The sequence below is a fragment of the Emydura macquarii genome, unplaced genomic scaffold (assembly GCF_026122565.2).
Source record: "Emydura macquarii macquarii isolate MOO-44397 ecotype Brisbane River unplaced genomic scaffold, CSIRO-AGI_Emac_v2 contig_3019, whole genome shotgun sequence".
Lineage (NCBI taxonomy): Eukaryota > Metazoa > Chordata > Testudines > Chelidae > Emydura > Emydura macquarii.
The window spans coordinates 52,861-157,464 of NW_027133156.1; the positions used below are offsets into that span (position 1 = coordinate 52,861).

General features: G+C 41.9%; 1 protein-coding gene and 1 long non-coding RNA gene across 2 annotated transcripts; both read right to left on the reverse strand.

Annotated features, from left to right (window-relative positions):
• Positions 1 to 34,883: 34,883 nt before the first annotated feature.
• LOC137141197 (uncharacterized) lies at positions 34,884 to 71,490 on the reverse strand. Its single transcript, XR_010916568.1, has 4 exons — positions 71,430 to 71,490; positions 49,457 to 49,503; positions 48,557 to 48,662; positions 34,884 to 35,317 (listed from the first exon to the last, which is right to left on the reverse strand). It is a non-coding gene; the product is annotated as an uncharacterized lncRNA (long non-coding RNA).
• A 15,702-nt stretch (positions 71,491 to 87,192) lies between these two features.
• PRDM13 (PR/SET domain 13) lies at positions 87,193 to 96,893 on the reverse strand. The gene is made up of 4 exons (XM_067530019.1): positions 96,753 to 96,893; positions 94,489 to 94,620; positions 94,266 to 94,386; positions 87,193 to 90,238 (listed from the first exon to the last, which is right to left on the reverse strand). The coding sequence occupies exons 1-4, from the start codon at positions 96,891 to 96,893 to the stop codon at positions 88,701 to 88,703; spliced, it is 1,932 nt and encodes a 643-aa protein (XP_067386120.1). The 3' UTR covers positions 87,193 to 88,700.
• Between the last annotated feature and the right edge of the window lie 7,711 nt (positions 96,894 to 104,604).

Consider the following 104,604-nt stretch of genomic DNA (forward strand, 5'->3'; position numbering starts at 1 on the left):
GCCATTAAAAAAGGCTCTGTGCATAGATGTGAATATCACCCTTAAGGCACTGACCAGCATGGCTATCAGTGGCTTTCAGTGAAAGGTTTCTGGGGATCCAGGGATTATCCAATTATGGGGCTCATGCAGATGTGATCAGTCTCACGGTACAAGATTTGTTCTCCATCACAGGGCTTCTGAGTGGACCAGGTCTAGGAACAGAGGTTGGAACTTTATAGAGGTGAGGGAGAGAGGTCTTTGGCTAATTTCCCTCCCATTCACTAAGTTTCAAGGGACTACATACACGCTTGTGTGCAATGAGTTAGGTGCCATATTGTAAAACAAGATTGGGCAGTGTTCAAACTACAGTGACCGCACATTCCCATTTGGCATTGTCTGTATTGTGTTGTTTGGTCTAATATTGTACTATATGTCTGTCATGTTCTGGGATGCAATTCTGACCAGCGAGAGGTTGTCACCACTTGTCCTGTAACCCTGAATGCTTTAAAATTCTCTTCTACTTTAGCTTCCTGTCTAGACACTCCCAGCCACCATACAAGCATGCACTGAGCGTCTGTATGTTGAGAAGCCCTGGTTTAGCAACTCTGACTACAGTAGCCTGCTTGTTACACCACAGTCATCCTCTCATCTCCACTATCCTTGTTGACTACTAACCAAGTGAGCCCAACACACCCCCAGTCCCAAATTTCCCCAAAACCATCTACCCTGAAACACCCAACCCTTTCCTGGAACATTCAGAGGAGTAACAAGGTCCGTTGCTCCTTTAAAGAAATAAAAACACAGCAGTTTGTTTCTTTAACTGGAGTTAATAATCACTTCATTTGGCTGCTGACGGGCCCTCAACATTAAGCTGAAGAATTCAAAGTGCCAGTCCAATGGCTTGAAAGTCAAAGGATGGCAATACATTGGGGTCACAGTCAGATAGCATGTGACCAGGATTTGTCACCGAATTTGGTCCCCTGTATGGATCATTAGCTTCCTCGGCCCAAACCGGGTACTGATGGGGAGCACGGTGTGAACGCTGATCCATTGCCCCCACTATGGTCATTTATGCCACCACAGGACATGACGGTGGAATCTGCTTGGCTCAATAAGTAGTCAACAACGACAGTTGTTAATCACTTTCTTGTCATTGACCCAACCATCTGTCCACCAGGTTTTGATCTTCCAAGGCACCTGTGGTCATCTTTGAACCAGTTTCAAACAGGACAGGGCAACTGTGCAGCCAATCTCTTTAAATGGGGTTTTTCTAATGACCCACGATGCAGCTGCAGTCCACTCCAGACTATGTCGCACCATACTGTCGGATGCCCACTGACTGATTTCTATGGTGTCTACCGGCTCTCCACCTGGCTGATGTATGGCTGTGCCCATTGCACATACACTGATATAATAATCACTTCATGTCAAACACAGTGCTGGATTGACTTAAAACAGTAATACTCAAACCTCAATGGTTCAGGAGCCAAATTAGCAATCAGCATTACCCAAAAGAGCCACAGTAGTGTGAATTCATTGTTTCATTTACTATAGTGCTATATATTCATATTTAAACAGCATGACATTTATATATATAAAATTAATATTTATTTATGAATATTATTCTCACAACAAAATGACTGACCAAATATTATTACTTCATCAACTACAATTGGTTAATAACATAGTAAAAGCATACTGACTGGTTAATAACTTAGACTGGTTAATAATTAAATCACACAAAATTTTAATAACATATGCTGCAAAGAGCCACAGGAGACACATTAAAGAGCCACTTGCAGCTCACAAGCCTCAGCCATCAGTATCACTGATTTAGAATAAAAGTAAAACAAGTCTATTTAATCAAAAAGACAGAGGTTTTAAGTAAGTTCAAGTATAAGGGATTGTGATGAGGCATTGGCCTCTATGAAGTTAATACAACCCTAGGGAGGCAATGCAAGAGGCTGCCAATTAGAGAGGGGCTGAGAGGACAGCCAACCAGGGCCAAGCCCAGGCCTATATAAGAACAGCTGCAGAGAAGAGCAGGATCAGTTACACCTTAGAGCTCAAGAAGGGAGGACTGGGTGCCTAGCAGGCAGGAGGAAGCAGCTATCACCCTGGGCAAAGCAGTGCTGCTAGCACGGACAGGAGAAATTAGATTGAGCTCCGGCAGGCTGAGGCCCTTAGGTAGGGGCAAAGAAGGTGTTGGAGCCCTGGGGAAGTGGCCCAGTAAAATGTACTGAGGTGTTGGAGGGGATGCAGCACCTGGCTGCTGGGTCCCAGAGTAGTCTGGGTCTGGGCTGGGTCCCAGAGTAGTGGTTGGGCCTGGGTCTCCCTTCCCTACCCCCAGTCACCACTGTGGAAGTGACAGACCAGTGGAACTGCAGCACTCATCCCGAAAAGGGGGAAGCACAGATCATGACACAGGTGGAGCACTGTATCATGAAGAGGATGCCATGATCCTTGGAGCAACGTGGTTCTGGAATCAGAGATGACGGCAGGCGAAGCATCACTGGGAGAGGGTGGAGTGGCCTGTGGACCTAATCTCCAAAATGACCAGCAGAAGGTGCCAGCGTGCTGAGTGCAAGCCCTGTTACAGGAATAAAGTCAGAAATGGTTACAAGCAAATAAAAGCGAAAACACTTCCTAGTGACTAAGATTTAACAAAACTACAGTCTTGGTTCAAGGTTACCACATCTCCTTCCAACAAGATGGCTGATCACCCTCTTCGTCAGCATCTCCCACAAAGTACGAAGTGCTTGGTTCCTTTGTCTTTTTAGGTGAAAAATTATTTGGAGTTCTTTGCCTCTCTTTTCTAATCCAGTGAATTTTAGAAATGTATCCTTCTCAAAGTTTAGTCCCCCTATTGGGAGGGAAATTGCCATGGAGTCTGATGGAAAAGGTACTATGTGGTTTCTTCCCTGCTGGTGCTTTCTACAATGCAAATTAATCTGTCCCTTCAATGTCCAATATGCTAATGAATGGTCACTTGACTGTGATTGCCAATTGTTTGTGATTGCACAGAGATGCAGGTGTTGGCCTTTTCTTTGTCTGGAAAAAACCTGTTTACCCACTCCCCAGACTTGTCTTAGTAACATCATACAGAAGGAATTTATAACATTAACCCATGCATAAGGATGAGATTATGTCACAGAGGTCATAGAAGTCAAGAAATCCGTGACTTCCTGTGACCTCCATGACATTTTCTGCTTCAGCTGAGGGAGGTGGGGCAAGAGCTGTCAGCCACTGGAGGGCCCTGCCACTCCCTACCCCCATGGGTGGGGGAAAGAGGGGACCTGGAGCTCTGACCCACACCTAGCAGTGGGGGACTCCTGGAGCTCACTGCTGCTGCCCGGGCCGCTGCAGCTCCCAAGTGCCATGGGCGGCGGATCCTCGATGGATCAAGCAATGGGCAACCAAGGCTCTCAGCTGCTGCTGGTGGCCCCTGCAGCTCCCAGCCACTGTGGGGAGCTCCTAGGTGGTGGGGGGGGGGGGACCCTGCAGCTCCTAGCTGCCGCAGACAGTGGAGGGGACCCTGCCCTGCTGTTCTCATCCCACCCCCAGTTAGTCTCATTTTGTTGTAGATAGTGGGGTTTTTTAGTAAAATGTCAGGGAGAGGCCTTGGCGTCTGTGAATTTTTGTTTATTGCCCGTGACCTTTCCCTGACTTTTACTAAAAATAACCATGACAAAATCTTAACCTTACTCACGCATTTTACAATGATATGAATAACCAGTATGTTATTAGCTTTCATGTTATACCTCACAAGGCATATTTTGTACAAAAATTGTAGCGGTAGTGTATAGGGTATGAATACAGAGGTGTCTAGGGCAGCATTTCCCAACCAGTGTGCAATGGCACACTGGTCTGCCATCAGGCCCTATCAAGTGTGCCATGGAATATTTTGAAAAACCACATGTGAGAACAAGGTGGGGAGGGAGCCACCTTCTGATTGGCCATTTGCCTCATTGCTGCACCTCTTCCAGGGGCAGAGCAACCAATCAGAGTTCAATCTCCCTCTCTTCCCTCTTGGTGTAAACAATGGGTTGGCTCCTCTGCCTCTCCACTCCCCTCCTGCAGCTGCCAGCTGGGGGTGGGGAAAAGAGTTCCCTGGAGCTTGAGGTGTGCCGCAGCAGAGAAAAGGTTGGGAACCACTGGTCTAGGGTCACAATTTGCCTTTAGTCTGTGAGCTCCTTAGGTCTTGATTTATGTTCTCTGCAACATAGGACAATGTGCTGGTCTCAGTCCAGTTCCTAGTGGACAGGTCTCTCCATCACAAAAGCCATCCTCACACTTGGTGTTAATAGCCTTATTGGTAATCTCAGCTGCAAGGCCAAAAGAAGATGGGGTGCAACATGCACTGGCTCAGACACATGGCATTGTTTGTCTCTTTAAAAAAATAAATCTGCAGATCATGGCACAACACTATTATTATTATTATTTATATAGCACCATAGATGTGCATGGCGCTTCACAGAAATAAAGACAAGGACAATCACATCAACCTGACTCCGTGCAACTTCTTGGAAGAGAAAATCAAAATCAGCCATCCTTTCCCTCCTCCCTGCATCTCCTATCCTCCTCCACTTCAGTGTCGAACATTGAGGTTTTCCACCTTCTCTCCACCTCTAATCCCTCCAATCTATCCCACCACCCCATTCCTCCCTAGCTCTCCCTTTCTCACCCTCCTCCCTAGCCTATCACTGTTCTCTATTCCTTCCTCACACAATACAAGAACACTCTGGTCTTGTCAGTTCTGAAAATGCAGTCCCTTGTACCTCAGCTGTCACATCTCCCTTCTTTCTGTCATCTAAAGTCATAAAATAAATCATTTACAACTGTTGCCTCAAGTTTCTCTCCTTGATCTCTATCCTCAATCCATCTAATCTGAAATCACTCATCAACATTTCTAATGACCTCCTGATGGTCAAATCTCAAGATCTCTACTTCATTTTCTCAACCTCTCCTACTGCTGTTGACACACCCAATTTCTCAACATTTTGTCCTTATTAGGTTATCAAAAGGTTATCACCTTTTCATTCTCCTCCTACCACTTTAGCTGTTATTACTGTAATCCCTCTTTTGATGCTGGTTTAATACAGAGATGATATACACACAGGAGTAGGGTACTTCACAATCTTTTATGGTTCCAAAGTTTCTGTCATCTGGGCTCATTTCGTAGTACTACTGGTGGGTGCCCAACTCCTCCTTCTAGTGTGCTAAAGAATAAATGTATTTGGTGGTGACCCCATTAAGGCAGTGGCTACTACACTTGAACTCACAAATAATTCAAACTCACACAACAAATAAGTTAAAAATGATATCTATAAATTTTATATAGAGATTTGATTAAAGAAAAATACACAATCAATAAGAAAATTAAATTGTTTAAATGACTGGAGATATTAATACTTTTTTATTACTAAATGATATGCTGGCAAGCATACATATGTGACCACACTCTCCCCAATATTGCTAACCAAAGTATCACCCCATTCAGTTCCATCTGTTCCCCATGTCTCAGATACTTGGGTGGTATATGTGGAGACCCTTCAGGCCTGTAAAGAGGTGCTCTCACAAACACACTTTATTACACTGGGAACTGTCAGTGCAGGTCTTGATGATCCATGGAATGGTGATCCATGGAAGTCCTTGCACAGAGGCAATGTGCCTTAATGATGCAAAATTAACCTTAATCAACTGTCTAGCTATAGTACAGGGTACTCACTCAGGTTCCTTTTCTGGCTGAGTAGTCAGGAGACTGGCACAGGTAAGCAGGTCTCTGGGGATCGCTGGAGAGGGACTAACATCTGCTCCCTTCTGGATCCATGCTGGCAGTTTGAGAGATTGGAACCTACTGTGGCAAATGAAAGCTGGTTGGGTCCCTGGAATCTGGTATGGGTTGGCTGCGTGTTGAGGCAAGAGAGACAGGCTGTCTCCTCCTGTTGCTGGCAGACAGGTTGCAGGAAGAGTGGGTTGTCCCTCCCTTGAGGCTTTTTGGCAGGCTGGGGGGAAAGAAAGGCCAGTTGGTTGGCCAGGAAATGCTGCAGTCATGGCAGTGAGGGGACTAAAAGTGCTCTGTTGGCAGGCTGTAAGGGGACCTCAGCTCTCTGCTGGTCTCTGCCACATGGAGAGAATGCAGGGCTATTTATATCACCCCTCCTGCTTTCCTGGGTATCCCAGGCTCTGCCCAGAGTCAGAGATTGCTTGCAGTGCTTCCTGGCTGTCCTTTGCCTTCTAACTGGTTGCTGGTGATGGCTGTTGTCTCCCCTCCTCCCACTGGCTGAAGGAAGAGGGTTCCCAGAGTGACTGGAGGGGTCATGTCCCCCCACCTCAACTGCCCAATGGAAGTCAACAGCACAGAACTCTGTCATTGACCCCACATGAGGCCCATGAAGGGTGTATCTTGGGGCACAACCACTTCACTAAGAGGGAGTGGGGGCTTCATTACAGCATCGCTTTGCTGAGTCCTCTTCCTTTTTCTCTCTTCCTCTGTCTGTTAGCATCTGTTAGCGTCCCACAGGGCTCTATCCTTGCCTTCTTCCACCCACCTTCTTACTTTCCACCCTTTCTTTGAACAATCCCTTGTGGTCCCAGAGCTTCAACAACCATCTCTAACCCTATCTTGTCCCATCCCATCTGCCTTCTCAGCCTGTCTCTCTGATGCATTGTCTTAGATATCTTGCCATCATTCTAAGTTTGAACTCTTTTGGGGACCGATCCCAGATTGTATCCAAGCTGCACTCTCCCTTGTCAAATGGAATCATAGAAATGTAGGGCTGGAAGGGACCTCAAGAGGTCATCAAGTCTAGCCCCCTGAGCTGAGGTAACACCAAGAGCGGCATAACTACAGGTGGACCTGGCTGGGCCATGGCCCATCCACTTTGAAAGCAGGCCCACCCAATCAGATTTTAAGCAATTCATCCCGCGTTTTTATCAGCCTCTGTTTCGCTTGTGACACAAGGCTTGTGCCCACCCGTATCAACCACAGACCCTGCCAAAAAATCAGTTCTGACTACGCCTCTGGCACCAGGTAAACCTAGACCACCCCCTCGGGTGTTTGTCCAGCCTTTTTTAACAACCTCCAGTGATGGGGATTCACAACCCCCTTTGGAAGCCTAGTCCAGTGCTTAACTACCCTTATAGTTAGGAAGTTTTTTCTAATATCGAATCTAAATCTCCTTTTCTGCAGATTGAGCCCATTACTTCTTGTCCTACCTTCACTGGACATGGAGAGCATTTGATCACCATCCTCCTTGTAACAGCTCTTGACGTATTTGATGACTGTTATTAGGTCCCTGCTCAGTTTTCTTTTCTTAAAACTAAACATGCCCGGTTTTTTTAACCTTTCCTCATGTCAGGTTTTCTAACCTTTTACATTTTTTGTTGCTTTTCTCTGGACTCTCTCCAATTTGTCCACATCTTTCCTAAAGTGCAATGCCCAGAACTGGACACAGTACTCCAGCTGAGACCTCACCAATGCTGAGTAGAGCAGGACAATTACTTCCCATGTCTTACATACAACAGTCCTGTTAATGCACCCCAGAATGAGATTAGCCTTTTTCCTCAACTACATCGCACTGTTAATTCATATTTGATTTGTGATCCACTATAACCCCAGGTCCTTTACAGCAGTACTACCACCTAGCCAATTATTCCCCATTTTGCACTTGTGCATTTGATTTTTGACTTCCTAAGTGGGGTACTTTGCACATGTGTCTACTGAATTTCATCTTGCTGATTTCAGGCCAATTCTCCAATTTGTCAAGGTCATTTTGACATCTAATCTTGTTATCCAAAGTGCTTGCAATCCATCCCAGGTTGGTGTCATTCACAAATGTTATGAGCATGCTCTCCACTCCATGAAGTATCCATGAAAATACTGAGTAGTTCTAGACCCAGGACAGAACCCTTTGGGGCTCCATTAGATACGCCCTCCCAGTTTGATAGTGAACCATTAATAACTACTCTTTGAGCACAGTCTTTCAACCAGCTGTGCACCACTTTTATAGTAATTTCATCTAGTACATACTTCCCTAGTTTGCTTATGGGAATGTCATGTGGAGCCATGTCAAAAGCCTTACTAAAATAAAGATATATCACATCTGCTGCTTCCCCCACAATCCATTAGATCAGTAGCCCTGTAAAAGAAGTATATTAAGTTAGTTTGCCAAGATTTGTTCTTGATAAATCCAGGCTGACTTTTCCTTATAACACCATTATTCTTTAGATGCTTACAAACTGATTGTTTAATAATTTGTTCCAGTATCTTTCCAAGTATCAAAGTTAGTCTGACTGGACTATAATTCCTGTGTCCTCTTTGTTCCCTTTTCAAAGATAGGTACTATAATTTGGCTTGTGTTCCTTCCCCTTTGTTGTTAATATTAATTGTGTTGAGTATCTGGTCACCATTAACCAATGTCTCCAAGCTTTCTTCCATGTCATCCCATATATATAAATTGCCCTTCCTGAGCTGGCCCACCAGACTACTACCCTCTCTCCATTCAGATCCCTACAGAATACCCACTTCATTCATGACACTCAATTTCAGCTACTTATTTATTTACCTTATGAGTCACTGCTCACTTATACAAAAAGAAGGGGCCAGATGTTAGGCCAGAGGGGGCTCAAGGACACTGGAAATTACCTGGGTCATTGATGCAGTGTTGAATGGTGGATGAGGATGGCTATTTAATATTTTTTGAATGAAAGACAAAAACTATATGGTTAACAATATTGGTGCCTACTATCACGCAGATCATTGAGTTGGAGTATGATGTATCCCTTTCCCCCACCTGTCATCTGTTTCTGACTTTTTACACTGTGTGATTTTCAGAGCAGGGATGGTACTATGATGCCTACAAGTAGCTAGCCATCTCTTAGCATGGTTGTAGGCGTTATTTGGAATAATTGGCACATATAAAAACAATACTGGGTCATCAGAACTTTGTATTATCATGAAGATCATGAAGTGGCCAGTCACCACAAGGCCACTTGTATAGTTTATCCTTTCATCTCTTGTCTGGTTAGTGTTTGTAGAATGTAAGCACTTTAGAGCAGACCCTATACCTTTTTTGGTAGAGGGGCATGTACAGTGCCTAGAGCATTGTGGGAGCTAGCGGAAACAAACAGTAATTATGAGAATCCTGCTTTGAGGATCTAACAATACAATTTATATTGTAAATGACACTATTAATCAATAGAAGGTGAAAAATAGGGTGCCTGCATGGGGGATAGGGGGAGTTAACAGGGGAACTTTTTATTTAAAAAAAGATTATATTTTATTTTGTTTAGTAATGCAGTCATAGTCAGGAGCAAGAACAGCAGTGGGGTTTGCCTCAAGAGGGGTTATTAGTGAAACTCCAGCCATAAGAAGAGAGTTTGGAGGAGGATCTTGAAGAAGACTTTAATAGCTTTTTAAACCACATAGCTGGGATTTTAAAAAGCACCTAAACTGAGGTCTTATCTACACAGCCCTGCAATGTGAACAACAGGGCAGATGGAGGAGTTGCAGAGACCACTAAAGTGTTACACTCTAACTGACCTGGGTACACCTGCTAGTGTGAACTAAAAGGGGCCTACTTCACATTAGCATAGTTCCAGTTCACACAGCACTAAATTAATATGAACTAGGTACATTTTAGTTCAGACTAGCAGGGCCTACACAGGGCAGTTACAGCACAACAGTTCAGTGCACGCTGCAATTCACACCACCATAGTCTGCAATGCAGGGCCATGTAGACAAGCCCTTAGAAGCACAAGTCCGAAAGGCTCTTGAGCTTCTAAGTTACTTAGATGCTTTCAAAAAATCCCTTCTGTAACTGTTGGACACAAGTTTGCAAGTCTCTGCTTGCACTGTGTGAGCTTAGAAAGGGCGTGTCTACATGACAGTACTGGCACTACAGTGGCACAGCTACAGTGCTGTAACTATGCCACTGCAGCACCATAGTGTAGAGGCTTTCTGCATCGATAGAACACAGCAACTTTGCTTCCCCTTCTGATAAAATTTTCATAGCCAATATCCACATTTATTTGCTTTTGCTGAACCTGGAGCAGTCAGCAGCTCTTTTGAACTTGGTATGGAACTTGCTATTCCTTCCTTGCTTTTGTCATCCGCTTCAGATACCTAATCACTCCCTAAGTATTCATATATGTGAACCTCTTTGACAGATGAGTGACCCTAAACTGACCGTACAAACCCTTCTCTGCCTCAGATGCATTACAAGGGAAGGAAGCAGACATCCCACTTCCCATGTGCTGAAATGGCTTTAAACTGTATATAGTCATCAAGTCTAACCATAAATCATTATCCACCATATTCTGTCCTCTAGTCAGATTCTTTGCCAGTCTTCAGCTGGGTTTTCAGCATGCCTGAGCCAGGAATCACGGCCATGAGTGACTCACACATTACAGTCTCTATCCAGGTAACAGAATAAATCAAAGTACTCTCTATTTCTCTCTATCATGACTGCAAATTAAATCCAGAATATGGATATTGCTGAATTTTTGGCCACCTTATACCCTCTCTCCCATTTAGCCTCACTTTTAATTATCAGCTTCCCTTCCACTTCACCTTTTTGTAAACTCATGAGTGTGAACATATCTCTACGTATAGTATTTACTCCTCCAAATTAATTCCTCTTTGGCAGGTAAATAATTATTCCGCCGCTGATTAAACCAAAACAAGTTTGTCTGTTCCCTACCACTGTGACACCCAAAAAGCATAAAAGGTAATTGCACCTGTATCATAGCTCTCAAATGTCCTTCATTTCTAGGGAACTCACTTACTTTAATCCCAGACTTACTTATGTTTGGTGACTCCACATTTTTATTGTTGAAAATTATTTGCATCAGAAATAAAGAGTCATTCAACTGATATTGAAATAATTATTTAAATTAAAGAAAAGAATCCCACAGCATGTTAAGTTTTCTCCATGAATAATATTTTGTGCCCTTCATTTTGGGTCTTTGTCATACAATTGGAGTACATCAATTGAAAGGACTACTTCTCCTTGGTCTTGCAGGCACTGGTGGACTACCGGGGCCGTTTCACTGACATCAGCGTGGGGCAGTCAGGGAAGGAGCATGTTGCACGCATCTTTCGGAACACTAGACTGTACAGAAAGCTGGAGGCTGGGGCTTTCTTTCCAGACCAGAAGATTTCAATCGGGGGTGTGGAAATGCCAATAGTAATACTGGGAGACCCCACCTACCCCTTGCTCCTGTGACTCATGAAGCCTTACACTGGGAACCTGGACATCAGGAAGGAGTGCTTCAACAACAGGTTCAGCAAGTGCCAAATGACCACTGAATGTGCCTCTGGGTGATTAAAAGGGCTCTGGTGCTGTCTTTTTGGCTGGTTAGACCTCAATGAGGAAAATATTCCTCTGGTCATTACGGCCTGCTGCACTCTCCATATCTGTGAATCGAAGGGGGAAAAGTTTCCCCAGGGGTGAACAACTGACGCTGATCAGCTGGCTGCTGGTTTTGAGCAATCAGATACAAGGGCCATTAGAGGCACTCAGTGAGAGGCTATTCGAATCAGGGAGATTTTGAAGGAGCATTTTGACAATGAGTCCCAGTAATGTGTCTTTATGTGATGCATTGGGCCAGGCAATGTTTATTTGCCACCTAGAATTACCCCCTGTAGTGCTTGCTTCCTGAGTATTAATTGCAAGGAGCAATTATTCCTACGTATAGCCACTGTGTTTCAGTTTTAGCACTGAGTGATGTATGTATGTATTTCACAAATAAAGACTCATTTAATTTCAAAGACTTACGTTTAATAACAGGATCAAACACAAATGTTAGATCAACCAGGGGACATGATAAAGAAGAACAGTTTTCAAGGTAGGTCTCTCACAGCTGGGTGTAATTCCAGCATTCATTGGGAAACCAGTTCCTAGATGAGGAATGGCATGGGGTACAGTGAGGGACCGGGAGTTCGACTGAGTGCGAGTAGCAAATATGGTGAGTTCATGGGGAGATGGGCAGGAGGGTAAGGGCAAGAAGGGACAAAGGGTGTTTTGCAAAGGGGGTTACTATAAGCAGCTAAGGAGCCTGTTCTGAATATTGGTACCCTTTTTCACAGGTGAGTGAAATTGAACCCAATATCTCATTCCTAAGGGTAACCCAAGATGCAAGGGTTCCTCTCCTGTATGTGTGTGGCTTCAGACCAGCTCTGTATGGCACTCACCTATGTGCCGCTCTGATACCAGCAGAAATAATTGCTGGGTGGTGCAGCAAAGTTTCCTACAGCAGGGGGAGAAACAAAGCAGCTTTCCCAAGGAACTTTCAGCAGAGGTTTGCAGAATACTTACAGGAAAGTTTCCTAGAGATTTCTATGGAGCATTTCCGGTACATCCCCATGTACATTAACAAACTTTTTTGCTGTGGCCCAGATGCATAAATGGACAGGTTCTGTTTTTAATTTCTGTCTGTTATCTCTTCTGTACCCTATAGCAAAGTACATGGGAGCTCAATCTCTCACCGTGCAGTATCAAAGTAAAATGAGCACTTACCACAGCTCCCCTCTCCTGCATCTTGCATGCCAGAGACAGTGCTGTGACTGGCTAGACCCTGCCTCCCTCCCAGAGTGAAAAGAGGTTTTGTCTCACCACACCACCAGATGACCTTGTTGTGTGCTCCACATCATCCTCCAGCTCCAGGTCCTCATCTGTGTTAAGTTTGCTGTCCGCGGCCTCCAGTGTCTTGGTGGTGGAAGTGTGGTTGCCACTGAGGATGATGTGCAGCTCCTTATATTGCCTTCTGGTAAGCCTGCCTGCCTCAGCTCCTTGATTTCAGCACCACACTGAGACTATGTCTTCACTGACGGCAGCAAATTCGCTGCAGTCAGATCAACTTATTTGGATCAACTGAGCGGTCAGTGAAGACCCGTTCAGTCGATCCAGAAATCGACGTATTAAGACCACCTCCTCAAGTGGCGTAGCGCTGCATCAATGGGAACGTGGTTCCCGTCAGCACAGTGCATTGAAGATGGAGCGCAGAACAGAAGCACAGAAGTTGACGGGAGTTAGGCAACAGGAGTTGCCGCCAAATCTCTGAGGTAAGTGTAGACAAGTGTCCCTCTCGTGCCCCTTCTCCTGCATGCCACCTGCAATCAGCCTATAGGTATCAAAATTCCTATGGCTGATGCAAAGCTGCAACTGCACAGCCTCTTCTCCCCATATACTCAGAAGATCCAACAGCTCCACGCAGGAGAGTGTCTGGTGTGTACAGCTGGCACGGTCAGCTGGGAAGATGCTATGTGAACTGTGCACGCAGAGCAAACAGGAAGAAAATTTTCAAAAAATTTCAGGCCTTAAAACAGGGGAGGGTCACATACCTGTGTACCTTCAGCACAGCAGGGTTCAAACTGCTGACCAGAAGGGTCATGTTGGGCTTTGTGGGATACCTCCTAGAGGTCAATTAAGGTAACATGACTGAGTGTGGTGTCTACACTGACGCTGCATTGCTCTAACTATGTCGCAAAAAGCTCTATGCCGTTCGTCGAGATGGTTTTATTTTGTCAGAGTAGCAGGGGAGTTATATCAGCAGAAGGAGGATTTAAGTGTGTATACCTCTGCTGTTTTGTCAATGAAAGCTGACTTTTGTCGACAAAACTCTGCAGTGTAGACAAGGCCTCAGAGTGTCACAGTTAAATACCAGGTGGAACAGATTATTAAGCAAAGGTAATTAATGTGTTGCAAGAGACAAGTGAAGTGGGTAGTTAACATCACTGCAGTAGTAGGATAAAGGAGGGTTAGTGGATTATAGATTGTTGTAATGAGCCACAAATCCAGTTACTTTACTGAGTCCATGATTTTTAATGTCTAGCAAATATATGAATTTAAGCTCCCAAGCTCATCTTTTGAAGGTGTTGTGAAGGTTTCCAATGAGGATTAAGAGGTCAGTGATCACTTTGTCAAATTATTCACCCTGGGTGATATGGTATTTTTGTCTTTTATCATTTTTCTGTGTGAGTTCATTCAAGAGCATAGTGATCATCTCGTTTCACCCACATCCAGTGGAATAAATGCCCTATTAACAACTATGATTAAAATTTTCAATGTCAGCTTCCAGCCATCTTGTAAATGAATAACTTTCAATTGGCCACTACAAACTTTCCACCACCATAGCAAAGGAGATCCTACTACCAGCACCAAGAGTGACTACTACCAGAGCCTCCTTGCTTGCATTATATGCAGATATTGTTGATTAAAACATAGTACAGAATCCAAAGATAGCAACCTGATGGAAGATTATACACTGACTCTGATTTTGGTCCTCAGCATAGTCAAGCTGTCTAAGCTGGTCTAAGCAGTTAGAGTACTTTAACCAGTTTAAAACATTCAAAACTAGAACGAAGTGAATTTTTTTGGCCAAAACATTTTTTTTTTTTTGCCAAAAAATGCCAATTTGGGTTGACCAAACCATTTCTGAATTCATGCTGATTTTGACAAAGTTGTTTCAGTTGAAAAAAGAAAACAGAAAAAAATTGGAACTGTCAAAACAGTTCATTTTGTCATTTTAGAAATTAAACATCTTGATTGTTTGGGCTACATTCACAAGGGGACTGAGGCGCCATTCACAAAACTGAAGAGGAAGAAGAAAAGGTGGTGACTCTGTTATAACTAATATCCCACCTGGATGAAGGTGACCCAAGTTTGAATCTCTGCTTTGGAGCAGGGATTTCTACCCATATTACCCACCTTCCATACTTCACTGTTCTGTGGCAGAGCTCTCTCAGTCTTTCTTGTTGAAGCTGTTCCACTTTGTATAAAGTAAATCTTTATTGAGCCAGACAGAGAGTGAGAATGAGCCTAATACCTGGTGGTTAGGCCATTCACTCCAGTTCCATTCCCGGCTCCAGTGAATATTTAAGTAGCATCTTAATATACTAGTGTGTGCTCTTAGAGAAAAGGATAGTTGGCTTTTTAAACAGATGTCAGATCTTGCAACAGAGTCATAGACTGCTAATCATCACCACTGAATAACACAAATAGACGAATCTGAAAAATTCCTACACTGTATTTTTCATCCTCTAACTAAAAAAAAATTGCTATATTGCCAGCTAAAATGTTTTTGTATACAATATATATATAGTACTCTGTGTTAGGTTTTTTAAGAAATGGCTGTTTGTATTTTGTATTGTATTTGCCTAATAACTTATACTGTACAGTGGCAGCAATTAAAATATTTCCTTACAATAAATAGTAATATTATCTTATTGTCTGCTATATTCCTTTGTACTTCCCTATACTTATTATAGGAAGTAGTCTGAATAGTGCAAACATTGGGGTTATCTAAATGCAAATAATCACTTAGTTATCTAAGGCAAATGGCAGCTTTTTTTAATTGTCACCAATGTATAATGATGTATGCACAAAGGAGCAGAATTAAGGGTGAGCTTTCCAACTGCAGGATCAGGGCCCATATCAATAAATGATAAGTATCCATAGTCAAAAAGGGGCAACTTACCTACATAAATTCTAGATCTGGGGTAACAGAACATCAATGTTCCCACTGCCAGCGTAAAACAGAGATAATATATAATCAACCTTACAATAAACAAAATGAAGAAAAACAAAATAAAAAAATTTGAGTCTTGCCCTGATGGATGCTACAAATGTGCACTGGTGGCTAGTGACTATAATCAACCATTCGACATTCAGGATCAGGAGCAAAATGAGTAGATATCTCGTCTGTGTAGTTATGGAGACAGGGTGCTTTGCTGTGGGTTTTTTCCAATGAGGAGAAAAAATCATGATCTGTCTCTAATTTGGTCCTTTTAATGAATGGTACCTCAAAAAAACAAAAATGAATATTTCTTGATGGATAAAAATATTGACAGTGGTAGCACAAATATTCCATGCATGAATAAACAGTGATAGTTAATACAATGTGTTTATGATTAAGTCCCACAGAAAATAAAGGGAAATAATTGAATTTATTTAGAAAATCAACTTTTAAGTATATACAGTATTTTCTTCTAGAGGATGTCCTTTATCTACTAGGGCAGTTGGAGTAAGAACCCCATTAAATCTCATTTATTAAAACAAGAAAAGCACTGTTATTTTAAAAATATGTTTTTCTCTTAAAAAAAAAAAAAAGACTGCTGAATCTGAGACACAGCAGCTTTAATCCTTTGCAAAACAACTCAACCCACTGACATCAGCCATGGGGATGAATCCTCTATAACAACCTGTGGCCTGCCTGTGAATCTTAATTAGTTAGAGAGATCATGATATAGAGCCTCTTCAAAAGGATAAGAATGGTAGTTCTCTGTGGAGAAATAGAACAACCTTTTGTACCTGGTAATTTAAGGAGCAGCAACAGGCTAATATGCAGACAAGGCAGGGTGTAGCATGTGGTGTGGTTCTCAGCAGAACAGCAGGCCTCTAATGAGTCCTGGTAGTGGATAGCAGCTGGTAATCTCTGAACTCAAGTAGGAGGCTCAGAGAGCCTTTATTTGCTAACAAAAGGCTGCAAATTGCTCAAAGGCCTGCGTAGGCAATGAGAACATGTTCATATGGTCAGCCAATATATAAATTTTCAAAACAAATATTACAATATATAAATTTACATTGTAATGAGGAGCAGTGGAGTTTCAGGGTTCTGGACATTTCAGAAAGAATAATTTGTATATAAACAGATTATTACATTTTATCTAAGAAAATTGCAACCTGCTCTTCTTTTTGTATTGTAGCATCCAGACTAAAAATACATATACTGTGGCATGCAACTATTAGCATAAAAGATTTGCAGATCAGCGATGCACAGATTTAACAAACACTGGCTAGTCTTTTACTTCCCCTTCAAAATAAGTGGATTTTTATGGGATTATACGGGATAATGAATAGGGATAGATGGATTATGTGGTTATAAATCAATCGATCGATGGGCTTTGAGAAAGCATATCATAAACCACAAGATCAAAGATCAAGTATTTTAACAGGATCAGAAACTCAAGATTGATTGAGCTCTTAGTTATGTATCTGTTCCTATCCATTGCTTTCTATCTAATATTAAAATAATTCCACTTTTACACAATTTATTTAACTAGTTACAAATAGTTTTTGAAAGCATTATGCTGACATTGAAGCTCCATTACTCTCATTAGCTCCCCAAGAGGCTCAAGTACCACATTAGAACCTCAAAATTATTTTATGGTCATGAAGGCAAATACTAAAATGATTTGGGGTTTTTTTCTGGCACGTAATGGGAGCAGGAACAGGCCTTGAATTAAAAATAAAGACCACTCCTTTCCAACTCATTGTGCAACAAATCAGTTAGCTTGCAGGGCTTTTAAAAAATAAACCATTGACGGGCAGTGGAGAGCCCACAGACCAAAAAGCACAATTGAATATAACTTTTAACTCCCAATCGACTGTTATTTCAGGCTTGAGAGTTTACAGTAGAATCACGCATTGTCAATGGTAATCATACAGTTGTCACAATTGACAAATTAATTAAGGTTCCATGAATACAGCACCCAGATCTCCTGAGTCCCACTTCAGTGCCGCAACCACAAAATCAACCTTGCTCTCTAGCTGAAGATAGGGGACCAACAGCAACAATGCAGGTGTCATAGTTCACAGTTAGAGAGACCAACTTCTTTTGGTGGAGAGACAAGCTTTCAAGCTTACACAGAGCTCTTCTTCATTTCACAGTTGAAAGCCAGACTATTTAGTCTTCATATTACCAACAACTTTCAGATTTATAGATTGGTGACAATAACAATTTTGGATAAACATTATTTCCAGTTATGCATTTCTGAGCAATAAATAAATAGCCACTGATATTTGTAATTAATCTTAGGATGCATCGACAAGATTTTTCAAGCAGAGATAGGGAAGTGTCAGTACCATTATACAAGGCATTGGTGAGACCTCATCTGAAATCCTGTGTGCAGTTCTGGTATCCCGTGTTTAAGAAAGATGAATTCAAACTGGAACAGGAGCAGAGAAGGGCTACCAGAATGATCAGAGGAATGGAAAACCTACATTATGAGAGGAGACTCAAAAAACTTGGCTTGTTTAGCCTAACTAGACAAAGGCTGAAGGTCTGATTGACCGCTATAAATACATAACAGGGATAAATACCAAGAAGGGAGAGGAGTTATTTAAGTGAAGCACTAAGGTTGACACAAGAACAAATTAATACAAACTGTCCATCAACACGTTTAGGCTTCAAATTAGATGAAGGTTTCTAACTATCAGAGGACTGAAGTTCTGGAATAGCCTTCCAAGGGGAGCAGAGGGAGCAAAAAACATATCAAGTTCAGTCTTGAAGCCAGTTATGATGAGACTACCTACAATGATATGTGGTATGATGAGACTACCTACAATGGCATGTGGCCCATGTGGAATTTTTTAAGAACATTTTACCAAATGCCCAAATAGCTACATCTCAGTCATGGAAGAAGGTCATATTGATGAAAATAGTGACCTGCTCTAGATGGGAAACATAGGCAGCTATACAAAAAATGTGTGTGTGTGTGTGTGAACAAATGGAAGAAGGGAGATGTTGATAGCAATGAATATAAATCAGAAGCAAGGAATTGTAGGAAATTGATAAAGGAAGCAAAGGGACACAAGGAGACATCAATGGCCCACAGAGATAAAGACAATAAGAAGGAGATTTTTAGCATATAAGGAACAAAAAAGAATCATGACAAAGGTACTGGTCCATTATTAGATGAAATGCTAGAATTATCAATAATAATGCAGAAAAAAAGTCATGTACAATAAATATTTCTGTTTTATATTTGGGGAAAAAACAAATGATGTTGTCATATCAGGTGATGATGACATTCTTTCCATTCTGCTAGTATCTCAGGAGGATGTTAAATAGCAGCTACTAACGTTAGACATTTTTAAATGAGCAAGCCCAGATAACTTGCATCCACAAGTTTTAAAAAAGCTGGCTGAGGAGCTTACTGGGCCATTCATGTGGATTTTCAATAAATCTTGGAATACTGGGAAAGTTCCAAAAGACTGGAAGAAAGCTAATGTTGTGCCAATATTTTTAAAAGGTAGACAGGAGACCCAGCTAACTATAGGCCAGAGAGTCTGACATCAATTCTGGGCAAGAAAATGGAGTGGCTGATATGGGACTCAATTAATAAAGAATTAATGCAGGATAATGTAATTAATGCAAAGCAACATGGATTTATGGAAAATAGATCCCGTCAAACTAAGCACACTACACCACTCTAAAGAATGTCACAGTGTGTGAGCATAATTACTGTTATCTTGGTCATCACTGAGGACTGAATGCAGGCTCACCAGAGCTAAATCTCTGTAGCTTGAGCTAAAGGACTACACTCAGTTCTGTGGGGTGCTGAGCACGCTGATCTGATCCAGCAAAGCACGTAAGCATATGCTTAATGTTATGTATCTGAGTAGTCCCATTGACTTCACTGGCAACTGTAACAGATTCCTCTGTGGAACAGGGGCAGAAACATAAAAGACACTGAATGTGGGTTACACATAGACCCCCTGCACCCTGAGGAACTCCTGATGGATTGGATCTCTTAAGAAGCTCTCCCCAAGGTGGGCAGGCTGCACACTGTCCTTCTATGTGCCTGTCAATCACAATCTGCCCCAATGTGTTTTAGTTCAGCATACGTTTGCTGGTAATTATTTCTGGCAGGTACAATCTGGAACAAGCACACGAAATGAATCGGTCAATGCATAATGGAAATTGTTTATTTGTATCTAAAAAATACATTAAAAATAGACTCTGATACAAAGAAAGGTAACATAATGAAGTATTTTAAAATCACAATCATACAAGGAAGGCAAACCCAAAGCAGAAAATAATTTAATTAGCTATATTTCAAAGTTATTATTGTAAGAAAAGTCAACAAATTCTGCCCAATGTATAATCATCCACAGCTTTCAGAAAATGTGCACTACTTTAACTTCAATGAACCTGATTCAACAGTATACTGTCTGAATAGATTCTTTTTTGTCAGTGTTCATTGTATATTGAAAAAGCTTTAGTTATTGAATAAACTCTAACGGCTATAATTCCAGAACCCTACTAGTCTTTTAATAATGTCCTCATCACAAAAGCAAGATATTTGTGGTTGGTTACTTTCTCATCTCTATATTTTAAAGCACAAGATTAAAAGGTTTTATACTATTTCACAACGGCATCAAAAAGCAATTGACAAATGAAAAAAAACAAATATTTCAGTCTATGGATATTTAAGCAGTAACTCTGGCCCTATATATGTTTGGTTCAATAAATTTCTGATTTTAAGAGTATGCTGATCATAATAGACAGAGAGGATTAAAATGCCAAAATCAATAGATCTCTGATTATGAATATAGCTAGGATATGCAAAACTAACTAACAGAGAATTTACATGACCATAACATTAGAAGTATTAGCACAGCCATCATTTTGGCTTTAAGAGTCATCTGATCAGGAGGCAGAAGCAATATCAAGTCTTAGGTGACAGCATGAGTCCTAGAAGCAATGGTGAAAGTGAATTGGTCTCAAGGAGGGCTGGTCAAAAAATGAAAAAAAAATTTTTTCAGGAAATTCCATAATTTCAAAATTGTTTCCCTTTTGCAGGGCTTGAAATAGACTCATTTATATGAAAGTTTCCATGACATTTTCATCACTATTTTTTAATCAAAATCATTATTGAATATTAACATTTATTGAAAATTTGATGTTAAACAAAAATGTTCTATATCAATTTTGACCAGGATTTCAATAAAAAATGTCATATAGAAAATCTTAATTAAAATCTCACAGTTGTGTTACTGAAAAATGGGATAGTTTGACGACTTCAATAATTTTTGAGTAAAAGTTCCATTTTCTGATGAAAATGACCTTTTTTAGAAAAACTTTCTGTGCATAAAATATTTGACCGGCTGTAGTTCAAAAGCAATCAACAGTCTGAAACCACGTTTGCATGCATCACTTATTAAATAGTTTAGAATAATGAACAACTCAGTTAAAAAACAGTCTGAGTCTAATTGAACAGACAGGGGCTAAATGTATCAAATAAAATGCTGTGAGGAGTCCATTCAGTTCTAATAAACATTTTCACAGTGCTTTATGAGGAGTGGGACAGAATGCACTCCTAGAGCAATTTTTGAGATGGGATAGGTGAAAAAAGAGACATTCCACGTTTGGCTATCTGGGGTGGCAAAACTACCATTAATTTCAATGTCAGGATTTCACACTAGTGGAAAAGAACCAACCGCCAAAAATGTAGAAAAACATACATTGTGTTTTAATGCGTTTTCATTCGCTGTTACTTTTTTGGTGGTGGTTCCTTTGTTTTTTAAGAAAATGTTATTTAGTGTATCATAATTGTAATGTTTTGAGCTCCCTAAACATCATTTTCTTTTCAAATCCTCTTAGTAGTTTAAATTTCAAAGTATCACACTCTTTCTTCAAATTAATTTTGTATCACAAAAACTTTCACACAATGGGGAGGTATCCAAGAAGATTTATGGCATATAATTGATGATCTCATATGTTATTTGCCTTTTCAATCAACAAACCAGTTTCAGATTGTCTGATGTCAACTGTATGCAGCCTTTTTGTTTGGTTGGTTGGTTTTGCCAGAGGCTAGTCCTAAGGACCTGGCTGCATAAAAGTGTCTCACACTCAGAAAGAGGCTCTCTGGCCTGTTGTGGCACCGGCATCTGCTTTGTGTGCGTAGATGTGCAAAGAAGCTTAAATAAGTGTGGGAAAACAGCAACTGCAGATTAGGATTTGCCATAAGGCAAGACCTAACACATAGCTCTTTCTGGTTCACCACAAACAGATGGAATAATATATAATAGGCCTGAGCTAAAAGTCTTCTGATCAAGTCTATTTCTTATTAATATACAGCTAAGATATTAATAAAGTTTAATGAGAAAACTCTTAGGAAAAAAATACTGTATCTACTTAATTGTGGGGCCACTTGCTGCTAATTATTTTAATTAATAGAGAATGTAATTGTTAGGACCCCCCAGTCCTTTCAGTTCGCTGACAGAAGCAGAAGTCCAGAGTTCAGCAGCAGGCAATACGACAGGTTTATTGGGATCTTTTCAAGCAAGCATCCATTAAGACCCCCCCAGTTCTTTACACAAATAAATCTTCCCCCCTACTTCCTGTTTTACTCAGTTTTTTTAATGTATCTTAACCAATAATTTATTTAATAATATTACAAGATGATTCTTTAACCAATCCTAACATACTGTAACATAATTCTTTAACCAATCATATCCCACCTCCTTAACTGATCACACATAGTTATGCAATAGACAGAAACAATCAAAGAACCAGACAGAAATCATTCAAATAGATAATAGAGAATTGGGTACTATAAGGACAAAACAATAAGGAGTGTAGATTTTACAACCACAGTTGTTGATAAATAATTCTTTTGCCAGACAGAATGCTATCAAACCAAGTTTCCTTTAAACTTTCTAGAATTTTTTCTTTATCTGGAGGTGTTAGACTGGATCACCGTCTTAACATTAGATGTTATGTTGGAATGTTGGAATGTGCATATGTGACTGCACACTTCCCAGCTTATGGTCGCCACTCCTGCATCTGAGCCAAAGTACAAGGCCTCAGACTGTCACAGTGGGAGAAGGCCTATGGTTTTGAATCCTTGTTTCATACCCCTATAACCAGTTAAATGATAAGTATATACTTAAAAAACATGGGCCTACAGGCAGGCCTGAATATCTATATTCTATATACTAACAGTAATGATAAAAAATATGCACATTCAATTTACTTTATGTCAATGAATTCATTTTCACAAATCACAACTTGTATTCCATGTGCAGCAGCATTACCCTTTCACAGGGAGAAAAAATGAAACTAGTCAAATGTTTTCCCCCCACATGACCTCAAAGGCAGGAAGCTGGCAGGAGAAAAAGGGGCTGTGAGCTCAGCTAGGAGAGGCGGAGGCTTCACCTGAGCTAACGGTCAGTGAGGCTCAGATAAGCTCATTCACCTTCACACTCAAGAGGAAGGCATCCTTTCCTTCCAGCGTGTGAGCCCCCTCTCATGCCAGACTAATAGCTCCCACCCCTGGGGTTAACACAGGACCAAGTTTTTTGGTCTGCTATGGGCATTGCCCTAGTCACCTTTGGGGGATGGGAAGGAATTTTTCCCTCACTGCCAGATTGACTGATTTTCTGCATCTAATTTCAAGTCTAAACTTCCTGATGGCCAGTTTATATCCATTAGTTCTTGTGTCCACATTGGCGCTGAACTTAAATAATTCCTCTCCCTCACTGGTACTTATCCCTCTGATGTATTTATAGAGAGCAATCATATCTCCCCTCATCTTTTTTCTGGTTAGGCTAAACAAGTCAAGCTCTTTCAGTCTCCTCTCATAAGGCAGGTTTTCCATTCCGTAGTAGCCCTTCTCTGCACCTGTTCCAATTTGAATTCATCTTTCTTAAAAATGGGGGACCAGAACTGCACACAGTATTCCAGATGTGGTCTCACCCAGGCCTTGTATAATGATACTAACACCTTCCTATCTCTACTGGAAATACCTCGTCTGATGCATCCAAGGACTGCATCAGCTTTTTTCATGACCATATCACATTGGTGGCTCATAGTCATCCTGTGATTAACCAATACACCCAGGTCCTTCTCCTCCTCTGTCACTTCCAACTGATGCGTCCCCAGTTTATAGCAGAAATTCTTGTTATTAGTCCCTACCTGCATGACCTTGCACTTTCCACTATTAAATTCATCCTATTTCTATTACTCCAGTTTACAAGGCCATCCAGATCTTGTTGTATGATAGATATCCCAATCCTTCTCTGAGTTGGCAATACCCCTCAACTTTATTTCATCCGCAAACTTTATTAGCAAATTCCCATTTTTTGTGCCAAGGTCAGTAATAAAAAGGTTAAATAAGATTGGTCCCAAGACTGATCCCTGAGGAACTCCACTAGTAACCTCCCTCCAGCCTGACAGTTCACCTTTCAGTATGACCCGTTGTAGCCTCCCAATTAACCAATTCCTTATCCACCTTTCAATTTTCATATTAATCCCCATCTTTTCCAATTTAACTAATAATTTCCCATGTGGAACCTTATCAAATGCCTTACTGAAATCTAGGTAAATTAGATCCACTGCACAATCTACCTTTTATAAAGCTATGTTGTATTTTATCCCAATTACTGATAAACCCGATGTCCTTAACTACTTTCTCTTTCAAAAAATTTTCCAAGATCTTGCGTGCTGCTGAGGTCAAACTAACAGGCCTGTAGTTACCCTGATCGCTTTTATTTCCTTTCTTAAAAATAGGAACTATGTTAGCAATTCTCCAGTCATACAGTACAGCCCCTGAGTTTACAGATTCATTACAAATCCTTGCTAATGGGCTTGCAATTTTCATGTGCTAGTTCCTTTAATATTCTTGAATGGAGATTATCTGCCCCGCCCTCTCCCCCGATTTAGTCCCATTAAGCTGTTCATGTTTGGCTTCTACCTCAGATGTCGTCATTTCTACCTCCATATCTTCATTCCCATTAGCCACCCTACCACTGTCCGCAAGCTTATCATTAGCCTCCTTACAAACGAAGGCAAAGTATTTGTTTAGATATTCAGACATGCCTAGATTATCCTTAAACTCCACCCCATCCTCAGTGCTTAGCAGTCCCACTTCTTCTTTCTTTGTTTTCTTCCTGTTTATATGGCTATAGAATCTTTTACTCTTGGTTTTAATTCCTTTTGCAAGATCCAACTCTTGACCTTTCTCACTTTATCTCCACATGTTCTGACCTCCAAGAGGTAGCTTTCCTGGCTGATCCCTCCCATCTTCCACTCCTTGTAGGCTTCCTGCTTTCTCTTAATCACCTGTCTGAGATGCTTACTCATCCAGCTTGGCCTACAACTCTTGCCTATGAATATTTTCCCCTTCCTTGGGATGCAGGCTTTAGATAGTTCCTGCAACTTTGACTTGAAGTAATTCCAAGCCTCGTCCTCCTTTAGATCCATGAGTTCTTCAGTCCAGTCCACTTCCCCAACTAATTCCCTTAATTTTTTAAAGTTAGCCCTTTTGAAGTCAAAGACCCTAGTCACAGATCTATTTTTGTTTATCCTTCCATTTATTTTGAACTGCATTAGCTCATGGTCACTCAAATCAAGGTTGTACCCTGCAACCAGGTTTTCTATGAGGTCCTCACCACTCACCAATACCATATGTAAAATGGCATCCCCTCTTGTTGGTTCAGTAACTATTTGGTGAATGAATCCTTCAGCTATGACATCCAGGAAAATCTGGGCCCTATTATTATTACAAGCACTTGTCCTCCAGTCTATATCTGGGAAGTTAAAGTCTCCAATAATCACACAGTTCCCAGTAGTATTTACTTCATTAAAAGCCTTAAAGAGGTCTCTATCCATGTCCAAATCAGATCCTGGTGGTCTGTAGCACACCCCAAGCACTATCCCAGGGGAAACTCTAGAAGTTTTCTTTCCCAATGTGATTTTTACCCAGACAGATTCTGTCTTTTCAATTCCATCACTTCTAATATCTTTAAAGTCTACCTCATCATTGATATATAATGCCACTCCACTACTTTTGCCTTTATATCTGTCTTTCCTAAATAGCACATACCTTTCAATACTTGTACACCAGTCATGACTACTATTCCACCATGTTTTGATTATCACTATAATATCTGATTTCACTTTCTCTACCAGTAGCTCTAGTTCCTCCATTTTGTTACAGGCTCCTCACATTGGTATACAAACATCTTAATTTTTGCTGTTTGGCTTCGCTCATGTTCCTTACATGATTTGGCACAGTCATTCTACTGCCAGTATTGCCTATTAGACTGGTATCTACACTATCCTTCCTCTTAAAGTCCAATTCTGCTCCCCACTTCAGTGTCCTTCCTTACTTTGTTTTCCTCCCTCTCAATGCTAAAATCAGGCATGGAGATTACCTGGGCATTTCCCAAGCATCTCCCCCAACTCTCTAGTTTAAAGCTCTGTGAATCAGTTGTGCCAGCCTCCATCTTAGAAGTGCATTTCCCTCCCTACTCAGATGAAGTCCATCCCAAGAGAACAGTCCTCTGTCCATGAATGCCTCCTAGTGACCATACATCCCAAAGCTCTCCTTATAGCACCACTGCCTGAGCCATCTGTTGATCATCAGAATCTTGTCACGCCTTTGTTGTCCTCCTCTAGGGACAGGCAGCATCCCACTGAAGATCACCTGAGCCTCGAATTCCTTAAGAGTCTTCCCCAGCCTGGCATAGTCTCCTTTGATATGCTTCAACGAGAATCTAGCTATATCATTTGTATCCACATGAAGGACGATCAGTGGATTCTTTCCCGCTCCCATTAGGATCCTCTTCAGCCTCAGGTCCACATCCCATATCTTAGCACCCAGCAGACAGCACACCCTTCTGTTTTTCCGGATCAGCTCTGGTTACAGGCCTGTCTGTTCTTCTCAGCGGGGAGTCCCCAATCACGTAGACCTGCCTTTTCCTGGTAACGGAGTGATTCACCGGCATATCACCTGTTCTTTCTGGCTGCAAGTCATCTCATCTACTATTCTCCTTTGCAATCCTCTGCATCCATTCCTGTATCCTCGTGGGGCTCTTATCTGGTGGTATCTCCATTGGTTCATCCACTCTTGTTATAAGACTAGCTGCTCTTCTCTTCTTCCTTGCCCTCCCACCTTCAGCAACCACCCGCTGTGCTCCTTCTTCATTTTCCAACTCCACAAACTTGTTTCTGAGCTCTGTTTCTCCTTCACTAGCCCATCTTTTCCTCTGCCGGGTTCTCACAATCACGTGCTTTCACTGGCCACTTTCCTCACCCAGCAGTCTCCCCTCAGAGTTCGTTGGTCCTGCTTCCATCAGCAGGTCTGGATTTTTCCCTTCAGCCTCCTCATTCCTTTGCTCCATCATCTGCTCAAACCGCTTTCTAAATTCAACCAGAGTTTTTACCTGCATCTCCAACCCTCGAATCTTCTCTTCCATCAGCTCTATGAGGCGACACTTCATACAGACAAAGCTCTTTTGAAGTACCCCCTCCAGGATCATGTATATCCCGCAGCTTCCGCATCCAGTCATCTTCATTGTCTCTTCCACTGCTTGAGTGACTACCACTACCGCCTCTGTATCTGTCATAGCCTTTCCCCTTGCTTCCTGTCAGTGAGAGACACAAAAACAAAAAAACCCACCATAACTGATGGAAGCTGATGGAAATCAAAGAGGCTACAGAAAGTACATCCATCCACAGCCCAACATGGCAGACATACTAGCATGGTGGCTAGAAGACAAAAGCCAAATATCAGTAGGAGCAGAACCATATTTTCAAACTAAAGGTGAGCAGCGTGTGCAGGATGAAATTATATTTTGAGGACTGAGAGCTCCTCTGCCCACCTCATTATGTAAGGATGTCATGCAAAATATACATGCTTGCTGCCAGGGAACTGACAGCTGTCTTAGAGGGGCTTAAAAGTACGTTTACTGGCCAAGAATGAATACACGACTCCTCTCCTTGATAGAAGGGTGTGACACCTGCTGGTTGTATGATAATCATCAACAGACAGATTCTGTTACCACATGAGCTACCCACCTAACCAGGGGTAAAGGTGGGAGCAGACTTATTTACTTCCAGTGAAAGGCAGTACTTGATTACAGTGGACTACTATTCAAATATTTGTGAGTCAATGTCCTGCCTGATACAAGAAGCAAGTCAGTGAATGGTAAACTGAAGGCCCACTGTCTTCACTGACAATGGACCCCAATTTACGTCATAAGAATTCAAAGAATTTATATGTATACGGAAGTTTGACAGCACACCTCTCACCCTCCCCGCTCGTACCCAGTAATGGTTAAAGTGAAATCAGCTGTGAAAACCGCTGAGACAATTATACCAGTCTGTTTCTTGTTTCAGACCCCCTTGTTAGCATTTTTGCTACACTGGAATACCCCTTTGGCACTGATGAGACAAAACCCTGCTACCACTTTGTAGTCAGAAGGATGTAGTTACCGCTGAAAGGAGATGGCCAACAATACAGAAAACAGACACTAGCGAATGAGAGGTCAGCCAAGGACCTACCAGCCCTGGAAGCAGACACTCCTGTGAGGATCCAACCACTACAAATAAACCAGAAGAAGTAGACTAAAGGAGTTGTGAGGGGTTCAGTGGCATCCAGGTCATATGACATGACTACACAGGAGGAACAAATGATCTGAAGAAACAGGAGGCACTTATGAGAAAGCAGACAACACCAAGAGAGAGGCTACTGAGATGCAGAGAGACAGAGAACCATCTGGAGGACAACCCCACAGGGAGGGAGGAGATTCCACAGAGAGATAGTTTTCTAGAGTCAGAAAGATATAACAGGGAGCTAGAAATAGGTCATGTCCAATGTGGTTGCCTGTTGAGCAGACCAAACTATTTCAATGATTATGTAACCTGCTGAGACTGTGGTAAAGACAAGACTCCAACTTGGCTAGGTGATAGCAACCTCTGTCTGAAGGGATACAAGCTGTAGATCTGGGCATCAATAATTTGTTTTTAATGTTTATATTAAAATGTTTGTAAAGTAGGGAAGATGTACCCTGATCAGTGGAACTGGAGTCATACAGCCCATGTTCCCTGGACAGACTGTTATTGAGGGGACACCAGTGGAACCAGGAATGCAAGAAGTTAGGCTGGAATCAACTCGGTCACATGCACAGAGCAGTCCACAGGGTTTAATAATGTTTCACTTGTTCAATTTAAAGTGCATTCAGCTTCACACTTCGTGAATGAAACAGAAGGAATTATGACCTGCACTGGACAAGTTGATGCCAGAGAGCTCCCAAATGAGTTAAGTTAATAAAGTTGAGGACTAGTTAAACCACAGCCCTTACATCTTGTCATTCTTCTTGTACGTCCAGGACAACAGTGACTGTGACTTCTATGTATTCATTGATTATGGGTCTGCATCTCCTTTCACTTACATCAGATGTCAAACCAAGTAACTATTAATTTATTTGGCATACTCTTGATTTATATCAGTGCAAAAGAGAAGAGACACAAGCCCATCATCCTTTTCCGATGAGTAATGAAAATGAATACCTTCTAGTGAAAAAACTAGTTTACCAATAGCAATTTACTAATTAGTGCAGACAATGACCATTTAATGGCTGACTTCTAGTAAGAGGACTCAGGAAGAGAGTTAAAGTCAAGATATATTCCAAACTGGTAATGTCTCTGCTATGTTGGCATTTGAAGTAACTAAAGCCGGTCTGTGGGTTGTGGGTGCGCTACAGTAGCTCTGTGTTCAGCCCCAGGTACTGGAAGCAGCATCATTGGCTAGTCCATGCGTTCATGAGCTACAGACAGATCCATGTCCAGCTCTCATTTGCTGGAGGAATGGGTCAGCCTCTCACAAAGCCTATAAAGAGGGGAATTATTATTATATATTATTATTTATTATTTGTATTGTAGTAGCATCTAGGAGTCCCAGTCACAGGCCAGGGCCACATTGTGCTAGGTGCTGTACAAAGACAGAACAAAAAAATAGTCCTGCCCCCAAAGGCTTACAATAAAAGTATAAGACAAAAACAATAGGTGGATTCACACAAAGACAGGGGAGCACAAAGAAATAATAAGGTAATACTGGACATCATGACAGGCAGTGGTCTCATCATGCCAGACACCTAACCTATGTCAAGGTTTTTGTAAGCATCATCACAAAGGAGAGTCTAAAGAAGGGATTTGAAAGAGGACAATGAGGTAGCTTTTTGGATCGATAGCTCAAGGAGATAAGCTGTAGTCCTTTGAATCTGACCCACTCAGCCAGTATTAGTTTTGACTTATCAAGGTTCCTTCCAGCCCTACAGTTCTATGATGTTTATATGATGAAGGGCAGCATAGGAGAAAACACAACAGTGCTTGATTGAAATTTGTTAAATAAAAGCGGAAATGGGAGGATCCCAGAAGACTTCCATTCAACTCAAAAATCACCTTAATATAACAAAATACAAGTGATTGCATTTCCTGGAACCAAGGAGTCAATATTTCCTCTTCAGGGCAGGCCAGATTGCATCTATATGTAATATTATACTATAGAGAGGAAATGTGTGAAAAATTTCTTCCTGATCCTAGCTATTGATCAGTTTACACCTGAAACAAGAGGGCTGATAACTTTTATAATTTTAGCTAAAGTAACTGCTGAAGCTATTCTTACTCATATTAAAATTTCTTGTTTCTTATTCCTAGCATATAATTAAGTTATTTTGATCTTGCAGCAGTGAGTTCCACAAATTAACTATACATCATGTTTTAAAAAATCACTCTTATACTGCTGTACACAGAATTAATGTTATGGCATGTTCATATATTTACACCTTCAATATTGTGGCCTCTGCAGTAACAAACTTCATGACATATGACTGTGAACTAATTCCATTTGCGGTGTGCAAAAGACTCACATAATGTGTGCAAAGGGAAACTATTATTATAGGCAGATGTAGGGAGAGAACATAAAGGGGTAAAGTGGCTCAAATGATGTAAATTACAAGTCTAAAAATACAGCTCAAACAAAAATCATTCATTTAAAGGCCTGATCCTACAAACTGCTGAGTCTCATCAAGTCCTTGTCTCCCAGGAAACAGAATGAGCCTAATGAAAGTTAATGGTAATAACTGCTGCTTAATCAGAACAGTATTAACTTATATTCCACTTAATAGGAAATAATTTAGCTTCCGCTAAGCAGTTAAATGTGTTTAGCCAGGTGATAAGTAGGTGTGAAATTCTAAGGTCCAATCTTCTAGTAATCAAATTCTCAAATAAAGTTTAATGGATGTATTTTCCTGGGCACTAAGTAAAAATGCAATTGGGGGCCTGTGTGGTTACATTACCCATTTGTCCATTCACTGTGACATGGGAGGCTCTGAACTTGAATGGCAAATTTGTTAAAGTGCAGCTTAGGTGTGAGGGTCCAATGGTAGAGACTTTGCCTAACACTGATCTGCCCTATACCTGGCTCAAGAAGATAATGCCAAATGTCCCTCACTTTCATCTACTATATTCATGTGCATTTGCTATTCATTTGAAAACATGGGACCAGCCTTACAAAGAACATAAAAGGAAGATGTATCCAACCCCATCAGTGATGTTGCTGTGCTAGATCCATATCCTGAGTCCTTCAAATGGAATGTTTGTCAACCTTCAGCTTCTTCAAGTGACTTCCAAATGAGTAGGGTATTGCCACAGACTATAAACCTCCTTGAGCTTCAAAAGGTTGCATGAAGAGCTGTCAAGAACTAACTACAGTCCTTAGTATCATCTCTTGAGCTCATTTCTCTCATTATACCAGAAGAATGAAAAGCTACAGAATCTTGCTATTGAAAAAGAGTATCAGCAACATTGATATTATCCTGTAGTTAAGGCTTTCCAAGAAACATGGATTTGAGGCATATGCTCTTTAGTAACAACATTCTTTAGTGATTTTGTCACATGACTTTAGAGAAGAGCATGTTCTACATGGATATGGGGCCAAATTCATTCCTGGTGTAACGCCCTTGCAATCCGTGAAGTTACAACAGGGATGAATTTGGCCTTTGTGTCTTTAAAAAAACTAAATATGAACCACATATACCATGTGTGATTTACATTGTATGCAAGTCTTATTACTTCTGCGAGTGAGACACATTCTAAATTTCTACACAGAAACTGAGGACGTATCTCATCCTCCTTTGTATTTCATGCATTCCAGCACAAAGTCTCTCCATTTCACCTTTGCAGTAATGATTATAAAATCTGGCTTCCTTTGAGTTCCAGTGTGACTTTTGTCTTCCAGTTTCTATTTCCACACTGTGATCACTGAGTCCATATTTTGTAAGTCTGCCTATATTTGCACATTTTGCTGTAGTAAGTCTGCTAATATGATACATCTCCTGTGTGTTTTGTTTTCTTTTTTATTTAATTATATAGTTTCTCCAGTTATGGACAACAGAAACCCAAAAGATACACAAGAACCCTACACAGTGACAAAATATTTTTTAGTTTATTCAAATCTTTCTTAATAGTAATCAGTGCTGAAGAAACATTCTTTGTCACTCCAGTCATCAGGAAGATTAGAAAAACAAGGGACACTAATGACAGTTGTTCCCTTCTAGATCATTAGGAAGTATGTTGTACTGGTGGTACTACAGATTTTGGTCTTTTGACATTTTTCTAGAGTGCGCATCATCATGGTATTTTAGTCTTCTCAGTTTGGAATACTGGTTCCATATTTTCTCATTTTTTTCTCTGTCAGAATCTCACACAAACACAGTGAGTCCTCTATAACATTAACCTATGCTTATTCATGTGTGACAATGACTGAGTTTTCAGCCTTTGCAATTCTTGAAAAATATGAAGTGTAGGTCTAGAGCACTCCAACATACTGTTATTTTGTTTCTTTTCTTGTAAGCCTTATTTATTTTTCCACTCATCACACCTAACCTGTGACAATTGCAACTGCTGTTTTAAATGAAGTTGAGCCTTTGTATATTTTTGATTATACCCAAGCATGTGTCCTATATGTTTAGTAGAGCCAAGCACATACTGAAAAAGAGTTGCCAGTTAGTATTCACAGTGCATCTGCTTACACCATGCTGAATACATGGACACAACTATTTCTTTATTTTAGTCTCATATCAGTTTACCTAACAGGTTCATCAGCTTCATTGACAATCCTGTTCACCATGAATTCTCCTGTCAGATGAGTCTTCCCCAGTGATTCCTAGTATCAAAGCCAAAATGCTATGTCTGCCTACATTGTAGAACAGGGACTTGTATCCCTTTTTCTCACACAATCCTGCAAGGGTATACCTTTACATAGAGTCTATCTTTGTCTTTCTTAAAGGCCTACAATGGCAGGATCATTAACAAAAAATATATAGATGTTCCATGTAAGTGCCTTAATCCAGCTGTACATTCAATAAGCATCTGCTTATACCTGGCCAGAATTTGGCCCCCCAGTGTGTAGCTGTCTAAAGAGCAGGAGTAAGTAATGATTTATAAGTATTTTGGTTACAGGAGATCCAAAGTGCAAGACGTTCATATGATGATCCCTGTTTTCTGTCCTCACCACAAGTTGTTACACAAAATACGTTTTTATCTTAAATTGGCTTTGATTTGAGCAGACAGTGCAGATTGCGATAGATTGTGATTTCATTTACAATACTTAAAATCCTGGTGTTACAAAATAAATCTTTTCATATGAAATTCTTTTTGGTTCTTCCTGCTATGATGTGATGACCTCCTATCCAATGCAGAATAGCTGAAAATAAATCCATCCAAAGCAGGTCAATACTCTAGATAGGGTTGATGTAAAAATTTGTAAAGAGCAATGTAAGGTATTTTTTTCTTCTCCCCCAAAGGCATGATTGCATTGCCTCTACACTACTCCTAGTCCCTTCTTAACAGTTTTATTTTAACATTTTATTTTTTCACTCTCTATTCCTCTCCAACAAAACTGATTTGTAACAGACTCTTGTCTCATCATATAGGGCCTGATTCTGAGAGTTCTGGATGTGTAGCACCTCACAGGATCATGTCTTCCAAGCATTTACTTTTAGGGGCAATGTCTTCAGATACTACAGTGATGAAGATGGTAAAACAACTTGAATAGAATTCTTAATTTTGCATTCATCTTGTAAAATTACAGAAGGCATTTACTCTAACCTTGTCCATCAAAAATGTGAACATCTAATTTCTCCAAAGCCTTCTTTGATTACTTTTTTTTAATCTTGGTGCATATCAAAGTGCAAGGATGAAGCTTTGTTCCTGCTGTCAAGACAACCACTGCCTCGTTAGCAAAAGGGAAATCAAAGACTTTCTGAAGTCGAGTTGAGTTTGAACCTGAAGCTGAAGGCTGCAGACACTAAGCACACCTGGTACTCTCAGCAAAAGCAGGATACTCAAGAAAATTGAAGCTTCAAATAGAGGCTTCCACCTAACAAGCTATAATTTCTCTTCACTGGAGGAGGGGGAAGGTCAACGAAGAATTCAACATGACAATCTATTTGCTAAATCAGTGAGGAGGAGTTCAAGACAGTCTTCAGAATACCACAAGACAAAAGCCTCATTACATATAATTACTGATTACCAGTACCACAGATTGATAACAAGCTTGCTCTGCCAATTTTATTCTGTCATTATTAGAAGAGGCAATTAAACTAATTAACAAATCAACTTTTCTGTGCAACAGTGGATTATTGACCTCCACTATAATAAAGCAAGGTTAGCTAGTGAAGGGGATTAAGTAGGACGCCAACCTTGGAACAGCACAATCTTCAAAGTTTAGCAACAATATGTGTAAGGTATCCAAAATAATTAGTGGATTGTTATAAATTGGAAAACTAATAAATATATGTTACGCATCCTGGAATGTTTAGCTAGTTAGTTTCAAGTTACAAAGCTCTCAACCTTTTGTATACTGGGATCCTCTTTTCCATAACATGATCCTTCTCCCACCTAGCCAGGATCTATTAGGAAGCCTCCCTTTTAGCAATAAAGGGAGGGCAAGACAGCTGTGACCCCCTGACATCTGTTCAAAGCCCTCCTTTGGAAATCAGGGTTCCCAGATTGAAAACCACTGTCCTATAGGATTAATTTAAAATAAAAATGTGGTTGCTGACAAAAGTGGTTAATGGAGCTCAGAGTGAAAAATATGTACCTAATCTAGTACATGAGTAAAATTTCTACACTCACTGGGATTTTTAAAAATCTGCATGGTCTGAATGTCTGCATGCTATGCACTATAGGGAAGGCAGTGAATATCCTTTTGCCCATTGAGAGTGGGGCTATAGGATTAGGCACCTTACACGGACTGCAGGGAGTTTCAAACTACAGGGAGGGCAGCATGGCAGGAACAAAGTGTTGAAAAGCTAAGCAATCCCAAGGTAAGTCTAAATAGGTAAGCATGGAACTACATTGTTCCTTGGTGCTAGGTAAGTGCAGCAGAGGCTGCCTCTGGGGACATGCCAAAGATACCTCATGAGAGTGGAAAGAGGGACAGTTCATGAAAACAGCCAATGTATGGAATAACAAAATACTTTTTATCTTCTACAAGTGTAAGGAAGGGGTATAGAAACAAAAAATGGGGGAGGAAGAAGATGTACGGATGTCAGTTTAAATTAGTGCTTGTCAGAGAAATGTTCTATTTTATTTATTTTAAGTTTATTGCTTGCGGCTTCCTGACCAATCTGCTGTTGGTCAATGCAAGGTTTCTCCCATTCACCAGATGCAGACGCCTCTCTCTCCTCCAGGATGAAGTGATGTTTGGGTTTCTTGGTCCTGGCTAGTCACAGCTATCTATTGCTGGAGTTGGATGCTCCTGTGTGAAGGGAACAATACAAAAGGACACACTTTGTTATTCACAGACACAGAGTTTCCACCTACCTGTTGCAAAGACACAATTTACAGGACAAAATATTTGCAGCATCCAGGTAACATTGTAGGGCATGTGGCTTTTGCCTGACAGTGGGGACAGGCAGGAGTTTTCACAGAGCTGGGAATGCTTTCTTCAGTGTTTAGACACTGTGGAGGTTAAAATCTAGACATACAGGGAGGGTCACTTTTGATAAACATTCTGCTACTGGTCGCTGGAGAAGTAGGGATCAGCAGGGAGAAAGATTATGCCACTTCTAAGCAATGTCAACACACTCTGTGGTAAGGCACATAACTCCTTCATACTCACCTGAGGACTGTTGGCTCATGGAACAGTGACCAGCCCATGTATTCCATGGATGGCCAGCAGTTAGCTAACAGTCTCCTCATGGAAGACAGACTGTGGCCCCTGCTACAGCTGAGTCTCCCTTCTACAGCTTCAGCATACTCAGAGACTGCCTTCTTCACCTCGCTTTTTGGTGACCTACAGATCATTCCAGTGACCTGTCACAACATTCACCTCCATCCATCTTCTTGCCCTATGGGGAGCCACCACTTCATCAGAGAGGGCTTCAAAGAGGAAGTCATAGATGCCCTGGTCAGTCATGTGATCTCTTCTGGACTGAGTCTGACAAGCCAGCCATCCCAAAACCAAAACATAAAGCAGATGCTGGTAACCAGAAAGTAACACCCACTGTGCATCAACTGCCTGCTTAAATATCATGGATTGGGTGTGGAACCCATGGTACTATACATGCAAATTGTTCATTATTTATTAGGTCCTAATTCCTTAGCCAACTGAGTGCTATTTTTTTTGAAAATTCCTCCGGTAACTGGGCACACAACATATTCTGTGGTTTAATATAGGCCTTCTGTGTTCTCCACCACCTAACACAATCCAGTTCTGGTGCCTTTCATTGCTCCTTTCCTGAATGGCCACAACAGCATATGCTTAATATACATACATTATACAAGTAAGGAGTGGAAAACTGGGAAGCACAGTTTAGTGGCTGCTTCTAAAAGCCTTGTCCTTGGAGTTAAATGTCATGTTTTCCTCTTACTTACCCATACAGCCCAAACAGGGGAAGGATAGTAAACCTGCTTTCCTATTCTCTTTGAAGCATTAATTACTTCTAACATAAGAGCCTTTCAGAAACAGCGAGAAAAATCCTGCTCCTATCTGCACAGGTGTAAATCTGGAGTAACTCAATTCACTTAATGGAATTTCTCTGGGATTACAGTGGTGTGACCAATAGAAGGAGTTAGCCCAACTGTTTTATATTCTCTTACATGTCTGTATGAAGTTCAAATTATCAACCAAGAAGTGTAGGCTTGCTAAATTTGGCCTGTGCATGGAGTTACATGACACAAGAGCTAATTAGAAAGGTCAGACAAAAATTCTTTTAAAAAAAAATGATTTTTTTCTTTAAAATTTTCATATAATTTTTTTAAAATTGCAGCTACTCTATAAACCATCTGGAAAAAAGCAAATTTTGGGGTTAAAAAAATAAAAAAAGCTTTTTGATTGTCTTTACTTGGCACATATTCAGTGATTCTTACAGAAATGGCACTAGCAACAGCAACAGTCAAAATGCCAAATGTGACCTTCACCTTATTTTGGCTCTTCCTCCTTTTTTTAAAATAATGCAGTTACATTTGCCTCTTTCTAATCAAAAAACATTCCTCAGTCTAATGAACTTTTAATTAAATGCCAGCTGTTTTTGTATGGAATACTTCATACACTGTTTTTAAAAGTGCCTTCTCAGAACCTTTTTACATTTGGATTCATAAGTTTCTAATTTCCTTGCTCACTTGCTTTAAAATTCATTCATTTATTTGTTGAGAGTAAAGGTTGGGAAGTTCTTTGCTTGTTTTCTTGCATCATTTGTTCATGCTGTGTCTATTTGAAAAACACTTATTGTTTGTGGGGTGGGGGAAAATTCAATGTATTGATTGCTATTTCCTTTTCCTTTTCTAATTTGCCTTTGTACTTCCTTCAAATTGGTTTTACAGTTTTCTTATCATCTCCATTCCATTTTTTTTCTCAGCTGCCTTCTGTTTGCCCTCTTATGCTGCTCTTTAATCTCACTGCTTTACCCCATCAGATTTTAGAACCCCTTCTAAATATTACAGGAATAAACTTTTAATTTGGCATATTTTTACTGTGGTCCAAATCATCAGCTGGTGTAGATGAAAGTTGCTCCACTGACTTCAATGGACAAAACTGACCTTCACCAGCTGAGGACCTGACCCTATGGTTTCAGTTTATTTTTGTGCAGTAAAGAGCAAAGTCATGAAAAATGCAATAAAAAGTCATCTAATTTAGTTTTCATTTCATTTAACTAATAGTCTTACTTAGTTTACATTGAACATCACTTTAAGACATGAAAATTATTACTAAATTTTTCTATATGACATAATCAGAAGCCTTACAATTTTATCATCACCAAGAGATGTCCTCTTTGTACACAGGCACACGGAGCCAGATTGTGAAAGTCTCCCTTTTGTTAGTGCGCAGGATCAAGTAGTCCCATTGACTTCAGTTCATTCATTCTTTACATAAGTAAGGATTCCACAGTCTAGCTCAGTGTCTCTCAATGATCAGTCAGTGAACCCGCACCAGTCCCTGATAACTCCCTGACACAGTTTAGGAAGACAGCAAGCTGGTCCCTGATCTCAAAAAAGGTTGAGAAACACTGGTCTAGCCCATAGTGAACCTATTTTCCAAATATGTACCGTATTGCCCATTGTTGTGTGACCATGTAACTAATGACCCTATCATAATGCATAAGTGCAAAGTGTTGATTTGTGAACTTTTACCTGTAATTTACAGACTTTTGTGGGTATAAAGTCTCAACAGTAACATAAAGGCACAAATTCTGGTCCCATTGAAGTCAACAGCAAAATTCCCTAATAACCAAGATATGACCCTGATTGCATTAACAGTGTTTTGCACTGAACATTATTCATACTGAATGATGTAAAGTATCATTTCTACTCACTGCCCCACTGTATTGGCCACATACGATTTTATTAGTAGTACCATGTTTGTCATTAAGCGCCTATTCACCAAAAAGTTATTGTTCTATTATTTTGGGTGCATCTGGGCCTCTGACAATATGCTCCACTCCCTAAACTGGAGAAAAGCCTAGAATTGGCTTTTCAAATTCCCATGTATCAAAAAAATCATCCTACTTTACTTTGTCAGTTACTGAACTGAGCCTCCACTGAAACAACAGTATGGGATGTCATTCCAGGACATATCTGTGACATACCAGAGTACTATCCAGGCTAATAGGTAGCTGTATCACCCCTGCCCTCTAACTGGGGGTGCCCTTTACAATGCTGTAGCCTCCATCCTGGACGGCTCACAAAGAGCTTCCAGCATGTAAGTCACTCACAGCTATGTCTCTGTGTGTGCTGCAGCCAGCCAGCCACACCTTGGCTCTTACCAGCCTGGGTTATGCTTCAGGGTGACTCCAACACACCCCCAGTCTCGGATTTTCCCCCAGAAATGTATGTCTTGTGCTGCCCAGCCCTCTCCTGGACAGGACAAATATATTAAATCTGTTATTCTTTATTACCCCAAATGGAGTTACCCAGACACTTCAACTTGAACACACTAGATGAGATAAAACAAGGTGATTAAGTACAAAGAGACTGCTTTTAAGTGAGTAAAAGTAAAGAGGCACAAAAAGTCAGAAAAATAAAGATAAAATATTTACCAATGCCTAACTTAAATATATTACATTCAAGCCAAGTTTCTCACCACATGCTCCAGCAGATTACTGACCAAACTCTCAGGTCAGGACCCCTCCCCCTGAATCCAATGCCTGCTTCCTTTGTCTCTTAGGTGTAGTGAATGCAATGGGCAGGGAGAGAAAAGTGGGTGCCTTGGGGTGCCTCCTTTTTATAGTTTCTGTCCCCTTTTTGAAAAACATTTCCAGTTGAGAACCAGCAGCCAAAGAGTCTATGTGGAAAGATATTTCCTGCTGGTTTTCTCATCTGTTTGAACTTCTTTTATCTTCCTTTCCTGTTTGATGACTCTGTTTACTGCTCAAATGCAAATTAAACAGAGCATACATTCCTTTGTTTAGGACAGACTTGTTTGCCAACTTCTGTTTGGGCAGAGCTGTGATGTTTGGAACACGTGTTAATAACACCATAAAGGGAAATTGTATAACTGCACACAATGTTGCCACACATATTTTACCAGAACAATTCTGACCAGCAAACTATAAGTTTTCAAATGATACCTTACAAGTCATTCTTTATACAAAGATTATTACAACTGACTGTGTAGGGTTAAATATAGAGGGGTGTATTCCATCACAATATTAACACACTACTTTATGGCCCTTAAAAGGAATTCTATGGAATACTTGTTTATTTCTATCAGTGTTCTGGCTCCAGATAGCCAAATAATGTTTTTCTTTGTAATGTAATTATGTACAGTAGAACCTCAGAGTTACAAACACCAGAGTTACTAACTGACCAGGTAACCACACACCTTATTTGGAACCAGAAGTACACAATCAGGCAGCCACAGAGCAAAAAGAAAAAAAGCAAATACAGTACAGTACTGTGTTAAACATAAACTACTAAAAAAATTAAGGAAAAGCAGCATTTTTCTTCTGCATAGTAGTGTTTCAAAGCTATATAAAGTTAATGTTCAGTTGTAAACTTTTGAAAGAACAACCATAACATTTTGTTCAGAGTTACAAACATTTCAGAGTTATGAACAACCTCCATTCCCAAGGTATTCATAACTCTGAGGTTCTACTGTATTTCACAAACACGGTCTATGTATTTGCCTGGATCTTAATTTTTTTCACTCTGTCCATTTGCATTATGGTATGTTATTGCTATCTATAATACTTGTAAAGAACCAGGCAGAGTACATTACAGTACCCAGTATTATGGGAACTTCCAATAAGGGTCCATATGTGCAGAAAGAAATAGGCACAAAGGGTGAAATCCTGACTCTATTAACATTCATGAATATTTTGTCATTGACTTCAGTAAAATCAGGATTTCACTAAAGAATACCATGGTTTTTGACACTATGAGCTGGATCCTCATGGTGCTGGACACTCTGGCCCTGATCTAACAAAGCACTTAAGGATGTGCTTAGCTTTAAGCATATGAGTAGTTTTACTGAAATCACAGGGACTGGGCACGTTCTAAAAGTTAAACTAAGCATGTTCTTATGTGTTTTGCAGGATTTGGCCCAGAGTGCTCAACAACTTGCAGAATTAAGCCCTATGCTAGCGTTGGCTGAGAATTTCCTTTTTCTTTTCATCAAGCCCTCATCCTGAACATTGTTTGGCCTTTCTTTGTTGTAAGTTTTATTTGGATATTTTTAAATGTGATATATCAAAATCCTAGTCATACATAGTTGTAACAACTGACACTTCTTCCTGTAAAAGCACAGCTGTTAAGTACTGTACTTCAGAGCATAGGTCTGAATTATTCTCCTGCTCTGCTAAGGAAACATTATAAACCTCCAATGCTTAGAAAAAAAATCTTTTCTTTCTTTCTTTTATTTCTCACATTCATTTGAACAATTTTTTAGCTTAGAATTTGTGTAAAGAAAAGCCTTGAAAGAAAATTAAAATATCTTTTTTAAATGCACAGCAATTTGTTGATATTTTCAAGCTTTTCAATGTAACTGCATTCATAAATTGAATGTGTGCTGTTTAATATCAAACAATTGTTTTAATTCCATTTCAAGTGCCTCACTGTGTTCATGCTTGTTAATTAAATGTTTTATCGAAAAAAATACAGCATAAGTTCTGAAAAACTTCATCTGCACCTGCTTCTCCTTTGAAAAGATGTCCTTGGAACAACTCCAGTATATTAAATGGAAAACCATTTATAACAAATAACATAGTGTTTTACCTGTAAGCTTTAGCATGAGTTACTATGTATTATATTCACCATTCACTTTCTATTCACAGTCAATAATATGAACATTCTATAGGATAAAAAGTGAAGCATCATTTGAACTCTATTCAGATGCATAATGTTCTGGTGTTTTTGATATGGTGCCCTATCTCCAAAGGATGTCAAAGGTGAACAGAAAAACCCTAAAATGGCTCCAGTCTTTCCTCTCAGACTGAACACAGAGGGTCATTTATGGCAGCTGTTCCACCACCTCAGTTGCAGAGTCCCACAAGGCAAAGTCCTCTCTTTCATATTCATCAGCATCCGCTCAAAGCCTTTGGGAGAGATGGTGAAATAGCACCAATATGCAAACAATACCCAGCTCTACATTGCCTTGAGATCAAGCAGAAATTGATCTCAAACTTTCTCAACACCTAGCAGAGATAAACACCTGACTGAAGAGCAGTGGGCTGAAGGTAAACACAAACAAGCTAGAGTTGATGCTGTTAGGAAGAGGAAAGCACTATGAAGAATTTGCCTGTTCTAGGACATATTCCTCTATTGAGGTCATCTGCCCTCAGGTTGTTACATCAGTCTTTGGGATTCTTTTAGATTCCCCAAATCTAGTGAAAGCCCAAATAGTTGTAGCAGCAAAAAACACCCACTTCCACCTACAACTGACCAAGAGATTGTAACCTATCCTATCAGCCACAGATCTGGACATCATGATCCATCATGACCTCTAAGCTTCATTATTGCAACACAAATTTAGGCACTCACTCTGAGAAAGATCCCATTTGTATGAAGCACAATAGCCAACATGCTTAAAAATACAAGTCACCATGAACACAACACCCAATGCTCCACCTTCTGTGCTAGCTCTCCATTGAATAGAGAGCCTTGGGCCTAGTCTATGCTACAAAGTTAGATCAATGTAAGTTACCTTGTGTTGGACTATGTGTCTAGACTCAAATTTGTCTCTAGCCAGTGTAAGCATTACAACAATGCAGTAAAACCACCTCCCTGAGCAGCACAGAGCTATGATTGACCTACTGAGGTTGGCACAGTGGGAGTGTACACACTGCATGACCTGTGCTGACCCTAAGAGTCCACCAGTAGCTGTCCCACAATGCTCTGTTCCCTGCAGTGATGACCACTCTGGTCACAATTTTAAACTCCACTGCCCATGGGTCATGGAAACCAGAAGCCACCTGTGCCAGAATGTAGGGTCTAACAAGTAAGCTTGGACTCTGATCACCCAGATATTAGTTCCCCTGGAGAAAGCTGATAGTCAATCAGGCTGGTCGGCTGACCTAATTGCCACATCAGGATAGGGCTGATAAGAAGAGGAAGGAAGTGCAAGGGAGAGAGGGAGAAACAGGGCTAGCTGAGCCTAGCTCCATTGGAGCTCAAAGCAGAAGACCACTGTGGATATCTCAGAGCCTGAGACAGATAAACCTGCCATGAACAGGTAGAAGGAGCAGGGGAGACACAGCAGGGAACTGCAGAGATGCTGTTTGAGGTTACGCTCAGTGTAGCCAGTTCCACCTGGCAAGCATGGATGAGCCTGATGAAGGGGAAGGGACTCAGATAAGTGTGTATGCATTTTTTCCTTACAAAATGCTTAAATTTAAAGATGGCACCTAGCCCATCCCCAAGTTGAGAAGACAAAGGTATTGATTTTTCATTCTTTTACTAGTACGAGAAGAGGCAGAGGTACAATAAACAGAGGTAGAGTTGTCATCTGCTTTTCATTACCCTGTTGGGTTAGGCAAGTGGAGGTAGGGAAAAGAACATGTGCAGCAGTTTGTTTATGGGCATAGGGATGTCCCTTTTATCCTCCTGGGAGATCTCAATTAAGCTTTCATGGAGATACTCTCCAATCCTCTCCTGAAAGTTTCTAGAATTGGCTGCCTTATTTCTTCCACCTCATTAGGACACTTTCCCATGCCACTCTGTGATAAATTCAGCTGGCAACATTGAGTAAACAGACTAGTGGCATACAGACCCAGGCGGCTTCGGGATGCCCATAGTGTTGTGTATTTTGTGTCTTGCCTAATTGCCTAGGTTGCTGTAGCAACAGAGCTTAGCTTGTTGTCATAGCAATAGAGTTAAACTATTAGGGGATAGCTCAGCCAGTCCAGGCTGTTTTTAGGTTAGTTCAATAAAGGCACTCCCTGTGTTGCATCTCTCTGTGTTCCTGTGCTGGTTTCTCTCTCTCTGAATACAAGCAAATAAAAGGATTCAACATAACAAAAGTGGCGACGGAGGATGGGATCGACCTGTGCTGCACTGGAAAAAAGTAAAAGTCAATATAAGAAAAAAACCTTTCTGCTGTTTTGAAGGCTGGGCTTTTTACACTAATGGTTCAAACTGAAATTAAAACGGGCTCTACTTTGTTGTGACCGAAGTGAAGCAGACAAACTGGGAACAGGGAAGAAAAAAGCAGTGTTAGTGAATGGAAATCACCAGTAATTGTGTGTGAATGACCCCAACACACATGAATAAAAGACTCTAAAAGACAAGAGAATGAGAGGGGGAAAAAAAGAGGGGCAGCAATGCCTACACTTACGGGGGGCCCTGGGACCTTTTGATGAGACTCTAGAGAAATGGAACTCATATACTGAGCGTTTTCAGTTTTTTGTTATTGCAAATTAAATTACAGATGCAAAGAAGGTGCCCATTTTCTTAAGTGTTGTAGGAGCTAAAACCCCACCAGAGTTATCTGCATGGAGGGACTCTGTCTTCTCCCACTGCGTCTCCCCCTGGCATGTTTCCAGCTCATGGCCGCGCTTCCTGGCAGCCGGGCCGGTGCAAGGAGTGGTACGGAGCCGCATCTCCCTCTGGCTGATGGTGGCCACTCCAGGCCACTGCCTCTGTGCAGCATGGCGGCTGGCTCTGAAAGAGCCCAGCTGGGGAGGCAGTGGTGGTCCGCCCTCTCTCTCTCTCTCCCCACCTGAGCCCAGTTGCTGGGGACCCAGGGCCTAGCAAACTAGAAATGGGGGATTCCAACTTGCTCAGCCTCTGTCCCCGGCAGCTGGGCCTGGGCAGGGAGCAAAGTGGGCAGGTTGCCACCAACTCCCCAGCCAGGTTCTCACAGGCAGCTGCCAGGCTGCAAAAAGCAGCAACTCAGAGCGCCCACCCTCAGTCGGCATGAGACACGGCTCGGTCAAACCCCTTCTCCTCCCCGCCAGAGCACAGCTGCCAGGACAGGGGCTGACCGTGTCAGAGGGCAGGCGCAGCTGGAGAAGGACGGAGTCCATCTCCCTCCCCCCCGGCATGCCAAGCCAAAATCTGGGAGGGGCCCTTGACCCCGCATGGCCCCCTTACGCATTGCCTATGTTCATTGTCCTATACTCATACCCACAGAATAAGGATTTACATTTTATGGTTTCAAGCAATGGGAAATTTTATGGCTTCCCCCCTTCTCTGGTGGGCCACACTAACCATGGCTGGGGCTGGAGAGTAGTGCTCCAAAGCTGAGGTGTCAATATGCATTTCTTATTAAAAGTGTTGGTGAGGATAAGGGAAGAGAGTGTTGAAACTTTTCTTTCTTTTTCCATAGTGACTATAAATCCTATGGTACGTCTGTCACGCTGGCTGGATAAGGGGGACCCTTGAGGTGTATTCGGGAGCTCTGATTACTCCCTTCTACACCAATCTCGTGTGGGGGGTGTCACGCTAGCTGGATTGGGTGGGGGGGACGCATTTAGTATATTGTTTGACATCAGTATGTCAAAATCATAGTAATTCATGTGAGATATGCCATGTCAGGTACTGTTAGAAACGCTATCATGTGCTAAGTAAGATGATGATGTTTATGTTCCTGTGTTATATGTGTAATGGAGGTTATGGATATATCTGTATTTCAAATTGTGCTGTCTGGGTCACACCCCAGACAGGATGGCTGCAGAACAAAAGCCTGCTTGATGGTCCATTAAGAAATTCATAGGTACAAGGGGCCGAGGGGGAGAAGCCAGGGATATACCTGATGAGTCACCAGGACTTGCTCATGTGACTCTGGACTCCGTTTTGGTTCCTGTGAAATTCCACAAGCAGCATGGCAAGGGCCAGAGGACATAAAAGGCAGATGCATGGGATCCATTTTGTCTTCAATCCTGTTCAGCTTCAGTCGCCTGTCTACCTCTGGATCAAGTCATCTGCAACTGAAGCTGTGAAACAAAGGACTGAGACCCATCCAGGTACTGGATGTACACCAGAGGGACTATACAAGCTTGCAAACTCCACAGTTCTTCTAGAAACCTGATATAGATGGACTTTCAAATCATTTGTATGTATCTGATTGCTTTAATCCTTTAACATTTCCCTTATTGTTTGTTCCTTTCTTTTTATAATGAACCTTTAGTTTTTAGTTACTAAAGGATTGGCTGGCAGCGTGGTATTTTGGGTAAGATCTAAACTTATATTGATCTGTGCTGTGGCTGACCCTTTAGGGTCAGGGGGAACCTTTTTGGTAAAAAGCGTAGAGTTTAAATAACTGGTCTCTTAACTGGACCTAGTGGCTGATTGGGGGCCAGAGACTGAAATGCAGTAAAGGGGGTTGTGTGTATTTGTGTACTGGCTTATTGATAACCAGTTTGGGGAATCAGAAGCACAGTTTGTGGCTGGTTGGGAAATCTGACTTCAGTGTCATCCACCAGTGCTGGGAGAATCTGGTCTCCTTTTACAGCCTACCCTGACCTTGGCATTTTCAGGTGGCTACCCTGGGTGCGGAAGGGTCACAACATCTATCTGTTTTTATCAGCAGTTTCTGGTGTGGCGACTTTGAGGGGTGCCCCCTTCATGCCCACAGAATGCCTAACCTTGCTGAGAGAGGAGAAAGAAGACGACTAGGCAGGACACGTTCTGCGAGATCCTGCAAGCTGTTGTTGCATGGACTATGAACAAAGAGCTTGGAGGGCCATGACCAACAGCATGGAGAAAGACAGAGGACAGGAAAAAGGCCCAGAAGGACAAGAAGAGGGAAATGCACCAGGGCATACTAAGATTTGGGGGTCATTGTGAACATGAGTTCCCAGTGTGACACTATGGTCAAAAGGGCTAATGTAATCCTGGGATGCATAAATAGGAAAATCTTGAGCAGGAATAGGGAGATTATTTTACTTCCATTTTTGACACTGGTGCGATCACTGCTAGAATACTGTGTCCAGTTTTGGTCCCCACAATTCAAGATGGATGTTGTTCAACTGGAGAGGGTTCAGAGAAGAGTCATCAGAATGATTAAAGGATTAGAAAGCATGCCTTATAGTGATAGATTCCAGGGGCTCAAACTATTTGGCTTAACAAAGAGAAGTTACAAGGTGACTTGTTACAGTCTGTAAGTATCTACATGGAGAAGAAATATTTAATAATGGGCTCTTCAATCTAGCAGAGAAAAGTATAACACAATCCAATGGCTGGAAGCTGAAGCTAGACAAATTCAGACCAGAAATAAGGCATACATGTTTAACAGTGAGGGTAATAAATCATTGGTACAATATACCCAGGTTCGTAGTGGATTCTTCATCACTGACAATTTTTAAATCAAGTTTGGATGGTTTTCTAAAATATATGCTCTAGGAATTATTTTGGGGAATTTCTATGGCCTATGTTTTACAGGAAGTTTGACTAGATGATCACAGAGGTCCCTTCTGGCCTTAGAATCTACAAATCAGGACTTAGACCATGAACTCACTATTAAAAAAGATAAGAATGACCACTAACCTCACCTTGTTCAGAAGTGCAAAATGTATCTATTTAACTTAGTTTTCTTTCAGTAAATTTTTCACACGCACACCCCCATACCGACTTACACACACACCCACTCACACGTACAAACAAAAACCCCTAAACTAATCAAGGTATTTCAAGTATTTCTCTGACTGGCTGAGAAGGAAGAAAAAGAGAGAGAGAGATTGTTGTTGTTATTTCTATTTTTAAATATTTGGTTAGTGCACAGCTCTTCTGGTGGTGGGAGCCTTATTAAATAGATTAGAGTAAGCAGAGATGCATCACAATCTACGTAGAGATGTTTGAACTATTTTGTCTTTTTTTTTTTTTTTTTTTTTTTTGCCCTTGTTCTCTGTTCTCACACCTCTAATTTCTCCAAGAAGAATACATGATGTATTCTTACCAAGGCATGAAGATCATATCAGACACAAAAAGCTGCTTCAACTTTCCATGATTTCCATGATGTGCTATAAATCAGCTAGTCTTTCTGGTGTAGGAAAGAAGTGCATGCTTCAGTGGGCTAAGCACTATCCCTCCACCCCTGGAATCTAAATCAGTTTCATCCAAAGTAATTGAAAAAAGATTGAGATTAGATGCTATAAAAGGATCTGCATGAAATGAATAAAGGTCTTTGATCAATTCACAGAGTTAAAACATCACAATGGCACCGCACATCTGGCACTACTTAGTGAAGACAGTTGGCAGCTTCTCTTGAAAGAGTCTCAGATACGTAATACATGTTGGCATAAATACCCGCTGAGTCTGAATCCAGTACAATGTGATTGCTTCCAACCCAGTCTTCTAAAGCATTGCCATTTTTTAACAACAATGGGTTAGAGACAATTTGGTTTACACTGAATTTTGGCATAAAGTCAATGAAATTTTTAAGTCGTTTGTAGAGTGGCAATTTTGCTGTTACAGGTTCAGTGGCACCAAACCACCGTTACCTCAAATATCTTATTTTATGGCATTTATTAAGGTAATAAATATGGTTCTTTTGGAAGGGGACAAAATCCTATTTAATAAAAGTCTAACATTTACTAGAAACGTATGTTATTGTTAGGAATAAATTGCCAATCCTGCAAAAGCGGCTGGTCATTTAATAGTTCATTTTCTCTCAGCTCAGTAACTGAATAAAATATGCTATCAATCTAAAGCCAGCAGAGGTTCTTAACTAGATCTAAAGTATAACAGGTAAGGTTAATGTTTCCCATTGTAGTACCTGATATAACAGGCCTGTTTACTCTTAAATTTTTCCTGAACTGTACTTGGAATTATGATTTTTGGTTTAACTGCTGGTTTGTGAGAGGCAAAGTTGAATGAAAGCTATCCATTAGTGGTTGAGCAGGCAATCCACTGCCAGCAACTGGTGAATTTCTGTACTCCATATACCCCCTAATACATGGAATGCCCTCTTTAATTTAATATCCCAGACCACTACACTCATTGTCCAATTTTTCTTCCAAGACCCACTTCAGCCTTGCAAGAAATTATCCAAATAATAATTGGTAGGTGGGAAATTAATTGGGAATAATCGCACAGCAAAGGAAAACTAAAAATGTGAAAGTACCAAACCACTCTACTCATCCAATGTATTAGTTATCACTTTTCCCCAACTTTTGTCCATTTTCTCTCTTCCAGGCTGTGGTCCAGGACAGGGTCTGTGTCATCTTTGTCTGTTTGGAAAGTACCAAAACATTGTGGGCAAATAAATAAATACATACATAAAACACACAAATAAATAAACATGTGCAAAGGCCCACATTAAAAATGTTGATTGCAAAGCCATGCACTCAAAATGCCAGAATTAATCTTATCCTTACAATCTTAATTTGCCCCCCTTGTAGCAACTCATAATAGCTTTGACTACCCTGACAGCGGAAGTCTATGAGTGAGTGAAGAATAGAACCTAGCTCTCCTGATCCAAATTTAGTGCCTTAAACACAGGTAATTATCCATGGTCATCTCTGCCTCATTCACAGACTATTCTGTGTAGTTAATGAAGCAAGGATATTGTATACAATAAAGAATAATCACATAATTCAAGGTTACCATAATGCATGTAAATGGGGGTGGGGGGCTGAATTAAGTTTACATAGGAAGAACTAAAACTAGAAATCATAGCTCTCTCCTGGCTCCCAGTTCAGCACTCTTCAAGGCGAAAGGGGTGCTGCTACTGTGTCCTATCTGGAGTTCAAGTTCTATGGGGCCTGGCACATGCTCAGTGCAGAAGGATTGTTCAGAGATGTTAGCAGCATGTCTCTATAAAATCCTACTGGGCAGGTTCAAATGGTGATTTTCAGAGGTTTTCTGAAGCCAAATCAAGGAAGATTTTCATGGGAACTGCAAAAGGGACTAACCAAATCTCAAGACTACCTCTCTACCAAATTTCTAGTTCCTGATCCAAAGCATGGAAGAGCTAAAGTTCTTCCAAAACATTGTTGTAATAAATGTAAATTAGCATAATTACCTGTTTTTCCTCTACCGTTGTTCTTGGAAATGACCACACTGTTTTTGCTAAAGTTTAAAAAATAATTCAATCAGAGGCAAGACCCAAGTTTGGAAAATTTAGGCACAAGTGCTTAAATTTTAGGAAGATCATTAACAGCTGAAACCAGGGCAATGACAGAAAGTGTTAGGCAACCTCATCTACAGTGTGACTTTCAGCACTGCCTATAATAAGAATAATGAAGAAGTTCTGCAGCCACTTCGTCTAATTCTCTGCCAGGTTCCTTTCCATACTGAAGCTTTTCTGCATCCAGGATTTAGTTCACTCCTGACACCATGTCATAAAGCTGTAACACACAGGAATGCAGGTAAAAGATGGCTTCTTTTTACCTGGGCATTGTCACATGATGTAGGTCAAGTTTAAAAAGCTCTTGTAACATGAGAGGATCAGCATCCACTGACTCCACTGGCTACTCTTATACCTGTTATTCAGGGTCATTCTCTTGCAGACATAGGGTATGCCTACACTGCAACAAAAGACCTGTGGCACGGCTATGGTTAACCCAGGTCAGCTGACTCAGGCTCACAGGGCTTGAGCCGAGGGGCTAAAAATTGCAGTGTAGATGTTCAGGCTGGAGCCCAGGCTCTGAAACCCCATGAGAGCCAGTGCTGTAGCAAGAGCTTGAATGTCTATATTGCAATTTTTAGCCCCACAGCCTGTGAGTCCAAGTACTGCAAGTCCAAGTCAATTAATCCAGAGATTTGGTGCTGCAGGTGCTAAATTTTATTGCCACGTAGACATACCCATTGAGACTCTTGCACCATCTCACTATATATCCAGACTACGATGAAGAGTTGAAACTTCTTCCGCCACAACATATAAAAAAATCAAACCTTTCCTTTCTACCCCAATGGCTAAAATCCTTTTGCATGCTGTTATAGGGTGTTTACCCCACACTTGCCAGGAAAGGGTTAATGCAGACTGAGAAAGGGGCTAATTAATGCAGTTGAGGGGAATTGGGTGACTAAGTAATCTCCTGACTCACTGAGTAAGGGAGCCCAGCTGAGGAGGAATGAGCTGGGGTAGGGCTATAAAGGCATGAAACTGGCAGCAGAAGAAGACTGCTGGGAAAGTCTTCAGTCACTTCCTGGGAGAAGGGAGGTGCATTTGGGTTAGCAAGCCCAGCCAGCCGAGGGTGCGGGGAAAGGCAGTAAGGTCTAGAAGGGAAAAGATCTTGATTTCAGGCTAGAGGGTCCCTCAGCCAGAACCCAGAGTAGACAGTGGGCTGGGTTCCCCTGCCAGCCACCGAGGGAGTGGCACTAAATGCAGTGAATAGGAAGACTGCCTAGGAGTGCTGGCAAGGAAAGACTTTGATACCCTGGAAGGAGAAAACACATATAGAGACCTGGCTGGAGGACTGAGTCACAAAGAGGCAGCAGCAGCTCGTGGAGCGAGAGAGTGGCCACAGACCCAGAGAGAGAGACGGAACATGGCGTGCCACTGCAGAAAAGGACATTGGCCCAGGAGGAGGCTCCATCCTAAGAGTGAGTGGCCTACCCCATCACAGATGCAGTCGTCACCTTCCGCCCAGCAACCATCTTTATAGCCTCCCGACTCCTAGCAAATCTCTCTCCAATCCAGCCAAAATGCATTTGCCAAAATTGTTTTTCCTCAACTGTCAATGATCTGACACATTTCCATCAGAAAGAAGACTATATCAAACCATAGAACTGAGACTGTGTAAACTTTCTCTCTCCATTCAAAAGACACAACAAATCATTCTGATTGTACCTAACCTTGTAGCATTTAGACAATCATATAAGCCACCTGAGCCCACAAGACAGGAGAATGTATATATTTTTTTCTTTTAGAATTCATTGTGTAGTTATAAAATGACAGTCCATATATCAGGAAATTGCCAATAAAGCCAAATGTAATGGGGATAAAATAACATGTTCTCTTCTACATGTTGCTGTTGTATTATTCTTAAATCACAGAAGTTGCAGGTAATTAAAAATGTCCAGTTACTGTTAAAAGACAATTATTTTGAAAACCATCAAGGACCATTTTTTCTTAATATTGGCAGCTTTCCACTGGCTTGCCCGGAATTCTTGTTTCTATGGACTGGGTTTGACAGACTAAGAATACATCCAGCTGGTTTTCAAACTAACATGTTCAATAGTCTGGAGAAGGGCTGTGAGACATGTCATAAAAACAGCTGCCTCTATCTCCCCAACCAGTCAGAAATAAGCTGAAGGGAACAAAACCTTGAATAAAAACACCTCGACTTTTCATGCAAGGACAAAAGATAGTCATTATGCATACCAGGAAGGTTCTTTTATAGCTAGTAATTACATATAAATTGGAGAGTTACAATAAAAAAAATCATTTCTCTCTTCATTTGCTTAAAATGTGATTTCTGCAGCCATTATATAATTGCTGGTATTTTTCAGTAACGTTATTAAGAACAAATGAGCTACTGCTTCTGAAATTATCATAAAGATGAAAATACTGAAAATTCCTTATTAGAACTAGTTGTTCAGTGTGAAACGAGAGGGGGAAATTCATTATTTCTTGAAAACTAAACTTTCTTCAATGGCAAAAAAGGATCAATCTCTGTCTTTTTACGTGTAAAAAAAGAAATTAGTCTTATTCTCTGATACATTATTTCAAGCTCTCCATTTTCTTCAGGTTCCCTCCCATCACTGCAGAAAATTTCCACTGACAACTGACCTCTAGCAGTGTTCAACAAGCACAGAAATAAAGAACCCAAATATCAGAAAAAATCCTGAATTAGCAGGAACAGCTTCCAGTTCCTGCTGTTGCTCTTTCCTAGAACTTGACATCTGCACATCAACAAGAGAAATGTGATGTTATTCATGACAGCTAGTAAAGTCTGAATTCAAATTTACACTGAGATGTTGATAGATCGGACACTATATACAACACTTACAAGGGAAGATTTAGGGGGTGGGTGGAAATAGCCTTTTCTTTAAAACAATGAATTTGGATTCCCACTGAAACAAAAATCTAGAATGTAGAGCTAAAGAAAACTTCACTAGCGGCTCTCCTTCCATGTGTTTGAATATGATTCATCCTTAGGACACAGGGACTTTGCTGCTTCAGGGAGGTTGCTCCTCTGTGGGGCAGCTTCAGCGAATCTGGTCCATTGTCTTTAAGCTTCACCATGCATGGAGTGGAGGGGGGAGATTTGTCACCACTTGTGAGCCTGAGATACTAATTACCTATGGAGATCTCACCCTTAATGGCCACTTCTCATACTCTTCTCAACTCCACTTAGTGTGGAATGTTGCTACACCATCAAAGCCAGGCCAGGATGGTAGGCAAGTATAATCAGAGAGAAGCTTTAATAACCAGTCTCCACGCAGCTCTCCTCTCCACACAAAGGTCATGTCAATCTACCCTATTCCTTATCATCCACTCATCTAATGAGCCTCTTCTCCACTGATTAAGATCTTTTACCAGAAGATGTAGACACCTGAACCCCTGCCTTTGAAATAAACAAAACACAACTCCCAGATTTTCATCCTGCCCCTTCACAAAAACATCCAAATGTGTTAAAACACAACCTCCACTCATGCTGGCACCACCCCTGCTGCTCCTTCCCCAATCACCAAATTTTAGCCTCCTCTTCTCAATTCTTTGCCCTTTAGCCCACATCATAGCCCATGATACCTGGAGAGTTGAGACTCCTATCAGTTTCAGAGAGGCGTGGAAGGAGTCATTGTCAAATAAATGATTCTTCTTGAAGGTGAGCAGAGGATTTGACCCTTTAGTTTGTGTTGGGTTTTGTTTCAGATGGCTTATGCAGCTTCCCCTGGAGGTTCTTCAATGGCTCTAGTTCTTCAATGTTGTCTGAAGGAACTGAAAACACTGCTATATGTTGGGGATATAGAGGAATTGGAGGGCAGGGAATTTGGTAGCACATATGGAGGAAGTACGAGGACTGGGGGATAGCTGGATGCTGGGGGATAGGTGAACATCCTGCAGTGCTGGAGGAACAGGTCCAAGACAATTTAGAAAGATTGGACATACACAAGTCCATGGGGCCGGATGCAATGCACCCGAGGGTGCTGAGGGAGTTGGCCGATGTGATTTCAGAACCATTGGCTATTATCTTTGAAAGCTCGTGGCAATTGGCGGAGGTCCCTGATGACTGGAAAAAAGCAAATATAGTGTCCATCTTCAAGAAAAGGAGGAAAGAGGAGCCGGGGAACTACAGACCGTTCAGCCTCACCTCAATCCCTGGAAAAATCATGGAGTAGGTCCCCAAGAAATCCATTTTAAGGCACTTGGAAGAGAGGAAGGTGATCAGGAACAGTCAACATGGATTCACAAAGGGAAAGTCATGTCTGACCAATCTGATAGCTTTCTATGAAGAGGTGACTGGCTCTGTGGATGTAGGGAAGGCGGTGGATGTGATATACCTTGACTTTAGCAAAGCTTTTGATACGGTCTCTCACAGTATTCTTATCAGCAAGTTAAAAAAGTATGGGTTGGATGAATGGACTATAAAATGGATAGAGAACTGGCTAGAGCATAGGGCTCAACGAGTAGTGATCAATGGCTCCGTGTCTAGCTGGCAGCCAGTCACAAGCGGAGTGGCCCAGGGGTCGGTCCTGGGCCCGGTTTTGTTCAACATCTTCATTAACGATTTGGAAGATGGGGTAGATTGCACCCTCAGCAAGTTTGCAGATGACACTAAGATGGAGGGAGTGGTAGATACCCTGGAAGGTAGGGATAGGATACAGAAGGACCTAAACAAACTGGAGGATTGGGCTAAAAGAAATCTGATGAGGTTCAACAAGGACAAATGCAGAGTCCTGCACTTAGGACGGAAGAATCCCATGCACAGCTACAGACTGGGGACCGACGAGCTAGGCAGCAGTTCTGCAGAAAAGGACCTGGGGGTAACAGTGGATAAAAAGCTGGATATGAGTCAGCAGTGTGCCCTGGTTGCCAAGAAGGCTGACAGCATATTGGGCTGCATTAGTAGAAGCATTGCCAGCAGATCGCAGGAAGTGATTTTTCCCCTCTATTTGGCATTGGTGAGGCCACATTTGGTTTATTGTGTCCAGTTTTGAGCCCCCCACTACAAAAAGGATGTGGACAAGTTGGAGAGAGTCCAGCGGAGGGCAACAAAAATGATTAGGGGGCTGGAGCACAAGACTTATGAGGAGAGGCTGAGGGAACTAGGCTTGTTTAGCCTGCAGAAGAGAAGAATGAGGGGGGATTTGATAGCAGCCTTTAACTACCTGAAAGGGGGTTCCAGGGAGGATGAAGCTAGGCTGTTCTCAGTGGTGGCAGACGACAGAACAAGGAGCAACAGTCTCAAGTTGCAGGGGGGGAGGTCTAGGTTGGACATTAGGAAAAGGTTTTTCACTAGGAGGGTGGTGAAGCACTGGAATGGGTTACCTAGGGAGGTGGTGGAATCTCCATCTTTAGAGGTTTTTAAGATGCGGCTTGACAAAACCCTTGCTGGGATTATTTAACTGAGGTTAGTCCTGCTTTGAGCAGGGGGTTGGACTAGATGACCTTCTGAGGTCCCTTCAACTCTATGATTCTATACCATCTCACCCTGCCACCAGTGTCAAATTGTCTTTTGGTGGCACAGTAAGTGACAGATTGGATTTGCAGCTGAGAAACAGAGTGAGATGAAATGTAATCATCACCACTGGAGTGCAGAGGAAATCAGATTATCAGAGCAAATTCAGTTTTGCTTTTTTTAAACAATTATTTAATTATAGTTAAATATTTTTTAAAACACAGAATCTACCTGACAGTTTGACAGCCACTGACCATTCACTCAGTCTGAGATTCATTTCCCTGTGTCTTAACCTACATCAGCTTCTTAAAGGGCTGCTCTTTGACTGCTTGTTAATCATGCTTTTTGGTTGTATTTTTATTAACTTATTCTTCATTGTAATTAGATGTCGTGATTAGAATATCTTTTATATGACACTAGTTTATTTTTAACCGTTCCATCAGGCCCAGGGTATAAACTGAGTGCAGGCCCCCCACATAAGGGGGAGAAAAGGGTACACTTTACTGGGGCCTGAAGGCCCTGGGGGCCCCAGCCCAGACTGCAGCCCCCATTACCATGAGGAAAAAATTGTTCATGGCTCATGAGATTGTATGTATGGGATGAGGGATTGTGGTATGTGTGTGGGAGGGGGCCCGTGTTATAAGTTTGTACTAGGCCCGAAAAAATTACGCTTAGGCCCTGACTGAGTGCATTTCAACCACCTACAGCACTTCAGGAATATTCAAATCCCTTTTCTTTCTGAATCATGACAATTGCTGAAAACTGTTTAAATGAATAAAACCTTTAATTTACTCAAATTAAATGGAAGTATTGTTGTCTTTTTCAATATTTTCCATTATTTGTCTGGGGTGAGAAGTGATTCTTTCCCTGTGAATTTTCAGTCTGTTAGTGTGAATCAAAAAATCAATCATTAAAAAACCCTGGATTCTTGATTGAAGCAAGTGACATATACTGAATGCTATAAACATTTGCTGATCCAAAAGATGTATTTATAAACTCTTCTGGGTTTCAAAGGTCCTTCAGTAGGACACTTTTCTTTGTGTTCACATCAAACACAAAATTCATTAACAAGTGAATAACACTGGTTTGATTGCAGAGCGCACCTTATTTGCATGTCTTTGTATTCCTGTTGGAGTGCTTACCAGTCTTCTACAGCTGGTATGGGCTGTACTCAGTACCTGCTATTTGCCATAAGACACTTGATTCAACTAGTTACAGCCTTGAACCAGATTCCCAGAGAGAGTTTTGCATAAGCAGTACTTGGGTAAACGAAATTCACAAGGAAAACAATATTTGAAAGCTGAAGGCATGAATGGTAGGAAATAACTCATTTAAAACGAAAATATGTTTCTATTAATGTGACATATAGGCTCATGGCCAGGTTAAAAATGAGGAGCCATCTGTTTTTCATTAGAACAAAGGCTAGACTTGTGTCCTTCTGATCATGTCCATGTTTGAAGTGGTCCCCCTGTACATATCTCCCCCTTCCTTATATAGAAGGGGGCATGATCAGATCCCATTTCCTGCATCCCCAGGCCTTACAATGGATATCCAGCAGCAGGAAGGGGACAAGGAGTTGGTAGGCCAGGATGAGGCTGGAGGATGCTCATCATACCACATCAACATTCAGTGTAGACTAGGGAGGAAAAGATATCTATTAACTTTCCAGTGGAGACTCTGGTAGTGTGGTTTACAATAGATCTGTCTTGCTGGGGACCAGGTCAGAGCCATCGAGGCCCACCAATATATAGGTCCAAATTACCCACTTGGATGCTGGGAAAGCCCAGCTCCCACTCCACAGTTACAGCTGGCTCCTATCTCTGTGAGAGGCACAATGCCCACCCTACAAAACTTGACAGAATTCAAATCCAAAGTCTGCAGTTCAGCCCCATTTCTGCCTCAAATATTCCCTTTTCAGTCCTTTATGCATTGCCAGCAAAAACTCCCCTATCTTTCCCATCTCACAGGCCTTGTCTTCACTACAAGAAAAAAGCACATTCTTAACTCAAGCTAGCTAACTTGAGGTAAAATCCTAGTAAAACAAGGCAGTGTGTCATTTTCATGAATTAGCACAAACTTTGGTCAACGCAAGTTACATTGGCATAAAAGCCACAGTTAGTATATCTCTTGTACATGTGCATATTTGGCTCCCCACTTTGGTGTAGCACATACTTACCAGACGTGTGTGTGTTGATGCACAATGGTGCACTGCAGGTAGGTATTCTAGTGTGCAGCTCACCATCGTTCGGTGCACAGCCCAGGGACGAGTAACACTCATGTGGCTGAGCTAGGGGTCAAGTTCCCATCATGCAACTTTCACCATCCCATAATCCATCCATTTCCCACAATTTTTTACAAATCCCGCAAACCTCCATAGCACTTTTCACTGTCCGCCATCTCTGACAGAAGCACAGAGCCCACACAGCGCTGCGCTACTGTCAAGAACAGTGCAAACACAGGATGAATGATCCCCCAGTGGTTGCAGAACTGCAAGAAGAACTACAGCAACTGGGGACATGACGATTTTGTGGAGGACAGATTGCTATGGGACGTAGCAAAATCTGATTCAAGGTTGTTGGTGGCATTCACAGAGCAGCTGCCAATCGTGCAGTCATTTCTTGGCTCAAGAAACAAGCACTGACTGGTGGGATCACACTGTAATGCAGATTTGGGATGACAAGCAGTGGCTGCAGAACTTCTGATCCAAGAGGCCACATTCCTGGATCTCTGTGGTGAGCTCGCCCCAGCCCTCTAGCACAGGGATACCAGAATGAGAGCTGCATTCAGAAAGATGCAAGCAGGAACATTCTTTCCCAACCAGTTTATTGCCATTGGTGATGATGAAATAATAATAGTCATCCTGGGGACCCAAGCCTACCCCTTGCTCCCCTGGATCACAAAGCCGTTTTGGCTGCCTCAAAAGTACCAAAGAAAGATTCAACTACCATCTCATCAGGTACAGAATGGCAGTTGAATGTGCTTTTGGTAGATTGAAAGGATGCTGGCATTGTTTACTCATGAGATTAGATCTCTGTAAGAAAAATATCTCAATGGAAATAGCTGTTTGTTGTGTCTGCATAATATCTGTGAGGCAAAAGGGGGGTGGGGGAGCTACCAGTAGGGTGGAGGTGGGATGGCTGTCTGCTGACTTTGAACAGCCAGACACAAGGACTGTTAGAAGAGCTCAGACATGGAGCTAAGCTGCTGAAGGAGGCCTTCAAAGTCCTTTAGCAGCCAGCCCCAGTAATGCGGTATAGTGGGCTGTGCTATACTTGATCCTGAAGTTTCAGGGCACGGTTAGGAACTGTGTGATGCTCAGTGTACATTTATGAATATAGCACTGTCTGTTAATGCACCTATTAATTTTGCGGGGCCTGCTGTACATTTATAATTATTACCCTCTGTTAGTCACTGATCCTATGAATTCTGTGTTCCTGTACATAAACAAGTAGTGGGTGCATTCAGTACCACTATGCGTTCTGCAGTATATGTTATGAAGTAATAAAGATGAATTAATTTATAAAACATAGAATTTTATCAAAACCAGTGCAAAAAAATGTGCAGTTTAAAAACAAATACAATAAAAAGCTATGCAAATAAATTAACAGAACAGACCAAAACAAGGGGAAAGGACATTCATGTCCTTTTCAGTCCATTTTGCCAACACTTACAGTAACCATGGCTCTCACAGGCCAAAGTATGTGAAACTGTTGTTGCCTTCACTGTCTCCCAGCTTGGAGTGGTATGGGTAGGGATGCAGGCCCTGATGCCACAAAAAACAGTGGGGGGTGTGTGGAAGTGTTAAAATTGAGTTCTCCATGTAACTTTCGCTTTCCTATGTGACGATGAATACAATGATGCATGTGAGTGTTTTATCCCTAGCTGCTGCCGTTGCAACCTTGAGGGGTCCCCCCCTTCATACTCATGGAACACCTGACCAAAATAAGAAAGGGAAAGAAAGGACGCAGGAGGACATGTTCCCAGAGATTCTGCAAATCAGTGCTGCATCGGACTATGAACGGAGGGCCTGTAGGGTGAATATTTCAGACAGTATGGAGAAGGAAAAAGTGGATAGGAGAAAGGCGCAGGATCACAGCAGGAAAAGGAGAGGGAGATGCCTCAGGACATGGAGAACTGTTGAAACTAAACTACTTGTTTACTGACACTTCAACTTTGGAGCACCTCTGCATAGCATTGCTCTGCAGTCCCAGCTGTGGTGAGTTTGAGCAAGCAGAGCCATGGGGAGAGGCGTTGGGGAATGATGAGGGAATTGTTCAAGTGCATGAAACAATAAAATTTCAGTTCCTATTGCCATGGGTGCAAGTACAGGGCAATTGGCACTGAGAACTGTCTCTGTTTTCCACAGGTGGTCGTGATTTTAGCTGATATCTCACTCCTGAAGATAACCAAGACACAGAGCACAGATACACTACACTGCATCAACCTCAGAACTTTGATCTTGGCTCAGTATCATTGAAGGATGTGATATTACTGTATCGTTGTAACAGAGCACTTATATCATTGGGAGACAAATTTGAATGTACACACATTCACAACTAAGTCGATACATCAGCCTAATTTTCTAGGGTAAGCCAGGCCATAGAGTCTGAGGCCAAAAGGGACCACCAGACCATCTAATATGACTTCTTGTACTTCATAGGCCACCAATACCACCCAGCACCCACACACTAATCCCAACAACCAAAGTATTACAGCCCACAAGAAACTAAACTATTATGTGCCACAGGCAGAGAACAGAAGGGACTGAGGTGCACCAATACTCAAGGCCCCTGCAATGGCAGGGAATTAAGTGACATATACCCAGATGATCCTAGCAAGTGACCCACATTCCACAGTGCAGAGGAAGCTGAAAAATCCCTAAAATCCCTGCCAGTCTGACCTAGAGGAAAATTCCTTTCCAACCTTGAATATGGTGATCAGTTAGACCCTGAGCATGTGAGTCAGACCCACCAGCCAAGTACCTGAGCAAGAGAATTCTTAGTACCGCCTTGACCCACCTATCCAGTGTCCTGACTCCAGCTGTGGCCATCTCTGATATTTTAGAGCAGTGGCTCTCAGCCTTTCCAGACTATTGTACCCTTCTCAGTAGTCTGATTTGTCTTGCGTACCCCCAAGTTTCACCTCACTTAAAAACTACTTGTTTACAAAATTGGACATAAAAATACAGAAGTGTTACAGCACAATATTACTGAAAAATTACTTACTTATTTTTACCATATAATTATAAAATAAATCAACTGGAATATAAATATTGTACTTACATTTCAATGTATACTGTAGTATATAGAGCAGTGTAAATAAGTTATTGTCTGTATGAAATTTTAGTTTATACTGACTTCACTAGTGTGTTTTATGTAGCCTGTTGTAAAACGAGGCAAATATCTGATTGAGTTGATGTACCCTCTGGAAGACCTCTGCATACCCCAAGGGGTACAGGTACCAGTGGTTGAGAACCCACTGCTTTTGAGGAAGAGGGGATAAAACAGAATATATTGTGGGGGGGAAATCCTTTTGAATCCTGCAGATGACCAGCTGAAGCCCTGAGACATGAGATTTTAGGAATACAAGACATGAACCAGAAGGGACCTTTAAGACTGTTGAACCTAGTCCCTCCTCTCGCCCTCCCCCCCCGTCCCCCCGCTGCCACATACACTCCCGTACATAAATTGTCAAGCACTATCTTAACACTAACTAAGTTGTTTGCCCCCCACAACTCCAATTGAGAAGGTGTTCCAGAGCCTCACCTACCTGACAGTTAGAAATCTTCTATTCTCCAACTTAATTTATTCATGGCCAGTTTATATCCATTGTTCCGGTATCAACATTGTCCTTTATCTTAAATAGTTTTTCTCCCTCCATGGTGTTTACCCCTGGATATATTTATAGAGAACAATCGTATCCCCTCTCAGCCTTCATTTTGCTAGGCTAAACAAGCCAAGTTCCTTTAATTTCCTCTTGTCAGCTAGACCTTCCATTCATCAGATCATTCTAGTAACGTTTCTCGTACCTGTTGCAGTTTCAACTAATCTTTCTTGAACCTGGGAGACAAGAATTGCATACAGAATTCCAGATGTGGTCTTACCAATACCTTATAGAATGGTGTTAACATTTCTGTATCTCTACTAGAAATGCTCCACCTGATATATCCTTATTGCATTTACTTTTTTCACAGCCACATATATTGGTGGCTCATCTGCTCTGACTAGGCTCTCCCATAACTTGAGTTGTTAACTTGTGTGAAACTACAGCCTGCTTTGTTTTCACGAGGATTTTACCTCATGTTAGTTAACCTGAGTTAAAAATACCCTTTTTCTTTTCATAGGGAAGAGAAGGACACAGTGTTTCATTTAACAAATTTTCCTCCTGTGCCCATGACATCTAGGGTATAGTTAAAACCAGCTGGTTCCATCTCCAGAATATGTTCTTTCCTCTTCATCATTAATACTAAAATTCCAGTTAATGCTGTGGTTTTCTCTCTTGCCTCAACCTCTTCTTCTCTAGTCTTCCCATATTTCAAATTTCACCCCTCTGCCCCCAACTATAATGCTACAGCTAAAACAGTCCTCCTCTCAATGCTCTGACCTTGTCATTCCTTTTTTGGCTCAACTGGTTACCATGTGCCTTTCCTCTAGCAGATTCAGGTCTCTTGCCCTCACCATCAAAGTCAAGAGGGACACAAGATATGTCTGAATGTTGTAAAAATGGACAGAAAACTGTATATGAAGGAAGAGAATTCCACAAAGACAAAAATTCTTCAAAAATGGACATCACCAAGTTCTATAGATTATGCTGGGCCTGATTTACATGGAGATGTCTGTTAAAGGCAGTATGTCCACTCAAGATAGGACAAAAAGTAATTGGCTTATTCTGTAGCAAGGAAGATTTAAGTTAGATATTAGGAAAAACTTTCTAACTATAAAAATAGTTAAGTATGGGAATAGGTTACCAAGGAAGGTTCTGGAATTGCTGTCATTGGCATTCTTAAGAACATGTTAGATGAACACCTGTCAGGGATGGTCTAGGTATTCTTGGTTCTACCTAAGCACGGGGGGATAGACTAGATGACCCCCTCAAGATCCCTTCCAGCCCTACATTTCCATGATTCTATGATTTTAACTGTACACTTTAAGAATTAGGGACTAACAGCTACCATTTAAAATGTGTAAGCTTTATAGAAAAAGTCACCAAAAAGAAGAGTTTGATAGTCTGTGTGTTGCTGATTTTATGTATTTAAAATTCACTTTAAATTCAAGACTTACTAAGGTCTCCAGTAAGTGTACTGATGAGCCAAGCTGCCCCCAAAACTGGAAAAACTAAAGTAACATGATAGAAAATAAATGGTGTAATTAAGCAGTGCTAATGGTGATGAATTACTTAAACATTTGTGACCTTTATAACTTTCAGGGTGAGGATGTACTTAAGATCAAACAGTCACACTTGTTGGAGGCCCAGTACAGTTTGAGTTGCTTGACCACTGTCCTACAGGCTTTGCATAGCTTCAGTTGCTTGCTTGGCTATTCTGACCCCTGTAGCATGACATCTTCCAGTTGACAGAGACTGAATAACCTTATAAATGTCTCAGTTTCTGCATAGCACGGCACACAATAAGACAAAATACTGTATTTCTTGCAGCTGCACATAAATAACGGAGATGGGAACAACAAGTTATCCTTGAATGTCTGGGGGTACACTGTGTCATTGCCAAGGGGCATACTTTTACTCCACCCCACCTATCATTACATGTTGTTTTGATGACCCCAATTACCAAGGTGAGAATGGACTGTAGTTAAGGGTGGAAACCCAATGTAGGTAATTAGCATATATGATAATGAGAGAGAGATAATTAGGTGAAGGTTGTTTATGGAAGGGTATAAGTAGTCACCACTTAGACAAAGGGGGCGCTCCATCTATACCTGACTCCGCAGGAGGTGCTGCCAGTTGGTCACAATACCCAGTTGAACCCTCCATGATGCTAGTTTCCGGGCCAACTCTTGTTTTACAAGTGGCCCTTAAACTATTTCTTACTAAATGGGGGACTCATTCACATATCAGTTTGAACTAGGTTTTAACTCAACCCATAACAAGGCTTCATCCAGTTCATAACAATACTAAGAGGGAAAACATCCCAGGAAAGCAAATCTTCTTTCATTCTAAACACAGTTAGAGAGCAGTTTATACTGTCTTCACGTGTGCATGTTTGTTGCCAATAGCAATGCTCCAAACTCAATCTCCTTGCAGATATTTTCTCTTTGACACTTTCATGTAGAGAGTAACATACTATCTTTTATTTTCCAGCATTCTGTTACATCTGTAACAAATCCATAGCCTCTATCCACTTGTAATTTCATCGTGACAGAATTCAGATGCTCCTGTTCCACAAATCCAAACCCCTAGCAGTTGAGCTGAAAGAATCTCTCTTACATATTAGCAGTATGGTAAATACTCTACAATATATAGTTGAGATTACTCTACAGTTGAGTATTTCTTATTCCACTCAGTAAAGGACAATTTTACCCATATTAGTTAGTTCATTACAATATCAACACTTTCAAAGTTCAATACAACTTCATACATGTTGTGTATTTTGTGTCTTACCTAATTGCCTAGATTGCCATAGGCAATTAACAGAGCTTAGCTTAGCTTGTTGCCATAGCAATAGAGTTAGACTATTAGGGGATAGCTCAGCCAGTTCTGGCTGGTTTTAGTGTTAGTTCAATAAAGATGCTCCCTGTGTTGCATCTCTCTGTGATCCGGTGCCGACTTCTCTCTCTGAATACAAGCAATTAAAAGGAATTCAAGCACATGAAATATACACATATTACTGGCCTAATACTCCTCTCACATCTGGTTTTACATCAGAATAATTCCACTGACTTCAAAGGTAGGATCCTCAGCACTAGGGAGAATCAGGCCCCATAAGTCTTTTTAATAAAAGATTTTGTTTTGATGGAGTAATACCTAATAGCCTTAATATAAAATGAATTTGAGTTACATTTGCATTGTCTTGTTGAGAGGATGATTCGTCCTATAAAATAAAAAGGATCCACACTGAAGAAAAAACCCTACCAAAATAAAACACTCCACTGAACTTGCTTCTGCCCCTGAGGAGAGGATGAGAGAACAAACATCACATAATAGATGTTGGTCACGTTGCTTAATGCTCTACTTGCAGGCACATAGATACTATGATGATAAACGTGGTATAAGAACCCAAATAGAACAGAATAGGAGCTAGAATAGGAAAAAGGGAGATAGTGAGCAGGGCAGCCTGGCCAGAGCAAAGCAGGCAAGGACTGGAGTAAAAGACATGATGAGAGATGGGACAATTTGTCCCCGGCCTTGAAGGAGAAACCAAGGAACTTGAATTTTATGTGGAAGGCTAAAATAGCACAGGTTTCTCTGTAACCTTTGTTTTGATGGAGTAATACATAATAGCCTTAATATAAAGTGAATTTGGGTTACATTTTCATTGTCTTGTTGAGAGGATGATTCAGGTGATCTAAACCTCTGGAATATTTTCATATTGTTTTCTAATCTGTGGAGGCATTGGACAGCTATGTCACTCATTACTGTGACTGAAGCCTCCCTTCTGAGCAGTGCAATTAAGAAACACCTGGATAGGTTGACATTGACTGTGCTTTAGTGATTAAATCTTCTTCAGCTGCTTTAGAAAATAGTCCTTTTTAAGACATTGTTTTACAATTAGAAAAATCTGTCCCGGTCTCTCCACAGTAGAACTAATTTTGACTATACTAAGTCACAACACAATTTTCTCTCAGACAGACACTAAAATCATACCAACCAGTAGCCTCTTCCCAGAAAATGCCAACTGGGTTGAAAACTCTGAGGATATCCTTGCAGAAATTTCCTAGACTTTTTCCCCTGTGGAATGTTTAGCCAGCAGCTGGTCCCTGGACCATTAAGAACTGTTTCTTCAGCACAGAGGAAGCCATGGAAAAGACTGCATTAACAGTGCCACTTTTTCCATGGTATTTGGGCAGGGAGGATGAATTGCATTCCTTCAGACCTGTTCCTGATCCACACTCTCCCAAGGCCACAGAGGTCTCTCTAGAGAATCCAAGTTGGTGGATCCTAATGAAGACTCAGAGTCAAGATCTGCAATCAAGCAGCAAACGAGCCTATTTTGCAAACGACTGCAGCTTGGATTTACAAAGGAGCACAAGAGAATTTCATAATTTCATTGAGTTTAAGGCCAGAAAGGACCATTAGATCACTTAGTCTGACTTCCTCTATAATACAGGCAATCTGATTTCACCCTAATATCCCTCTCCGCTAAGCCAACATTTCAGTTAAATCAAAGCATGTTAGTCCTCAGGAAAATAAATTGTTGTTTAGTTGGAGTTAGGCACCAGACTACTTTGTCACCAGACTATGTCAATAGGTGTTAGGCACCAGACTACTTTGGGCTTCAAAGCCTACAACTCTAACAGTGTCAGAGCACAGATGTATGTCATGACTAGAGACATCTACATTCTAACTGTTTTTTATTCTAGTGTGAAAGTGATAAGACAATGATAGGGCCATGTTAGGGAACCTGGTGTGACAATTTGGGGAATCTTTCATACAAATTATAAAATCTGGTTGATGTTGTGAAGTTGTTCTTATGAAAATTACTGTATCATTCATGGAATGCCTCTGTGTCTACATGTCTCCACCACTGCTGACAAGCCTATAAGCATATGTGTACACCACACACAAGGCAGAGCAGGTAAAATTAGGCCAAATGGTAGGCTGCACCTGGGTGGAGATTTAGGCTTGAGTGACAAGTGCTGATTGATGATGAAGCCCAGCTGGGCAGGACAGGCTGAACATGTATAAATCCAGCAAGCTGAGGACAGAAGGGGGCTGCAAGGGAAGTAGTCTGCAGTCATTCCTTGGGAGAAAGAAGGTGTGACTGGGACTAGAGAGTCAGGTAAGAAGTTAAAGAGGGAAGTGGGAAGAAATCCAGTGAAATAGCAACAGCATCTGGGAGCATGCAGACCAGAGTACTAGACATAAGATCCCTGGACTGGAATCCAGAGTAGTGGGTGGGTGTAGGTTCTCTTACCAGCCACTGGGAAGTGGCATAGGAGCTGGCCTTGGAGCAGAAGACTGTCTGGAATGGCACATGGACAGCCGATCCAGTGGGACTTTGATACCCTGGAAGGGGAAAACTACAGTGACTTGGCTGGAGGAAGCCAAGCCATTCATTCTTCAGAGGGAGCTCTACAAGTCCAGGAGAGCAAGAAGGGACACAGTAAGAGCAACCATCAGAAGGGAGTATCTGACATGAATGGAGATAATCCCCAGACGTGGCCACAAGAAGGTGCCCAATGATGAGTAAATCCTGTGACAATTGATTCAAGAATGTAGGCATGATGGTCACCCTAATATAAAGGGATGGTGAGTGTCCCTAGTAGAAAAAGCAAAAGGAAAGAGACAATAGACTGAGCTACAGTGTATGGAAGCCTTTTTTGCTGAAGGCACATATACTTTCCCAATTTGGACCCCACAGTTGCTGTTCATATCTGAGATGGGCCAATAAACAAAAAGGGATCCAAGCACTATTTATATAGAACCTAGAGAACCAACAGAGATAACGAGAAAAACAGTTATTTCTACAGATCGAACAGCAATAATGTTTGCTTAATGTTCTTGGGAGGAAATTAGCAGTTAGGAATGGAAAAGAGGTGCTGTGGCTAAGAAGCCAGAGCTTCCCGGCCAAGAAGGTGTCATGCCTGTGGGAGGAGGGGACACCTGAAAAAGGAATGCCCATCCCTATCTTGTAAAAAGAAGATTTGTCTGGAAGGGAGAAAAGCAGAACAGCCAAGAAGAGTCCCACCTGTTGTGAGACTGTGAAAGAGGGATGTCTGTTTTTCCTGCAGGGAATCAGGACACGTAACGAGGTGTTGTCCTAACAAGAAGAGTAAAAATGATGAGGAAAAGGGCAAGGCTGAGGGAAAGGAACAGAAGGGAGTGCCTTGGGCACAACGCTAACAGAGAAGGCTGAAGGGGCTATAATGATGTACGGTGGGGAGGATTTGGAAGGGAGAAAGACTCCCACAAAGATAAGGTTGAAGGATCCTGGGATAATTATGGAGACTAGCAGGAATATGGTGGGAACTCAGACCCTGAAGGAAAAGGTGCTGGGGTAGCCTGTGGAACAAGAGCAGAGGCTATCTGAGAAGTTGGTAGCTGAGCAGCAAGCCTTGCAAGTGACTTTGAAGGACCTAGAGTTCCAATGGGAGAAATGAGAATATGGAGGAACAGGACATACTGTTTCTCTTAGTGGGGGACCTGAAGCAGGCAAAAGATGACCTGTGAGACTAGTTATGACAAATACAAGGTAGGCAGCACCTGTACTCCGTGGGATAGTCTGAAGGGATATGTGATGGCATATCCACACCACACAAGGTAGAGCAGACTAAATTAGGTCAATTAACCTGGTAGGCTGCACCTGGGAAGAGATTTCAGTTTGAAGGACAAGCACTAATTGATGATGAAGCCCATCTGGGCAGGGTCAAGCAGAGCTTGTATAAAGCCAGAAAGCTGAAAACAAAAGGGAGCTGGCAGGTTAGGCTGCAGCAGGCTGGCCTGGGCTGGCAAGGGCTGTTGTTGGCCATGGTGCAAGCTGGCTGTGTAGGCTGGGAGAGGTTGAGAGCTGGGGCTTGGAACTCGGAACTCAGGGGCATCTTGAGCTGGCAGCTGGCTGAATAGATCTGGAAATACAGGCTGGAATTTATGTTGGAAAATGAGGGAGAAGAAGCAAGGGATGGGGAATGGCTATGGATTAGGAAGAAGAAAAGATTAGAAATACCTGTATCTGAGGAGGAAGGAGCAGACCATGAATGGGAAAAAGAATAAGGAAAAGGATTGCCATTTTATAATTATTAAATCACTAGCTGAAGATGTAAAGAGAGGAGATGTTAAATCCCTCAAAAACAAAAGAATGGATTAGGTGAAAAACTACAGTTTCAGGGAAAATAAAAGTAATTTGACAGCTACCTAAATTTATAACTGAAGCAAGAGGGAGTAATGTATGGGATTCCAGTAGGCATGGCTGAGGATGAAATTAATTAAGGGCGTAGATGAGGACCAAGTGCTGTTTGTTAAGTAACTGATTAGCAGGACAGAGAGAACACAAACCATCCACAGCCATCCGAGTAACATTTAAAGGTGAAATGCTACTCAATAGGGTTATTGTGGGATCTCATCTTTTCTGGGTTAAACCATATAACCTAGTCCCTTTGATATGTTATAAATGTCAAAGGTTTGAGCATGTGGCAGCTAACTGTAAAGTGAAAACAAGATGTGCTAGATGTGGAAGAGAACTCTCATATGAAAACTGTACGTAAGGAACAAAACTAAAATGCAGCAATTGTGAGAATAAGCAGAGTACAGCATTCAAAGGGTGTGTGGCAGAAACATGAGCTGGAGAGATCTAGAAAATTAAAATTATCCATAAAATATCCTGTGCAGAAGCTACCAAAAGATATTCACAGTGAAATATGGAGAAGGAAGAAAATGCCAGTGAGGGAAAAGCTACAGATACAACAACATGTAGTTCAGGGCAGGAAAGATAATATAACGGGAATAGATGAAGACATGCTGCTTGTAGGCAAAGAGAAATTTATAGCATTTCTAATAGAAATGATTAATTGCACTTTATAGACAGGGAAGAAGACTGAAAAAATAAAAATGATGATAAAAGTGGCAAAAAAGTATCTACATATAGGCAATCTTTCTTTAGACCACATTCATACAATTTTAAATTAAGGTAAAAATGTAGTTTAAGCAACATGGTTCTAATGTGTTTTGGGTTTGGTTTTTTGGGTTTTTTTGCTGGAATGCACATAGTTTAATAACACATGGTCAGGAATTAAAGAAAACTGTTTTTGAAAGAGAAAACAAACCTGGTGTGGTATGTGTATAAGAAGCATGGTCAGTGAGAAAATTTATATTTAGACTTTCAGGATATGACGTACTCAAATATGACAGAGAAATAACAAAAGCAGGAGGGGTCTGTTTATTCATAGTGGAAGATCTTAGATATGTTGACTTAACTGTACAGAACTTAAGTTTTGAGTACAATATTGCTGAGTTTCCCCGGCAGAATAATAGCACCTTTATATGAATCTATAATGTTTACAACCCATGTAAAAAACTAGACAATCTAGAATTGGAAGAGTTAGTTAAAGGTGTCAAAGGCCCATATATTATTTGTGGAGATCTTAATAGCCGTAATGAATTATGGGGAAGCATGAAAACTGATTATAATGCCAAATGCCTAGAACAGTTCATTGACACGCACAACATGGTATTGCTCAATACTGGAGCACCTACTAGGTTTAATTCAGTGTATATAATCATTTCACGTTTAGATCTGGGATTTGCAACAAGCAATACAGCGAGTAAATGCAGCAGGGAAATCTATAAAGAAGATAGAATAGGAAGTGATCATCAAGTTGCAGTTGGGGAGGTCTAGGTTGGACATTAGGAAAAAGTTTTTCACTAGAAGGGTGGTGAAGCACTGGAATGGGTTACCTAGGGAGGTGGTGGAATCTCCATCTTTAGAGGTTTTTAAGCTGCAGCTTGACAAAACCCTCGCTGGGATTGTTTAGCTGAGGTTAGTCCTGCTCTGAGCAGGGGGTTGGACTAGATGACCTCCTGAGGTCCCTTCCAACTCTATGATTCTATGATTTCCCTATGCTAATTACATATCAAGGCCAAGGTAATGTAGAAAACACTAATGGAATTCCTACCCAGAGCCTTAGCAAAGCAAACTGGAGACTCTTTAAGTGGAAGTGTGCTGAGTATCTAAGTACCAATTGTAATGATAATGGTGAGGAATTTCATGATAATATAACAAAGGGAATTGTAGCAGCAGTCAGCCCAGCTATACATAAAACATTTAATTGTCATAAACTCAGAAATCTAGTCCCTTAGTGGAATGAGGATTGTAAATCCGCAATTAAAGAGAGAGAGAAGGCATACAAACAAGCAAAACGTACAGTGAATAGCAAGGACGTAATGAACTATAAATGACTGACAAAGCAGTGGCACAAAAATTATTAAAAAGGCAAAGAAAGAGAATTGGAGACAGTTTTGTGGGAAAATGAACAGATTCCAAGGTTTCAGAGAGAGATAGACAAGTTAAAACAATGAATGGGATACAGAATAAACACAAATTTATACCTGGTGTATTGTAAATTATAAAGTTGAAAGTTCTAACTTATGTAAAATGGACATTTTAGCAAACAAGTACCAAAAAGTAGATAGTGATACAAATCACAGTAAAGAGTTGTGAACAAAAGAAAATGTTTGATGAAGAAAACTGAGCTCTTGCATGGCTTGGTAGAATATAAAGATGATAGAGAATGAAAATGTTAGCATACAGAATCTCAAAAAAAAAAAAAAAAGCTATAGACAAAAGTAAAAATACAGCCCCAGCAAAGCAAAGCCTAAGCACCTATCAAAAGGAAGTTTAATTTTTATTGAAATTATGTAACATATAGGGAAAAGGAATATTATTGGCAGAATGGGAGCAGGCAGTCATTATACCAATAGGAAAACCTGGCAAATTACACACAAGACCTGATGCATCATGTGTGGGCAAAATTATGGAACAAGGAATAAATGGGAGATTATCATATCTTTTTTTTCCAAATCTGCTAAACTTTGTAAAAAGTGGTTTCAGCAAAGGAATATGAGCAGTTGATCATATAATAAGATTAGAAACTAATACCAAAAACCAATGAGGAACAGAGAATTTGACAGATGTCTTTTTGGACATTGAAAAAGCATATGACATGCTATGGAGGGAAGTCTTGCTGTACAAACTAACTGAAATTGGAATAAAAGGAAGAATGTTCTGGTGGATAAAAGACTTCTTAAGTGATAGCAAGTCAGAATGGGGGCAGCTTTGTCAAATATTTATAAACTTACTAGTGGCACTCCACAGGGGAGTGTTATCAGGGCAACCCTATTTAACATTATGATTAATGATCTCCTGGAGAGTATATGGGCAGGAATAGGTATTACTCTCTTTGTGGACAACCCTGCTATATGGGGCCAAGCACAAAGGTCTTAAAATAGCTGTGGAGAGAACCAATGAGGTGGGGAGTGTGGGAACAGAATTATAAAATGGCGTTTTCCACGCCACTATATCCATGCCACCCTAGAAGCAGCATGGGGAGGGTTGACTCAGCAGTACAACCGCACGTCCCACACATACCTGGTCAGCCTCTGCCCGGGAAAATCATGAACACCTGGTTGGCTAAACACTGAGCCATGACCTTAAAAGGTCATGCAGCAAATAGCCACCAATGGAGCTTAGCCCTGCTGACCACAGGAAACTATAAAAGTTTAAACCCAGGTAGCAGAAGGCGGAGAGAAACTGAATCTCACCTGGCACCCTGTGTATCTCCTGGGCGTGTCGGTTTGGTGGGCTGATGCATCTTCCCTAGCTTGCTTCGCTGTGAACTGATCATCCACAGCGGCTCTCCCCCGTTTGCAGAATTTAAAGCAAATGTGAACTGAAACTGGCCAACGTAATGTATCCTTGCTTAATCTTTGTAAGTATAATCTCTTTGTAGTTTGTTACTTGTTAATTGAACACTGTTGTTTGATACTTGTGAGTTGCTACTTGTTGCTTGTCAATCAGATATTGTTACTTGTTAGCTGCTGGTTCTCAGCTGTTAGCTGTTGTGGATTGTAAGTTTCACAGACCCCCTGTAATTGGTGCATTTTATACCTTTTGAGCAAGGGGGGTTCTTTTCCACCTTTCCTATCTTTTGGTTAAAATAAAATCTTTTAGTTAATAAAAGTAAGCCTCATCACTGCCTCATTGACCTCCTGTATCCTACAAACGGACCTTTCCCCTGCACTGTTTATTTCTGATTTCTCAGGGAGGATTTCAGAATGGGGAGATTCTTGGATATTTAAGTTCTCACTTGCTAAAACAAAGGGGATGATCTTCACAAAAAGGAATATTGGGGAAGAATGGAACTTATATCTCTATACAGGAAAAAATACAGGTAGTTCATAATTTTACATTCTTAGGAGTTAGGATAACCAACTAACCTGAAAGGGTCATATAGATAATATCAAAACTAAATGAAAAGACAGGATTAATTGACTTAAAAGTATTGCTGGGAACAACTGGGGTGCAGATAAGAACATGGTGGTGATGCTGCCTAGGGCATTAATAAAACCAGTTATAGATTATGGATGCCAAGCATTAATTCTAAATCATCACTAAAAAAAAATTAGAGATCATCCAAGCCCAAGCTCTACGAATCACATGTGGTGCAAGTATTACAACTCCACTGGATGTGCTGCAGATAGCAACCAGAGAAATGCCTATAAATTTAAGGATGAAATTGTTAGGTTTTACCTTTGAGATAAGATTAATGGAAATAGTAAAAATAAGAATACTAAGTGAATATAAATGAACTGATGGGAATTAAGTAGACAAGAAGGAAGTGTGTGCCACAAACTCCCATAAGCTAACAGGGTCAAAAGATGGGGAAAAGATTTAAGTGAAAAGGAAGGTTTGGAAGCAACTGAAATCTTTAATCACAGGAAATCAAATATCTTGACTGTTGTGGTGTTCCTGCAGGAGACCCATACAGATCCATCCGCCGAGATCAGCTGGAGTGGGGAGACAGGGTATATTTTAGTGATCTCTCCACCCACGGGGGTGGAGTGACCATCCTGTTCTCCCCTGCTACAGGCTGAGGTGCTGGGGGTTGCTGAGGTCATGCCGGGTCACCTGCTGCACCTCTGGGTCCATATGGAGGGGCTAGCATTGAATTTGGTCAGTCTACGCCCCAAACTCAGGCCCGGAGCAGGTGCATTTCTTCCAGCAGGCGTCCGCCTTCCTCGGCACCTTGGATCCTCATGAGTGCCTGGTCCTGGGCGGGGACTTTAACACCACCCTCAAGGAAGAGGACCGCACAGGAACCGAGTAGTGTCAGGCTGCCGCAGACATCCTCCAGGAGATCATCAACCATCACTTCCTGGTGGATGTCTGGCATGACCACCATTCAGACGACACCACTACTTTCACCTTTGTCCAGGTGGTGGATGATTGGCCGCGCCACTCCCAGTTGCACCACATCTATTTATCACATCACCATCTTTCACGGGCCCACTCCTCCAGCATCCAGCTTGCCCTGTTCTCAGATCACCATAGACTGATCATGATGGCCTCTCTCACTGCAGAGAGGGTGGGGTCGGCCAACTGGCATTTTAACAACAGCTTGCTAGAGGATGTGGGCTTCGTGGCATTCTTCCAGGAGTTCTAGCTGGCCTGGCAGAGGCACGCCTTTCCCTTGGTGCGGCGCTGGTGGGACGTGGGGAAAGTGCATGCCCAGCTCTTCTGCCACAACTACACTTGGGGGGGGGGGTCAGTCGGCGGAGGGATGCATGGATAGAGCAGTTGGAGCGGGAGGTCTTAGAACTGGAGAGGCATCTGGTCACCAGCCCCAAGGATCCATCCCTCTGTGGAGCGTGCCGAGAGAAGCAGGAGGAGATTTGGGCCCTCAAAGACCTTCAGGCTCGGGGCGCCTTTGTTTGATCCCACATCCATCTCCCTGAGGGGGAGGGCACTGGTGCTTAACCAACTGGTCCCTGTCCATTCTCTGGCACCCACTCAACACCCTGGTCCCTACCCTGAGTTTCCTAGCCAACCTCCAGAAAACAATTCTGGAGTTCTTCTGGCCAGGACTGCACTGGGTCTCTGTAGGGGTCCTGAGTCTCCCCCCTGGAGGAAGGGGGACAGCCTGTGCTGCATCCATAGCCAGGTCCATATCTTCCACCTCCAGGCCATGCAGTGGCTGCTTTATAGTGCAGGTAGTCCGGCGTGGAGTACACTGGCGCACACCTTCCTCCACCACCTCCAAGGGCTCTGATACGATCAGCAGCTCTTTTATCTCCATCCAAGAGGTCTTCCACGAGATCTCTCCGAGCTGCCCATCTTCTACCAGGACCTCCTCCAGACTTGGAGGCTGGTCTTGGCCTCCAGGTCCGTTGCAGTCACCGAGGGGGAGGACCTCCTCGCGGAGCCCCTGCTACACAACCCCCAACTCCATGTGAAGGTGGCAGAGGCCCCCTCAATTCAACAGAGGATGGTCCTGGCAGGCGTTACCAGGATCGGAGACTTCCTGGACTATGACTGGGGGGACTGGGTAGATCCCCAGGCACTGGCTCAGCACCTGGGGCTCTCCACCCTTTGCACCCCCTGGCATGTACTCCAGGAGGTGAGGCAGCCTTGCCTCCCACTGCTCAGGTTTACCTCGACCAGGTCCTGCTAGTGGGCACTCCCAGCCTAGTCCTCAGCCCCCAGTCCTAGCCCTCCAGAGCTTTTCATCGGGCCCTGGCCCCATGTGCCCCCCTGGCTGCCCTCTCCCCATGCATCAATCTGGCTGCTAGACTTGCAGCCAGTCCATTTCCGAACCGCACCCAGGGATCATCTGTACACACTCATGCTCCACACCATTCATTTCCTTGCCCTCGTGTCCTGCCCAGACACCAAATGGCAGGACCTGATAACACCTGTGGAGGATGAGGACCTCTGGTGGGCCAGTCTCTATTCCATCCTGACCCCTTGGCCTTCTGGGGACATCATTTGGTGGCTCCTTCACGGAGCTGTGAGCATGGGGCTGTATTTGGCACAATTCATCCCTCACCCTGACACCTGCCCCTTCTGCAGCATGAGGGAGACCTTGGTGCACATCTACCTTGAATGTGCAAGGCTGAAGCCCCTGTTCCAGCTCCTCCAGAAACTCCTGCTGAGGTTCTGGCTGCACTTTTTCCTGCACCTATTCTCTATGCACACCTCATCCGGGGCCCCACAAAGTCACGGGACCTCCTCGTCAACTTCCACCTAACACTGGCCAAGGTAGCCACACCAGGGAGAGGCGGTTGGCTGAGAGGGTGCTCTGCAACTGTGGGGCCTATTTCCATTCCTCCATCCGTTCATGCATCCGGGCAGAGTTCCTCTGAGCAGCATCTGCTGGCTCCCTAGATGCCTTTCGAGAGCAGTGGGCACTGTCCAGGGTCCTCTGCTTGGTGTCCCCTTCCAGTTCCCTCCATTTGACCCTCATGCCTTTTCCTGTTTTTCTCATTGGTTGTCCCCCAAAATCAATTGAGTCCTGGGTCCAGTGTCTCCTCCCCTTAGTCTGGGGGTGGAGGCTTTAGCAGTGCGCTTCCCGGATCTCAAATAGTAGCACTGTCTGGTAGCCATCTAGTCTGACCCTGTCACAGTATATATTGTGTGATTAAGTAAAGAGCAATGGTGGTTTAGAATCCTGGGCAAAATCTGTCCGTCAATGGTACGTGTTACACCTATCAGATTTCCTTAAAGACTTAATGTGTGGACCCAGAACACCACCCAGCTGTAGTTCAGAGAGGGGGTTTGTTTAAATTACGAGAGAACCTGAGGGGTCACCAACTGATAACAGAGACTAAGCAGTTGGACTGCAAGGTCTCAACTCTCAGGAAGGGGCTACACAAAGGGTCTGCACCCCGAGAGTGTGCTTTGGGACTCCAAATCAGGGCAGTGCATGATTTAATTTAGATTCCGGAAACTTCAACCACATTGGGCCCAGTAAGGTGGGCTCCCTCACAGGAATCTGGTGAGTATCCAAGAGGTGTGTTCAACTAGATCTGTGACACCATGCATGAAATGGGCTAGGCCACGCCAGAAAATCATGCATGGTTAGATTTCTGAATTCCTTGAAAGGGATCAATCTAAAATGCAGAAAATATGTAAAGAAAAGGATTCATACAACACAAAAATGTACCACAACAAATGACTTTTTAAAGATTATTTTGCTATATAGTATATATATATATATTGAATGTACCATGGCTTGCATCACACATTCTTTAGCATATAAATAAAATAAAATTGACGTATTCACAATCTAGTACCATCTGCTGCATAAAACTGGAAGGCATTTTAAAGGTAAAGGCTCTGCTCATTCCTTTTCATATATTGTGAATCTTAAGCAGTAAGACATATTTCTATTTTAAAAAATCAAATTTTGCTTGACTTTCAAATAACTATGTAATTTTAAAACATTGCAATTCACTGAGCTACTTTAAAAAGCAACCACCGTTCCATGAAACCCTGCTAATTAAGGGATATAATTTATTTTCTGCCCTTCATCAAAATTCACTTATTTCCAAGATAGGTAATTAAAAACAAGGGATGGGACAAACTAAAGCACCAGAAATTGTGATAAATCAAACATTTATTTATGAAAGAGCTACATATTTTCAGAGATAAAGATAATGTTTAATATTTATTAATTCTGCTGATACCAGTGTTTAATCTACTATTCAAAATACCTGGTTACCTGATCCAGTCTGTTTTGTGCAGGAATTTTATTTTGCTAATAACATCTTTCAACCCACATGTAAGGTACATGGCATCCCAGCAGAAGGCCCATTTTTCCATAAACTGTGAAAGGAATGTGAAGGATTATTATTTTTATTTCCAACTTTTATTACTTAGCAAATGAAGGTTTGTACACATTTCTCTTCTATTCTAATATCCCACTTTTGTGAAAATTGGGAAATCTAGTTTGTTTTGTTGTTCTAACATCAGCTGTGCCTGGAAAACTTAGAACCACTGGGGGCATAAAGTTAATTGCACTCATTACCCATGTAGTGGTAGTTAGGGTTGTATTTTAGTATCCCATTATAAATACAATTTTAGCCCTTGGAAAACCAACACTCTTGAAATTCCAAACGTCAGATCTCATCCCATTGTAGCATTTTGCTGGAAGCTCATTCAAAAAAAATGAGAAATAAGTTTTAAAACTAATAAAGGCTAGGACTTTTAAAGGGACCTAAGAGAGTTAAATGCTCAACTCCCATTGAAATTTAGTGGAAATAGGGCAACCAGCTCTCCTCCCCTAAGATTTTCCTGGCAGAGTAGCTAGGGACAATCAGGCTGAGGCCTAGATTGCAATACAGATTGTTCCAGATGCAACTACTGATTGCAGCAATTATGCTCGTAATCAGGCTTCTGAAAATATAAATGTCATGCCTATGTGTTCAAATAACATAGTGTCTATTAACAAACTGCTCAGTTCCTTTTTGGTATTTAAACAAGCATCCTGAATAAAAATGAAAGCACCATCCTTTATGGAGGAATTTCAAACAGTGCTTATGACACCAGTAAAGTCACATGGTGTGTCAAAAAATACTATTATTTATATGATAAATTTATATTATTATAAATATGACTATTGTAAGTTATTTGGTAATCTTACTCTGGGCAGAAATAAAAAGAATTTTTGCAAACTAACACACCAAAAATGTACCCAATAAAATAGACAGAGCACAAAAAGATACTTACATATTTGGTTACCTTTAAGTATATTCACCTGCAATAGAGCAGCCCCCAGTCCAATTTTTTTTAATATTAACATTTGATTGACATGCATCATCAGAGATTTCATTCAATTTAATCAAATCAAATCCCTAGAAAAGACATGATGCTCACTCTATAATATGGTAACAAATCATTAAATAGAGAGACCTGACTGCTATTTTAAAAAAGAGAATTTTAGGAACTGTTCTTTCTGCATAAGAACTAGTCTGACTGTGAAATGAAGGTAAAAGCTCAGAACAGTCTCATACTCACAATTAACCAGAGATTACAAATATCAATACTGCTTCTGGCAAACTCTGTAATCCATACTCCACAGACTGGAAATGCTTGTTAGAAAAATAAGCAAGAAACATTTTCTAAAGGCAAACTGCAACCATATTGTTCAGCTATACAGTTTAGGATATCACAAAGCACTTGTCATAATGAATAAACCGGGAGATGTCATTTTTTTTAAATGTAATTACAATTGGCATTTCTGGGCCTGCTACTGGAAAGTGTCCATCTTGCTGAAAAGTTATATTTTAACTCTAGCACTTTGAGAAGGCGAAGGAAAAGACTGTGATCCAAGCCAGACTCTAAGCAAGTTCGGATCTTCCTTAATAATTGTGATACTGGTAAACCAGGTGCCAGACCTTGCCAAAGCTTCAGGCCTTAGATGAGCATTGACAAATTCATTGCTGGAAACCAGTCTGTTTCACCTGTGTGCTAGAATGGTTAAGATGAGTATTGAACTTATAACCATGTGTTTTGACTTTATGAAATGCTTGAAAATTGCATTAATCTCACTTATAATATCATTATCACATGCTATAAGGTAACTAAGTTTTTGCTTTGTAACTGTAAAAATTGTTTGCCCTGAAACTGTGAACCCAGGCAGAAAGGATCATCTCTTTCCCATCAAGAAGGGTTATCAAAACTAAATGGGCATTGTGGAACATCACAATACAAAGACTTCAACTGCCTCCTCATAACATGAAGAGGCTGCGTGCAAAAGGGCTTATCCCATCATCTTGAATTCTGGAAGAAGGAAATACAAATAACTGAAAACAAAATGTTTCATCTCTTTTGCTGTTTGGACTCTCACAGACTGAAGCTAGGAAAAAGAAGCAGAGATCCCCATGATCAACCTGGGTTAACCCAAAAAGACATTCCAAGCTGACCGATTACTACAACTCAGTCATCTTTTAAAACCATAGATTCTAACTTATTTCTGTATATATGCCTGCCTGCTTTAACTTTGTAGTAACTCTCATTTCTTTTCTTAGTTAATAACGCCTTAGATAGTTTACTATAGGATTGGTGACAAGCATTGTCTTTGGTATGAGATCTAAGGTACAAATTGACCTGGGGTAAGTGACTGGTCTCTTGGGACTGGAGCAACCTAAATATTTTGTGATCTTTGGTGTATAACAAACAATATCACTAAATCCAAAAATCACTAAAACCTTGTCTGAGTGGCAAGGTAGACTGGAATGCCCAAGTGGTCTGTCTGTGACTTCATGGTAAGACTGTTATAGTGCGTTAGGAGTTCACATTTGTTACTGGGCTAGTGAAATCTAATTATATAATATGCAACCAGTTTGGGGTCTCTGCCCTGCTTCTTCACAGTCTGCCCTGTGGTTGGCATTCATGGTCATGAGCCATTCCAGACAGTGTGACAGTAATGACTGAACAACTATTAAAAAGTACTTAATATATTTAACTTTGTCATTCTTTCTTCTGACAGAAAGACCAGTGTTAAATCAAACTGGAAATTAGTTATGGTTGGATTCCTACCCTACTTATGTTCAAAAGGTATTGATTCGCAGCAAGATGGCTGCCCCCAGCACCATGCTAAGAAATGCCGATTTCAATTTTATATTTATATTTACCTTGTGAATTCTGGGCTGAACAAGGCTGATTGTTTTCCTTCAGAGCTCTTGCCTGGAAGGATGATATCATCGTGGGCCAAATACTTCCCTCAGTCCAGAACACAGCTCCAACTGATGTCATATCAAAGACTGCATATGGCCCTTAGAGTCCTCTGTACAGATAAACATTGCCTGTTCTCTCTCAGTATGCTGTGTTTTGTCAGTAGTTATACGCTGATGGAGCCTCTCGACAGAGAGAGGGGCTGAAAAAGCCATAATTTCCAAGCACCAATGGTGGTTGTAGGTCAAGATTTTAGGTGGGGCTCTATAATTCTTTCTAGCTGCTTATTAGCTGCACGTGTGCTCATTGAGGACCCTTCTGAAAGTGCTCTTTAGCTTTTTGCTGTGGCTACCAGGACGTTCAGTGAAGTGCAAGTGCTGTCTCTGAACACCTGCTCTTTGCTTTTTCCTTCAAGCCTTTTCTTGGGGGGCAACTTAGTTTGCAGCAATGGAAAGCAATAAGGTGGAAGCTCTCTGCAGGTAAATGACATACAGAACTGAGATAAAAGAGATTTGTTTTGAATCAAATATAATTTTTGGATGGGGCATTACCATGTGTCCTAAAGGCAAAACTGCTGCTATGCCGCCAATTCCCTGATCCAGTACTGTATGTTGCAGTGTGAGGAGACCATCTGAATCACAAACAGCTTTTCACAGTCTGCAAAAATGTATTAAAAGTGCAAAAAATAAACTGCTTTTCAGAATAGCTCCCCTCAAATTTTATATTTTTCTAAGATACTTGTTTAGTCATTTGCAATAAGATGACAGCAGTACCTTTACTTAAAAGGTTATTAATTACTTGTTAACACACTCCAAGCCACTCAAGTTCATTGGCTTTGCTTTTTACAAATCACTACTTCTTTATTTCCAGTAGAACTAAATGGGCTTCAAATTAATCAGTATCACATGACACTACCCAGAGGCAACTAGTGTAAAGTAACACACAAGAATAAATACAAGCCTTTTTAGTAACCTTTTAAGAGGGAGTAACTTTGGATCAGTATAATATGTTTCAAAACTTACCAATGAAATGTTACAATAAATTAAAAATGGCTTAAAGATTGTTCAGAATATTCCTTTAAGACCTACATTTTAAAAATGCTAGCTTTAAACATAGCAGAATATATACCTCCTAACCCCACTAAGGTACTTCCTTTGCTATGTCTTTCAGTTGCTAAGGGTTTTCTTTCTCCTGTTTCTTGTACAACACAAGTTTATGAAACCAGACATGCTATTGGGAACCATTTTTTATTGGATTGACTTTGAGCATACCTGAAAGCGTCTTGTTGCTCCTAGATTTTATCTGATATGGTCCAGTGAACTCCAGCAAGCCTGAACCTGACCTTGACATATTCCTGTTTACCTTAAGGTGGTAATTCAGGAAGCAACTGCTCATAGTCAAGTTTAAAATCATTTTTTCTGCCAGTTTTAAGGGAAAAAACAAAAAGATCAAAAAGAATCCTGGACCTTCACCATTTCCTGACCTAAAGCTAACTGCTGTTGGATTCTTTCTTGTCCATAGCTTCTGTCACATAAGAAGTTTCAACCTGAGGCTTTCTGCCCAATTTATCAGATTTCTTTTTATTTATTTATGTTTTGCTTAAAATAAAGCTTGCCAAAAAGTTACTTTATTTTAAATCATCCTTACAAGTACACTGACTTCGACTGAGTATATCAACATTAAGATATTTTCAGTATAATTTTTCCACATCAATTCAGAGACCTTTGTGAATTTAGAATGCAAATTGTGTTGTTTTGCCACATCACAGTATTATAGCTTTACAAATCAATGTTTAAAGATATTTATTCATTTTCAAACTTGTAGCAGTTTTCAAGACGTTACTGAACATTATATTAATAATATCTGTGATATATTTTTGCAGATGGAATGGGTTTTAAAATACAAATTTAGTACAAAAAGGCCTTAAATCTTTAACACATATCTGTCTCTATATCCTTTACATAGCTCTAGGAAGCCAAATCCCCATCCCAAAGATGACCAAACTTTGCCTAGCCGAGCACTGCATTAGCAACAAGCCCCAAAGCCACACATTAATAGCATTAGATAAAGCAAATTGCATCCAGCCTCTCATTCAACAATAATCTACCATTTCATCTGCAGATTTCAACATGCTTGTTCGATAAGCATCATTGTCTTCAATAAAAGATGCAGGTGTTCAGCAGCTTTGAAAATCAGGTCACTTATTTGGTTGTCTTTCTAAACTAAAGTTAGGAACCTAACTAACTTGCTCAAGATCAGGCAGTAAGTCTATAGCAGAGTTGGGAATCGGCCCCAGTTCCCTGAGGCCTTATCCTGTAACCTAGACTCTGGATCATGTGGCTTCCCCATACATAAAGTGTAGCGTATGGACACTAAAGGTCAACCTGCAATGTTACATAATGGCACCTGGGGAGCATAGTTTCATATTAAAGATAAGTGTGGCCACAGATCTCACCACAGAATTGTATGGGACTGCCTCTGATCCCTGGGACATATTTTTCCAACCCTGACTAATCCTCTCCTACAATGTAACAGATAGTGCATACAGACTTTTGGAGGTATTTCTGAAACAGAGTCAATACTAGAGCTGGTCAAAAGAATGCCATCAGAACTGGTTTCCAATGGAAACCTGGATTTTTTTGACAAAACACAACTTTTCATGAAAAGCGTTTGTTGCTGAAAACCCAATGTTTTCAACAGAAACCTCAAAAATGTCCAGGGGGAAAAAGAATTTTGGACCACTATCCAAGAGCCATCCCAGTACATAAAACAAATAGTTTGTACCATTGATTTCTAATAAGCCAGTGAGAAGGGGACTCTCTGGCTTATAAGCCAATGCGGCTACAACTCTTGTTTCACTTTCCACTATTTTCTGTTCATAACTGCTTTCCCCTGCCCTGCCCCCTCTCCCCCCCACCCCCCGGCAACCCTCCCCCCCAAAAAACCTATTTAGTCCTCTCCACAGATAAAGATATGTGAAAACTTGGTCATCTAAGTAACCCAAGTCTTTGTGCAGACAAATCTCCCACTGAACTCTCAGTCATGCCATGGGTCTTGATGCCTGTATTTTCCCTATGTACATGGAAAATAACAGTACAGTACTTTCCATTTATACAGTGCCTTGCATCCAAAAATCTCAAATTTACTTTCCCCACATTATAGATGAAGAAACTCTGCCAATTATTTACTGTAAGCCAAATAAAATAAGTGGCAAATTTGGAAATAGAACACAGCTCTCCTGATTTCTATTCACCAACTGTAACCACTAACCCAGTCTCCTGCTTTTCTGCTGCATGGCATTGGAAAGTCCACAAACGTGAGAAAGGAAAGATTTGAAAAGGACAGTTTTGTGTCTGGATCATCAGCAACTGCTCAAGCAGTATATCATGGGTCTGAACTGTATTGTCCGTCTCATCTGGAGTCCAGATTTGCTCCCAGTGAAATCAATGGGAGATATGGACGAGGTTTTAATGTGAGCAGGAAGAGGTACCAATGGTGCCTAACAAATAACATCAGAGTTGAAATCCACCATGCACGACCACTCAAAGGACAGGGAGGTCACCTGTCCTACAGCCAGACCCCAAGTCCTTTCATGTCCATGTTAGTGTAGCTACAGGCATTGTGCATTTCCAATCTCTGTCACTGATATTTTATATCTTAAAGTGCTTGTACCTCCGTGCCACGGCTCTGAAGACTGTTCCACCCTACAGAGTTAGGTCGATTGCATTGCAGATTACAAAGCAGATTGCATTGACTGGACTCTGTAAGCATCTACACTACAACGTTGGTCCCGCCAATGTAAATTGCGCACTACACTGACTTAATAACTTCACCTCTGCAAGAGCTTAGGCTGATGTAGTTAGGGTGATGCAATGTCTGTGTACACATTGCCTTACTTACATTGCCTGTTGGCTGTCAGCCCCACACAGGGCTCACAGCTGGAGTCCTGTCCCCCCTCCATGAGACTGACAGTTCAAGGTGGGGAGACTCCAGCTGTGAGCCCTGAAAAGGGCTGACAGCTCAGACTGTTAGCTTCCCCACACTGCCTCACTTAAGTCAGTGCAAGCACTCCTGGAGAGGACGCACACCACCTGGAGAAGGAGGGTAATGTGGACATGAAAAAACACAGTAATTACTGTGGTGGCTGTACGTTGATCTAACGTCAGTCAATTTAAATTTGTAGTGTAGACAAAGCCTGAGAGCAGTTATTTGCCCTTCCCAGACCACAAGGCCCTAGCTGGACTCTTGCCTGAGCAAGGATTGCAGCTTCTTCCAAGTGGGTGGAACAAAGTGTCAGTGCATTCATGCCCTTTCCTTCCCACCTCCTGAGAAGGGGATTTGAAGACCACGCAACAGCAACCTCAGCTGCAGAGACTCAACCAATAGAATTTTACCCCCCACAACTTGCCACATTCAGGACTCCAATTACTGGGGGGCCCTTATTTCTCAGGTACCTTCCTGCTCAACCACACTATGCACTCAGCCTGCAACAGATCCCAGAGCTGTGCAATGCTGAAGATGCTCCATTGCCCTGGTACATGCTGCCTGTGCCAGCCCTAGCCACCCCGCAGGGTACACTACCCGATTCGGGCCTCCAGAGGGTGACTCTGGGGTTCTGAAAGAAGCAGGACTTCTTCTGGGATGGCACACTCTGGGGGTGGACTGCCGGGTGTGCTCTCAGTACAGGGGCAGCCTTGCACTGAAGGAAGAGGTACTGGAGTGGGGACCCCTGTGCTTCAGGACCCAGCTCCTGCATGGAGCTCATGGGAGTGGGGGAGGAAAAGGGGCCTCACTACTTAATCCTGCCTGGGTCCGGCCCCAGAGGAAGACAGCAGGTCCCATCAATGCTCTGCACACAGGGGAGCAGCCCCAAGAGGCAGCATGTCTCCATAGGCAGCACAGCCAGGGTGCTGGGTGACAAACATGACCCAGTGACCAGGAGGTGGACTCCTGGGTTCTATTTCTGGGTCAGGTAGGTCCCTGCACCCTGCTGTCCCATCTGGTGATGGTAGTGCCTTGTGTGCTTTGAAATCTCCTGATGAAGGAGGCTGGACGTTTTTCTAATGATCTATTTTTGACATTAAATGAACATTACTAAGGTTAATGAGTCAAGCACTCAAATGGTAGGAAATGCCAGAATTACAGTTGCCCAGGCAACCTTAACTGGGGCCCTTATGCTTTACATCCTCTGCACTGAATGAGGCAGGGGCCTCCTGTGGAAAAAAAAATAGTGTGTGGGTGATCACATTCAGTCACCTCCCTATAACCGCAGAAGTCACAGGCCACCCACTCACTCAGCCAGTTCATGGACTTTCCCAACCAATTAGATGCTTGCAAACCAGACGCAGAGACATAAGGGAGCCTCAGGCTCAGAGCTCTGTCTATCTGCAACCGGATGGGAGAAGGCTAAATGCATGCGTAAATCCCAGCCTCAGGAACTCTGATGCTGCTTCCTTTAAGTCCGGATCTGTCTCTTTTGCATTTGTACTTTCTTGCAAAACACATTGCTGTCCAGACTTCCAATCCTGCCTTTCTCTGAGAGTTGGGGGGAGAGTATTCTCCTCCTTCCAGATTGCTACACATAGACACACACAAACACCTTCTCACAAGAAGGCTTGTAAGCAAATCAGTATCCCTGCTGCTGCCTGTCATAGCAATGTCTGATTATTATTTGTATTTTGCATCGCATTCTAAAGCTGACGTATCAGAAATTGCATTTCAGGCAAAATAGTTTTGTACAGGAGCTGCACTGCCGCAGGATAGGCATGCATGAAAGACACATTGGGCTCAGCCCTTTTCTTTCAGATATAACTGTCTTCAAAATCATAGTAGAGGAAGCTATTGAGTCAGACCATGCAAATAGTATGATGACAAGCCAGACATATACAAATGAAATGTCTATGAACCATATTAGAATCTCTCACTCCTTCCAGTGGCCACCCTTTTCTCTGGTCTCACCTTTTTCTGCAACCTGGTTGCATAGGGATCTCAGAAACACCCACATGACATATGCCTTTGTACTTAGATAAGATGTCTTGGTATGGTGTGGGAAGCCTAAAATAATCAGGTAACAGCTTTCCAGCGTAAGGTGGTGAGAAAGTGTACTCAGGTGAGACCAAATGAAACCAAGCGTCACGTCAGAAAAAGGTAGCCCTAGTTTTGAACCCTTTCAGGAGAGAGCTGTTAAACCAGATGGTTTGTTTAACGAAGTGACAATTTACGATTAATGCTTTGTTTTGCTGCCCTTCTGCTAATCACAGACCAGTTAGAGGCACTTGTAGCTTTGCTGGTATTGCAAATTCTGTCCCAAGAGTTAAAAACGTGTCATAAGGTGACCCACTTTTTTAAGATTTATTTATCTGGTATTCAAACCTACATTCCCACTCGAAACCTCATTTTTCAGCAATCGAAAAAGCATTACCAAATGAAATATGACATAATGATCTCAGCACAGAAATTATTCTATTTCACCCAAGTTTTAAATAATTTGATTTAGTCATTTTATGATTGTGCTAGGACAAAAAGTTGAACTCTTGGTGATTTGAGAATACAGGGGTTCCACCCCTCCTTCGGTTGGTTGGGAGGGGTTTGCCTTCTTAATTCAAATATTACTCTGATTTAAAATACAATATTTTACAAATCATTAATCTGCATTGTTGACTCGCCTATACAGATTTAAAGGAAATGTAATCAAAACATTACAATTTGGCGTTTTGATGTGGTCAGTTGGTTTTTGTTTGGTTTTATGCACAAACTCTATTGATATAATCGTGTAAATAATCCGCAGATTAGGGCTCCCTTATTCCCCTCTTTGCCACGATAGACCATAAAAGCTCCTTTTCATTATGTCATATACAAGGTTGCTGGAAGATTTTAAGAATCATTCCTTTCAATACGTGCTAAGAGGAGCCCAGGAGCACGATGCGCTTCCAAGTGCCTTGGGCAATGAGTGCCTCGTACACTCCCGTTGAAATCATAACAGCTCTGATGCAGGATTCATGACCTCAGTGAAAGGGCAGTGTGGAGTTTCCATGATAGTATCGCTCGCCTACAGGTTCTCAGTGACAGATTTCGCGGGGGGTTTTTTTTAAAGGAAATAAAGTAGGCACAAACACCTACTAAAATAAATACCTAAATTAAATCCAGATCCTGCTCCCAGTGAAATTAATGGCAAATGTCCCATTGGTTTAACTGTGGGTCCTGATCCCCTAGATTCCGTGAGGCAGACCTTTAATGGAAGCAGGATCGAACCCCAGACCAGTGCTTCAGTGATTTATAGACAGACACTGTGTATGAATCAATCCTAGCTCTGAGAAATTCCCTAAATCCTGACTGATTATGTATTTATTTATTGGCAGTTTTGAATTTAAATCCAATCCTTTCAAGTCAGTTACGGATTTCGTTTTCTTTTCCTATTCCTGTCATAGAGGTTAAATTTTAATTACGTAAAAAAGATGCTCAGCTTTGTACTAACCTACATATATGGCATCTATTGATACAGTTACCTCATTTGGGATCGTCTTAGTTACTAAGTAAATGCTTTATGCAACTAATTTGGAATCTTAAATTACATTGTATTCCCTTGCACTGAAATAGGGCCTGATCCTGCAACCCTTACTCAGTGAGTAACACTCATTCCTACCTATCGAGGTCAGTGGGACTACTCGAGGGAGTAAAGATTACTCACCTGTATAAGAGTTGTAAGATCGGGTCCCAACTGTACTTTAAGTCCCGTCCTTCCTGCCCACGTGACTGCAAAAATCACCTTAAAATCAATGGGGAGTTGAGGTGCAAAAGGAATGCAGGACTGGGTCCTATTTCTGTACGCTCCAAAAAATGGGGGGGGGGGGAGAGAAGTACAAGGAACACAGAGTAATATTTTTCATTATGGGCCGCATTGTTAACCCTTTAAGCTGAACTGGTGAGCAGTTGCTCACATAAGGTGTCCTACTGATTTCAGTAGAACTCCTCAATAGCGGGACGAGGAGGCGGCAGTCTGGCCCCATCTGAGTGTGTTTCTGGGGAAGGTAGGAATCTTCACCTTTGTTCCGCAGGTATTTTAATTTGGGTGTATTTGGCTTCTCGATGCAAAAAAAAAATAGAAAAGGGCCATTTTCTGTTATGGCCTATGTAAAATGCAAATCAACAATGATTATCAATATGAATGTTTGCAAGGACATCTGAAAGCCAACTGAAGTACAAACTTTGCACAACCATATTTTTCTACACTTGGCTTTGTTCAGAAAATCGCTTTAAAGAAAATCTTGGCGATCAGAAAAAAGCCCAGTTGCCTTATTTTCACAGTTTGATCATTCAAATACTCTTTAGGGTTCACAATGCTCGCCAGTGGCAAAATATTCAGAGTCGAGTTCATTTAGGGCTTGATCTAAAGTCCTTTGAAGATGACTGACAGGCTCTTTCTGACTTCAATGAACTTTGAATCGGGCCTTTGAGCACTATTAGGTAGTTAAAAGTGGTATTTCCAGGAACCAAAATTGATTGAAGTCATTTAAGTGAACAACTAGACAAACAGTAGTTTGTCAGCAACTTTATTTTTAAAAAAAATCGCATGACAAACTGGAACCGAGACCAAAATACTGTATCCACTGTACATCGTTCATTATAAAACAAACATACACCACATTTGTAGTCTACCAAACAAAGAGTGTATTTTCTTTAAAATTATATAGTGCGTGCTTTTAGATTCATGCTTTCAATATTTATTTTACATTTGTTACTCAAATATTTTTCTGTTATAAATAATTGCAACTTGATCAAATTGTGTACCTGTTGTCATCATATATAGGATCCTATTCTGTGCTGCAATATCTTTTTGTTTTTGTTCTTGCTTTCTTTTCAGACACGAGTAAGCACATCTGAAGTGTAAATAAAGTGTACAGATGCCAGACATGTCTGCAGAATTGTGACTACTGTCCATACCTAGAACCCGAAACGCTAGAACAAGTGACAGGAAAATACATAGAAAAGAATTGTTTCCAAAAGGCACAATTTCCTCGACACAAAGGTACAATACAAAACAGATGGCGGCTAAAACATTGACGCCTGGGAGAGCGGTGCTTGTCGTGTGTTAACTCGTGCTTACTAGCGTTAGACCCCCTGAGGGCCGCTGCTTTGGCAAGTCAGGTGCCTTACAAGAGCAGTGACCAGAGTGGATGTTTAAAACCAAGCACACAGCCCCTTTCCCCATCCTCCAAGGTTTGCTTTCGAGCCCCCTTATCAAATATGGTATCTCCTATAATTCACCTAGGAGGGCAAAGACCGCTGAAGTGTTTCAAAGCACATAAAACCAGGCGTGGATTTGCAGTGACACTCCCCCGGCCCCCCACCCCGTTACTTTATTACTGATCATTGTTCCGGCTGCCTGTTTCCTGATCGCTTTGATCATCCGTGAAGCAAACGTCCACGTCGCTCTCGTTGTCAGTCTTTTGCTCGGGCTCCTGGTGCTGGTAGCCAGGCTCGCTTTTGTCCTCGGCCGCCTTGTGGAGGCTTTGCCCGGGGTGCCTGGATTTGACGTGCCGCTCCAAGTCCCGGCGCCTGACCAGCACCTTGCCGCAGAACTCGCACCGGTAGGGGGTGTTGCCCTCGGCGTGCAAGCGGATGTGCTTGTTCAGGTTGCTGGGGTCCCCGAAGGGCCGCAGGCAGACCTTGCACTTGAGCGGCTTGTAGCCGGTGTGAGTCCGCATGTGGATCTTGAGCCCGTACTTGCGCGAGTAGAGCTTGCCGCAGTAGAGGCAGAGGTGGCCGGTCTTGGGCTTGCCGCCGGGCGGCCCGACGGCGCTGGGCTGCAGGCTCTCCAGGCGGCTGCGGCTCTTCTCGGCCGCGATCTCGGACAGCTGCTGGGTGTGCATGGCGATCTCCCGGTCGATGCTGGCGATGGAGCCCAGCTCGGCCGGGTTGAGCCCCACCGCCGCCGCCGCCGCCGGCCCGTTGAAGTAGGCCACGGAGTCCGGGTACTTGAGCAGGTTGCTGAAGTGCAGCTTGAGCGGGTAGTAGGGGGAGCTGTAGAGCAACTCGCCGTTGTAGAGGGTGAAGGGCATGAGCGGGAGGTTGCATTCCCCCGAGTACGCCTTGATCCCGTCGAAGGGCGGCAGCGAGACGCGCTCCAAGTGCAGCCCGGCCCCGCTGGGCAGCGGCGGGTAGCGGCCGGGCGGCAGGCTGGCGGCGTGCATCCCCCTCTCCACGTGCTTGAAGGCGGAGGTCTCCTCGAAGTGCGAGAGCAAGGGGAAGGCCCGCAGGCCGCCGGCGCAGGACAGCACGGGCGAGGGCCCGTCGGCCGGGTGCACCGCGCCGCACTTGGCGTGGGGGCCGCCCGCCAGCGGCGCTTCGTGCCCGGCGCGGCTGGGCTTGATGCTCCCCAAGCCCTTGCTGAAGCCCAGCCCGCTGGCTTTGCCTTCCTCCCGGCACGAGTCCGCCTGGGCCGCTTTGGAGAGGCCGGCCGGCTTGAAGGCCGAGCGCACCCCCGGGTAGAAGGTCAGGCCGTTGCTGCCCGCCGAGCTCCCCACCACGCCCAGGAAGGGGCCGTGGCTCCTCCCCGAGCTGACGCTCATGTCCAAGGCTCTCTCCTGCTCCTCTTTCCCCGCCGGCTTTTTGATCGCCCCCAGCTTGCTCAGGGGCGAGGAGGCCGCGGCTTCCCGTTTGATGCTCTCCCGCGCCCCGCAGGTCGTCTGCTGGGGGTGGGTCCTCAGGGGAGCCGCCGCGCCGGGGGTCTCGCCGGCGGCCTTAGGAGACGGGCTGAAGAGCTCCGCGGACCGGGCATGGTCGTGGAGCAGGAAGCCCCGGCCGCTGTTCAGGACGCAGTGGAAGTGGACGTGGGCCTTGAGACTGTTGGGGTATTTGAACGTCCTCCAGCAATACCAGCAGATGTAGCGCTCCTCCCCTGGGAAGAGAAGCGGATCCCGCCGTTAGACACACTGACTGGTCACCCCCGCGTGATTCCTCTCGGTAGAGAGAGATGCCTGCTAAGACCCTTTGGTCTTAACAGCGAAATGGCCCTGTTACCGTTCTGGGGACCCAGGAGTCCTACATTAGAAAGTCCACGCGCTTCCCTTAAAGAATGGCTCGGACGGAAGGGGGGGGGGGAGATGCAGTGGAAAGTAATTCTGCCCTCACTCCCTGTCAATTGTTTCTCCTTTCCCCACCGTTGCACAGTAAAGGCCTGATGCAGAACCCTTTGAAACCAGTGGGAGGCTTTCTGTTAACTGCAAGGGTTTGGTGTGGATCGGGTCCTAACTGAAAAAGGGGCAACTTCTTTCTTTCCCCTTCTCCACCCGTCAGCGCCTCCTCCAACGCCTCCTTTAATGACGGGAGTGCAATAACTCTCTGGTTTGTGTTTTCAAGCTGGGTCGCGAACTACCCCTTGGCCCACGAGCTGAGCTGGGCTGAGTAGAGCTGGGCATGGACTGAGTTTGGACGGGGCTGAAATGGGCTGGGGAAACTAGAGCAGCTGTTGCCTTCAGTCGTCTGTCACGGGGCCCATCTGTTGACGTTTGCAGAATAGGTAGCGTATGTCAAGGAGTTGGCTAAACTGAACAAAGGGCAATCTAGTGATCGTGAGCTCCTCATTACCCGACGAGACAATCTCCTGTATGTATAGGCCATATGTAATCATTGCTTTTCAAAGGACAATGGCCTTTGTGCCTCAGCCCTAAACATTTAGGCTTCCCTGAAGCGGAACAAACCGGAATGGCCATGTTGGTGTGACGACGTGCATGTTACTTTAAACTTATACTTTTCTTTCCCTCCTGCTTTAGAGTGACCTTCCTTGTGAGGGATAAAATGAAACGTGGCCCATTTTATCCACCCTGACATTGAAATATATTCTCTGCAGGAGATTTTTATATAGAATGGTCTCTCCTAGTTACCGGCCTCCAAAACATACAAATTAGACATTTCTAACAAATACAAAGTCATCCTAGTTGGAGTGCAGGCTGTACATTACTGGCCAGCCCTAACTTGATCAAGAATACAGTCAAAAGGCAAAGTTATGGAAATGAGCAAGTAAAATAGTCTAGATATTTTCAAGAGGGCTAGAAACCTATTCAAATATTGGCGAAGTATCTTGACAAAACGGAGGTGCGAAATCAAGCAACCTTAAGCACAGAATAAACAAACACAAGAGACTCCTGGTTTGGCCTTTTTAGAAGTGTCATAGAAACATAGTTCCAGTGGGTGTTAAAATGATACCTTAACATGAAGCCAAGCACAGAAGAGAGTGCAAGAGAAGCTTGCAATAAAAGTTGGGTTGTTAATGAATAAGTTCACATGGAATTAGCATACTAAGCAGCCTTCTAAAATGACTTTTAGTTCAGGAATCAACCAGTGTCAGCTCATTCATTCGGTAAAAAATAAAAGTCAGGATAAAATAAAAGGCTTTCCACGCCAGTCTTTGAAGCACTTTCATGCACAGTGAATAATGAAAGCACAGAACAAAACGTGGGTTCCTTTTTTTTTCTCCCCCCCTTCTGTTAATTATTATGTCGTTTCTGTCATGCATAGCTCTCACTAGCTTGCCTTGAAGCCAGTGGTCTTTATGGATCTATGCTGGATTCTTAAATCGAACATTGTGTGTTTTGTCGCACTGCTGGGCTGAGTTGGGGGCGGGAGGGCTGGAGTGTGTCTGCCGAGGCCTTAATTGCTCAGTTGGAGTCTGTTTGAATATTTCATTAATTCTGTTACCTTGCTCTGAGTTACAGGTAAAGTGGCTTTTAAAAACGAAAAGGCTTGCAGTTAGGAACCTCCACAGTCTAACAATCTCAATGTGTTGATTTAGAAACTTCTGGGTTTTGGCTCTTTTCAAGGAAGTTGCGTGGGGTTTTTTATGTTCTTTACAAAGTAGTTGCAATACCCACTAAGCTTTGTTCTAAACGCAAACGTATACTGAATATAAAGAGATGACTTCTCCCCACCACTCCTTCCAAGCACTGATCTGTTAAAAAGAGCCTTGTTTATACTGTTAGATCAATTTAAAACTAAGCTGATCTAGATAAAGTCTTTGTTCAACAAAATCAGCTGTCTAAAAGTTTCTTCTTGTGGATAACATTTTGGAAACTGCAAAAGTAGTAGTAATTACACTTAACACATCTTACTCCATTTATTATACCCTCCGGCTGTATTGATTAGTCTGAAACTTCACTCTGGACGTTGGGAAACAGCTGAGCTTCAGAATAAGATTGCATCATGTGTTCTATATTTTCGTTAGATTAGAAAGGGCATCTGAAATACTTTTTACAGTGCACCAAATTCTGTTATCCTTACTCTAACTGAGCAGGGCTGTAGTACAGGACTACCATTGAAATGAATGAGATTACTTGTGGAGTAAGGTGATATTGGATGTGAGTATGGGCAGCAGAATATGTCAGAGTACTTAGCGGCATTTTAATGTGGATCAATATAGCAGAGTCTTCCGCAGTTCATTGATTTTATTACAACGAGCCAAATTCTGCTGGCCTTACTTGTGTCAATAGCTCCAGTGGCTTTAATGTGATGAATATGGTTTTGACCCAAAGTTTGTTTCTCATGTTGCAGTATTAGGAATAGAAATGATTTCACTCTCTGTTGAGTGACATAAACTACTCTTCCTCTTTACGTAGGGCACTGACTTAAGAGGGAAACCTGAGCAAGAAGTGTGCAGACAGTAGGGAATCGGGCTGCTCATCTGTAGGATTCATGTAATCTCTGTGCGCTGCTTATTTCGGCTTTGAACAAGCCTATTCTATTATCAGGCTCTTTATACAACCTAATCTGTGCAGTAAAATTTCAAAGCAGGAATGAATATATTCAGGCTCCAAGCAAGGTGACTAAGGAGACAAACACCAAGAGCAATTTTCAAAACGAACTTCAATCTGTGGCCTACGTTTTCACTAGGAAGAATTTATTCCAGTTTTACAAAAATTTGTATGAAATCTAACTGTGGTTAATATACAATTCTACATCCATTGAAACCGCATGTCAGCTACAAAATGCCTGCACTTGGAAAACAGCACATGAAAATATGCTAGCTATCAGATTCATAGGAAACCAGTTCTACAGATAACTGAAATATTTTTCCTATGACCTATTTCGAAACATACATCTTCCCTCTTTCAGATAATACCGGGCTAATACTTTTAAAACATCGTTTATATTTACACTGCAACTCCACCTAAAAGCTAATTGTAGATTAAAATAATGTGTCCAAGACTGATGCATGCCAAGTGCTAATCTCCTAGTGCACATATATAAATTGGATTTAACTACCATATTATTTTTATTTACTACATCCTAATTTGCATAAATTGACCATTACCACTTTAAAACGACTAAATGAATCTGAGGGGTAGTTGGAAATTGTACCAAATTTAACTTGTAAATGGAGTCTGAAGCTCTGACCAAAGAGAAAAGTTGAATATAATGTTTAAAAAACGTAATAAAATAAATTATTGTATTGTAAAATAGAGTTATTGTTTTATAAGCGATCTGAAAATCCCATTTTTCTTATCTAAATTATAAAATAGTGTCGATGTTGAAAAAAATGTAATCTGAATCCTGCAATGCATTGTCAAATCGTTGATTCCAGTGATTAAAAAAATACTTTATTCCTTCTGATTATTATTATTATTATTATTATTTTATTTTAGATTTTAAATGGTGGCTGATTAACAATCGCTGTAACTGTGCATGCATTATTTTTAAGGCTCTCTCTGTAAACACATATTTTAATTGCTTAGGTTTTCTAACTGCAGTTTTATATCACAATGTGGATGTTAATTATAAGGTTTATCTGAAACAAAAAACAAAAAAACAAAAAAAAAAACCTTTGCAATTGGGAAACCGGCAGAAAGTTCTCTTAGACAGGGCACCTGTGAGTTTTATTGACATCTGCGCAGAAGCTACTTAACAGAATAATAAAGTCCAAGTTGCTGTACCTTTCTCGTCGTGTGTCGGAGTAGCAGTGATTGGGATGTCAAACCACTGAGCCAAAGAATTTGAATACCACACGGTCAGCTCCTCCCCTGGTTGGACATCTCTGAGCGCTCTGTAGAAAATCTATTCGAAAGAGAGAAAACCTCATCAGTGCCCCTGTAATGCAACCCAACGCCGTGGGAGAACATTCAGACAGAACGGTGCGCGCAAACTAGAGAGAGATACCTGTCCTCCTGGTAGATCTGCAATAGCTTCCAGTGTCTGTTCTTGTGTGTTTCTGGCAGCCCGGATTAACCCTATCCACTCCAGAGCTGAGCCCCCGGCTTCATCCACTAATTCCCCTCTCACCATCCGTACCTAGAACACAGGCATCAGCCACTGTCATTTCCACTCAGGATCCAATCAAGACAAAGCATAAATACAAATCCCTTCGATAAATAAAGCCTAAGCGTGATCCTTTCTAGCAACCCTGGACCATCTTTTTCCCATCCAGGGAATCTCTGGTTTAAACAGGCAATATATAAAGGCCGAGCAAGTGTCTGAGGATAACAGCAATCTGAGAGTAGTGAAAGAGAACGAAGCAGCTATTTTATCAGAACTAGATTTTACCAGCCTTACTCTCAGACTTTGAACTCACACTGAGGAGAATCTTACTATGCCCGGCGAGCACGCTGCGCTGAGATAAATGAGGCTGCCCGTGGAGTAAGTTGTTACTGCTTGTGAATAAGGGTAGACTAGTCGGGCGCTCAAAGCTGTAACTCTTTGCCTTGTTGAAAGAAGAGTTCTGTGTGGAAGTAATTTCTCCCCCGGATTGCATTTGCTAAAATGTATCTTCTTCAAATGCTGCAGCTGCGTTTAGTTTGAAAGGTTAAGATATGTTTAATGCACTGGTCATATTTAATAGTCAAGTTTCTTAATGGCTGTGGTTTCCTGCCTTATGCCTGCAGTGGAGCAATTGTAAAATATGCGACTTGTCAAAAGCAAAGGGGGAGAGAGGAGAGAATTCTGCTTAGCTACAAAGTCTCTGTAGTAGCCTCATACTTCATAATCTGCTTACCCATACAAAGAAAATGAAGTGCCAGCTCGCTGAATGACCATGTAATAAAAGTCACTTGAACAAAGCAGTCTAAAGAGAGAAACCAATGGAGCCAGATGAGAAATAAATTTGAGTGGGCTGGCAGAGCGTTTAAAAACAATTAAAGGGCATTAAACATCCGAGCGGAACTTATGAGCAACCTGTGCACTGGGGGGCATAGAAAGAGTGTTTGCCTTGTGACGATCGCCTCCATAGACCCATTTACAACACAAGCCAGTTGAAAACACTCTGATTCTGATTCTTCTCGCAGAATTTGCAGGGGGAACTATTTAATTTCCATCACACCCCATTTGTTTATAAGGGAAGAGTTTGAAACTTTGAGGGGTCGGATACTGGAAGTCTGAGATGTTTTGCGCAAAACAGACCGACGGAGCTTCTAGCAATGAGTCGGTTTTATCCATGAGGCGCGGCGGGGTTGATTTCAGCCGGTTTTATTGGACATGTGTTTGAGCTCTAAACCACGGGTTTGTTTTTAATAGCTCTGAGCCTTGGCTCCATACTGGAGACTGGCTTGTGCTGTACCTGAAAGTGACTTAGCCCCTCGAATATTTACAAGCCAATCTCATTCTCCCATCCGCCTGCATCCAACTCGAAAACGTACAGAGAGGATTATTGGGGCTAAGATTTCGATACCGACCAAAAGCGATTGTTCAAAATACAAATCAAAAGCCACAGCGATGGTATCCAATATGGCTTTGGCTGACTTGTCGCTGTGGCCCCATTATTTAGACACACAAATAAATAAAATACATCAACAAAATGGTGACAAATCCCGGGGCGTTTAGACAGAGAATACCATGTCTCTTAACAGATCAGTGATTATGTTTCAGAAAGACCAAAAGTGAGAAAGGAAGAAACAAATAACCAACAAGTTATCAGAGCCCCAGTGCCACAGCATCTGAAAGCATAGCCAGCTCCACAAAACGGAAAACTATCGAAACTCCCTCACACCTAAAATCAGGGACAAGCAACACTTGTTCAGGGTGCATCAAAACGGCTCTCTGGAATCACAGGCTGTGAAATGTGCCCCCTGCCATCCCTCTTCTCCATGGTTTAATGAAGATCTCAAGGGCAGGGACAAAACCGCTTGTCTAAAAACACCACCACAGCCCCTTCACCTTCCCGCTAACAAGACCAGCCTGCCGTAACACTAGCCAGCAATGCAGGGGTGGGCAGGAAGGCTGGATAGGTTTTCTATACATTCAATTTCGAAGCCGTAACAAGGAATCTTGGGACACTCTTATGAAACGCTTCCCTTTCTTTCCTGGTACTCTGGCTTGTTCTGAGAGGCAAGATGAACAGAGGAGAAGGCAGCCTCTTCTCCTAAGTACAGATCCCCCTGAATCAATGATAAAACAAGGTCCAGCGGTGCAGGAGAGACCATAGGAAATACCTTTTTCTTGGGTCCTGGCTCCCTGCGGTCTGACAGGTACTTGCCCAGTTTGAAGATGCCCGGCACGGGACCCAGACGCAGTCCGGCTGGGATGCAACTTTCTGCATTCACGCTGATGGCCGGAGCCCTGCTTGTTTGCATTGCTGCCTCTGGGTATTAGCAATCAGGAACCCAAAGTACTTAACGGGGATGGAGTGACAGAGACAGCCAGAGAGAAGGATGAACACAGGCGTATCTCCGCCTGCAGAGTGACGCGGTGGTGTGTGCACGCCGGCTTTTCAATTGGAACAGGAGGGGTACCCCTTGGCACGTTGATGCTCTAGGGCGCAGAGTTTGGTGAGAGAGTTTAGCTCTTACAGCAGCTGCGGAGTTCCATCCAAGAGGGTCACGTGGAACCTTTCCCTAGCCCTCCTGCATAATCAAGTACTTTGAATGGCTAGCAAACAATGGTCCAGGCGACCTTCCCATTCCTAAAAATCCAATTTGTCAAGGGCAAAGAAAAGGCGCTGGTGAATCAAAGGTCTGGAGGGACCATTAATCCTCAGCATGGGGTATTGTCCCCGAGACAGTTACGATATTTTAAGTGACAAATCCACTGTATAATTTCTCCATAAATTTTACTTCCTTGTATTGTTCTTAGACAAACCAGTTTTGGAAAATAAGTGACTATTTTAAGTCTACTTGGCTGATTCTTTTGAGGTTTAATATACTTCAAAGATTTTTAATTCTCTTCCCTTGGCTTTATTGTAAAGGAGATTAAACAAAGAGATGGGGAATGTTTTGAGGACTTGTTAACTTCTATTGATTCCTGGCGTGTGCCATACAGAAATTGGGCAGGTACTTGATGGGAAAACACCAGAAAATACCTACACTTTTTTTTAAAAAACGACCATATTACCATTTCAGTGGATTGGTTTCAGGCCAGTAACCTATTTATAACAGCTCTGCTCCTTAACTTTTACTTTCTTCTGGGATGACTGCCACAAAATATGAACCATTGTTGCCCATTTAAATCACGAACTGTTGCATTTGTGAACACCGTGGGAATTGTTTTATTCGTGTTATTAAAGAAACTCAAGAGGTGGATTCAAATACAGACAGACATCACAAAATTCTAGAGATGAGAGTACACGTTTTGGACCCTTTTAAAATTAATACATCTACAGGTTATTTTTTTCCATATAAAATTGCTCCCACTTAGATTACTTTTTTTAAAAGTAAAAATAAAATAAAATATGTAGAACAATGTGCTTCATACACAACCCATGATTCCAAATGATCTGCAATTTTTGTAAAGAGTGAGCATATTTTAATTGCACAAACATGAAACAATGGTCTACAAGTAGCTCACAATTTAGTTTAGAGTTTCGTGGGGGACGGAAGACAAGATTTTGGAACGGGAATTTGTCCTGATCTGTTAATTGGACACAAAAACAAAACCCAGATGCGCACAAAAGACTAAAGAGTAAATAACTGAAACTTCTATTTACGCTTTTATAATTTTTCCCATTTCTAAATAAGAAGCTCTCTGTGTAATATACGTGAGGTTGATCTAAATAGGATACATCTGAATGTTTCTTTTGCGAACAGTTGCATATGCATATTTTATACATTATTTCCACTAGCAACTGCTCTCGTTTTTTTCTGTAGTTTGCTAAATAAACTAATCCTAATCAGTTCAAAAACAAGCTATTCAAGAGTTAATATTTTATTCTTTTAGGTATATCTCACGACAGGTGATATGTAACTGAGTAAACGCTGCGCAGGCAATTATCTAAGCATTATATCTTATAGCAGGTAGCTCTCCATATGTCATCATAGCGGAACTGAGGTTTTTAATCATTATATTTCCTTTAGTTTACAGCAGCACTCCTCATTACAATAAATACGACTGATGCTACTAAATACTAAAAGCGTGGCATGAAACGGCATAAGCAGAATGTTCTTTAGTATATAAGGTAATTTTAAATTAGTCTCATAATTTTTAAATCCGAATGATTGGTGTTAGCCCCCTAGCCTAAATATCTATGAAGACAGATACCGCAACACGCGGCGCTATGATACCAATTCAGACAGGCCATGTCTTTCGAATTAATGCAAATCCTAATATGACAGTTGGTTATGCAGATAGTTAATTTCATCAAACCCATCTTCTGTTCACTCCAGCAATAAATTGATGTTTGATTTAAAGTTAGGAAACTGCCACATCACATGTAAGAAATTTAAATGTATTTGTATATTCAAGAAAATTCGTAAACTTTAAATATTTCCTCGGTTTAAACACCACAGTGTCTAAATGTCTGAAGTCCAGTATCATGTCTAGGACATGGAGTTAAATACTTTTTGCCTGTTATAAGACTATGTCCACAGAGATACAAGCCGTGGGTTAGATTGTGGCAGCATTGGACTTCTGCCGCGGATTTGAATGATCCTGCCCCTATTCAAATAACTAATGAAGAAAACCGGCCTAGTGAAAGCAGGAAAAGATGGCTATGGAGACATGCCTTATCTGGTCCCAAATTGTTCCTCAGCACTAAATCAATGTAGGTCATGGATACATTTTCAATAATGATACATTTGCGCGCACACTGGGCAAGCAGAAACAAATGTAAACTATGTCTATAGAAACATTAATGATTATCGATCATTCCTCTCCATGGTGTAATTGTAGGGAACATTCTGAGAATAGGATGGGGGGGGGGTCACTGCTGCCTGGGATGCAGCCGGGGTGGGAAAAAAAATAAACCTGAGATGATCCCTTTGATCAGCAGCATGAATGGGGGGGAAAGGATAAACAAGAAGTTGAGGGCAATAAATTTAAGCCATGAACATGTCCCTATAACCTCTGGCCTGGCGACTTTAGGATGACACCCAGTTTAAATTACAAGAGCTGCAGAGATAGAGAGAGGGCTTTTAAGGAAGCCAAGGTACCCTACCGCTCCATTTGGGGAGCTGCTCCGTCCCCTCCTCAATGAGTCACAAAGCGTGAACGACACGCGAACAATTTTATCAATAGGACCATGTAAAGGCCGACTGTGAGGAAAGTTATTTATTAATATAGCCAATTGTGACTGGTTCCCATCCACTAAGAAAAGAAAAGCCCTGCTCTGGAAGCATTCACACCAGTTCTCCAATTTTTATTCTGTCCTGTGGCTCAAAGTTGAAGTTCCCCAAGTGAAATAAATTGTCCACAAAAGAGGAAAGGAACCACATTTTCTTTTATTTTTCTTTCCCTAAAAAGGAAGGGTGAAACCGATCTAATGTGCCCACTGGAGCAAGATGCAGCATGAAAGGCCGGGTGTTAAAAGTAAAAGCAGCCTTTGGAGCAAATGGGATGGAAAATTAAATTAAATTAAATAGCTTGAACGACCGTATTGTCCCTTATTAAAAAGACACATTAATTACATGGTTTCAGCTTTATTCAAAGACAATGTTTAGACTCAATCAAAACGTTCCACTCTCCGTTTTTATATACTTAAGCGGGGCTGCTCGAAACAACATTAAAGTGAAATAACTTTTGCCCGGAGATTTCCTGAAAGATATTTTAGTAGTCAGCCCTTATTTATGCCCACCGCTGAACTGCCAGTGCCCTTGAGTAACGCTTTGGCAGAGTGTTCTGTTTTATTGAACAGGTTGCCCCATAATGAAGCATGAATGTTAAGGAACAACAGTCATCCAAAGAGGCACAGTTGCAGAGAGCAATGTCCCACCAGGGAGCTCCATTCAAACCATCAAACTGCTCCAGCACAGAGAAGGTTCAACATTACATTCAAACCAGCATGAATGCCTGTATACAGGGCCAGCTTCATTATGTCGCAGAGAAACACAGTGGATGCTTTAACAAAATACTGCCCGTTCATTCAGTAGTCGATTTTCGTGCAGTAAAACGAAGCAGCCAATTCCCCCCCCCCCCCCCCCCCCCCCCCCACACACACACACACACACACACACACACACACACACACACACACACACTCCCGCCCTCCCCCGCCGTTGGACCTTCTGAGTTTTTATCCATTTCAAAAAGGAAAGCCACAGCTCTGCGAGCGATGAGCATTGCAGATGCGAAAGGATCCGATGTCAAATTTCAGATCGCACATACAGGGCCCACACACGCACTGTGCAGTGCCTAGATCACAGCCCTCCGTGTTACATGCGAGCTGTTTCCCACGTCCTGAAGCAAAATGTGCACCTAAAACATACCAGGAGTTCTTACATAAATCGGCGCTTTCAGTTTAAAACTTCCTTGGCGCTGGGGTAGCCAAGCCCAGTGCTACGTGTGTTTTTTTTTTTTTCTTTCCCGTTTTACTTTTAGAATAATAATTCTAATCATAATCATGATTATTACGTGAAGCCGATTGGCAGAGTGCGACGACTGGGGTAAGAGCTTAAGGCTCCTAACCAGCTGTGCGGCGCAGACAAGAAGCGGGTGGGATGTTGAAGCAGCTTTTGAATAGTAATTAAGGTTCTATGGGAACCCCAGCAGATGACAGGGTCTCAATTTGGGATTCTTATTTTTAGCGGCAAATTTCATTTGAGATCGGATTAAAATACATTTTGTGCTAGTTACAAATTCCAGGGTATGGTGGTTGTTTTTTAAACCCAGCTTCAGATGGAAGCGATACTAGCCACATAAGGTATTCAAAGTCCGTCTAAAGTTGCCTTTTAACCGGATCCCCCCCCCCCCCCCCGGCCTCCCGCCCCCAACTTATCTCTTGGTTCTTTCGGTTGACATGGTACAAATAAAAGTCAGTAAACTTGTTGCTGAATTGCAATGTTTCGGTGTACCTTATAAATTCATACCTTTTCTCCCTCGATCGCCTTAGAATGAGCCCCTGTCTCAATTCGATTTTCCTTGCTGTTGGGCACATTTAGGAGAGACTCTATTTGTGAAGTTCATTTCTAGGCAAATGTATTCAAGAGCTGATTGGGATGAATAGGACCGTGTGTCAGCCGCCCCTAATTGGGATTAAAGCACTTAGGACCATATGCAGAGAGTGACAGAAATTCTCAGGTTTCATTGTATTCAGACTTCCACCCGCTTGGACACTCCTCCTAGAAAGGAGATTTATAAAGATTTCAGAGAGAAACTGAGGAAATAAAAGAGACACAAAAAATGACCGGGCTAATGTCTCTCTGTGGGACTGCCAGCACAGCAAATGTTCATGACAGCTTCTGAGAAAAGATTATTAGAAAGAAAGCTGCAATGACATAAATGAACTCGGATGGGGTGGCAATCGGAACAGCTTAATAGGAATCCTGCTCAGAAAGACATAAGGATTATTTCGTGTGCAGGGAAAACAAAAAACAAAACAAAAAAACCCCATTGATCTCTCTCATTCAACGTCCAGTAGCACTCGTTTTTGTTCAACCCTACCAATAATATAAACATCGTCAACATTCAATGTATGGTGCCTCCAAAAAAAAAAAAAAAAAAAAAAAAGCCCCCAAACTGATGCTTTTTATAGGAGAATGAAATCAACGAAAAAATACACTGAAGGGGATCTTCATGCAATGCAATTATAAAGAAAAAGGATAACATTTACACAGAAAGGACTCCATAAATGAGTTATTTTAAAAGAATAATTAGAAATCCCCGAGAAAGCAAGCATCACGGGCCTGATTCGATGCCTACTCAAGTTAGTGGAAGGCTCCCATTGATTTCAATGGAATTTGGATCAGGCCCTATCATACATTAAAGCTATGATTTGCTAATAAAGCCATATGAAAGGTTGAAAAGCGAGTTTTGAGATCCAACTGTGGGCTTCCTAGAAGTGTTCTATACAATTCACTCTTCCATTGGCCGGATCATTGAAAAGGGAGGGCAGAGAAGAGCGCGAGCTCTTCTGATACAAGGTGCTGTCCATTTGTTACTTTCGCCTCTGTACCCAGATGTCAGACTATTTACTTCTTCCATCACTGACGGCGACCTTCCGCCACGCACTCGCAGGAACACCCAAGCTTTCTTGTGTCAGCAGAACCCAATACCAAGCAAAAGAGGGAATGTTGGTCAAAGAGAGGAAGAAACGAGAAAGGCCGCGTCATATTGGTGTAAATATTGTCCCTACATTTCATCATGAAATGCAGTTCAGCACTTCTTTGGATGGCTCCTCTGGGCTAGTTTATACTGAGAATGGAAGATGCCGTTAGATCTCCCTTTTCTTACCCCACCCCACATTCCCCCGCCTCTCTTTTCCCATCGATTCTGAGATCTGATTATTATCAAGAAGTAGAGTAGGGGATGCAACTATTGATTTTCCGATTACTTAAAGTCTTTCCATAACTGCAGCGTCTATCCCTTTTACAGGTTGAATGACGTTTAAAATCAATAGGGTGAAAAATATCAGATAGCAGCACAGGCTCTTCGCTGACACAGTCCTCTGTAAGACTGGAAAACTTTCGGTTGTCGATCGACTTGAATGTCACAGTCGACCGGTGGTTTAGCCCGCAGAGAACAACCCCATAGCTCTGTTGCCCCCTTTGCGGGGTAAATCCTGATCAATATACTCGAGCAGCAAGAACCTGGGGTACAGTGAACCCGATCCTGCATTCCTTCATCAGTCAAGATTCCCTTTAAGTAGATAGAAGTTTCGCCGCATAAAGGTCACGTGATGGGATCAGATTTGGACTGACAAGGGTCTTTCTCCATCCTGATCGTCTTCAGAACAGGGAATATACTTGCAATACACATTGTACTGTTGTTTTGAAGTCTAAAACTAAAGAATGAATCCGCTGGTCAATCGTTCTGGTTTTCATGTGCTCCCATTGAAATAAATAGGTGTTATGCCTCTGACTTCAGAATGAGAAGGATCAGACATTATACAGCTGGTGTAAATGGGTGTGTAGCTTCTTTGAAGTCAATGAGGCTAAGACGATTTATCTGTGCGTTTCGGGTCCAGTAGAGGAAAATATTGCCATAGAAAACAATAGACAATTCTTCTTTTTTATCTTCTACCTGATTCCTACGTTGCAGACTCTATATGTCATATCCAGAACAGATTTTTTTAAACCACCCATTGTCAATATGTTACCCTGATTTTAATCGATCTAACAAACTATCAGATGTGTGTTGTGTATGTGGCATATCTATAAGGAATGTACGATATGTAACTGCGAGTTGATTCACAGAGCATAGCGTTGTTCATTACCCACAACACCCCTACCAGAACAGAAAAAGAGACAAATATTTTCGATGACTTTTAGAGACTCACACACCGTGGATAATGAGTTTGAGAGAGCGGAATCACTTCACGTCCTTCAGTTCAGGGGCTGCGACAAACCATAATGAGGATATAGGCTGACTCAAGGGAAGGATTCCCAACAGAATGTATGGAAAAAGAAATCTTGCTATTTCAGAAGCTCGGAATTGATACTGTATCGCCCACGCCAGCAGCAGAGGCAACGCATGTACAATTGATTGTGAATGGTCTAATTTTCTCCCTTCTGGGTTCCCCACCCCACATGTTGAGGGGAAAGCGATTATAGGATATGGTTCTGCTCTCACTGAAATAAGTAGGAGATTTATTATTTCGGTAGGAGAAGGATCGGATCCTACGTTGTGTTAGTTCATTTATTTATTTGCTCTCCCAGGACATGGCTCTTGGTTCACCAGCTTCTTGGCCTAATGAGAAGCGTGCAGGGTGTGCATTGTGCAATTTGCACCAGAATAGTATGGAACCCTTAAAAACCAATACACTGATTCTCTTTGAAGGTTGATATGATTCGAATACAGGAAAAAAGCAGACAAAGAAAGAAATACGTTTTCTAGATGCTGCAAACATAAAGTGCCAAATTCTCTGCCACTGTAAACGAGCAAAACTCCACTGGAGTGAGCGGAGTGGACCCCTAGAAT

What these genes read in the sequence shown, in the direction of transcription:
- PRDM13 (XM_067530019.1), bottom strand. Translation starts at nt 96,893, where the DNA reads ATGCAAACAAGCAGGGCTCCGGCCATCAGCGTGAATGCAGAAAGTTGC. An exon ending in AGCCAGGACCCAAGAAAAAG is followed by an intron (nt 94,621 to 96,752) that starts GTATTTCCTATG and finishes CCTGTGTTCTAG; the next exon opens with GTACGGATGGTGAGAGGGGA. An exon ending in TCCGACACACGACGAGAAAG is followed by an intron (nt 90,239 to 94,265) that starts GTACAGCAACTT and finishes TTCTCTTCCCAG; the next exon opens with GGGAGGAGCGCTACATCTGC.